The following is a 144,179-nucleotide window of genomic DNA, read 5'->3' as shown; positions in this document are numbered from 1 at the left end:
GCTCTGACTGTAACACACCACACCCCCAAATATAGCTCTGACTGTAACACACCACACCCCCAAATATAGCTCTGACTGTAACACACCACACCCCCAAATATAGCTCTGACTGTAACACACCACACCACCAAATATAACTCTGACTTTAACACACCACAGTCCCAAATATAGCTCTGACTGTAACACACCACAGCCCCAAATATAGCTCTGACTGTAACACACACCCAATCATAGCTCTGACTGTAACACACCACAGCCCCAAATATAGCTCTGACTGTAACACACCACACACCTAAATATAGCTCTGACTTTAACACACCACAGTCCCAAATATAGCTCTGACTGTAACACACCACAGCCCCAAATATAGATCTGACTGTAACATACCACACCCCCAAATATAGTTCTGACTGTAACACACCACACACCTAAATATTGCTCTGACTGTAACACACCACAAACCTGTAACACACCACACACACATATCAACACAGCTCTGACTGTAACACACCTGTAACACACCACACACCTAACATGGATCTGAGTGTAACACACACATTGGCCAAAAGCTACTGTAACACATTATGTATAACATATACACACACACATTGCATACATAGCTCTAACTATAACACACCACACACCCAAATAGAGCTCTGACTGTAACACACCACACATCCAAACATAGTTCTGACTGTAACACACCACACATCCAAACATAGTTCTTACTGTAACACAGCACACAGCCAAACATTGTCCTGAGTGCAGCACACACTGACCAAAAGCTACTGTAACACCCTATGCATAACATATATACGCACATTGCATACATAGCTCTAACTGTAACACACCACACCCCCATAATTCTGACTGTAACACACCCAAATATAGCTCTGATTACAGCAAACACACACATTGATCAAAAAATACTGTAACACTACACATCCAAATATAACTGTGACTGTAACACAAAAACACACAATGTTGATTGGAACATACACAAAAACCTAGCTCTGACCTTAACACACCCAAACATAATTCTAACTGTTAAACAAAACCCCAGCTCTGACTGTAACACACCACACCCCCTCAACACAGCCCTGACTGTAACACACCAAACACACCCCAACACAGCCCTGACTGTAACACACCACAAACACCCCAACATAGCTCTGACTGTAACACACCACACACCCCAACACAGCTCTGACTGTAACACACCCCACACACCCCAACATAGCCCTGACTGTAACACACCACACACACCCCAACATAGCCCTGACTGTAACACACCTCTACACAGGTCTGACTGTAACACACCCCAACATAGCCCTGACTGTAACACACCACACACCCAACACAGCTCTGACTGTAACACACCACAAACACCCCAACATAGCTCTGACTGTAACGCAACACACACACCAACCTAGCTTTGACTGTAACACACCACACACACCCCAACCTAGCCCTGACTGTAACATACCACACACATACAACACACAGATTAAGACCAAAAGATACTGTAATACTGTCTGTAACATATGTAGCTACACACATATATAACTGTAACAGGCTTACAATGTAACACATCCCACATATAACGTTACATCCCAAACATACCGGTATGTAATACACAAACAGACACACACTACTGTACGTAGGCTAGCTATATATATATTCTTCCATATACCTTTTTGTGTGCAAGTGCATGTGTATAGCTTTGTCTGTAACACACATACAGTCCATACCTCTATAGATAGAGAGAACGCATGCACACACACCCACACACTCACACCGGTTGTGCATTATTGCGCGTGCAGACAAGCTGAACCCCGCGCGTGCATAGGGTCTCCACAACCTTTTCCCCCCGCATGAAGAAGAAGAGGAAGAAGAACGGAGGAGGACAAGGAGGAGGAGGAGAAGAAGAAAACGAGTCGCAGCGGCGGAATGGCGCACAGCACGTTAGCTTGACGCTAGCACACGAGCACAAAACACACACACATATATATACCACACACACACAAAGAGCAGCAGCAGCAGGAGGAGGAGGGACTGGAGCATCCATTTTCTCTCTCTGCTCTTACCTCCGCACAGCCTTTCCCTTCTTTTCTTCCCTCTCTTCATGCACGAGGACCCCCTTTCCCACTCTCTTACACACACACTCACACAGACACACACGCGTGTGCGCGTGCATGCATTGGGCGCCGTGGATCAGCTTCCCATCCTGCAGCTCCGCCACTGCAAACCGCGCAGCTCCTGCAGGAGAAACACACACACACACTCTCACATACACACACAGTGCAGCTGGACACACTAACACACACATACACACACACACACACACACTCACACACACACACTGATGATGCACTCGCACACACCCCACCCCCTTTTACACTGTAACACACTACACCCCCTATAACACTACACCTCTCTCTCCCTCTCTCTCACTCTCCCCTCCCTCTCTTTCTCTGTGTCAAGACGACTTGACTTGTGTACTCCTTTACCTCTCTCTCTCTCTTTCTCTCTCTCTCTCCACACACCACACACACACTCTCACTCTCGCTCCCTCTTCACCTTTCTTTTCCCTCTCTCCCTTTCCCTTTCTTTGCTCTCTCTCTATCTCTCTCCCTCTATCTCTTTCTCTTTTCTTTCTTCATGAATTCCTGGGAGGGGAGTGTGTGGAAAGGGGGGCGTGATTTACATACTGTGGAGGAAAGAGGAGGAGAGGAAATGGAGAGAAGGAGAGAGGAAGAGAAGAGGAGAGAGTGTGTGTATTGAAAGGGGGGCTTTTAGGGGGCTGTAGTGAGTTTGTGGAGAAAAACTGAAGCTGCAGCTGCTGTTGGAAAAGAAACTAACTGAACTTCTTCCACATAAACACATAGATCTATCTATCTATCTATCTATCTATCTATCTATCTATCTATCTATCTATCTATCTATCTATCTATCTGTTTATGTGTGTGTTTCTCTTGCCATCATTTCACTTTTATTGTTTTTGTTTGATTTTAATTCTTGGTGTGGGTCATGTGTTGGTACTTGTGTGTTGGTACCTGTGTGTCTGTGTGTGTCTGTGTGTGTAGATGTGTATGTATTGATATGCTGCAGTCAGTGAAGACCCAAAAAGCTGTTTACACAGATCTGTGTACACAAATATAAACACAAACAAATAAACACTCACATAAACAAACAATCAGACTATAATTACCCTGACATAAAATCCACAGATAATCTGGAACCACCAATAGCCCTGAGTCTCTCTCTCTGTCCCGTCTTCCATTGTGTTGTAACCATAGCAACCGGCCAAAGAAGTGCGCGTGCGTTATCACCACGTCTGTCCTCTGACTGACTGCTCGTGCTCCCTCTACCGACTGTGTGCGGTGTGTATGTGTGTGTGTGTGTTGGTGTGTGTGTGTGTGTGTTTAGATTTACAGTATGTGTAGTGGCTTTTACTACAATATGCTGGTATTTTATGTCAAATTTATCCAGACAAACAGCAAACTAATCAAACAAGGACATATTTAATCCACCAATTAATCAACCATCCAATCAATTAATCTGTAATTGACATCTTCTTGAGGTACGGCAAAAATACACTGAAGCGGGAAACAAACAGGAAAAAACATACATATGACAATGCAAATACTACAATACAAATAATACACTGCCTGGCTAAAAAAAACACAATAATACTTTATTCTTACTCATTTATATGGCGACACATCAATGTCCAAAGTCAGGGCGCAAAAAAAAAAATATATAAAAAAATTAATGTTTCAATGTTTTAACATTTTTCTCGCGAGTGCAAATGTGAAACTAGCAAGCAAAAAAAGGAAATCTTGTGCACGCTGATGAAAATATTGCAATCGAGCTTCATTTATCTCCTCTCGGGTGTTTTTTCCCTCTCGAATTCACAGTTCTCCTCGTGTGCTATGCAAATTACCTGGGGCTGCTGTTTTTGCTCGAGCGAGGCTCTTGCGCTTGAGATTTGAAAGGGGTGGTTTTGACAGTTTCGGGGCAGAGTCAGAGTCACCTCCCTTAGCAAATACTATTGGCTGATATCTCCAGAGTTTGTGACGGACCGACTACCTCCAAGAGCCTGAGGACAGCAGAGAAAGAAGGACAGCAGGAGAGTTAGCTAACTATCTATACTAAAATCCAAACAACCCACTCTCCAGTGCTGTTAGCCCGGGTTTAGTGCCCGGAGCTACCGGCTTTCCGGGGCCGTTTGCCCAGGTTCAACAGCCTGGAGCGAACGGCACTGTCTGCCCCGGGTTCAGCACCCTGAGTGAGTGGGTTGTTTGGATTTTGATTTACACACAGAAAATGTTAAAACACGCTGGTTATTTTTTTTTTTTTACCTATAATAATAGCTCAATAGAGATCAGTGTGTTTTGGGAAGATTTACCAATCAAGGGTGGGGCTCGATGCTAAAGTACCATTTCTGGTAATAACTGAGAACTTCTAGAGAGGAGAATACTTGAGAAAAATGTACTCAATAGCTGTGTTCAGAATGGTTGACTCATTAACTCAGTATATAGCATTTGCTATATATAGTGACCTGACTAGGAAATTAAATGCGTATCTGTATGCTACATTCTGTGATGCATTATGGGGGTTTAATAGTGAACTACATAGGAAATATAGGGAATGTACTTTTTGTATCTTTTTGAACAGCGCTACAACATGACTGATACACTATATGGTGCACAATTTCTGTAGCAGGGAGTGATTCCAAACAGAGATATTTTCTCCAAACAGAAAAATATTAAATGCTTCATGGCCCCAGACATCATTTAACCTGTTAACCTGTTAGCACACAGTAGCAAAAATATTAGCATCTCAACTACCCAAAACCCATGTGCTGTAATAAAATAAATGAAGTAGGTCTTCTTAGATTTTTTTGACAAAATACTTCACAAGACTGTGGAGCTTAGAATGTAAACACGAGCTAAATGCTAAAAGCTAAAAGCCCATTATTTTGGACATGATTACTGAGTGTGCAAGGAGCAGTCCAAGCATTGACTTTGTAACATTGGGGCAAAAGTTTTGGCACCTCACGTTAGCCAGCTGTATAGGGCTGTCTGTACATGGAGGAGCATCACAAATCAACACTGCAATCACACTCACAGCACTTTTTAGTTATCTCTGCTGTGTTTCTGTGCTCATAGCTACTCACTCTGTGGAATGGAAGTGCAAGTGGAATTAGGTGCAGTCCTGCTCAGCTCGGATGAAAACCTGCAGCCACACCTTAATTGGACAACCCTGAAATAATTAAGTTTTCACACAGACAACAGAGACGGAGAGAAGAGATAAACACTCTAATCAAAAGCACAAACAGACCTAGGTCATACAGTATTTGAGACAAGATTAATTGTGTCTTGTGAGAAGCGAATAAAATAGAGAAACTAGAGGTGGAGAAATAGAATGAATAGATGAAAAACAAAATACACCATGTGTTGTGTATTGCAGATGTTTGGCTGTTGGTGGCAGGCATGCAATACAAGCCGAAAACTATTCAGACGCTGCACCTTATTAGTGATCTGAGCTCTTTTAAGGAGCACCCACTGATGATAAAGTTGTTCAGTTGCACACAGAATGGGACATGATGTTCCGGGGCCCTGGAGCAGCCTCTTTTAAGCCTAAGGTCACCATATCTAATGCAAATGATCAGCTGTAGGGGTTTAAAGTCCCGCAAAAGCTGGATGGGTACCAGTGAAGCTATTTTCCCCCTTCTATTTTTCCTGTTATTTTAGACATACAAAAATATGTTCTTAAAGCAACATTATGTATATTTTTACCTTAAAGGAACAATATGTGCTAAATGACAACAAGCATGTAAAATGGTTTCTGTAGTCTATTTTCAACACTAGAGGCAGTGTTACCATGCAAGTTTCCAGGTTGGGTCAATATGGAGTCAAATTTTGTTTTCTGTTTCATAATTCTGCCAAGGTAGTAAAAATCTGTGGCCCGTCTGCTTCTCCATTGTGACTGATAGCAATAAACATTAGTGTATTGTAGCATGATGTCATTAGCCTGCACTAGTCGAAGAATCTATCATTATACAGTCATTTAATATAAGAACAAAGCAGTGAACAATTCTGCAGTTTGAAAACACATCAGGAATCTGATGTAGACTTTATTATTTAGAACAAACTTTTATCAAATTAATTGGTGAAGAAAACCTAATCTGTTTCTTCTGCTCTGGACAGGACTGCAAATTCTAAAAACTCAAGATATTATTAGGGGCTAGAATTTAGATCCAAACCTGCTTAATACTGTTACAAGTGCTTACCGGTTCTCATTGTTATATGGTCCACTTTCTAAGAGTCCAGCTGTAGTGAAAAGCGTCTGGTTTTCTTCACTGTCCCCCACAACTGTACCTGCTTTTCTCTGATGATTAATTCATCCAGTGGGAACAGGCAACGGTGCTCCTTTTCAGTCAGTGAACTTTGTGCTAGTTTAATACAAGCTCAACTTCATCATGCACATTATGGTATATTGTTATATCTCCTGCTGTTAAAATTACACCTGTAGTCTGCTTTCATTTTATTAGCCAAGGAGTAGTGCCATTCAAAAACACTAAAATGATTGCACTTTATTTTGCTTCACTTGCTTTATTTAATAACAGAAGTGAGCCGACACTGATGGAAGGCTAATGTAAAACACTTTGTTAAAGAGCATTATGTCCTGTAGGAAACATTAGACCTGAAGTCCAATCCAATGGTAGACAGTAGGCAGTAGGCAAAAAATCAGATTTTCCATTTTCTTCAGATGCTGTCAGTCAGCCAACACACTTAATGTTCATAGTTTGCTTCTTTGGTCGTGCACAAAGTGCATGACTAAATCATCACACTCTTTCTTCAAACTGCAATGGTACACTCCAGTTAAATATGCTTGCTAATAACTTACATGTCAAAAGTATATTAGCAGTTGTCATCTTGTACCCTGGGGCTGCATCCCAATTGCATACTACACACTAATAATAAGACATATCACAGCAAATTTCTGGAGTTCAAAAATCTGGAGATAAACAAAAAAGTGTGAAAGTGTTAAATTGTGTGAGTTCAGAGTTTACTCTAAGGTCCTGAGGAGCGGGACTAAACTCTCTAATGGGCGTGTCCCCCAATCCTAGTTTACCATAGGTGTGGACTCTTTCCCAGTACTTCCATGGGCTATTCTATTGTATTTTATATAATGTTTGTTTGCCAAGCCAAAATATTGTAGGCTGTAAGAGCAAGTTATCATCTTCTGTACTGTACATTGTGACAAAGTGCTGGTAATGCACTGAGAACTGCAATGCAGGTTTAAAGTTACCATGCAATGGAAAAATACACTGGCAACTTGTTGAGTATGAAATTGTTATTGTAATCAGTAATTATTTTTTGTTGTAACTTTTACTCCTATATTATTCAGGGTTTTTAAATATTACAATGTTTTTTAACAATATTATTTTAATAGCACAAATCTTTGCATTATTTTTTAACACTGTGAGGGAGTTTATGGTAAAATAACTCCAGCTGAGAGCTGTATTTTACTCTAGATGGGGTAAGTATTTTAACTCTCACAAAAATTCAGATTTAACTCCTGAACAGAACTCCCAGAGTTACTTTAATTATGTCAGAGTGTATTCGATGGTCAAGCATATACACTTAAAATTAGTTGATAATCTTAAAATTAAAATATACAAATATATACTGCACAATTCTCCAGTGACTGTTGCTGTTGCACTTCCGTTTTGCACTGCATTTTGGAATAAAAGTGTTCATTTTAACCACACTTAAATATGACCTGTTGGTGTATAATGACTATTTAAGAATATTTAATCATCATTGGCATATTTTTTTGTTAATGTATTTGTTTTACATTAACACAGAAACATAACTATACTATAAAAGATGGTAAAACTAAACCTCTTTCGGCTTCTTTATTATTTTACTTGTGAGACATCAGAATGGAGTGGTAAGGCAATTAAAAGCCCCCAACTCACAACATCCTAACCATGACAGATGCATCATGTCTCCACAGTATATTGTTTTTAAATGTAATATAATACTACATTTTGCAAGTGGTTCTTCAGTTCTACAGTTCTTTAATGGTTCTTCAGTTGTGGAGCTCATATGCTATTGCAATCCACAAGTTAGCACGATAGGATGCCTTGGTTGTTACGTCAACATCCAACGTAGAAGTCCAGACTAAAATTGATCTTCCAAGACTGATTACAACCATAAGAACCAGGAGAACAATACTATGTTAAATATGGTAACCCATTGCAAAGACTAATAAAGATAAAAATGGTACCATTGCATTTTGATTTTATTTTTGACATTTATTATGCAGTTTATCAAGAAAAGGCAGAGCCAAAGTGCAGCTCTTATTTTTCTTTTTACAATTAGTTTTTTATTTTAGATTGGATTATAGACTGTGAAATACCTGTATGGTCATGAAAATGAAATGGCCTTGTTCAAGTGAACAATTAAATTGCAAATGAAGTGATTTAATTTTGTTCTAAATTTAGTCATAATACACTAATACAATACATAATACACATACATTCACACGATTGGAAAAAGAAAGTGCAAAACTGTATGTGCATTTTCATTTTAGTGTTTTCAGTTCAGCTTTATTTTCGCCAGGATTTACCTCCTATACATAACAACATAAAGGACAGCATAAAAAGGAAAGCAGGAGAGAAAGAGACAGAGAAAAATCACAATGCGATGAAAAAATGTCAAAGAGGAGAGAAGAGAGTTCAGGATGGGCAAGAACAGAAAAGTGTAAGCAAAAGTCATTTTTTTGCTAATTATGTTGTTATTTAATGTTGTTGACTGGGATATAAAACTGTTATAAAAACTAATAAAACACTAATGTTACAATATTTTTAATGACTTAAAGATAAATATCAATACTGATAATAAATTCCTTATAAACAATATACTAAGTAGTACACTCATAGTTGTTTTGCCATTTACTTCAATCCTGTGACAGACAATTTTGGATGGTTTAAGCTTCTGAAGGGCGGGTTTTAGACAGATTTTGGGCTGGATATTTTTGTTGGACCTGGTAACCCTGGGTATGCCGATGAAGATGTCTTGGAAAGCTTGAGTCAATGGGAGCGAGGTGGCTTATTGAACTACTTAATGAGTCCACATAACCTTCACAGTATTTTTGTTAAAACACTAAAAACAATTAAATGTTGGGTTATCATTTTTTATAACATAAAATATGTTGATATATATTGTAGTGGGTAAAAGCAGCTTAGGCATGGGTTGAAACCCTCAAATAGTGTAGCATACCATACTACACCAGTAAAGCCTTGTCAAGTCTCTAAACACTATGGATGTGTCTGAAACTGGAGCTAGCTGTATACAGGTGCTGGTCAACGAATTAGAATAATTTGAAATAGTGCAATCATGAAATCCTTTGAATGCATTTTTTGTGCAGAAAGCAAATCAGGTGTTCACCGCACCTGTCCTACTCGTTAGACTAATCACAGAACTCGTTACCTGGAAAAAAATTTGCTCAGCTGAGCTTTCCAAAAGGCCCATTTAGGCCATTTAACTGTGACACTGTTGTTTCATTGAATTAGAATAAATGCTCGAATTTTTGTTTTCTGTGAAGAGTGTTCACTGTGCAGTATAAAGTCAGGGTTGAGTAGAATTTCTAAGTTGTAAAATCAATCATGGGTAAGCAGCACAACCTCTCAACCGGAATAGTGGCTCAAATTCAAGGCCTTCGCCAACAAGGCTTGACCCAAACTAAAATTGCTGAGCAGCTCGGCATCAGCCAGTCTTCCGTCGGCAAAGCTCTCAAGAAAAACTGCAGCAAGCGCACCAACTGTTCCGGCGTCCGAAAAACTTCTGCTCGCGACAACAAGCAGCTGAGAAAGATCGCAGTCAGCAACCGGTTCAAGTCCACTTCCGAGCTCACCAACTTGTGGAACAAGCAGACCGGCGCTGACGTCTCCAGATCAACCACTTATCGTCGTCTGCGCGAACTCGGCTTCAAATCTTGCGTTCCAGCAGTAAAACCGATGCTGAACAAGAAACAAATGGAGAAACGGCTGAAGTGGGCCAAAGAACACGGCGAGTGGACTGCTGAAGACTGGCAGAAAGTGGTCTTCAGTGACGAATCACGCTTCTGCATCTCCTTCGGTGACCAAGGTCCTCGTGTCTGGCGTCGTGGTGGCGAAACCTACAACCACGAGTGCGTGAAAAGATTAGGACAGGTGCGGTGAACACCTGATTTGCTTTCTGCACAAAAAATGCATTCAAAGAATTTCATGATTGCACTATTTCAAATTATTCTAATTCGTTGACCAGCACCTGTAGATGCCTTGCTGCTTAAACGGTCTCACTTGGAAGGGGTTAAACCTCCTCGAGTTGTGATTATTAGCTATTAGCATTTTAGCCCCCCAAAAAACAGAAGGCTAGATTACTGAACTTTGATGAAGACATAAATGAGCACAGAATCCTGTCTGAGTAGGCAGCATTTCTAACATTTCAGACATAGCCTACATTCTTCTACCTCTGTAACATGATCCAAATGTAACTGGTTTTGAAAAAATGTACATCTCGAAATAAACGTACATTACAATCAAACACTTTATATATGGTAATGATTAATTTTTCAGTGCATGCAGAACATTTTGTGGTCATCTGGCACACCACCTTGGGATACTTCGTACCACATGTACTACAGTTTGAGAACCAGTGTTAAAGTGATTACCTAACAACTTGCACATATTGCACAACAGATGTGAAAACTAAACTTTAGGGCTCTGTCACTATGATCACAGATTATGCAGCTTGCCATCAGCAGCCGGAGTCAGAGAGCGCACAAATGGCCTTCCTCTCTGAGGTGGTAGAGGGTGATATCCCTATCACTCCTAGATTGATGTTGGTCAGATCAGGTGTCTATTAGCTGTTCTATTAGAACTGGGGGGTCCTGCACTTTCATCTAAGTGCATTGGCTGTGTTGGGGGCATTACAAGTGATGGGGAAGTTCATATGTACAGGGATTGGGTAATTGGCATCCCAAATTTAGGAGAATATGGTGGTAAAAAGTAACAAAAATAAAGTATAATTTTTTGCTAAACTGCAGCTCTACATAACAGGGTGGGATAGAAGAAGAAGAAGAAGAAGAAGAAGAAGAACCTATCCAGCATTAGAACTGTAATCCTGCAGCAGAGTCTGGTGCTCCAGGGATCCAAACCCCAAACCTGCTTCCTTAGATGCTAACATGAACGCCCCAGCGATTTAAATACCACGGGCTGATTCACACCTGACCTATAAGTCATACGACACAGTCATTAACACCAGTTAAAACAGTGTACTGCACAAGGGTACCGATAAAGCTCAGGAGACATATAACTAGTAAGCATATTGCTGTTACTGCCTGTAAGTGTATTATATTTGGCATAATACACCGGCCCATATGCTCAAAAGCTTGTAGACACAAGCTCAGCATACGGCTCTGGTTAAAATTAAGGGACCACTTCAGTTTCTCAATAGGTTTCTCTGATTTTGCTATTTATAGGTAAATGTTTGAGCAAAATAACCATTGTTGTTTTATTCTAAAAACTAGGGACAACTCTCTGAAATTTCTCCCAAATTTCAAATAAAAATATTTAATAATAATAATAATAATAATAATTTAGAGCATTTATTTTCAGAAAATGAGATAAAAAAAAGATGCAGAGCTTTCAGACCTCAAATAATGCAAAGAAAACAAGTTCATATTTATAAAGTTTCCATGCATCTTGACATGTTCTCCTCCACCAGTCTTACACACTGCTTTTGGATACCTTTGTGCCACTCCTGGTGCAAAAATTCAAGCAGTTTAGCTTGGTTTGTGATCATCCATCTTCCTCTTGATTATTTTTCGGAGGTTTTCAATTTGGAAACTCATTATTTTTAAGTGGTCTCTCCTAGAATATAAGAGAATAGAAAACAGAGAACACCAATCTGAAAAATCCAGCTAACATGTGTGAGTCCTGTGGGCAGCATCCTGTGATCACTGATAAAGGACTAAAGGATGACCAACAGAACCTGTACAATATCAGATGATCACAACCATCAAACCAAGCTGAACCAGGAGTGGCATAAAGTTATTCAAAAGCAGTGTGCAAGACTGGTGGAGAAGAACATGCCAAGATGCATAAAAACTCTGATTAAAAACCAGGGTTACTCCACCAAATATGAATTGCCGAACTTTATGAATATGTACTTGTTTTCTTTGCATTATTTGAGGTCTGAAAGCTCTGCATTTTTTTTAGATAATTCAGTCATTTCTCTTTTTCTGCAAATAAATGCTCTTAATGATATGTTTTTTTTGGAATTTGGGAGAAATGTCTGTAGTTTATAAAATAAAACAACAATGTTCATTTTACTAAACATATATAAAGAGCAAAATCAGAGAAACTGATTCAGAAACTGATTTTTTTCCAGATGTATATATACAAATACTGTGTATTGTAAGGAGTTTTACTCCAAAGCAGCCCTCTAATCACAGGTTAAAAATACTGTATTAAATGAATTGGGCAAAAAAAACCAAAAACATTGAGCCTAATTTTAGGTTCTAAATGCTGTGCAAACGTACATTGTTTATATAACATGGACTATAATCTAAAGCAATCATCTAATTTTAGAAATTCCTTTTGGAATCACACAAGGTTTTGGCAGCACAATGCTGGATGAGCTTTTAGTATTAATATGATTACTTCCCCAGTGCTGCACCTGCTCAATTTACCTTTTGGGAGAACTGCTATTTTCTTTATAATAAACTGCTTTAGATAAGTATGCAAACTTGTGTGTTTTACAGTCACTCTCAATTAAATACTACTCCTAAATCAAAAAAATTGCTGCATTTAAAACAGAGCCACATAACATTATTTATTTATTTAACACTCAAACATAACAAGCTTCCTGAACTTCTCCTGCATCATCGTCTCATCACTCAGACAGGCTCCGAACAGTAATTTGCATATGTTCCCATAATTGGAAAACAAGCAGGTTGTACATAAATTAATATGCATGATTTGGCAGCGCAATTGGCAGGCGTGCGTTTTTACACTATCGGCTTCTATGGAGTGTAAACAACCAATTAACCAGAGCGAACAATCAAACACACACCTGGGAGAGAGAGGGCGAGAGCGAGGGAGAGATAAAGAGCGTGAATGGGTGGCTTAATATCTGAGTCACAGGCTAAATGTAGCATGTATATTGTAGGATAATGAGCATTCTTACTTCTCTATAGGAAGAAATCAAGGACAGCTCTGGACTGTGCTTAGTGTTAAATAGGGATACAGAGTGTTTTATTTTCTTCATATTTGTGCTTGTTCTTTGTAAGATTATGGACACAGATAGAATAGAGAAGTACCATTAGAAAAAGTGTAGGTTTGGTGCAAATCGAGAGAGTATTGTAAAACTCAGCACTCTGTACTCAGAAAACTATACAGCGAAAAGTATTTGGGTATTTGCTGGTATAGGGAAAATAAATTAAGACTTTAAGACCACTAAGAGCCTCATTTACAATAACAAAAATGGCAAAAAGCATACAGAAATATCAATATTAAGTTTTCATATTTTTCAGGTAGTCTGTAATTTTCTATAATTTGTGACAAACCCATATTAAATACAAAAATGGAACTGTGCCAAATAGGAGGTTATCGAACCCCCATGTGTACTTTAAGTCTCTTGGAGGGAAAAAAAAAATATACTAAATACAATAATGAACATAACAGATAAAATAGTAAAACAGCACCCCAAATATCCATACATGCATTGGGTCTGCTGTTAAATAATAAGCTAAACTTTTATATCAAACTTGGAAACTAAAATGCAATGCGCAAAAAAAAAAAAAAAAGATAAAAATTGTGGTATTTGTATGACCTTTAGAAGACATATTCAATACTTTAAGGCAAATTAACACCTTTTCTTAAGACAAAAAAATTGAAGACTTTAAATATCTGCAGATACCCTGGACTTAACATGTGAAAGTTAGCTGGCCATTGCTACCTCCTCCTTTGCCATGTTAGTTTTTAGGAAAAAAAAAAAAAAAAAAGTCCATGACTTTTCCAAGCCGCGGCAAATTTTCATGACCATACAATCTTTAAAATATCAGTGCAGACATGAACAAAACAAAAAAATCCATGTCAAAACTGATTATAGTAGGCCTATATCTTACTTAAAATGTATTTAAATAATAATAAAAAAACATTTCTTTAAGCAATGCTGACAATCTTTAATAAAATATGTGTCAAATCATGAGAGCTCTATTGTGTATAACTCTGAGCTGATTCCACATGCTGCTAAGCATTTCTAATGTTTAACCTGTATACAGCGGTTCATACTTTCATCAAAGAACATGATATAGAATCTTTGGTTTGAAACGTGGAATTTGTGAATTTGAACTTGAATCAGTTTTGAATAATCTTGCTGTTGGCTGGGACCTGCTACCTGCCACCTGCTACCCAAAAAAAGAGAGAAAGAGATGGCATTACAGCCTAAAAAAATGCCTTAACACTAATATAAAAACACAAATTAGTAACATGAAGGTGTTTCAAATAACCTGTCAGACACACCAGGAGAACTGAAGAGTATACAGTACAATACTCAATATTAGAAACAACCAACTAATGTTGGTGCTCGGGTCTCCTCAGTGTTTTAGAGAAGTTAAATCTGGACAGTCTGTTTCACAGTTTATAGAAAGAGAGAGATTTGTTAACCCGCTGTTAACCCGAAGGGAAACACCGGGGCCAGAGTTCCTGTGGCGGCAGGGTTCCTGTGGGAGCGCTAGCAAGCTCCGTGCTGCTTCTGCTGTATACAAATATCACATTTCTGTATATTCTGCAGTTCGGGTCGTCGCGTCTCTGCCTTTTATTAGTCTGAACGATGCCGGACAGCATTAAATCAGTTACAGTTACAGTGCAGATGAAGCTCCGGTAGGAGGAGGACCAGCTAGCTAACAGCGAAGTGACGCGATGAATTTACCCGATCATTAACATTACGTTATTTTTAAACACCAAAATAGCTTTTTTCTGTCGATAAACAGAAACATTGAGATTTGTAGAGCAAATTTCCAAGATTTTTTTAAAAACTTTCTGCATATTTTTATTTTTCCAAAACTTATCCAGGCCTGGAATTTGCTGTTTTCAAATTCCATGACTTTTCCAGGTTTTTCATGAGCGTACAAACCCTGGTGAGAACATGTAATTGCACTCTGCATGTTGAAAAGTACTTTTTAAACATGCATTGTGGTGCTTCCTTTTTTTCAAGAGCAATTAAATCTGTTGATTTTAGCAAGGACTGTGCCCTCTCATCTTGCCAGCTGTCTTTAGATCTAATTTTTTTTTTGTTAGTTTAACAATGTGTAAATAAGCAGATAAAGCCCAAGTTTGCTGTTCTAGATCCCAGGAAATACTACGACTTTGAATTTAAAAGAAAAAATCTTAAGGACTGCTGCTTTAACTAACAAGATTTTATTATTTGTTAATAAGGTTAATTAGTCAACAGTGTACAATTCAACCCACATATTACCATGGCGTCAACAACACAAACATTTAGGAACTTTACTGTGTGTGTGTGTGTGTGTGTGTTTGTGTTGTGCTGTAGTGTATTACATATTTTAATATCTAAGTGTTGGAAGCATGGGAATGAACTTATATTCAGTTTAAGAATGTGTGTGTATGTGTGTGTGTGTGTAGAATGTCACAGGGGGACTGAGGAGTTGAACCACTGATGCATACTACGCTTACAGGTAATGTATTGAAGGCTGGTGTGTATGCTTTGGGAATCGAGCCCTGGCATGAAGCTAACACATGAAAGTTTTAATTCTGTACATCACTGCAGCAGTCAAACATTTGAACTTGCACATACACACTTCATGCCAGGATGCAGGTCAACATGTGGCTCATACAGGATATCAGTCCAGTCCAGTTCTCCCAAACACTCTCCTTCACAGCGTCAGGTAGATCATGGTCCCACAGCTCAGCTCCTTCACCTGTAGAGATGCAGTCATTCAGAGAGAACCACGTCACATAAACCCAACATGCTAGAGAATGAGCGCACAACACGTCAAAGGTTGTTCTGGAAATAATAATGCAACTTTAAGCTTTGGGAATGGCCTTCTCATAGCCCTGACCTCAACCCAATGGGCATAATAAGTTAATTACAAAAATGCTGACTCAAATTTAAGTGTGGACTAGTTATAAATTTGTAATTAATAGTGCACTGCATTAAACAGTGCTGGGGCAGAAATGCAATTGAAGATGGGTCGTGGGCTCACACACAGTTTACATTCAACTTGATGTGTTTCCAAAAGTAACCAAACACAACAGATCACATATTTTCTCACGAAATATCAGAACTTTTCATTTGTAAACATCTTCTGAACATTTAAATTAAACATTCAGCTGTTTTTCATTTTGGTGCAACTTAAAGTAGCTGAATGTATTAATTAGAAAATGCCCATTCAAAATGCTGTGTAGTCATAGACTAAGCTTGATCCCCGTTCCCCCGCCTGTAAAGCTGCTATTTTCGAGATACATATCATGTTCACTGGACAGCAACAATCTGTACTTAAAATTGTGGTTTGTAGATGGAAACCAACAAATAAGAAAAGTGAACAAATACCCAGCCAGAATTCTGCCATCTGATGTCAGTCATGAACTGTGTTTGTTTTTTTCTGGCAAACTAATTCATAAAGGTATCCTCTCACCAGTCGTAACGAGGGCGAGGAGGATGTCGGGGTGACTCGTGATGGGGTGCTGGAGAGGAGGAGTTTGGAGGTGCAGTCAAGGCCAGTTGCCCTGCTCCCAATCTGCGGTCCCGCCCATAATCCAGACCACGGACATTGGGAGGTGCATATCGGCCCAACCCTCTCCTCCACTCTTCATCAAATGAAGCGGCCTCACCTGAGAGAGACAGACAGAAACATAGAGAAAGAGAAAGAGAGATGAAACGGTGCAGTTTCAATGCTTTATGCAGTTGATCAGGCTGTTGTAGGAAAGTTTAAAGGTTAAAATCTGCACTCACTCTCCTCCAGGTTGATGAAGTCCTGCCTGTCCTCTCGGTCTCCTGTGCGGCGGTTTCTGGAACGTTCCATCACGTGAGCTCTGTCTCCAATGTGGTGGCCGATAGACATCCGCTCCATACCGCTCGCGCTATCACGAAGAGACTGGCGCGTCTCTCTGATCTACATATATACAGAGAGAAAGTTTCTTAAAGCGATAATAAAGTCAAATCCTGTACAGATGCACACTTTTTTCTGGGTTTAGTGCCCGGAGTGACCGGTTATCTCGTGGTTCGAGCAAAAACACTGAAAACACTAAAAACAATTTACATGGCATGCGAGGAGAACTGTGAATTCGAGAGGAAAGTAAACACTCGAGAGGAGAAAAATGAAGCTTGAGAGCGATATTCTGTTCAGCGCTCACACGCGATTCCCTTTTTTTTTTGCTCACAAGCTTCACATTTGCACTCACAAGAAGATAATTTACACACACAAAATGTTAAAACACAATGGTTAATTTTTTTCTACCTGGTTTTCCACTTTTGCACCCCCGACTTTTGACATTGATGTGACGCCATACTGTATGATTATTTGTATTTTTTTAACCCAAAACTGCAAAATCTACTAAAATAAACTCTACAATAATTAACTGTAATGACAATTTATCATTAAAAACAATTATATTGAGGTAGATATGGATGCATAGAAATGAACATTTTCGGCAGAAATTGAAAAACAAAAACATGTCAGAGGCCCAAAAACTGAACACTGGTTTGCAGGCTTTTACTACTGCATCAACTAAATATTGCCTAAATTTGTTATTGTCTTGCTTTACAATGAAAAGCAATTAAAAAACAATTTAAAAATACCTTTGAACACTGAACATTTAACATTTCAGCAGACAAACCAACAATGCCCAGTACTGTTTGGTATACACTATTCAGTCTTTTTTTTTACTTACTTGAACGAACACCAAATTTTTATTAATTTTTTGCCATTTTAAGATTTGATTATTTCAGTTGTTGAATATTCATTGCATTCCTATTAAAATACCAGGCAAACAGTGAAGAAAATCTGGACAAACTTGATTTATCGATTAAAGACAAATTAAAATGTGTCTCAAAATATTTCACATAATGAGTGCACAGTGTGTTTAAACTGTGTCAAATAGCTGAGCTAATACAAAGTGCATTAAAAACCTTTGTGCACATTTGAACAATTAGATTTAATGACATTTCATGCCCAACTGGACCACCCCATCTCCCCACTACAATCACAGACCTCTGGCTTTTGGGTGCTGAACTGCAGGCAACTCTTGAGAAATCAAAGCTATTAACAAGAATTTAATAGTGGCGTCTTATCTTCTGGGATAGTTTTACACTAGATGTTGAAACATTGCTTTAAAAAAATTTCAATTAAATTTAGTCACAAGAGTATTAATGATGTCTGATACAGCAGAGTTACTGATGTTGGATGATTAGTTCTAGTATTACCAAATCACAGGATATTTAATTAAGCTTTTGGTGGTGGAGTACCTTTATAGGTAACACAGTGTAGGAACATTTCAGTATCATTTGTAGCGTTTCCAGATTAATAGGTACCTTAAAGTGGCAAAATGTAAGAAAGTGGCCTTGCCACTGTGTCACCACAATTATTAGCATCACTGTGGTGCTCGTTCATAAGAGGCGTGGTTTTCTTTGTAAAGATGCTTTGTGACAATTTTTGTTGTAAAAAAAAGTGCTATGTAAATGAATTGAATTAAATAACTAATTACACAACGCATCAGAATATGGTTGTTTCTTACCCCTCCAGGAGCGGTGCGGACTTCACTGGTCTGCTGGTAGACTTTGGGTGCTCCTAGGTCAGTAGAGGAGTAGGAGATGACTGTGGAGGACGAATAGGTCTGACAGCTCGGAGAACCAGACATCCTCTCCTGCAGAAACAAAGAGCACAAGCATTAACCTTAAACAGAAGCATATGCATTTTAATACACACATAAACACAAACAGATCATACAGGGTAAATAGTATCTTGAGAATGATCCTCAACACCTGCAGCCAGAAACTGAACAATCATTAAATATGACTGAGGATGACAACAGATGGGACACAATCTATGTGTAACTGTGTAGATAGAAGTTTCTAAAGTCACCAAAAAGTATTATTATTATAAAGCACGGGATTCAAATGATGCAATTAAGAAGTGTACACTAACAGTTGCTCTAGATGTATTTGATAAGACTGGACTGCTATTAATCAGAGTACAGCATAAACCAGTTTAGCCTCACTCCTGACTGGGGTAGAAACTAATATATAATTTGTAGTTCTAACTTATGTTTTTATGCTTGACGTGTTTTTTACTTAAATCTCAAAACAACAGTACTAATGGCTTAACAAAAATAGGTTTTGCAAACTTTTGACAAGAAGAATAGATGCAGAGCTTATTTTTTCCCCATGGGCCCTCTGTAAAATAAAGAAATGTTTGTTTTCCAGGCAAAATAATATCGTAAATAGGCTTCTTAAACCACCTGAGCTTTTACCCAACTCTATTTATTACTCTTTATATACCCAAAACCTCAATAAAAACATTATTTGGCATGTTTACGGAATTAATCAATATTTACACTGATAGCAGTGAACAGTGCAATCATATAATGCTTTTAATTCCGGAATTCTCTCTAAAATTTGAAATGTCCAATATCTCAAAAGAAAACATTTATATGGTTTCAGCCCCACTTTTACTCTGCACACAGCAAGTTTTGTTTGGCATTGGAATTTTTATGGTGCATCTGCTATGGTGCAACTGACAATTTATGAACTGTAGCCAGACTCACCATGTTCTCCATCATCTCTCCCATCATCCCAAACATGTCCATGAAGCCTCCACCCTGCAACACAGGAGCAGAGCTTACCAAATTTTTTCACCTCCAAACGTCTACTGAGGACACTGTTTTCAGGTACATTACTGCTAGTGTTAAAATAAAATGAGAATATATAAAATGATCATACCATTCCCATCATGCCAAATGGAGTCAAAGCTCCAGCCTGTGGCTGCAGAAACAGAAAGAAAAAAAATGGGTAAGTCACTCCTCTAAACGACCAACAATTTGAACAAATCAAGTAGAGCATCTAATACATTCAATGAAAAAAAAATAAAGATTCCACACTAGAGAGAAGCAATATGATGGTGTATTCTCATTACTGGATTAGTTTACATCATTGTGTTCTTTTTTGACCACATCACAAGAACTGTGGGTATTTATAGAACACTGGCCAAATGCACACTAAATTAGGAAATGTAAAGAAGCTGTAGGCCTGTCACGATAATTACAATATTGATTTATCGAATAATATATAAACATGACCTTAATAATTTTTGCCAAACTCTATACTGTCCACTCTTTTTCAGAGCAAGGACATCCCATTAAAATTAATGTGCTGGTGTGTCATTTTTGTTAAAAAACAAATATAATTTGGAAATTATTTAATACGTTTTTGTATTTTAATTACAATGTGTGAATATTCTTACAAATTAAGGGTGTTTTTATATCTGAAAGTCTGGATAAGAGTCCGTACCTACGCTTGTATCGTTGTTACATTGTGTACATTTGAACCGGTTAGTTTTGGTTTCACATTGCAGTTTAGTGAGTGGACAATTTTTTTTTACTACATCCTGTTGTCATCTGCTACATGGGCTGCGTCTCTCCACACTTCATATTAAATGATTTGTAGAATATTATGTTTTCGGCGAGTCGCTTTGCCAGTTGTTGTATTGAATTCTTGCTCTCTGTAAAAATCTGACTGCCCTTCTTGTGTGCACTTTTGCCCCACAGCAGAATTAATTATTTATTTTCATAAATAAGGGTTGATTTACTGTTACTGCAAATTATGAATACCCAGTCTAAGCACCAGCACACCAATGCAAGTCAGATTTAGGCACAACACCACTTCTTTTTTTTACTCTAATTTGTTTAAAGAATGCCTCAACTTCCTGCAATTGGTCTGAAAATTCAAACCATCTAAAAAAAAAGGTTTCACACTGCAGACGAACTAGACCATGTCCAATAATCCAATAGTCTGAGTTAAAAATGGTAGATGTGAAAGTGTCCTAAATGTTCATAGAACAAAGCAAGTTCACTACACAAGGGTGTAATTTTATGATCTTTTTTTCTTTTTTCTTTTTTTTATTAGTCGCAAAAAAAAAAAAGTCGTTAAATAACAATATAATTTATTGTAATCATTTCTAGGACAATAAATTGATAAAAAAAAGTAGTTCTCATGACAGGCCAACAATAGTCAAATTAAATTGTAGTGGATCTGTTTCATAGCCCACTATATGCTTCTCCATTTTTTTATACTTTCTACTGTGATTTAAATCAATGTGACTGGAAGTGGACAATAAGATTATACTTGTTATTTTTGTGGTGTATTGTGAAAATGGATAATTATCACAACAACAAAAAAGTGACAGACTGAGTTTTATTAAAGCAAGAGCTGAGTTACTTCTGTGTAAATTGACATAATGTAGCAGATTTTCAACAAAATTACTGTGGTTATAGACAGAATATTAAAACATGCAAACAGTGCAGTTTGTAAAAATGTGTCACCAAATGTAAGTTTAAAATGTTTAACTATGACAATTTATTTAGCAACATTTGGCAAAAGTATGCTGCTTTTTTCTGCACTTTGTTAAACAAAATACCCAGCCAAGAAAACTTTTTCAGCAATCCCAATTCTGCCACATCATCCACCTACTTGAGCATTTACAGCATAAAAGGTTTTCGACTCATTTAGAATTGTCTATAGGAGTGGACATACAGACAATTCTTATTGTCTATATTATAATCTTATTGTCCACTTCCAATGTGACCTATTACTTCTTAAGTACTAAACGTAGATAAGTTGAACCAAATCAAACAAATAAGTTTTGCTGCATGACCAACGTTCTCTTTAGATTCAGGTCCAGCAGAGGCAACAAAATAAAGAAATTTTCTTCAGACTTTGCAGGTATAATTAAAAATACATTAACAGCAAAACAGCCAAAAATCATGATACTGGGGATAAAGATGTTATGCTGGAATACAGTATTTTCTTTTTCCAAACAAAATACATCTCATTTTAATTTATTTCTTATTTGAACAAAAATATCTACTCTGAGCTAATCAGTCCACAAGTTGTTAATCAACTATTCCAGGGTTGTTAATTAACTGTACCCAGGGTTGTAATCCTCTTGAATTTCATCTATTTGTATAAACAAGTAGTTTAAGACGACTATCCTGAGCTTGTCAGAAATCTTAATTGCTTGTTTCAAGACACACACCCACAAGCATGAGTTGCAAACAACAGACTTTGATAAATCCCTGCTCTTAAAATACAACAGAGCACCACTGAACTGTTACGCCGTTGACTAGAACTAAATTTAGATATGGTTTTATCGTATTATGATGAATTTAGGATTTGAAATATTTACTCTCATGTACCTAGAGAAAAAAACATGAATGAGCTGATCAACAGAGTTATTGGGTTTCATTTCATATAACCACCTAAACAGAGGCTAAGCTTAGGGCTGGGTTTATTTAGTAAATGCTCTGACAGGTACACCTACCTGCAGGTGTGTTCTTGGAGACTGAATCTGAGGAGTCAGGGGAAAAGGCTCAAAGCCAAATGGGCCAAACAGGCTCCTCATTTGGTGCCGGTGTGCTGCAAATGGATCCCTGCAAAAAGAAGAAAAAACAACCAAACCATTATATACACCATTAGTCAGAAAAAGAAGTAAAGTAACTTATTTAAAGAAACTTATTTAAAATTTTAGGGCTTTGAAGTCTCCTACAGGACACTTGGACTGACTGTCCACTCTCTAGTCCACTTACAGGAATCAACCCAAATTCTGCATGTTTGAAAATAGATGTAAAACTAGACAACCGTAACAAAACGAAAGGTTAGGAACATATAAACTGTATTTATTATATTTTGACATTATCAGACATATTTTTTTAATATTTTCTATTACAATTAAGATTTTCAGTGATATTTCTTATCGAACATGAAAGCTTTTTTTGTAATGCTCCAACATAAATCCTCAGTATTTAGTGGTGTAATGTCAGGAAGACAATTGACAAAAATCCTGGCCTGTTATGGGGTTAAAGATAAGTTAGTAAGTAAATAAGGTCTGGTAAGAGACTGTTTGGTACTGAAAGGTATAATAACCAAAAATCTGGTTTGTTGCCTGAGGGGAAACACCATGCCACAGAGGGTTAAAGTCAAAGCTACTCACATCATGTACGCACTGTCATCAACGTCATCCAGATAGCGAAACATTGTGTTTGGGCTTTGCTGATTTTGAAAACGTGTAACTCTTCAATCCAAATAAATAAATACTTCAGGTAACTGAGGAAGCACTTCACGAACTAATGCCACTCCGTCTATATTCAGTGCAGGTATTTAACAGCTAGTGCAAATGAGCAGCAACTGAAAGTAATTAAATATGCAGCTAGCAGTCACTTCATGTAACAAAGAGATAGAGCACTTAATTTAACTAATAACTAATAAAGCGCGTTAAAAAAGAAAGTTAAGGGTTAGTAGCTAGCTATGTTAGGTTCATTAACTCGTGATTTAATGCAGAAGTCTCAGAGTTGCAGAACAACAACTGGGTCACTGCAGTTTGGCCAAACAAACACGAAACTCTGGTCTGTGCGAAGAAAGAGAGTCAGTCGATGCTTTTACAGGTTCTGCTAAGTCTTTTTAAGCCTTCGTTAAATCGTATACAGCAGCAGAAAGTGCAGGACTGAACCGGGTCAATGTGTCTGAACATTTATAGCGATACGGACACTGAACACCTGCTAATGCCAGCGCTAGGCTAACTAACAAACAGCTACACACAGCGAAGCAGCATCAACGGCGTTAGCATTATAGCTAGTTACAGCTCAGCCCAGCGCAGTTTAGCTTAGCTCAGCTTTGTTTAGCTTAGCACAGCAGACCGACCCACCGACCGAGCACCGCAGCTACGCCAGCTAGCCTAGCTACCCAGAGAACACCAGCTAGCTTTGTTCCTCTGTGTGGTTTAAAAACCACGGAGACACGAGAACACGCGAAAACACGACGCTTCCTACCCCGCAATCAAGTGATACTGTATTTATCCATGCACTGCGAGCCCTAACACACGACTATAGAACAGACATTGTACTGAATATCGCCGACCGAGCTGCGATAACAGCGCCGAGGACCCGAGGATATACAACTCCAAAACACAAAAACACAAGGCCGCAGTGGAGCAGGCTGGGAACCTCACACTCACATACACACACATACCTAGACACACACACTGCTCAGATTTGACACACACTGCTCAGATTTATCAGAGAAAAGTCCGCACTGCGAGAGAAACCACATTTATATTTCGCCACATAATCAGTAAATTAATTCTGTAAAAAGGTTTTGCTGATCTGAATACATCAATACATCAATTAATCAACAGCTATAATTGTTATTATATTTATTTTAACTTTATAGACCATAGATAAAATAATACATCACTTAATTAACCTAGTTCACTCTTCTACAACTCAAATAATATTTAAAACAAAAGATATTCGTACATTTAAATTCATTATATAATGCAATATGCTATAATGGGGCTGGGCGCTACTGTAAAAAAAATTCTCGATATTCTTTAAATATATTAGAGTTAGATTTAGATTTTAAGTTCTTACATAACAATTCCTTTTTTATATAAACAGAAAGCACTGTTCAAAGTGATGTGCAAGTTATCGTTTTCTTTACAGTTAAATACATTTTGAATTATTATTTTGTAATTAATAGTAAGCAGCATATTACATATATATATATATATATATTATATTACACACAGTGCAAACATAAACTTACTATATTTCAGTTAAACATATTTCAGTTAAATATAAGTAAAACTGTAAAATATAAAATAGTTTTACATGTTTCTCACAGAAGCAAATGTATGTCTATAGAGATTCGCTCTAGTAACTTCTATATGTAAAGATGTGCGACTTTGATTATGCCATTTAGAAAATCTCATTAAAACAGATACATTCATTTAATCAAACATATTTGATTTACATCTCAGTTCTATTTTCTATAAATATACAGTATAAAACTAAAATAATAAAATTTCTTTGGTTAGAATAGTCAGTATGTTGTTTGTTGATAAAAAAAATGATCAGTCGTGGTAATTTTTCAATTTCAATTTAATTTGAGAATGTTTCACTAATCATTTTTAAATAGATTTAATAAAAGGAAGCAGTATAAAAATGTACAATGAAATATGAAATATCCCCAAATAAATGATTTAATGCTATGAAGACTTTTATTTTGAAATATCATCTTTTTCTAGTTCGCTTCACATCGCTTTATTCTCTTCGATATTAATTAAAATGCTAATTTTGTTGTTTTATATCCAGTTAGAATAAATTAAATTAGAGATATTGTATGAATTTGCTCCGTTTATTTTATTAAAATGACCTTGTTTCGCTTTGTATCCGCAGTGATGGGCTTTTGCTCACAGCGCCCTCTGCTGGCCGGGTGCGAAACTGCTGAATCCGGACGTAACCAACGCCTAGTAGCACGGAGGAGCGGTGAGTATTTTCCTCTGAAATCTGTATCTGTGTATGTTGTTGTTGTAGCTACACTACCGTAAATAACCGTCGATTCGTGTGTGTTATGTTTGTATTGTCAACGACTGCGGGTGTTTCATTATTTAGTTCATAGTTTTGTTTTAGGGGCTGTTTCAGTGCTGGCTAACATTAGCCAGCATCCCTAGCTTAAGTATGTTGTTTTATAGTTGGTCTGAGCAGTTTAAAATAACTTTTCTCTCTTTAACTGCTTGTTTATATCATTTCTGAATGTCAGTTGTGATTCTCTTACTTTAAAATCTTTTTGTAAAGTGTTGTTGACACTTTTCAGCTTTCAGGCAGAAATTGGGCAGTTTCAGTGTGACTGTGGTGTAAACAGTTCAGCTGGGAAACAAGAACATGAAGAAGATAAGATGATTATTATGATACTACCGAAACACTAGGCTCAGTGGGCACAGATACTTGTGGCTAACCTAACTAAGCTAACTAACTTATTTAGACCTGGCCTGACCTGTCTGAACTGTCTTATTTGGAAGCTCTAGCTAGGTGGGGAGGAAGTGACTGAAGAAGGAATGCAACTGATTCACTGAAGCACACCTCAACCACAGCTCCTACTTTTATATCTGTTCTTTCTGTTAAAAGTGCAGTGTTGTACTCTCTGGTGAGCAGGTTTTCAAAAGCAAGGCTCTGAGAACTAAGCCCTTTCACTGTGTTGTACAATGTATTGCCCAAAGCAGAAGTGTGAAAAGTATTCACACATATGTCTCATGTGCAAGTATAGATAATAGGGTGTAAAATACTTCTGTAGAAGCTGTAGTGACAACTCAAACATTTTACTCAAGTAACAGTGTAAAAGCACTGGTTCAAAACTACTTAAGGTAAAAAATGCATAAGGGACAAAAACTTAGGCTGCCCCACAGGGCCCTATAGGTTCCCTTCCCCAAAACTCATTTTTCTAAAAAGCCATAATGACTATGCTGTTATATTAAACTGTTAATGTTAAACATTTTGAGATGGACTAAGCTTTTATTTCAGCTGCATATAAGTCCATTGTAAATTAATGTATTTTATTACAATGTTGAGACATTTATTCAAGTTCTCTTGAGTCACGACACAGATCATCTTCGTACTAGACTAAAAACGTCTGATAAGACTTAACTGGAGTGTGATGTGAAGTGTACAGGTGTGATGGATCCTTATAAACCAATATGGTGTCGGAATGGTATGTGTTTATACTTCGAGCTGAAATGAGAACAAGCTGAAATGAAATAAGAACATTTAAGGAGTAGAAGATACAGATAATTATGTGTAAATGTGAGGAGAAGTAAAAAGTAATCTGAAATAATTACAGCAAAGTATAGATAAAGAAATATTTACTTCAGTAAGATGAAATATTTGAAATATTTACTTCAGTAAGATGAAATATTTGTACTTCATTACTCGAAATCTATAGCCCACAGAAAGTTTGATGGTCTGTAGTAATGAGTCTGTTGACCCCACACTGTTATTTTTTACGTTGTCAGAGTGAATTGCTTTAATTTCCAGTTGCGTCCACTGTGTTTTAATACCACTGACAGTTGACTGGGGAATATTTAACAGTAAGGATATTTCCAGACTGGACTATCACGGCACCACTCCAGATTTTATTCACTGAGTTTCTAAAAGGATGAGCCTATGGTGAGACAGATGGCTGATGATTTTGTTTGTCTTTTTTTCTTTTGTAATACAAGTAATACCTCCATCATTTTCTTCTGTATTTGCAGATGCAGACAATAAAATGTGTGGTGGTCGGGGACGGAGCTGTTGGGAAAACCTGCCTCCTCATCTCCTACACAACCAACAAATTCCCCTCAGAATATGTTCCCACGGTAAGAGACCGCTTGAAAGGTCATATGACTATCCATGTTTCAGAACAGTGGGTTTTTAATGATAATAGTCATAAGAGACTGGCAAACACTAATTTCTGCTGTATCATATTTGATAATAGAAATAGTGGTTATTATTGATTGGTTTAAACATGCATTGATGTGTTATGATGCATCAATCTGTGCAATTTTTCAATCACCCTTTACCTCATTCATCAGTAGACCAGCTCAGAACTACTAATATCAGCTGATATTAGAGAAGTGGTCCATTTTCAGCACAGCAGAGACTCTGATTCTGATGCTGTTTTGTATTTCATTGTTACTGCAGGGTAGATAGACTATAGTCCAAGGGCTCCAGTTTCACAAATATAACGCAGAATCTGTCAAAAGTAAACAGGGGCCAGTTAGCTAATTAATTAATATTAAGAGCTTCTCATTCTCATCTTGGTGTTTTATTGATGTATTTTTGAAAGACAGTAAATATGAGGATATCTTTCAATATGAGGGCATTTCCATTATCTGTACATTCCTTGTAGATGTTAAGCCATGAGCCACTTTTACAAAGAGGAATTAAGCCTGTTGGATGTTTCAAGTCTTAAGGAAACGTATTAGTTGGGATATTAATATCATAAAATGGCAAAATGTACACAATTTTGACTAGATTCGATTTGTTTCAAACAAACATATAGTTTATAAAGAAGGTCATGCAAGATGTAAGATATAAATATGTTATATTGTAAGATATATAATTATTTGAATATAATTAATTTGGTAATCATTTAAAATTGTGTAAATTGTTTGTTTTCATAAAATGCTGCTTTATTATTCGTATCTTCTACTTTTTATTTAAAAATGTAAAAATGGCTTATGGTCTTACACATGGTTAAATAAATAAAAACGTTTTCCTCTTTAATGCAATATATACAATTTCTGTCCTTTTGTTTGACATAATGTCCTATAGTGTGACCCACATAATAAAAAACCTTTTGGATTTTTCTGTAAAGATGAGAAGAAAATTTGATTTTCTTTTTTTAATGCCCAAAAAGGGAAATTGCGTTATTTCTTTTTCGTAAATATGGTTTAGGCTTTTAGGCTATTAGTCTATTGCTTTTAGGCCAATCCCTAAAATGAGAAATGATCTGTAAAATACTGTTATTCAGTGTAATCATGTATGTGTTTCATGTGTTTATCAGGTGTTTGACAATTATGCCGTCACTGTTATGATTGGAGGGGAACCCTATACACTGGGCCTTTTCGACACAGCAGGTATTTTATCTCATTGAGATCAACCAACCAATAAAAGAAGAACCAGGAGTGCAGCAAAATATAGACTCCTGTAATGATATCTGTCTCTTGCTAGCTTCAAAAGTAATTAAAGTCATTTAAGCTTAGTTGAGTCATCTATATACTTCTGTTTGTTTCTGAAAGAGCAAATACAGTATTGACGTAGTTCAAATCTGAACGATATATTGGTTGTTTGGTATTTTCTTGGTAAATGGATCAATAGAAATGTTTTTTTAATTGACATTCAATGAAAGTAAAAAAGGTTTTCTCTTTCTTCTATTCCCTTTATGATTTGTGATTATTGTGGACACCCTTTCAGCTACTTTAAGTTGCATTTATTGCTGTGTAAATGTGCTGACACAGCCAAATAAACCCTTTTTTATACCTTTGATTTCAGAAGAAACACTGAGTGAGGAGGTATACCAGTACTTTTGTCCATGACGTCTGTTATCACTCTTTTACAGTTGGCACAATAAAGAATTATCACTTTAACAGCAAACCATCATCAGGAACATTATGCCCCTGAAAAAGTACATGAATACATAAACAATGGCAACAATGGTTATACTGAATAATAAAAACATTATGAGAATAATAATAAATCACATTTTAGTTTGATAAAACCTGCAGGTGTTAACAGGGAGAACCTACCCATATGACCATAACAGAGTAGTGACAAAAAAAATTGTAGTTATTATAAACATGATCAAAACATTATCAAAACTGTTTAGATAGGTGTTTAGAAATAATTCTGTAGTTTAAAAAATGATAATAAAGGGAAAATAAGATTTGCATATGCATCAGTAAAACAATGTCATAGAAGTGTTGGAGAAGTTTTTGAGCAAATCTTTCACAGTGAAAGTGAGCAGTTTTCTATGTGTCTCTCTAAGGTCAGGAGGATTATGACAGACTGCGGCCACTCAGCTACCCTCAGACAGACGTCTTTCTGGTCTGCTTCTCTGTCGTCTCGCCCTCCTCCTTCGAGAATGTCAAGGAGAAGGTCAGTTCTTTCCCCATGTTGTCCATTGCTCCATCTACACAAGGATGGAAATCCCCCGTAGCTGTAAGGTCCACATTTAGAGTGGAACTTTGGGTTTGTCTCTTTCTGCTGTGGGAAATTGTGAGGATGGTTGCTGCTTCAAGCTAAAATTTGGTTTATCTGGTTAACTTGAGCATTCATTTACAACTCTTGTCTTTCCTGAGCAAGTTCACATGACATTATAACACTGGTGCTGCCCAAAGTGCCAATGCTTTTTGATAGGGGAGTAATCTATGGACAAAAAATGTGATTTACGATAATGCTGTGAGCACAGCCTGCAGTGTGAAAACTCCATCTGTTGCAGCACATAGGTAATGCAATTTAAGTTTGCTGTTATTTTTTATGTGTTTCACATAAAAACTCATTTTGCGACAACAGTAAAAATCTAATTTATCATAGAGCCCAATTTTTTGTGTTTGTAACTGAAAATTTGTCACATTTTTACATGCACAATCTAAAGGAAATTTGTATTGGCCTAGTTTGAAACAAAATAATAATGTAACATAGACACATTTTCTAAAGCCATCGAGAAAGTGAGGAAATGGTTTAATGTTTAATTAATTATCTTTATTTATTTATTCATTTATTGATGGAGCGATGGATGGAACGTAATGATGCGCTTGGATTATGAATTATGAATATTGTGATTGGTTTCATTCTTATTGGCTTGTTAAGCCACTATGATGACTCACACCAAATCAGTATAACATAGCATGGTTACGTTTTTTTTTTTTTTTGTATTTATTCCTGACTGTGTAGTATGGCTGTTGTTGTTGTGCTTTCTTTGGCGTGCAGGCACGTCAGTCAGCAGTATGGACACAAACACTTAGACTGGGAACTGATTTATTTACTGTAACAGTTCGGATTCCGACAGAGTGCAAAAATTTGTCACACCTGCCAAAGAATCTCACCGAACTCGTAACTAACATTCTACAAACCAATTAATATGAAGTATAGAGAGACGTGGCTTACATAGCTGATGACTACAGGATGTAGAATGTAGTTCTTTAGTGCACTCATTAACTGCAGTGTGAAACCAAAAGTAACCGGAACAAATGTATCTTATACAATGTAACAAAGACACAAACCCTGGTGCGGACTCAGATGTGATAATCCTCTAAGCCATTGCATTGGAGCCAGCTGGCCTGTTGCTATTGGATTTAGGATTTTGGAATTGGTCAGTTTTACAGCCCTTTTGATTCTACCAAAATATTCAACAGTGTTTCAGGTTCACATTATGTCTTTCATGTTCTAAACTCTTATTATTTAACTGTGCCAACAGAATATTATACTACATCAGTAAAAATCTAAAACCCATATTTTACTGACTCTGTTCATGTACTGGTGTTTTCTTCAGTAAGATGGCTTATTTTGGCCATCTTTTACCACTGATCATTGGCAAAGCCAGAAATTAGGTCACATAAATGGGAGGACATAATTAAAAAATAACAGAAATAAAACTCGAAAGAGAATATCATTATTCTACCCACTGTATTAGACAATTTAATATCTGGCTATTCTAATAGTTGCACTCGATGTATTGCGTTTTAATATACAGCGCATTAAAGTCACTTTAAAATGGATTTCAGAATGCAGTGAAATGGGATGTTTCAAAACAAACATTCCAGCCTGACTGTAGCTTCCAGTCAATAAAAAATAAATAAATAAAAAATTAGTTGTTCTCTCTTGCAGTGCCACATTAGTACCCACACTAGGCAAGAGGGAAAATACTGATGAATGATGATTAGTGTCAGTGTTAGGTGGGAGTTGGAGGTGGAGGAAAAAGATGGTATAATCTTAATGTTTAATATAGATCCGCCCCCTCATGATCTTTTAAGACAGTCAGGTGGCAGAGGTTTCATATTGTGTTTCCTACTGTAACAAGTATTCTGCATTTTGAATGCTATAATCCAGAGATTTGTGCTTAATTTGACCTAGTATATGAACTAACAGGGTAAAGAAAAGGCCCATATTGATTTCAGGTTGCCTGTGAAAGTGAGTTTTATATAGTGAATGCTTTATTTTGTACATAAAATAACTGCTACACTGTTTAAACAGTGTTTGCCTTTGTTGACAATATTGCAAGTCTCAGTGTTTGTCTGCGTCTGGGTTTCACTGTGAAGCATGTAGCTGAGTTTCCAGACAGCAGACTTCCTGTGCGCACAGGAAACATTTGAATCTGTACCACAAATACAGCTCTGTGGTATTTCCCATTTCTCACCAGCACTGCTGTACAAACACAGTTAGACTTTCAGCTTTGAAGTTTTCTAAAACCGGTTGCACTGGAAAAGAGTACAAAACAGGTTGAGGTGGATATGGAGGTAGCAGAAGGAAGGAAACAACTAATTATTATAGTGTGACGAAATATGAATGAAAGGTGCAAAATTCTATTCATACTCATGTAAGCCACCTGTGCTAGTTAGATCTGGAACGGTTTGTAGGTTAGACGATTAATCAAATAATAGAGGATCCTGACTGAGAGAGTCATGTTCTCTGCTCATCGTTTCCATGCTCTTGTTCCCAGTGGGTGCCGGAGATCTCCCATCACTGTCCTCGTACTCCGTTCCTGCTGGTGGGCACCCAGGTGGATTTGAGGGATGACAGTAATACTGTGGAGAAGCTAGCCAAGAACAAGCAGCGCCCCCTATCATCTGAGAGTGGAGACAAGCTAGCCAAAGACCTCAGAGCTGTGAAATATGTGGAGTGCTCTGCCCTCACGCAGGTAAGGAACGCTGCATTTTTATCACCTTACAGGGATTAAAAACACAATCGGTGGCCAGTAATGAAACCTTTCTTCTTAAACCCTGTTCCTCATGTGAAAGTACATGAATTGGTTTAGCCCAGCAATCCATTAACTTATGATTTGATGGATTTAGCTTATTTACGATCTTAATCAATCCATCCTCATTCTACACTTTACAATTAATGGTGCTACAAATTGTTTTTTAATTAAAGCTATACAATAATCATCTTTGGCTTCATAAAGAAATATGTGTGCAGCATTATGCAAGCGTGTTTATTGCATATGGGCTCCTCTACAGTAGAAGGTAAGATTTGTGCTAATGAACATGCTTTTAACAAGCATTTCTGGACAAACTAAAAGATAAGGAAGTATCACTGAAAGTCAAACAAGCATTTTACAGGATTTTTTTCTCAAATATGAGTTATGCAGTTATTGCAAGTATTTTTAGCCTGCTCCACAAGAGTTACATAGTACAGTTAGTAATTATTTAAAGCAGCCACTTAATGCAAAAATTATACATTGTTATACAAATTATACAAATGTACATTACTTTTTTCACAGAACCAAAAGTGGTTTGTTCTTTTATGGTATTGCTCAAAAATCCCTTTTGTGTCAGGGGCTCCGAGTGGTCCAGCAGACTAACCCACTATGCCACTATGATTACGAGATTGCTGGATCGAATCCTGTTCATGTAGCTCACCCTCGGCTACCGGAGCCCTGAGAGAGTACAATTGGTCTTGCTCTCTCTGGGTGGGTAGATGGCGCTCTCTCCCTACATCACTCCAAATGTCGATCAGCACGAGGGGTCTGTGAGCTGATGTATCTGAACCGAGTCGCTGCTCTTTCTTTCGAGAGTGCTTTGATGCTACTCAGCAATGCTGCATCAGCAGTAGTTCGAAAAGAGGTGGTGGCCGACTTCACATGTATCCGAGGAGGCATGTGCAAGTCTTCACCCTCCTGGTGCTGGGGCATCACTAGTGATCGGGGGAGTCCTAATGAGTGGGTTGGGTAATTGGTCTTGTAAATTGGGGAGAAAAGGGGATAAAAAATTTAAATAAAATTCTAAAAAAAACCTTCTGTATCACCTTTATTTTTAGGACTGTATGCTATAAAAAAAACAGAACAACTTGGCAGAAAGAAAAAAAATCTTTCTGTTTGTGTCATTGTCTAGTTTCTGTTTTTTTTTGTTTTTGTTTGTTTGTTTATTTAATGCAAGTGTTATAATTTGGGTTCAGCCACTTATTCTTTCTTTCTGTCTCTCTCTCGCCCCCTCTCCTAGCGAGGACTGAAGAATGTGTTTGACGAGGCCATCCTTGCAGCACTGGAGCCTCCAGAGACTAAACCGAAGAAGCGCTGTGCTCTGCTGTAGAGGAGGGCAGGGCTTGAGGGACACACTCCAGAGAGAGAGAGAAAGAGAGAGAGGTGGAGAGTACTGTAAGGGATTTTGGGCTGGGAGAAAATATATTGGCGAAATTTTAGAAATAATGGAAACTGCAAGGAGACAGAAAACAAAACAAAAAAAAAAGACTGAGGGTGGGATTAACAGTGTATTTGAAATGTTAAATAAAAACAATTGCACATGGTGCCTTCAAAATCTTACACAATGGCAAAGACAAAACCTGACACTTGAATCAGCAGCTCTTCTGCTTTCTTAAGCTAGAAAATAATACAGTAGTTGTGAACAGCGGGAGCACTTTAAATGGGATTGCATATCGTAGACCTGAATCTCCTTCAGCTGCACGTTGGCAGCTCTTTGTTGAGAAACAATTTAAAGCCTTTTGATCTCATTTTGCAATGTTTCACAATGCCAACCATGGACTAGAGCAGTGTTTCTCCATCCTGGATTTGGCACGCTCATGCCCTGCACATTTTAAGGTGTTTTTGTGCCTAAAAGTCTGGATCAGAGTTTGAACCATGGTTGAGGCTTTTCAGACTATTTTCTTATATACTGGACTGATTAGTTTTGGTCAAACTGCAGTTTAATGAACACACACAAAAATTGCCAAATTGCCACATCCTGTCATCATGTACGGGGGCTATGTCTTCCAGTATTTGACATTCGTTGGTTTGTAGACAGTTGTCAGCTTGGTGAGTTGCCTTATGAGATGTTGTACCGAATTCTGTCTCCCTGACAGATTTCGACTTGGATTCATTTTATTCCTGTTTATAAATAAGTCTACAGTTCTATAGTTACAGTAGATACAGCAGCATCAGCAGCATACTCTTTGTTGCCTGTACTGGTCTGCTGCATGATGGGTATGCATGTGAAGTGTAGCTAGATTCCAGCACAAGATCAATTCTTTTTCATTTTCTATTATTTAATGGGTGAGGATAGCCTGCTGCCTCAGCTTCCTGTAATTAGTCTGGAAGTCAGAATCATCTAGAAACAAAGTGGTGCATGTTTCAGTTGATTCAGACAAAGAAATCTCTTTTGGTAAGACCAAATATTGGGATTTAAGGGGTCTTAATTAGCGGATTAAAATAATCATGTATGTTAGGAGTAGGTAAAGTAATATATGTGCAGGGCAGAGGTGGTACCAGGACCAGAACTGAGAAACACTGGGCTAGAGAAATGCAAATGCCTTGTAATAGTAATTTACGATTACCCTGGAGTGTATTGAGCTCTACAGTGTTTAGCCTGTGAACAGAATGTTTGAAAATTTGAAAAATGCCTCCTACCCTTCTATACACAGCCATTGAAGAGATTTATTGGGGAAATGCTCTTGTCATATTACTATAAATACAGCCAGAGTGTACTTACGACAGGTTTACACACACTTACTCACTCCAACAAATATTTACACTATTGTTTAATTAAATTTACAGACCCTTTATGCAGAGCCGCAGAACTGAATCTTTCAGTAGAGCCTTTAAACAAGACTCTTTCATTTACTGTGGAGCTCAGGGTTTTTTTTCCCCTCAAGGTTGTATAAAGAATTATCTTTATATATCTCTATAGAGATAATCTTATTTTAAGCCACGATTGGTAGCTGTAGGTGTTTAAAGCTGTGTGATATTAACAGAGAGCTCAATACTTCCATGTGTACTGCTGTTTAAAAAAGGCACTCTTCATGTAGTACCAAAAAACACAGTCTGAGTGGTGCTGCAGCTTTGGCTTGAAAGCCGTACTGTAGTAAAGGCATGCTTTAGCGTATTTCAGTCTAATCACGATTTGACACATCTCGTAATAAAGATTATCACAGACCAAAAAAGGAGAGAAAATCTGCTGACAGCATTTGGTAAAATACTATTAACTCTGGTAAGCTAATTTGATCCCTTAGAGTACAGAGTATTTTTCTTTTTGTACAAAGAGTTTTTTGAATATTGCTGCTTTCTTTGTTCATTTTGTCATTGTTTTTTCTTTTTACATCAATAGGTCACTGGATTAGTAGATCGTAGTAGACTTCCATTTAAAGTTTTTTTTTTTTTAGAGATACAAAGTTTTTGCAATTAACTAGCCAAATTAAGCAATTGGCCAGTGATTTTCTACTAATAAAAGTCATTTCCGTGAGCAAGGTTTTTTTAAGCTATAGTGGAGAGAAAAACATATGTGTTACAGTTTAACAGATCGTGATTAGGTTAAAATACATTGTGGTGTCCTTTTAAAAGTCTTACCTTTTTCTTTTGGGGTGGATACATTTAACGGTGATACGTTTTGAAACTTGAGGTTTTTTTTATGATTTTGTTTTTGATAGACCTATATTTTGTGATTTACTGATAATATAACAGTTTGAAATGTGCTATTTTGAATAACCATTTTAACAACAGTCAAAAGTGTAGGGGTGTGATGTTTTAATTTCACTATATTTGTAATAAAAGAGGTGCAACTGACATAATCACAGAGACTCTTTATTTTAGCTAGAATTGCAATGAATGGATATTTGTTAAGCGGTACTGTAGTAAAAGTTTATTAATAATCTGTTAGTGTTGTGATCGTTAAAAGACGTCATAAACCACGCTACCCACAATGGAATAGTTTGGCATTTGGTGTGTAAACCAGTTTATTTTGACCAGGCAGTCTGAGAATATAGCAGCAAGAACAGAACAATGCAAAGAGAATCCCGACTTGCACACGGGCAGAAATGAAATTCAAATAAATAAGAGACAAGAGACACAATCAGTAGCACTGATGAGGAATTATAAATACTGCTGATATGCGAAGCTCACTACTCTACATTTGTAACACTATTACATCCTAAATGCCTGTAAGGAAGTGTTATTCCTGGGTTAATTTCAGCCTTAAAGCTTTGTCTGATCAAGTTAGTTGTGTGTGTGTGTGCGCGTGTGTGTGCATGCATGTGTGTGTGTTTGTGTGCATACATGCATCAGTTGGAGGGTTTATTGTAAGCAAAACTGCTCTAAAAATAGGATGATTTGACATTTTTTGTGTAGTTGTGTAGTGCCTGTGCAAAGGTAGGAGAACTGAAAACATAAAAACAGGATCAACACAAAGAGAGGGAAGTGGTGTGTACATGTGTGTACGAATTTCAGTTTCTTTTTAGAACCTTTATAGCAAAGAAACCTTTGTTCTTTTTTTGGACTTAAGTCTGGGAATCTGATAGCAATGGATCTTCAAATCTGTGAGTTTTAATTTCAGTGAAAGTACAGGGGATTTTTTAATTGCGTTTTTTGTATATTTGCAAGAAAAAGTAAGTACATTATTTGACTATCATTTGGAATCACAATTGTCTGGATGATTTCTGCACTGATTACTGATTTGATTCAGTGCAGGCTAGAAAAAAGTAAGTGAACTTAAATTTTAATGTAATGACCTTTAGATTCTCTTTTAGAAGCAAAGCACAAGTACACAAGTAAATTAACTCAAGAATGGTTAAAAATAGACAATGGTTTGTCCCGAACTTAATCCCAGCAAGATGCTGTCCAATAACCTTACTAACATGATAACAACATGGATGAACTGAAACATGTTTATGTAGGAATTGTACAAAACGTCTTGTCAAGGTAACACAATCTTATCTGCAGTAAAGTAAAGTATTTGGTTATTGGCTGCTAAAGGTGGATCTACATTAACATTCAGAGTTCACTTACTTTTTTTAGCCTGCACTATGAATGTTAAATCAATGATAATGTGCTTAGTTAAAAACATTAACTGTTTTATTAGTTTAATTAGATTGTATTTGATGACCAGAACACAATTTTATCAGTAATCAGTGCAGAAGTCAAAGTATTCACTGACATATTTTTGGTAGTGTACAACCCCTAAAAATGTGAAACAGTATGCAGTTATAACCTTTAAAACATGACTAACATAGCTAAGTCAAATTGTATTTTATAGCACTTCTTGGGCTACAGCATTGCACAAATGTTTTACCAAACTGCTGTTTAGGATGGGAGTTTATTTTGTGTGGCACTATGAGTGTGTAAGAGTGTTTTGTGTCAGGTGTGCATGTGTGAATGTATATTTAAGTGTGTCACTCTCTGCAGGTGTGAATAAGCACAGTATTTTTGCACTGCTGGCACCGGACTGAGCAGCACCATGAGAACTTGCAGGAGCAGCGCTGGATCACCTCGGCCCTTCCAGCCCGGAAACCTGGTCCACAGCACACCAGCTCACAGCCGTCCGGTGCCAGCCGCGATGTTCCTGTAGGTTTCAAGGAGATTATATTGTCAGTTACCTCACATGTGGCACAATAGGTGGAACGAAATTGCATTCTCACGGTCCAGATTACATCCAAAGAGCAATTTAAAAAAGATAAATTTAAAGACAAAATAAAATAGATAAGATAAATACACAAAATATAAAGGAGTAGGGAAGTGGCAGAAACATAAAGTCCAAAGTATATTGTTGTAATTTTAATCCTAAATCCTTAATCCTAAAAAGTTCAGTTCTGCTGTTGGGATCAGAACCGCCGTAAAAACAGGGTGTTCGCTAGAAGCCTGTTAAGGAGGAAGAGCCTCTTAGTTTTGGGCAAGACTTGGGCAGCTATCAAATAATAATAAAAATCATAATAAAAAATAAACAAATACTTTTAAGAAACTTCAACCTCCAGTAAGAACAGAATATAAAGGCTCTATAGATTCATTCAGATGTATTAATATTTAGGAAGTATTCCACCTTTTTATGTCTGCCTAACTTAATTAAATACCTAATTTAAAAAAGGTTTAATTTGATGTGAAATGGGTAGAGAAGCTTGCCCAATCAGATCTGCTTACAATAATGGGGATACGAACCATTGATTGCAGTGTCTATTGTACAAATACTGTATAATCATTTACTATCCAAAACCAACAGCTAATTTGCCTGCATTTTAGGTTTGTCTAAGTAATACTGATTATGGTACAAGATTATGGTTGCACATTAGAGTTTTCTTTGGTATTACAATGCCTTGCATGTATCTCTTTGCCATCAATATACAATACAAGTTAAGAGTTTTAGAACAATCCCCTAAGACCTGGACTAGTTATTATAAATTTAATAAAATATTATTGTCCAACTATTGTCTCACACACATAAACCTGAAATTTTACTGTTAGCTAATTAGCCAATTGCATGTAGATGTGTCAATCAGATCAATCAGATAAGATCTAATTTTCTGCAGTAATGGCAGTTAGGAAATTCAGATGCAAAGAAATCTGAGGAAGAGTGTTCAAATATTACTGAAGTGTATTGGTGTAGATGATTGTGCTATATGTATAGTGTTACAGTGTGGGTCTAATTTATTGTGGTATAGGCTTAGTGGTTTAATGATACTTAAAACTGTATATTTTCTTATTATTTATGATTTATAATATTTATGATGTTGATGAGGGTCCAGTGTAAATGTTTGCCTTGTGCCTGAACAAACTCAGTACTCAGTGTCCCAGGCATCAGGTAGTGTATTCATAACCATTTTATGACTTAAAATGATGTATGATGACATCTGGATTCTCTCACCATTGGTGTGGACAGTTCTAACACATCGAGTTTCTCTACAACAGAGCATTTTACTGTGTTTGTGTGAGGTGACTGTAAAATCTGTTTTAGATAAGTCAGACTAGTTATCACTCTCACCGTTGCAGCGTCGGCCGGCTGTCCCTGGGATGCCATTTTCAGGGTCTAGGCGACAAAAATCCGGTGAGGCGGACAAATACACAAGGTCACGTGCGGCTGGCGGCTTGACCAGGGGGTCCTTTGGCAGCAGAGCTGTGCGAGAGCCTACTCGTGTCAGACGCACCTGAAAAGGGTCAGATAGATGTGTGAGCTTTTGACCTCACTGCATAATTTTAGTTAGGAACTGCTCAGCACTGATTGCCATCCTTTCATTTAATATTTCTACTATTGATGCGATACGATTGATACAATTTCTGTTAGCCTTACCATTAATAACACTTTTTTGAACAATATATATTTTCCCAGAAAAAATGATTAACAGTATTATTGTCACATTAAGATAATTCCACCATGTCACTGATTTTCATATCACAATACACCATAATAATGTAATTAAACTTGTTTTAAGAGCAAAGATTGTTTTATTATTAATAGTTTGGGAGGAGTATGTTTTTGTCAATTTTATTGCTTGTCAAAAGTCAGCTGCAGGCATTCTGTTGCACTGGTTATTGTGCTACTGACTTAACTATTGGCAACAGTTCTGAATGAAACACTGTGACTAAAGCAGAGCACTTACTGTTTAAAAGGAGAAATTGTTCAGAGAACATGGGAGCCAAATTTGGGCATCCCCATATATATGACTATGTTCCTTCCCTGTACAATTTGCCTTGACTATGTAGAAAAACAGGACAAGCCCTGTGAATGTATTTTGTCCCATTACTTATTTTCTTTATGTACATATGCATTTACAATTTTACTTGTTTATTTTACTTGATTTTATCCTATTTTGGGGTTTTCCTTTAAATTTGCACCTTTGGTCCCTTGAAAATTACATTAAAAATTGATTTGAAAATATATATTTTGGTGAAAATTATTCCTATTTTAACAAACACACAAGTAAACAAAATGGGCATTACTAAGGTGAACAAAAGGTACTACAGTCATGTCTGTTTATTGTAAGTCTATAAAGTAATTATTGTGACAGGCCTAATGTTCACTACCCTTAGTTTAGACCCCAGAGCCACATTTAGCTGGATATTTTTATGCGACATACCACTTTTATCACTTCTACCTGACCACATACCACCACGCCAAGGTCATTCCGGTGTTAGTAAGAAGCCAATGATGAGTGGACAGTGACTAAACAACAATGCAAATGGGTTATAGTTTGACTTATAATGTTAGTGGACCTCATCATGAGGGCAAGGTTTCTAAAGCTGCGTTCACATTACCAGGCTGAAGTGACTGAAGCCTGATTTTTTGCTCAATGTGGCTCAGATCTGATTTTTTTACAATCAGATTTGAGTCATTTTTAAGGACAATCCACAGACCAGCTCCAAAGAGCTGCAGCATCATCTTGCTGCAGATGTTGTCACTGTGCATCGGTCAACAATACAGCGCACTTTGCACAAGGAGAAGCTGTATGGGAGAGTGATGCGAAAGAAGCCATTTCTGCAAGCACGCCACAAACAGAGTCGCCTGAGGTGTGCTTTTGCACACCTCAGGCGACTCTGTTTGCCACTTCTGGGCTTAACAAGAACTGTCCCTGTGGTCTTCCATTTCCTTACTATGTTCCACACAGTGGAAACTGACAGGTTAAATCTCTGAGACAACTTTTTGTATCCTTCCCCTGAACAACTATGTTGAACAATCTTTGTTTTTAGATCATTTGAGAGTTGTTTTTTTGAGTTTTTTGAGCCCATGATGCCACTCTTCAGATGAGATTCACATAGGAGAACAACTTGCAATTGGCCACCTTAAATACCTTTTCTCATGACTGGATACACCTGGCTATGAAGTTCAAAGCTCAATGAGTTTACCAAACCAATTTTGTGCTTCAGTAAGTTAGTAAAAAGTAGTTAGAAGTATTCAAATCAATAAAATGATAAGGGTGCCCATACTTTTGCACGGGTCAAGTTTTGGTTTAATGCATATTGCACATTTTCTGTCAGTACAATAAACCTCATTTCAATCCTGAAATATTACTGTGTCCATCAGTTATTAGATATATCATACTGAAATGGCTGTTGCAAACACCCAAATATTTAGAACTAAAAATGATTAAGATTAATAGGGGTGCCCAAACTTTTTCATATGACTGTATCCAATCCATGGATATACGACGTGAATGTGAACGGTCAACTCATAATTTGTGTGTCTTTTTTTTTTTTTAGACATGCGCTACGTGCTTCTCTCTCATACCCACACATCTTCTGGTGCAGCTGTGGAGCTATAGCTGTAAAAACAGCAAAAGCAAACCACCTGTCCTTTTTTCACCTCCTCGACCTGAACATGTACTTCAGACGAGCTGTTTGTTCTCCACTCGAGCAAAAGGTGCTTCACATATGAGCTGACTCATCTCTCAAATATGGCATTGTTTGTTGTTGGTGAAGAAGGAGACGTTTATATACGTATCAATGTGTGCATGTGAGACGTTTCAGGGACAGATTTGTTCACATTACACACAGACACAGACCACTTACATTTGTGAATGGGAAGCGTCAAGATCCAAAAGAAAAAAAACGAATTTGAGCAATGTGGCTTGTATTGTAAACATAGCTTTACAATGTAAAGTGCGGTGAGTGAGAGTATATGTAAAAAATTAGTGACTTTGCTTTAGCTTACACTCTCAATGTTTAACTCTGGTTAAGTTTTGGTACAATGCACTTAGTTTGGAACAGAAAACTACATCCATGAGTCTGTTTGAGCTGTACGGATCACAAAAGGTCAGGGGTTAGTCGTGACGCGTGTACCTCTGTGGCTCCATCGAATCTCTCTTTCAGCACAGCACCAACCCGGCGAAAGGGGGGCATGACCTTCCAGCAGGTTCTGAGCTCACAGGAGCCTGACACACCATGGCACTTGCACTCTACCTGCATATTGTGGAGAATAGCCTGAAGGGTATAGTGAGAAAGAAGAAGGGATGGATGGAACTGAAGTGAAACGTAGCAAGATATTTCCATGTCTAAATGTCCATTTCTTCTCTGCACCCACCTTTCGTCCTGCTTCATTATTGTGGATGTTCATTAGTGGACGCCCTGATGATGTGCCTTTTGCACGTTCTGGCTCATCCACGAATGTCTGAGAGAATGCCACACCATAGGACAAATTATCTGAACAGCCAGACCACTGGAACCCTGAAGAGACACAGCATAACATGGTGATACTGCTGCTTTCTCTCTGCACTGAACATTACAGTGAATGCATTGTTTTTGTGGCATTAGCAGAGGGCCACTGCCTCCTCGGCCAGCAACATATATACTGTGTTGTTAGCATTACTACTGCAGCACTGGCATTGCTACCACAACATTAGTATTTCTTCAGTACTGGCTGCTTGCCTCACTCAGCATTGCTATTGCAGCTTTAGCATTATCAGGGCTCTTCACAACTAAAAAACTAGTAAATATATGGTTTACATCTTAAGTCACTGAGAGCAAGGCATGGTCACATAAAATGGTACATGAAACATAACAGATTATATATTGCATATGTTTTGCTACAGCATCCTTTTAAAATAAATACTGTATATGTTGACTATTCTATTCAGTCAACGTTGGAGGTACAGCAGATATTGTCTGTTTTTTCTTGTTTAACCAGGGGCACCCAAATGTGTTGCACACTACTGCATTTGTGATATAATTTGCGCCACTTATTGTCCAATTCAAGAATTCTGGAATTCTCTGCTATAATTATGAATTCATGTTTCCGTCAGTGGCCCAGATGCAGCAAAACAGTCCCAAATGATGATACTAGCACCACCATGTTTCACAGATGGGATAAGGTTCTTATGCTAGAATGCACTCTTTTCTTTTCTCCAAAGACAAGGCTTTTCATTTAAACCTCATCCGTTCACAAAACATTCCTCCAATAGCATTGTGGCTTGTCCACATGACCTTAAGCAAACAATGCATGCCATTGCTGTTCAGTGTTCTCCTGATGGTGGCCTAATGAACATTGGCATTAGCCAATGTAAGAGTCTATTGAGACCTCAACTAATATTGCACGTCTTGTTATTGGAGTAATCCTTGTTGGACGACTCCCCCTTTGGAGATGTTTTTTTTAACCTTTTTCAGCCTGATGAGGTCCTTGAAAATATCCTTTGTTTATTCGTGTTGTGAAGAGCAGACTGTTCTTTAATAATTCTTTAAACACCTGTCATCCCACTAATTAATCCCACCTTTAAACTACACTTTTTTGCCACTTATGTAATATTGGATTATTTTCCTTAATAAATTATTGACCAAGTGTAATTTTTTTCATTTGTTTAAATGGGTTCGCTTTGTATACTGTTAAGACTTGTGTGAAAATCTGATGTTTTAGATATTTATATTTCATTTTTATGCAGAAATATAGGCACCACTGTAAACAGTGTTTTCCAAGTCAGGTTCCAGCATCTCCAGCCAAACACACATTCACCCGCTTTCTCACATGAAGCACGTATTTATTTTTATTTTTTTATATTTAGGTGTGTTTTTCTCTGTGACTCACCCTCTGGACTGACCCCTCTGACCTTTCTATCACAGCCGCACCTCTCCAGCTCCCCCCGGCTGCAGCCTCGCGTCACTGCCACAGCCACCGCCGCCGAGGACAGCGCATGCACGAAAGCTGCCTCCCGCGTGCCTGCGCACAACACACACACAGAAACACACACATACGACCCTCAGAAATATAGATTCAGTTCACTGAAAAAGTAAGTTTTCTGAGTGCGTTCAGAATCGCTCCCTAATACAGAGACAGTGTTTATCTGAATGGTGCATCAGCCTTGTTGCAGAGCTGTTCAAAATCTCAACACTCAACTCAACACCCATAATACAGCCCAAAATACCATAGAATTTCCACTGTATACCATAATGCTGTGCGGTTGTGTAGTGTCAGACGTCCTCGGAGCAGCAAAAACAAAGAGTTCGTCTCATAGTCAGATGCTACAAATAATTAATTAATTAATTAATTAGTTAGTTAGTTAGTTAGTTAGTTAGTTATTGGGTGAACCCTTCTAAACACAGCTCGGGTTTTATATTACTGACACTTTAGGCTAAAAAATATAACAGGTAAGAAATATGGCGCTCGGCTGCATTTAAGTTAGCTGAAACCAAAAACCCGAAGTTCTAACCTTGGTTCATCACTCGGCCAAACACATTAATGCCTCGAGGAGTAGTGGAGCAGTTCCAGCGGCGGTTCCTGAACTGGTGCTGACACTGCCAACACCAAAAGAGAGAATTAATGAATTCGTACTTAAACGTTAAACCTGGAGGAATATGTCTTTTCATTGTTTTTGCCATTTCAAAAATGACAGACATGCGACTTCCCTTTATAATGATTTTTTTTAAATATTGTTTTTATTAAATTAATCTGTCTTAACTCATTTTATAAATTGAATCAGCACCAGCCTACCTATTTAGTCAAACTACTAATATTTACTAGTATTTACTAATATTTAAAAACATATTTTTAACTATCACATTTATACAGGTGTAAAACTATTAGAGCAACACAGAAAGCTTCTGCATAAACAATGTGTTTATCTCTCATAAGAATGAGATTTCTCCTCATAACACTACAGCATGTATTGGGATTTTTAAATAATTTCACAAATATAATTTCACCTTTATATTTAATCTTTGATCAAAATTGCTCAGTGGCAGCTTAAATATTTAAATATTTTATTTTATGTTTTATTTAATGATCACTATCTCACCTCCTCGATGACCATTTCTGCAGCTTTTCTTACGGACTCCATCACCTCCCCCCGCGCCCGGCACACTCCCACCTGTCCTGCAGAAAGCCCCCTCAGACGCCCACATGGCCCGTCGCCCGAAATCGGACGAGATCGTGGCAACCGGGCCAGAGAACTGCAGTGAGAGAGAGAGAGTGAGAGAGAGCAGTAAGTATTTTACCATGAAGAAAGAAAACAGACAGGGGACAGGGGTTGAATAGGAGGAGGAGACAATGAAGGAAGGACAAGAGAAAATGAGACACAGGAGAGAGATGGAGTGTTTTAAGAGTTGAGAAAGACAAAGAGAGGGATGCAGGGGGTGCGTGAGAAGGAAAAAAGATGTCACCATCTTTTACAAGTTAAAGCATTATAAACACAGATGTCAGGCGTGCCAACTTACAGCCAGTTGGTCGCCATGGAGAGGTGGGCTGCCCATAGCAACAGCAGGAGGAGTCGTCCAGTGTGATTCACAGAGGAGACAGTTGGCATCAGACTATCTGTCCTTCCTCCTGATGGTCTGCAGTGTGGTCTGGGTGGGTGGACAGAGGTGTGGAGGTCTCTTGTCCCTTCTCACTCTCTCAGCTTTGGCATTGGGGATTGTCCCCTCATATCTGCTGAATTGAGTCAACATGCATGAGCTGTAAAATGTCCTTGAACTTCTAGGCCTCAGTTTTAATTATTATTTTACTACACTGTGAATTACTTCGTGTGCATTCTATACATAATGTGCTTATTTTAAACAGTAGAGAGAGGAAAATAGCTACAAAAAGCAGTGGTGTTCAAGAAACAAAATGGTGAGCTGGTTAGCCCGTATTCACCCTCTATCCCAACATCTAGAGGGTGAACAATGTTCCTGCAGTGAAATTGCCACAATTACAAATTAAGAAAAATAAATCCATATAAATGCTTTATAAGCACTTTTACAGAGTGTCAAATTGAGGGCATGAGGTATTCAGTGTGCCCTTACGGGACTAAGGGGTTAAAATTTCCTTTTCCTTGCTTTGGCCTAGAATCATTCATTTCCAGCACAACATTTTCAGAACAACAATACAACAACAACAAATCTACCTCAATATCTATCTTGTATGGTAAGTTATGATAAAGGATAATACAATCTTAATAATAAAGGTGCCTCTAATGCTTCATTTGTATCGAGATAAATATATATTTAGTATAAATATATAGATTTAATATAGTTTTTTTTAATACTGTAATACAATATTTCTATCATATGGCCCAGACCTACATGGTTCTTTAGCAAATAAAAAGTGACCCTTCTCTGGCATCACTTACAGAATCTTTTGAAGCTCCTACAAATTTGGCTAATTTAAGCAATCTACGATTTTATAAAATATAAAGATGCGATAGAGACTTACCTGTCCAAAGCAAGTACACTGATCATCCACTCAGAAATATATCCAGCAAGGTTGCTTTTTTTCCCAAAATCAGTCCACACAGATGTGCATCCAGAAGAATCACTGTGCCTTAATTCCACTCCACTTGACCACTAGTCATGTTACTGGATTTTGATTCATGACTCTATGTGAGATTAATGACTGAATTAGAGTCTGGTACTCGTGTTGATCAGTATTTTACTCCTCAACACCAATGAACTGACTGTTTCTATGTATGTGTACTGGAGACTATAAGTGGACTCTAACATTCACTTAATCACTAGTGTTATTTCCTTCAGGAAGAAGAATATGCGTCCTGTCCAGAAAATAAAAGATATTTCAGCCCATTCTCCATATAGAGGAAAGTCCAGTGGAGTCAGATAGCCTGAATGTAGATGGGGTGCAGAGAGAGGGGTTATAAAGGACACAAGGATGGAGGGACAGAGGGAGGGATGTAGGGATGGGGATAGAGGAGGGGTAATGGGTCAGATTGTAGTACATTAAGTGTGACATGGGGAGATGAGTTTGGCCTCATTATTACTGTTAGCAGAGAGCACAGTGTGTGACCTCACCTTGGAAGCAAGTTATTGTGCAGCTCATGGAATAACTGTGTGTGTGTGCGTGTGTGTGCGCGTGTGTGTGTGCGTGCGTGTGTGTGTTAGGAGGTGAAAAAGCAATTGATTAAATTCATAACTTGAATAACCAGCGTGTATGTGGGTATGAGAGAATCTGTGGGAATTCAAATGAACTCCTGGACATTATTTTTAATTACACTTATTCTCATGACATTTATAGTCTATTTGCTCATTGATAAACAGACGGCTCATATTACACAATACACAAAGCAACCCCTGATACATTTTTTTGAGATTTCCCTATATAAATCATTGGTTGTTTGTATCAGCAATTTAAGTTACATATATAATATAGCAGATGCACACAGTGATATTTGAGAGGTGAAATGAAGTTTATAGGATTTACAGAAAGTGTGCAATAATCCTTTAAACAAAATTAGGCAGGTGCATAAATTTTGGCAGAGAAATTGCATCATTATTTAGGAGATCCTTGTTTTGCAGAAATTGCAGCCTCTAAACGCTTCTTATAATTTCCAATGAGAGTCTGGCTTCTGGCTGAAGCTATTTTTGACCATTCTTCTTTACAAACCATCTCCAGTTCAGTCAGGTTTGGTGTTTTCTGAGCATCTACAGCCCGCTTTAAATCACACCACAGATTTTCAATAGTATTCAGGTCTGGAGACTGAGATGGTAATTCCTGTTGGAACTTCCACCAAATGTGGTGTTTGTCTCGGAATGCTTCTTCATACAGCCCTTCAACTTCTTTTTACTTCTTAAATATCACTGTGTTTAATGATATTAATGGAAACTCTTTCATACCACTGTCTTTCAATGTATTTAGATATTTTTTTGTCTATCTATCTATCTATCTATCTATCTATCTATCTATCTATCTATCTATCTATCTATCTATCTATCTATCTATCTATCTATCTATCTATCTATCTATCTATCTATCTATCTATCTATCTATCTATCTATCTATCTATCTATCTAATAAAATCATTTTTGACCAAAATACGAATAGAATTAAGACCTGCTGTTCTTTTGTTGTGAAGATTGTACTCTTTTGTTCTGCTGGTGTAATGAGAGTGATTTGTGAACAGACTCTTTTTATTACAGATTTTGGGATACTGTATGTCACATTTCTCACCATATTTTAATCTTTTAAACCACAATTGATGTAGTGATGTTGACATCATTGTTATAGAAATTCAGTTTATTTGCAGAATGATGAGCATATTAATGTTTGATTATCCCAGAGTTAAATTAAATACCATATTCTAAGATTCAGATAGTACATCATTTGTTGTAGAGTAGTGCATTATTTGTTGTACAATTTGGAGTGAAAAAAGAAAGGAGCACAATGCAGATCCTAATTAAGTCATTTCTGCTGTGATTTTGTATTTGTTAAGAAAGACCAGGCACACACACAACAATTGCAAACTTCAAAGCTGTATATAGAATCTGATTCCTCAAACACTGTCCCACCAATCAGCAGCCCTGGCATCTTCTTTGCATTTAGCAAAGAACGAATGTGCAGAGTTTCATAAAAGTAACACATGTAAAGCTTAGGGCTGGATCAGTCATGCTTTAGGCTTGTGTTACAGCCAGTGACACATCAAACAATTAGTAGAGGAAGAATTTAATAAAATTGCAAATAGTGGAAGCAAACGTCACAAGTAAGGTCTGTAAAAATGCTGATGATGAAATGGGAAGGGCTTTTCAGCAGGACAAGGATCCAAAACACATTTGAAAATGAAAACTGGACTGCCTTAAGAGGCTCAAATTGTAGGTTATGTTATGACCCTCACAGTTCCCTGAGCGTAACCCTATTTAAAAAAAAAACTTGTGAATAGAACATTTTTCTTCGGGCCCTTTTCTTTTTTTTTTGTTATTCCGAACTTGTAAAAGATGGAAATAAAATAAAATATAAAATAAAATATAACATATAACATATAAAACCAATCATTGTAAAAGATTGGTCACTTTGAAAACCATGCCAAATATATCAGAAGGGACAAATTGTCTAGATGTGATTGGACTTTGTTTCTAAAAGTGGCTGAGAGTACATTGGAAGTACATGTAGATTTAAACAGCAAACTAAATAAACACAATGGATGCAGAAACCTCACCTCACACATATAAAACACTTCTGTAGTGCTTATGTGCTGTGTGTGTGAGTTTACAGTAACTATGTGTCTGTGTTTAGTGGTGAAAGAGAGGCCAGTCCAAATACACCTCAGTACTTAGTTACAGTACATGTAATTACAACTTTCCCCCGTGTGTGTGTGTGTGGGGATGCATGTTTGTCACCTAGTGTCAGCAAAGGCTGCGTCAGAAAATGTTGCCCTTAAATCCTGCAGGTCTCACAAAACGGCTGTGCGTAAAAAAGCCAGCAGAGAGCGAGTGTGAGAAAGAAATACGGGCCTCCACAATAAATCACCTGCTGGATACAATGCAGAAGAGGAAGGGCAGCGCAGCCACGGCCCAGAACCCACCCCAGTGAACACGCCTTACCTAATGTTTAATTTTCCCAAACTTTGTTGCTCGTTTTACGAGTGTCCCCCTCCTACTTTACCCCTCTCCTCCATGCTCCCTCATCCTTTACCCCTCCGCATTGTCTTAAAAGAAGGGATGACATTTAGACAAGAGGGGAACTGCAGTGGCAACAAATATTGGAACTGGGGAAAATAAATCACCTCTGAGATGAGGGGGAGGTTGGTGGGACCCTGACACTAAACGTTTCAGTAGAACTATTAAAACAAGGGATTTGTGCAGTTTTTATCTTTGTTTTTTTACGCCATTTAGGAACAGAGAAGAATGTGCTTTGTTTATGTTTGTTGTTTGTGAAAAACTGTAGCTTGAAATGAGAAGGATTTACAGTGTGTGTGTGTGTGTGTATGTGTTATTATTATGAAAATGGCACTTTGACTTAAAAAATCAAATTTGGCACTTGTCCTAAGTGGCTGCATTCACAGACCATGTTTTATAGCACACGCCTTTGACTTTTCATGGTGCGCTTGGGGCATCTATGCATGGGCAGGGTTCAGTGTAACTTATATGAAAATTTTGCATGTGTAAAATAACTTCAGTCATCCTTGAACATAAAGAAGAATTCAAGAAACTACAAAACAATTGGAAAAGGTTGAAAGAAAGTGTCCTCAATTTATAATATAAAATTTTAAAAATGAGAGACAACTTCTCATAGGCAAGTTAAATCCTACAGAAATATTTCATTCATTTGAAATTGTGTTCAATTAAATTTTCTATTATATTTTATTTATATAGCGCATTTTGCAACAAAAGTAGTCACAAAGTAGCTTTACAGAGGAAACTCTTATGAGCAGCTGTAACTCCCTTACATTAAGAGGAAGAAACCTTAGGAGGAACCAAGACAAGGCAGTTTGAGTGATCAGATTTGACTCTGCTTACGTGTTTACACTTGCATTTTTATGTGGCTAGGTCTTATCCAGGTATAATCAAGAGATGGTTGATTATGGGTGCACAAATGTGACCTTTAATGCATCTAACCAGTATATGTACAGCTCTTTGTTTTTATGACCCCATTTACACCTGATCACTCACAATTTCTCCTGTTTATATCTAGATAAGACCTTGCCACATAAAAATGCCAGTGTAAACACATAAGCAGATTCAAATCTGATCACTTAAACTGCCTCAGGAGGTGCTTTAAGACTTAAATTATAGCAGTGTAAATGCAGTCATCTCTCCATGACACAGTTGACCGAAACTCAAATGTGAATGAATATCATATTTCAGCATCAGAATTTTTTAAAGGAACGTCTAAACAAGCCTGATGCATTTTGAGATCAGTTTCTGTGGAATGATAAATATAAAATATATATTTTTTGCTTTTGTTAGACAATGTTTATTATAATTTGTTCAATTTTGTTGACTTTAAATATTATAGTTATTCCATTAAATGGCATGTCATTATATAAGTATGTTTATATAGTGTCCTACACCTAACACAGACCATGTTTTAGCCCCCAAATTGGGGGTATGATTAAGGCATCTGGAAAGGTATACAGATGTTAAAATTTAAATAAATTGTTGACTTATTCTTTCTATTGCAATCTATTGCAGAGTACCACACATCCACAAACAATGGCATAGATGCAATGGTTTGTAATTTGTCCATATTAGTAAATCTGACATTTTGAAAGAGTGTGCATAAAAGGGTTAATAACATTGTTATAGAATAGAATAAAGAAGCTTTATGTTCATGCTCAAGGTTATTTAGACACTTATTCTTTAAAATATCAAAAATATTCTTTTATAGTCTTTCCTACTGTTTCACTTTTACTATTAGTTAAAACATGATTTATCTAAACTTTTAACAAGCAGTGTATGTATCTGTCGGTATAGTCTCTCCAGCTCCTCCTCCAGCTGTGAAAATGATAAACATCTGCACTTTCCTCTGCAGCTGCCCCCTCTGTCCGAGCCTCTTCACCTTTCCCACTCTTTTCCTTTCTCTTTGACACTCCCTATCTATCTCTTCTCTTCTCTCCAACCCTTCTTTGTGTCCCAACATCCTTCCCAGTGACGTCTTCCTCTGTCTCTCCCGGCAACACCATGACGATGTGTGGCCCAGTGTCATGTCCGGCGCCTCTGCTCTCCTCCTCTCTCTGTCATCAGCCCTTCTCTCGTAAATAACACTCCTTACACCCTGTCGTTTTACACCCAATGCCCCTGAACCCGTTTTACTCGACAACAGAACACTAATTGATGCTAATTGCTGTAGGATTTGTTTGACCGGGCTTCTAATGAGTGTGTGTGTTGTTTTTTAGTGTACATAGTATTTATGCAGGCTTAATATTCAGTAATCTCAATGAATTAATGAACTAAAATGTAACATACTGTATACAGTATCTGCAGGAGAGTAAATGGAACTGATGAATAGTTGAACAGTGGAGTAAAACAGGTCTGATTTTATATTCAGTGGTTGAGCTAAATAAATGAATGAAGTTCAACCTATATAGGGCCTTTCTAGAAACCCAAGGACGCTTTACAATTTACACTTATTACACACAACCCTTTATACTCAGCACTCATCCACACACTTACACATACACACCAAAACAATTTAGAGTATTCATTTTTTATGGGCAATTTAGAGTATACAATTTACCTGATCTCCATGTTTTTGGACTGTGGGAGGAAACCGGAGTCCCCGGGGGAAACCAACGCAGACACAGGGAGAACAAGGACATTTCACCCAAATAGGGACTTGTAAATAAAGTCATTTAGTGTAGTTTGATGTGAAAATGTGGAGAAACTTAAAGAACTGGATTTGATTACAGTGGTGGTAAACTGAAGTTGTAGTTTAGAGCTGTTTACTCAGCAAATATAAACTTATTGTCTGGGAGGGGGTGCTTTTCCTGGTGGGGTGCTGAATTCAGCACCATAGTGTCTAAATTTGCATCGCCGCCATGAAAAGCATCCCCTCTCTAAGAGGCTGCAGGTGACGTTCCTTTTTCCTTATTTCTTGCAAGTCAGCGTAGCTTAGAAAATTATCTTCCGTTTAAGTAAAGTTAAAGCCAAGAAGATGTGGGTGCACGCTCCCAAGACGAGAAAATATAAATATACAAATATACAACAGAATTAACATGCCAGCACATAATAATAATAATAATAATAATAATAATAATAATAATAATAACCAAATCTATTATATTATTTTTAATATTAGGTGATAACTGATCAGTTTTTTTTGTTATATGTGTATTTGTCATATGTATATAATTCACACATTGCATGCATATTTTTTTCTTTGCTTTGATTCATTTTAGCAATGCCAATGTCAACCCCACTCCTATGCCTTTGCTCATGCTGGTCAGGTAACATGTTTCAATATTGGTTGATTGTAAAAAAATGTCAAAATCTAAACAAATTAACTGCAAAAAGTTGATCTTTAAAGACTGGATAAAAACAGCAGCAAACGAATACAGTACAAATACGTCCCTTAACTAAATGTGCAAAATACATACCTCTTAAAGATAACACCCTAGTGACTGTTTTGTACCTTTTTTTATTCTGAGAGTGTTCAGCATCTCAGCCAGGGGTCCTTAACATAATAAACAGTATAATCATTAGCATATTAACATAACTAACAGCAAACCTGTCTACCAGTATCTCTACATTTGCTAAAAATAGACTTTAATTTACCTCTGCTTCCGTATGAGGCTTCACTAATTTGAAATTAATCAACCAGGTCGCACACTGCTGGCAGGAATTCTGTGAGCAGTATAGTGCAGTGAATGAATACAATGAGAAAAGGAATAAATATCCATTATAACATCCTGATGGTCCATGAGAATGCTGCTCACTGATAATTTCTGGAAATCGAGCTGACCTCGTTCTGAAATCCTAGGATTGTAGTGGACATTTGAGAGGAATATTATGTGATGGAATGAAATCCCTGCCCTCTTGCTCCTCCTACATCTGATAGTAAGACAAAGCCTATTTTTTTAGTGGGAAGGGCAAAAGGAGCATCACACTGTTTGTAAGTGTTGATGTGGGAAAATCTGGAATTCTTTAGTCAGCTAAAGATCCAGTGATGTAGCTCCTTGCGCTAACAGTGGGTTTAGGTCAAATCTTGCCACTGGGTGTCCTCATTCTGCCTGTGGTAGGTAATATGGCTTTTTGAGTGTGTGTTGTCTTTGTGGGGACCAAAAAACATGTCCATTTTGGATATTTAGCAGCTTTTATTTTCAGAGAAGATACTGATACTTTGTCATTTGTATGGTTAAAGTGTAGCATAGCATCAATTAGCTACAGCCATAAACAGAAACAGGGAAAACCCCAACAAAGATAGAAATACATGTTGTAAGCATGTGTGTGTGTGTGTGAAGGGAAAGGAAGTAGGTTATGAGTTACTGAGTTCAGCACCTTGTCTTGCTCTTGACTCTGCTACCTCTGGAGGTAGTGAAGCAGATTGGGAGAGTCTGGCATGCAGAGAGTATTATGGGATGTTGGCTTGTGTGTGGAGGGGGGGGGGGGGGTGGTGGTGGTGGCGGCATGACACCACCTCCCTAACTCCAGCCCTGATTGGTGTCCAACACCCAACTGCCCCACCCCCAAGTCTCCATGGTGACTGATCTCTTCTGAGAGGAAGAGGAGTGTGTGTCTGTGTGTCTGTGTGTGTGTGTGTGTGTGTGTGTGTGTGTGTGTGTGTGTGCGCGTGAGTGAGTGTAGGTCGGTTTGGATGTAGGCATGCACCTTTAATTGCAGTTGCATGTCAACAGTGGAGAGAAGGAGCAGGGAAGCATGGTGCAGGAGAATCACACTCTACTGTAGGTGCACTGGATTCACTGTAGCAATAACCAATAACCTACAACCCATAATCCAGCATTTACAACCCATACTCTATTACTCACAATGTATAGTGCTTAACCTAAATCCTCTGAAGTGTGATCTGTAACCCATAATCCAAACCTCATAACCCATAAACTATAGCCCATAACCAATAATCTGTAATCAATTGCCCACAATATGTAGTTCATAACCTAAATATTATGAATTGTAATATATAACCCACAATCCATATTATATAACTCATAAACCATAACCTATATCCCATACATTATAACCATTAATCTTATTACCAACCATGTATAATTCATAATGTAAATACTGTGAACTGTAATTTTTAACCAGTAACCCATAATCCAGACGACACATAAACCACAGGCTTTAATCTATAACCAGTAATCTTATACCCACCATGTATCGTTCATAACCTAAAAACTGTAATCTACAACATACAGCTCTAATATTTAGAGGTTTATATATAATCAAGAGGAAAATGGATGATCACAGCCATCAAACCAAATTAAACTGATTGAATGTTTGCACCAGGAGTGACGTAAAGTTATCCAAAAGCAGTGTGTAAGACTGATGGAGAAAAACGTGCCAAGATGAATGAAAACTGTGTTTAAAAAAACTGTTTTATTCCACCAAATATTGATTTTTGAACTCTTAAAACTTTATATATATATATGACCTTGTTTTCTGCTCCGCATCTTTTTGTTATTTTAGCCATTTCTCATTTTTTGCAAATAAATGCTCTAAATGTAATGCAATATTTTTATTTGGAATTTGGGAGAAATGATGTCCGTAGTAAATAGGATAAAACAACAATGTTCATTTTACTCAAACGTATACCTATAAATAGCAAAATTAGATAAACTGATTCAGAAACTAAAGTGGATTTTTTTTCCAGAGCTGTATAATCCATAATGCGTATGATAAAACACATAAGCCATAAAATAAATCATATATAATATATTATGGTATGGTATATTATGTATCATAACCTATGATACATAATGTATTACATCATATTTCACAACCTGTATTTCATAATGCACAATTGATTATGTAAGATCTACACTCATTTCTGAAAAAGAGTTCAACCTCCAGAATGAATAATCAAAAAAAAAAAAACTTGATGGATAGTTCCAGACTGTCATAAGGTAATATTAATGTCAGCCGAGTCCCAATTTTTCTTTGGTGGAGATGACCAATGAATCTGTGTGTGGAGGCACCATGGTCAGCACCAAAATCAACAGCTTGTTGTCAATTGTCTGAAACGCCTGGTGTCATGGTGAAGGGTTTAATTTTGTACAATGCCAGATCAGTGTTACATTATTAAGATCCTGCTACCATTAGTCCTACCTTTTCTGAAAACACACTCCAGTGCACTATTTTACCAGGGCAGCGCTAGTCTGTGTACTGCTGCCATCTCAAGAACGTGCATTGATAACACAGATACCATGCTACAGTTAGTTGCACTGCTGATCTATCCCTGATTGAAAATGTGTAGGATAATTTTGATGTGCTATCAGCACTCCACTCCTGCCACAAAATCTGAAGAAGCTGCTTGAATATTTGGGTTACATGTGATAGATCATTGCAGGGTGACTTTTAGGGACCTCTACAATTTCAAGCCGAGATGTCTGACACTACTTGCCCATAGCAGTCAAAACTTTAATCATGCATTGTACCTGGTAACCTTTATATTCTGTCCTAATAGAATTGCCTTCGTGCATGTGGAATTTGGTTGTGATTTGAAGAACCAGACACCGCTGGTCTTGATCATTACCACCCACTGTGCTGTCCACTGAAGGTGGTAACTCCTTCTGTGATGTGTTCCCATGCTGTATGCACACCATCCAGAAATGGACTGTCCATCAATCTGGCAACCACAATCGGGCCTTGCATACTGCTATTCCATGACTTTTGGCAATCTATATAGTAGCAAATGAATAGTAATCCATAACCAATCATTTATATTTAACAACCTCAAATCCATAAAGCACAATTGAAAACTCAGCATCCAATAACACACAATGTATAAACTAGAAGGCATAATTCATGACCAATAATACATACTACTACATAACTCATAATGCATAATCCATAACACATCAGAAATAGGCAAATAAATAAATGTGTCGAATGAGTTAATGAATTATGTAATGAATAATAATGAATAATGAATACTGATCATCAAATTGGTGTTTAAATCACTTTAAATCATTAACACATTTAACTTTAATTCAAGGGCTGTGCATTTTTGGTTTAAGAGGGCTGCACAAACACATTTTACAGAGATTATCTTAATACTCTTAAGACCTTCTTCACCCAGGACAAAAATAGGAGACCCCTGTTTTAGCTAAATACATGGAGCATGTATTATGCACGTGGTGAGAAACCTTATAAATACATGAGCACTCTTCCTCTCACTGTGATCTATCCTAAGAAACACAGTAAGTGGCAAAAATCAGTGCACCCCATTTTGCTGCAAAACTCAGCATACTTGAACAGTTTTTGTTTGGGAACTGACAATGGTTAGATTTGAGTGTAGAGGCCTCTAGTAGTTATTTCAATCCTGCCTTTGCTGTCGAGTGACACACTGCTTCAACTGCTGGTGTGATGATCTGGGGAGCCATTGCATACGCCATTCAATCATCCCTATTAGTCCTACAAGACACTGACAGCTCGGTGATATATACAAGACACCAGCATTTTTCAGTAGGATAATGCTCACGCACACATTGCAAAGGTTTCCCACGAATGTCTCCGCCAGAGTCCAATCCTTCTTTGGCCTGCCTGGTCATCATATTTATTGCCAATCCAGCATTTATGGTACCACCTTGAATGCCAGCTTTGACAACCTGTGGAGGTACAGGATCTACAGGCCCATCTGTAAAAACTAAGGGCAAATGCTCACACCACTCCATGCAGTTTCTCATACTGTATTCAGGCTATAGGTAGTTCAATGGGGGTAATATAGCCTCTTTTTAATTGTACAGATAAAGTACTGGCCCATATTTCAATGAAATTTCACAGAGTATGACCATGTGCACCCCTTTTATGCCTCCAATTTGCTCATCTTCTGGTGGCTACTTAAAGCATGATGATGCACCATGTCACAAAGCAAAAGTAATCTCATGCTAGTTTAAAAAACATGAGAGCAGGTGCAGTGTTCTTTAAGCATTTGCACTACTAGATCTGAATCCAACAAAGCACCATTGGGATGTGGCAGAAAGGAGTCACCACATGAAAGTGTATCATGTCAGCATGAACCAGAATTAATGGCAATGTTTTCAACATCTTGTGGGATCCATACATCAAATATGTTCAGCTGTTTTAAGTGCACAGAGAGGCTCCTAACTAGGATTAATATAATGGTAATACAGTGCTTGATGGGAGTATTTGTTATGATTTATTCATTAATTAATGACAAGTTGCTGCTAAAGGTCATGCATATTCACCGATTTGTGTTGTATTGTTGGGCTAAGCTGTTGACTGGCATGTAAGTTGTATTGCGTGCCGTAGTCAGTACAGAACTGGCTCACACTGTAGCTGTGTTCCAAAGCCTAGGCCTGCACGTTTAAATTCTATCCTCTTATACAACCAGTATAACTCAGTAATGTGCTGTTAATGAGCTCAACCAATGGCCCATGTGGTCTTATGGTTATGCATAAGGTATGCTACTAATCATGGCCAATACTTGTGGCTGGTGCACATGCAAAAGTAGGTACCACATCTCAAGACTACTTTTGTAACTGACCCCTTCTCCAGCAGAAATGACGTGAGACACAGGTGATCACTGGAGACACATTTAAAATGCATGTGTGAACAATGATGCATTTTAGCAGTAATTTGTGCTCGAATCAACCAGAACGCATGGTGTAAACATGGCCTATGCCTTTCTCATCAGGGTATTTACATGATCTTAAACCACAGGCTGTATCTGTAGGCTGTCCTGAAGCCCTGGAAAGAAATTCTGCTTTAATCACTTGTACCCTTGTACACGATTGGGGGACTAGGGGACCCACTTTTCTGTATTTGCTGTCGTGTAATCTCTTGCACCAAAGATAACCTGGGAATGTCCCTCTAAATGTTGTGTTCAGTAGTTTTGTCCACAGGCAGCACTCATTGTGGGACACCTAATAATAATAATTTAGTCTCCTATTGTCTTCCAGTCCAATCCGGGCATGAGTTTGTCACTGGCTGTTTCACGCTTTAATTGTGCTACCCTGCTTACCTGCCCTAAAGACAAGCCACGTATGACCCTCCTGGGGTCACTAGGCTCAAACCCCCTCCCTGAGAGCAGCACCGTAGTGCTGAAAGCCCTTTGCACTGCAGACCTGCTGGCTGAGCCGAGCATTTCTTGACCCAGTCTGCGGGGCAGTGGGGCATTTCACTGCTGTTAGGGTCCAACAGAAGCAGCCAGGTGGACTAACCACCACCACAGACTATTATGGTCTGTCGCTAGCGGCCCGGAGTTTCCCTGGAGACCATGTGACTGGTGTTTTTCTGCCCCCCCCCCCCTCCTCCCACCTCTCTTTTAGGAGTTGTGTTTATTATGGGATGGCAGCTCACTCGGCCTGCGTGACTATTATGGGATGTCAGGGGAGAGGGTGGGTGGGGAGGGGGGGCTGTCTCCATAGTAACGTGGTTGCTATGGGGGCAGGGACAGAGGAAGGGAGGAGTGTGTGTGAGTGGGGAGAGTGACTATTATGGGATGGATGTTGCTGAGTGTTGTGCTGAGTGTGTGAGTGTGTATGTGAGAGTGTGTGTTTGGAGGTGGGGGGGGTGAGTGCTCAGGATTATTATGGGATGTCTACCCCCTGATCTCTTTGTGTATGAGGATGTTAGCTTGTGGTCACTGACGACGCTGGAGGAAGGGAACCGGGGGCAGAGTGGACGACGGCTGGACACCTTTTATAGCTGGGTTATATTACCTGTTTGTTATTTTCGAAAGTTTACTAGATAACTGACCAGCGCGTCTGTCAACTAACTACATTCTCACCTCAAACAGAAGCGGGTGCGTGTGTGTGTGACAGTGTGTGACAGTGTGTGTGTTCTCTGGACCTCCGACTGACCTGTGAGTAAGTTCGCTATCAGCTGCCTGCACACCAAAAAACACTGCTTCCCAGTTAGCTTAGCTAATAAATAGAATAAAAATATGAAATAGCTAGCTAGGACGCTAACTTAACTTATAGCTGTTTGCTTCACGTCAAATACACACACACGCGCGGGCGCGCGCGCACACTCGCACTCACTGACACACGTACGCACGCACACACACACACACACAGCCTCCGGTGTGTCACAGCACATAGTTCGCACACTGTCAACATTTAACCCTTAACTAGCTGTAATTTAGACTCAGTTTTACAGTTGGGTCCTTTAATTCCTGGATGAAGTGTGTTTTAATTTGGACGGGATTAGCTGGGTTAGCTAACGCTAGCTAACACTAGTAATCCCTGGGTCTGTTAGCTCACCGTAGCCCTGGCTACTTGATTGACAGCTCAGTTAGCTAGCTTTAGCTTAAGCCACAGCTTGGACGTTAGCTAGTTAGCTAGCGTTACGTTAGCTAACGTTATGTTAGCTATACTGTCTCCGAGTGTTGAACAATGAAACTTAGCTTGCTAGTTATTTTAGCTGACCTAGCTTACTAACTAGGTTATTTAAACTACAACTAGTGATAATCCCGATGTCCCCTGTCAGCTAGTATCTAGTGTTTCCGTTTACCTAGCTAGCGTTAGCTAACGCTAACCTAAGACTGCCCGGGTGTACTGTCAGTGTGACAGCGGCCGTCGAGCCAGCATGTTGGGTTTGTTTTTGTTATTGAATGAGAATCACAAGTTCTCCTCCCCGCCTGAGGAGGTACACTAGCTTCATTAAGTAAAACACAAACAGCGCAGCAAGCCTACATTAGCTGAAAATGATTTACTGACTGCTGTTATTAATCGTCTGTTTTCAGATGTGTTTGTGAAGCGCGATGTCTGGGAGTGAGGAGGAGGACAGCAGGGGGGGTTTGGGACGACAAACTGCGGGACTCGGTGAGTTTCACAGGACCTAACGTTACAGCTGCGCAGCAGGACTGTCATCAACCACTAACAGCGTGTACCTACAGCAGAGTAAAGCATTCAATAACCTGTCAATAATATATCATCAGTCTGTTTCATAAAAAAGGCACGTAAAACTAAACCCCTTTAAGCAAGTTAGCTCATTTAACCAAGTGAAAGTAAACCAGCTTGTTTTTGAATAAAGGAGAAATCCGGTGTTCTGTCGAGTTTTTTCACCCATCGATAAACATTTTTAAATATGTTTTTATGATAATTCCTTAAGTTTTTATTGCGAGCAATAAACAACCTGCTTGCATGTTAAAAACACTGTAATTAGAAGTTAAAAATAGTAATAAACTTTAAAAAATGGGTTCTAATTACGTATATGACCTTTTAAAACAACCTTTTAAACATTATCTGGTACAGTGATTTACCCTATCCACATATCTTACCTAGGCTTCTGCTGAAAGTAATTTTTTTTTTTAAATAATTTTATTTCATTTTTTTCCCATTTTCTCCCCAATTTAATCAGCCAATTATCCAACCCACTCATTAGGACTCCCCCTATCACTAGTAATGACCCCACAAACCAGAAGGGCAAAGACTACACACGCTTCCTCAGATACATGTGAAGCCAGCCACCATACTTCTAGGGTAGCATAGTTTGACAAAACACTGGTGTGAAATGGAGTTGGGGTGTAGTGAAACTAATATAAAGACTTTTGTAGAATAGTCCACCTTCATTCACCCCCAGAATTCCCGTAATACAACACTTTTAACCAACGCTCCCAACAGGCTTACAATGATAGCAATAGGGGCATAGCATTGCGAATGCAAACAAATCACAATTTTTACACCAATAATAGGTAGGATAGGGAAACATATTGCTAAATTAATTCAGTGAAAATGCATTGTTATAGAGATATTTTCATCAACAGTTGAAAATTATGCATTTACATAGAAATAATGTATTACTTTTGCAATCTGTTTCCCTATCTTACCTATTCGTTTGTGCTCAGTCGAATTATCGTGACTTAATTTCAAGATGTCACTGTGTGTATAAACAGTGTTTTAATAAATTATCAGTGCCCTTTTAAAGTTCTCAGTGCCTCGTTTTAAATGGGAAATGTGGAAATCCTTAAAGCTTGTTAGTGATGTAAATATTACGATTTCTTTGCACGGGCAACCCTATGCATTGTAATTATTCTGCTTGTATCAGAAGCTAAAAGTGCTATATTTTGGAAAACTGGGGGCAAACGGAGGTAGGCTATTCAACAAAAGCTTGTGTAATATCTAAGTAACCTTGTAAGTAGCACTAGATAAGAGCATCAGCTAATTAATGTAAATGTATCCCTGGGAATGTAACCTTCCAAATTTATATGGAACTTGCTGAATTAACTTTATATATGTATTCCAGTATATTTAATCTGTGGTAATTTAAATTAAAACACCTGACGTATCATAATCCAGGCAGTTTAGGTCTGTTGTTTTAATCAAGCCATTTCTTCTTTACTCCTAACACTACAATAGTTTACCTGTGTAATACCTGTGTGAGCATGAGTAACCTCACTCTGGATAAGAGAATCAGCTGTAAATGTAAATGTATCTATGAGAATGTAATCCAGCTAGTTTTTCTCTGTTAACTTGAATTGAATCAGCCAAATTAACCATATGAATATAATTAATGTAATTAACCCTATTCAATTATGCTTAAATTATAATTAATTAGTATGTACTAGTTGACTTAACAATTTAAATGCAACCCCTCTAGTTTAACCCTGTTAATTTAAATTAAATCAGCTAACCCAACCTTATGATAACAGTCAAGCTAGTTTAGGATAAATGGCTCATCAGATATTTTTTTCTTTCTCATACATGCGTTGTTGTTTGTATTTTTAAAGGTCCCTAAGCACTTATATATGGAAAAAAATGAAAAGAACATTTTAACCAGGACATATAGAGGTCATATACTGATCACCATTGTTTTTAAAATATATAATATATACTGGTTGGAGTCACATTTTCAGGAACAACATTGCTCTTAATTTACTATTATTTTATATTATATTATTATTTTATTAATATTATTATTATTTATTATTTCTTTTTAATAATTTCTTTTATCGTTTGGATTGGCATTCGGTAGATGAAGCAGCAGAGGAGCCCATGCCAGAGGTGGAAACCACAAAGTCCAAGAAGAAGAAGAAACCTAAGAAGAGTAGAGAGAGCAGGAGCAGCAAACGACAGAAAGCACTTGTAGAGGTAGCACATACCCACTGTCTCCACACCCACCATCTCCTGGTCCACACCTTTGCCCTGCTTATTCATGCCAAGCCACAGGGCCTGGAATTAGAGACATGCACACAGAATATGAGATCTTTGGAAGCAGTGTTCCAGAAAACCAGACTGAACTGAATGTGTCTGAATTGTAAGTGGTACAAAAACCTAACTGATGATTATTGTTGGGAATTGAGTAATCACACATCCAGTCAGAATTTTATAACTTTTCTGAAGGACTTTGCTTTTCAAATATTCTCAAACGTTCTCAAATACTCCAAACTGCTTTAGTGGAGTTTTCTTTTAACAGTTGGTTTGTTTAATTTGTTTATTTATTTGGTATATTGAAACATTTTATATTCAAGAAATAAATTTAGTCTTTCTATATTACTTTTGCAGTAATGTGTAATTACATTACTATGTAATTAAATTATTATATCAGTGGCATAAAATGGCCTTACAATAACAATAATATTGTTTATTGCAGTTGTTCCTGGGGAAATATATCATCCGAAAAAAAACTGGTTATCGTGACCTACATTCCCATATATAGTGTTCCTGACCTGATAACAATATAGTATAGGTCCATTTAGAGTTCAATAGGTCAGTTTATCAGCATCTACTCCAAACACACTTAAAACTGTCCTAAACACCTCCTGCCCATTCAGACTGCAAAATAACTATTTTTTTTTGTGTTTTTTATGTGTGTAGGTTTAGCAATGCGTTTGGTACAGTATCTAACTGTGTTTTTAAGGACACAGTATTAAGTTGTTTATGTTATAAAGGCAGAACCTGTAGCCAAACTAGCTGTTGGTTTTTACTCTGCTTTCCACTCTTATTGGCCATTTTGCAGGAAGTGCCTGTGAGCTCCCCTGAAGCGCTAGAGGCTCTGCGGCTGGTGGAGGAAGAGGAGGAGGAAGAGGAAGGACGAGCTGTGCGCTCTGAGAGTGAGGGCAGTGACTATGCCCCCAGCAAGAAGAAGAAGAAGAGGGCAGGCACATCCAAGGAGCGCAAAAAAGGAGGAGCGGGTGGAGAAAAGACTGGAGGCGGATCATCTGGAGGGAAAAACAAACGGAAGGATCCAGAACCAGCAGAAGACGATGAGGATGACGATGATGATCTTGGGCAGGTACTGAGGGTTGTAGATTATGGGTGGTTATTTAAACCATTGTTGATATTTAAATATGCAATTTTTTAAACACAATAGTTTTTGAATAATACAGCCTGACATCACTTTATATTGTTTAAAATACAAAATGAGGATGATAGAAGCTTTTTGTTCAAACTTAATGAGCAGGCAGGTTAAATGTTGTGCCAGTATAGTGATGTTGCACAGTTCTGAGAAAATTTACCTTACTGTTCATTCTTGGACGCCGGTTGATGCACAGCTCCAAAGTGTCGCAACCGTCTAACTGCTTGCTTTTTCAAGACTCTGAGGGGAAGGGAAATAAACTAAACTCTTACAAAATATTTAACCAGTGCAGCATATTACTTATGTTTTTTGATGCCAAACTTAAAGTATATTGTTGGCCAAATGTAATAGAACAAGGGTGACTGGCTTCACATGTATCAGAGGAGGCATTTGCTGGTCCTCTCTCTCACAATGTTGGTGGCATTATTATTGATAAAGGAAGTATATATGAGTGGCTTCCAAATTGGCTAGAGTATGGGGTAAACAAATAATAAAAAGCTCAAGTTGGTTAGACTTATTTTTACATGTATATTTGGAATTGCAAGCGAGTTATTCATTAAAGAATCTGCTGTCACTGCAATCTTTGGTCCTTTTCTTTTTCCCAGGAGCCCAAGTCTTCCTCTCAGCTCCTTGCAGATTGGGGCATGAAGGACATTGACTACACTTTCACACAGGAAGACTACAGCTCCCTCACCAACTACAAAGCATTTAGCCAGATGGTCAGGTACATCAGAACCTCTGCCCTACTTACATATACTCTTTGTCCCACAAAAACTGGTGAAAAAGAGCATTTTATTAGCAGTAAGAAAATTATTTTTCTGATTCAGTGTAAAAAACTTTTTTGCATTTCTACTGGTTTGTTCAGTATGGAATTTTGGTACATAAAGCATGTTAAAATAACCTTATTTTAAAAAAGTGAAAAACTAATTAAGGTATGTGTAGCACATTAATAGTGAATTTCATTGAACCCAAAGGTTTTTAATTATTGTCATTAGTTACTACAGTTAAATCACAATTACGGTTAGGGTTATATATGTTTGAAAGTCTTTAGTTGTTTTTGATATCAGGAAATATTTTTCAGATTTCACAAAATTGTCCTTATTTATATTAAAAACAACACTCCTAATTGCTTTTTTGTTGTTGTTGCTATTTATCATTTAATTATAGTTCATTAATGAACTGTTGAAACTGTTTTGTTTGTCCCCCCTGTTCTCCCTGCCAGGCCTCTGATTGCTGGTAAAAATCCCAAAATTGCTGTGTCTAAGATGATGATGGTTCTGGGGGCCAAGTGGCGTGAGTTCAGCACCAACAACCCTTTGCGTGGCTCAGCGAGTGCCAGCGCCGCCCTGGTGGCAGCTAACGCTGCAGTGGCTGTGGATAGCATGGTAAAAGCTGCTGGGGCAGAACCGGCAGGACCTGGAACAGCAGCCGCTGCAACGGCCCCAGCTGCTGCTGTGCCAGCCAACCCAGCGACCACCCCAGTCACTGCGCCGGCAACTGCAGCCACCACCCAGACTCCACAACAGCCCCCTGCTGTACCTCCACTGCGCAAAGCCAAGACCAAAGAGGGCAAGGGTGAGGAGGAACGGACGAGATAGAGAGATGGTTTATGATTCTTTGTATGGTTTATTAAATGCAATAATCTGATTGGTTCCATATTGTGTGTGTTTTAGGTCCAAACGCTCGCAGGAAGACCAAGCCCAAGGTCCAGGACAAGAAGTCTAAAGCCAAGAAAGTTGCACCACTCAAAATTAAACTGGGAAGTTTTAAGAGGAAGAGATCGTCTGTAAGATATCAGTATTTACAAACTCCTATAACCACTTACGCTACTTTAAAACAGGCCTAAATGTAATACACTCTCTGTCTTTGTCATTCACTATGCCTCTCTCTCTCTTTTCATTCTCTATCACCCATTCATTTGACAGAGTGGCGAGGATGATGATGGTGACAGCGATTTTGACAGTTTTTCAGTGAGTGATGGATCTGTTCGCAGTAGCAGATCAAAGAACAAGAAGTCCAAGAGCTCCAAGAAGAAGAAAAAGGGTGAGATGGAATGGTTAATCACACCTGAAGAAAATTTTAATTCTAAACCATTTACAAAAAACCCAGTAAACCCACCAAACGTTCAGTATTTATTTTCTTTTATTACTTTAACCTTGATCTACTTCTGTCTCTTTAGTGACTGAGGATGGTGATGGCTATGAGACAGATCATCAGGACTACTGTGAGGTGTGTCAGCAGGGTGGGGAGATTATCCTTTGTGATACATGTCCCAGAGCCTATCACATGGTCTGCCTGGACCCAGACATGGAGAAAGCCCCTGAGGGGACCTGGAGCTGCCCACACTGCGTGAGTAACTTATACTCATATAGGCCGACACCTAAGAATGTGAGAGTGTTTTATTATAATCAAAAAGCTTATTTTTCAAATGTGAGGCGAATTTGCATTTATTTCCTAATGTATTTATTTATTAAATATATATATTAAAACGTATTGTTGCTGTTGTTCTGTACATTTTACTACAACATATAATATTTCCAAAACATAATATATCCAAAAAATATTAACTTTTTTGGATACAGTGGAAACAGCTTAACTTTAATAAAAGTCAGTGTAAAAAATATTTTATTCCAAGTTATTTTGGAGCATTCCTGGTAGTTATAATGAAAGATTTATAATGAAATTTGACACAATTAATAAAAAAATGACACAAGGTTCTTGCATGACCTCAAAAATGTGAGGGTGACTGCATCTTAGTTGACTCCTCAGCTAAAAGATGAAAAGATGTTTACTATGGCAGCATCTCTGTTCTTAAGACAGCCGCGTACCATATTTTTCGCACTATAAGGCGAACTTTAAATTCTTTAATTTTGTGGCTTATAATCCAGTGCTACTTATGTGTGAATTCTACCAGTCTGGTTGTAAGAAGCAGTAAAGCCACTATGCTGAAGTACAGCTTTATAAATGAGTTTCAGTTTAGTTCTCCATCACCAAGGCTGGAGCATTATAAGCATTAGTCGCTAAATGGCTGGAGGCTAGTGCTGTTGCTAACCATTCTGTTGAAAATATTGGAAATCTAAGCTTACTGTAAATAAACTAAAGTGATTTACTCACCCAAATAATCCATTTTCAGAAGAGAATTCTGTGTAGATTTTCATCCAGGGCTCATTTGACTTTAAAAGTTTTTTTAGGCGACATTAGAAGGGAAACATGGCGACACCCTTGTTACTTACCATTGTCACTTAAAATATGCCTTATAATCCGGTGTGCCTTATGTTTAAAAACAGACCAGAAAATAGATGTTCATTGACAGTGCGTCTCACTTGAAAAAATGCCAAATGCAATGTGTTTATTAGGATGTAAAAAATAATTATATTTTGCAATACTGTATCGATTTTCAGAAACACAGTATTAAGTTTTTAGTTTCTAGTTGACATGCAAATAGTTTTTGTGTTGCCTTTGAACCCTGATCACTAAATAGCAGGGGTCTTTAGAAAGCACTGAGTTTTTATTAATGTATCAGTTTTCCTTAAATTTGTTTAAAAAAACAACAACTGTAAAATGGTCACAGTAGCAGTATAACAAATCTCTTCAACATTATTATTATTATTAAAGTCACTAGATTATTTACCAATTCAAGGCGTCCAAGCGTATATAATTCTGTATTTCCTGCTGGCACACATTACTATAAACTTTGCCTTAGTCTTGTTCCTTCTATTTTGCTCTTCTTTTCAGTCTGATGCCTCTCATATTTCTCTCTCTCCCCCTCTCTCTCAGGAGAAGGAAGGCATTCAGTGGGAGGCGCGCGAGGAGAGCTCAGAGGGAGAAGAGGAGAATGATGACGCAAGAAGGGATGATGAAGGGATGGAGGAGGAGGATGACCACCACATGGAGTTCTGTCGTGTGTGTAAGGATGGTGGAGAGCTGCTGTGCTGTGACACCTGCCCCTCCTCCTACCACCTGCACTGCCTTAATCCACCCCTGCCTGACATTCCCAACGGCGAGTGGATCTGCCCTCGCTGCCGGGTACGTGTGAACAGCTCTCAGTGAGACAGAGAATAGAGTGGGTTGAATTTTTGTGTGTTATAAACTACATTGATTTGTCTAACAAGATCTGGAGCTATTCTGAGGGGGTTTAGATTCATCCTTAGGCTAGTGTTTACTGAGATGAGGTGCTAGTTCATTATCTACTGTATCTCTTGAATTTCAGACGATTAACTTAGTCTTGGTCATATCTAGCATAAGAAGTAATTTATTTGATATTTGGTCAGACTATTACTTAGATACAATGCCAAACATCTTATCATCTTACATACATTTGCTAGTGTGGTTTCTACCAGCTTGTGATGGTGTTATTTAAAAAAAATATGTACAGATACTAGGAAGAAGGTGAAAATTGTGTAAACTGGATAGCAGTACTATGCCTTGAATGCTGCAGTGGAATATCCTGCCTTCCATCCGATGACTGCAGGGATTGGCTCCAGCTCCGCTATGACCCGCCTGAAATGGATAAAATGATTGAGGATAAATTAATGAATGGATGTTGTTTTAAAAATAATTTTTGATGCTGCAAGTTATATTTCTGCCTCGCAGAATTATATTAATTTGGTTGAATATTGGTACCACCAGAAGTCTGTGACCGATGTCAATATCATCACAGTTACTTTCAATACTTTCACTGATAAACGTATCCTATCTGTATCATAACTGTCTAGTTCAGTCCAGAACCCTTTTTTCACATTCCTTTAGTGTTTGTTTTTCCTATCTATATCAATATTTTTTTAGGAATAAGGTTTTTGAAACACTGCTTTATGAAAGTGTCTTCTGTGGAAAAAAGTGTCTTCTCAAACCGAACTGAAAATTAATTAAATGTAATTTTTTTTCTTAGTCTCTTCCTCTGAAGGGTAAAGTCCAGAAGGTTCTCACCTGGCGCTGGGGAGAGGCTCCACCCCCAATGCCAGTACCACGCCCCCCTGATCTCCCAGCAGATGCACCAGATCCTCCTCCGATGATTGGCCGGAAAGAGAGGGAATTCTTTGTCAAGTGGTGCAACATGTCCTACTGGCACTGCTCCTGGGTACAGGAACTGCAGGTAACTCAATATACATATATACACATATACACGCACACACACATACACACACACACACGCACACACAGCTCCTGGATGCAACACAGCATGCTATGCATGTTTTATTACAGCTGTGTTCAAAGGTATTTAAACTAAACACATTTTAATTACACAACATTTTAACACATACTACATTCTTTATTTGATTTGTTTACATTACTAATAACTGACTGCATTATTTCTTTATCTCTTTCTGTATCCCTAGCTGGAGCTGAATTGTCAGGTGATGTTCCGCAACTTTCAGCGTAAGACTGATATGGAGGAGCCGCCCATTCTGGATTTTGGTGCTGAGGGTGACGAGGACAAAAGCATCAAGAGGAAGAGCAAAGATCCTTTCTATGCTCGCATGGATGATGAATTTGGTCGCTATGGTGTGAAGTTGGAGTGGCTCCTCATACATCGCATCCTCAACCATAGGTAGAATCTTCTGCATCCTCAAACCAAACCGACAATTCACCTTCAAGTTTAACATTATAACCAGTGTCAGTGTTATGTGCTAAATATTAGTTCTCTCTCTATTCCCTTTCTCTTACTCTTTCTCTCTCATACTCTCTTTTTTCAGTGTTGATAAGAAGAATAACGTTCATTACCTCATTAAATGGAGAGATCTGCCCTATGACCAGTCCTGTTGGGAAAGTGAAGATATGGAAATCCCTGATTATGAAACCTACAAACAGCAGTACTGGAACCACAGGTACATACATAATCAACAAACACAAATTCACTACATTGTAATTATCATATAGTGCTTTAACGTAAAAAAAAGTGACCACACAGTCAGAATTTAGTTACAAATGTTGTGTCAAGTGGTTTCATGCAGTAATGGTGCATTCATTTGTTAAGAAGAAACAGTGGGAACCAGGTGATTAAATGAAGGCTTTTTTGTGAATTATTCAGATAACTTAAACATTTTAAGGCAGCCTGGTTGTTTACTATCTAATCTATATATGAAATCTTGTTAACAGTGTACACACAAAATGTATGAACATATTTTTAAACAGGCTTTTACGCTCCCTGTAATGAAATGTACAGTTGGGTTTGTGTTCCTTAAGCACTGATGATATCCTTGAAATTATTATTAAAGCATATTGTCAATGTGATAGACATATTTATCACAATACAGTGAAATATTGCTATATCGCCCAGCTCTACTCTTATGTGGACTTTATCAAGCACTTAGACTCATTTATATATTCACAAAGTAAATGCACATTGGCATATGATGCACCACACCAGTTTTATACAAGAACTAAAACAGTGTGTTTTTCACCTTTGCATTCTTTAAATGTCTTTTTTTTTCTCTTTCTCTAAGAGAGTTGATGATTGGAGATGAGGGCAGACCAGGAAAGAAGCTAAAGAAAGTGAAAGTGCGAAAGATAGAGAAGCCTCCTACTAACCCTGTGGTGGATGTAAGTAAGGAACTTAAAACCAGCCGTATCCGGATGAGATTCATTTCTCAGTGGGTTTTGGGGTAGTTTTCTCTTTTATGGGGGTCCCCTGTGATTTTTTTCCCGTCTGGAACGACCATTTTCGCTGAACTCTGTGATTCTCCTGTAATTTCAGTCCAGTCTGGATAGCTATTTGTCCACTGCTACACATGTGCTGTCATGTGACCAAGAAATCCAAAAAACTCACTGGTCCTCCTATTTTTTCAATTGCATTTTGGATGCAAAAGTTTTATTACTGAGTAGTGATGAAAGTGTGAAATATTTTTCACAGACATCCCCCTGAGAAAGTAATTCTGTCCGATAGGGCTGTATTCATACATCTCTCCCAATCTCACAGGATAATCATATCAGAATGATAGCAGAGGTTTTGTTATATATGACAGTACATACGATAATACGTAGTTTGTGGGACATAATAACTCCTCTAGAGTCAGCTAAGTGTTCTCCCAGTGTTCTGTTTTTTTTCACTCTCTGCTCTGTGTGTCTCTCTTTTTTATTCCCCTTTTTTCCCATGTGGGTGCATGTTTATTTCTATTCTATAGCCCACTATAAAGTTTGACAGGCAGCCCGACTATCTGGACTCGACAGGTGGCACTCTGCACCCATACCAGCTGGAGGGCCTGAACTGGCTGCGCTTCTCCTGGGCACAGGGCACTGACACCATCTTGGCTGATGAAATGGGTCTCGGCAAGACCGTACAGACCGCTGTCTTTCTCTATTCTCTCTACAAAGAGGTATGTGAGGGTGTGTGTGTGAGAGAGAGAGAGAGAGAGAGAGAAAAAAGGAGATCCTAATTCTTCAGCATACAGTGACAGTTCCACAGCCTGTGCAGAAAAGGCCTATTTTTTTTACTAAAATCAGTAAAGTTGAGTTTTATAAGGCTGTCATGCAAAAACATTGTATGTCTGTCCTTCTTAATAGTGAACTCTGACAGTTTTCCAGAATTAAATATAAGTTAAGATTTTTTTTTCTTTCCACTGTAACGTTCCCATTTTTGATATACATTTATTTTCTATTGAGAGCAAAAGTATGCACGAAAAAAGTTCATACGCAATATACAATTTATAATTATATAGTGATAATAGGCTGACAGCAAGTACTATTGCATATTTTTTCAAATAAGTATTTTTGCTAATAAATAAACAAAGCAAGGTGAAATGCATTTATGAAGAAAAGTTGCAGAGAGAAAACATGGTAACAAACTTTACCACAGTTGATTGTGGGGACAAGAGAATGTCAGAAAGATTTGCTATTTAATGTTGTTGTTTATCATCTTGTTTCAGGGTTACTGAGGGGTTTGCTTTGTGTGTATTTTTAAATGTCATTCCTTTCCGCTGCTCCAGGGTCATTCCAAGGGACCATTTCTGGTCAGTGCTCCGCTGTCCACCATCATTAACTGGGAGAGAGAGTTTGAGATGTGGGCCCCCGACATGTATGTGGTCACCTACGTAGGCGACAAGGACAGCAGAGCCGTCATCCGAGAGAACGAGTTCACGTTCGAGGGCAATGCCATCCGCGGCGGCAAGAAAGCCTCCAAAATGAAGGTGAGGAAGAAGATTTTACAGTTTATTCAGACAAAATGTTTAAACACTTTTTATAAAAGTCATGTAGTTTCTATTCTAAGTTACTATTGTGATTTTGCTGCATTTGAATGAGTTGTGCCACTTTGTCACCATTGTAAAAATCAATAGCCTAAATTTAGTTTTTTTTGCAAAGAAATGGCAATTTCAAAACTACAGTTTACAATTTTTATATGGTGAAAGCAGGGCATGACTGTTTAGCGGTGATGCCAGCCTGGTCATGCTTTAAGTGGAATAGCCACAGTGATAAGCTTTTTTTGAGCTGGATTACTTACTCAGAGTTGATGACAGTTAGATGGTACTATGCTATTTATATGTGTATAGTATTTGTAGGTTGTTCTGATTTTGAGTAATTAAAATCAATTGCTTCACATATTCGGTTTCGGTTGACGAAATTTTAATGCATTATGTATTTATTTAATTACGTAATTTTATGCTGGAAATTGTATTTTTACCTCTTGTATAAAATGTCAGACCATCTCTTCTAACTTTCTTCTTATTGTATTAATTATTTCTTAACTTTAAAATATCTCTAAAGCTGTAGATGCAATTGTGGTTGGTTTGCTGTTAATTGTGGTGTTTATGTCCTGCAGAAAGAGGCAGCTGTAAAGTTTCATGTATTGCTGACGTCGTATGAGCTGATCACTATCGACCAGGCTATCCTGGGCTCCATAGATTGGGCCTGCCTTGTAGTGGACGAGGCTCACAGACTCAAAAACAACCAGTCAAAGGTGAGTCTGCCAAAAACTTAACTGAAGCCAACTCTGATCTTATTCTCTGTTCAAGTTATAAAATGGATGAATGTCAATTAATGGATATTAAGGGAATATCTGTCATGGGTGTTAAAAAGCTATTAAACTATTTTTACCAGTGTTTCACCAGAATTTCTCTCTCTTTTTGTTCCTCACTGTTTCAGTTTTTCAGAGTGTTGAATAATTACCCTCTGCAGCACAAGCTGCTGCTGACTGGTACTCCTCTTCAGAACAACCTTGAGGAGCTCTTTCACCTGCTTAACTTTCTCACCCCAGAGAGATTCAAGTAAGAACCTGTGTGTGTGTGTGTGTGTGTAGTATTTTTCTGTTTTATTCATCAGTTAGATTTAAGTCTGTGATGATTTGTTTACAGCATAAAAGATATTCCAAGTTGAACATGTTGACATGGTGGTAAACATTGTGCTACAAGAGTCAGAGGACAAAACAGCAAGCATCTCCTCACATTGTTTATCACACACAAGCAACATCTCTCTGGAGAGTTCTATCAGTGTGAGGTGTGGGGGTCTTTTTATCACCACAAAGAGGAAATCTTTCATCTTTAATCTTTAGTAACAGGCTTAACACAGTCCAAGAATCAGGCAAGGGTATAATAACTGACAAACATTGCAATCAGAGGCTAAGACAAAAGACAGGTTAAACTAGGCAAAGCTTAAGCTCTATCTGGACAGGATTAGTTTCTCAGGGGGTCCTGGGGTAATTTTTGTGATTTTATTCCTGTCCGGAACGACCATGTCTGTGTTTTTCTCAGACGTCCTCTGAGAAAATTACAGGCTGAATTATCTACAGTTTTTTGCTGAAATCCGTGATCGTAAGGTAATTTTACTCCTGTCCGGATCCACATCTCTGAGTTTCATCACCTCGCATTTAATAAAATAGCTATTTTTCCACTGCCACGCACCGTAATTACACTTTGGGCACGCTCTTCCACAGAGATCCACTGTTTTTATAATTGCAGTCCAGATGCAAGAGTTTTATCACTGTGAAATACTAACCTGGTGCTGGCCAAAGGAGTGTGACACTTATATGGACATGTGTTTTGGAGTCATTACACCACTGCAGTACACACAATGAAACAATTAATTGCATTTTTCATTATTTGTTGCTAGATTAAATGTTATTTTTATTATTGATATTGTATTTACCCTGATTTTATTGTGTGTGTGTGTATCAGTAATTTGGAAGGTTTCCTGGAGGAGTTTGCTGACATTGCTAAAGAGGACCAGATCAAGAAGCTGCATGACATGCTGGGACCGCACATGCTCAGAAGGCTGAAAGCAGACGTGTTTAAACACATGCCCTCCAAAACAGAACTCATCGTCCGAGTGGAGCTCAGCCCCATGCAGAAGTGAGAGCTGGGGACAGGGGAAGGTGGGAGGGGATAAAGATAGTACAGAGAGGAGAGAAACAGGGAGGTAGTTGCAGAAACGCTGAAGTACTAAAAAGGAGTATTGTGATGTTTTCAAAGTATCCAGTATATCCAGTATATATTGTCACGTTTAACAGTATATCGGACGTTTACAGAAGAAAGGGAAATTAGTCAATGAGAAAAGGTTTTAAAAAAAATCATTTTGGACACTGAAGGCCCATTAATACCTCTGCATCGAACCTACGCCGTGTAGCCTACAGCATAGCTTGAGGCACACCTCTGTGGAAATATAGAGCAGAGCCGCTGATATGAGCACGCAGAAGTATAAATGCACTCCGCTGTGTAGCCCACTCTCGCTGGATATGCATAGTCTATGGCGTAGGTTCGACATAGAAGTATGAATTGGGCTCAACCCTAACACAAAGGGGACCTCTCTACCTTGTCCAATCCACCCTGATTTCATTATTCAAAATGAAAAAGAAAAAGTCATAATTTCTTATTTGCGAACAGAACAATTATTACAAATAGGGAACTGATAATTTGTAAGCTAATCAATTAGAGTAAGACAAAAAGGAAGGTGTTGAAGAACCAACCAAACAACTATTGCTATAGTTTATTTATTATTTATTTGGTAGAAATTTGACCTCTGCATTGCATTTCTTAATCCTCATCTTCGTTAAACGTCACACATACAAAATATTCTTCATATGACTTCATGTACCAAACAGTGACATCCATACCCTGACAGTTCAGAATAAATATATGTACTATTACATCCCTTATTGAAATGCAATTACATAAGGTAGACATATAAAGTATGTTTTTTTCTTTCTGTAACAATAACTCAATAAACCAAATTAAAGCATAATAAAATGCAAATACTGTCCTTTACAATGTTTTTTTTAAGTATAACATATTTAGTCTTAAATTAGACCAAACCTATGCATTTTGCTAAATTGTTAAGATATTTGTTTTCTTGACTGTAACAGAACATGGCAGAACATTAACAATGTTAATGATAAATGTTTTTTTTTATTTTTTGTAAATGGCAACCTCACTGACCTGGCTTTGACTGTTTTGTCTATGTGTATTTGTCTGCTACAGGAAGTACTATAAATATATCCTGACGCGAAACTTTGAGGCTCTAAACACGCGTGGTGGTGGAAATCAGGTGTCTTTGCTGAATGTGGTGATGGACCTGAAGAAGTGCTGCAACCACCCCTACCTCTTCCCCACCGCTGCCACCGTGAGTTTCCACCCACTGCTCTAGAAAATGGAGGGGTGGTGAAAAGAAATAATACTGCTGAGACAAGGCTGTGTGGTTTAGAATTTACTTATAGATTTCTGCTGGTTTTTAATTACAGGAAGCTCCTAAAATGCCCAATGGTATGTACGAAGGTGGTGCGCTCACAAAGTCCTCTGGGAAACTGATGCTGCTGTGTAAGATGCTGAGAAAGCTGAAGGAGGGTGGACACAGAGTACTTATTTTCTCACAGGTACATAATCAGTACAAAATGTACACACACACAAACACACACACTGAGCCCATTTTTTCACAGGTATGCATAGGTGCATAACCAAACGCATATACACAAACCACAGCAGGCTGTAAGGAAATCTGGTGTACAATTAATTTTGTGCCATTTTCACAACCCATAACTTTTATTGACCTAAAATCGCTGTGTCATATGAATAACTAAGTAGACTTGGTCATTAGAGTTACAAATGTAGGGCATCTACTTATAGGGTTACTTTGACTTAGCACCAGGATGCTTTAACTTATTTATTTTATGTATATTATTTTCTTGTTCTCGAAAACCTTTTAAATGAATCAGTAAAGAGAACATACAGAAAATGTAACAAAAAGTAAATAAAAGTAAATAAATGACAAAACAAACATTTTGCACTCAGCAACACCTTGACTTAAGGTATTAAATATTAAGTGAGAAGTAATGACAGACATTCTTGTCTAACAAAGTTTGTAACAAGATTAGCTAAGCACAGTGCTTATAAAAATATTCAACACTTTGCATAATTTGGATATTTATTTGAAGGTTCTTTGGTCTCAAAAGATCAAAAGGCTTCATTATTTTTCTAGCAGACAGCAAACATTAAACCTTATCATAAACACACAATCCCCACTGTACAGCGTGGTGACGGCAGCATCATGCTGTGGGGATGTTTCTTTACAGCAGGTCCTGGATGGCTTTGTAAAGTATAAGCAAATATAAGGACATGCTGGAGGATATGATTCAGTCTGCAAGAGAACTAAAACATAAGAGAAGATGTATCTTCCAGCAAGACGAGTTGCCCCAATCATACAGTTAAATATTCACAGGAATATGCACAGAAATATACACAGAAATGCTTTAAAGACAACAAGGAGAATGTTCTGGAGTGGCCAATAACCCTGAGAGAGAGAACTTGTGTCCTCATCAATGCAAGTGGCAGCCTTTTCGTTAGCTTCTTAACTTACTTCATATCTTGAGCAATGTTGCTAAAAACTGCATATGTTCAAGCCAAAGCAAGACCTATCCACACAGACTTAAAGTGACCTAACCCACAAACTCTTTCTGTCTCTCACTCTTTTCCTCTCTCTCTCATTTTCTCTTTCCCCTGTAGATGACAAAGATGCTGGACCTGCTGGAAGACTTTCTAGAGAATGAGGGTTACAAGTATGAGAGGATTGATGGTGGGGTGACCGGCGTTATGAGACAAGAAGCCATTGACAGGTTTAACGGTGAGAATCTCCTTTAATGAAGACAAATAGCTTACTCTAGAAACTATGTGCAGAAGACTGTATGATGTCCAAGACTAACAATGACAACGCTCACACTGCAGCAGTTATTGTGATGCTAAATGTCCTTGGCAAGATTTATGCATTCAATTTTGATCACTTGACGTAAATAAAAATCATTGTCAAATTATACAATTCTATGAATTGATGTTTGGTTACATAATCACTGCATTTATACAACTGTAAAATGTATGATGAAAAGTACAGATTTTGGGCATATGGTTCATATAGGTTAAACTAGGTTTGTTTTCTTTTTTATAAAATGCAATAAATAGACCAAACAGAAAAAGAATAACTGTGATGGGAATGTTTGAGTTAAACTCAGCAAGAGAACAGATAGTTATATATATATGAGTATTGTGTAATATAATATTTTTAAGTATTGTTTTTGATCTTGAGTGTTTTCCCTCCATGCTGTGCAGCTCCTGGAGCCCCTCAGTTTGTCTTCCTCCTCTCCACCAGAGCTGGAGGTTTGGGCATCAATCTAGCAACAGCAGACACTGTCATTATCTATGACTCAGACTGGAACCCACACAATGACATCCAGGTATTCCCACTAACTACACAAGAATCAATTTATTGGAACACTTGCATAATGTTTTTATTTATTTTTAATTTTATGAACAGCTGTGAACATTTAATAGAAATGGATAAATGGACAAATTCTCAACAGTGTATAGTTTTTTTGTGTGGCGTAATCTAATTGTGTAGATTATTATAAAAAATACACAAGCTCTTTCAGAATGCAGTTGGAATTGACAATCAAGTATTATTATTTTATTCAAAGTGAGTAACAGTAAAATATTAGCAATACTTGACAACACGATAGTATCCTGTTCAAATGTGTTTTTGGCACTAACAAATTCAAAATCTTAATGTTTGGAATAAAATAGTCAAAATGTTTTATCAAAATGTATAGTGCATTAAGTGCTTTCAATCTCACAGAACCATCACATGTTTAATATTATTGTATTATTGTGTAAAGTTATTTAATGTCTCTTCTTTTGTCTCAGGCATTCAGCAGGGCCCATCGTATCGGTCAGAACCGGAAGGTGATGATCTACCGTTTTGTCACTAAAGCATCAGTGGAGGAGAGAATCACTCAGGTCTTTGCTGCTGTGCCACTTAACAAAACATGCCAAACACAACTGATTACAGATTACAGTTTATCATTATATTACAACTCTATCTTCCATGTATTGATTATGTAGGTGGCAAAGAAGAAGATGATGCTGACCCACCTGGTAGTGCGTCCAGGTCTGGGCTCTAAGGCTGGATCCATGTCCAAACAGGAGCTGGATGACATCCTGAAGTTTGGTACTGAAGAACTGTTTAAGGATGAGATCAGTGAGGGAAAGGAAAAAGGTTAGTGCAGTGTCATGGCTTCATAGTTCATAGGCATGACTGATTGCCCCACTGCAAAATAGATCCTTTGTACGTAGGCCTGTCATGATAATTTTTTTTTGTGGACAATATTTTCTTCCACAAATAATTGTGATAAACACTAATATTGTCTCATTTTTGTGGAAATTAAAGGATTTTAAGTAAGCCTTATAGTGCGAAAATTATGGTAACTAATTTAGTAACACACCTTGACCTGTAACAACCAGCTTTGAGTCTATAGAGGTGCCATTGCTAAACATTGGTCAATATGTGACATTCATTCTTATACAATTATGCTAGTAAAAACTATTTTCGATTTTGAGGTAGGCAAAAACAGTTGAGGTCATGTGTATTTATTGTATAAGTCGATAATGTACATTTTGTGGCAGGCCTGTTTGTAAAACTTTTCAAAAGACATAAGCCTGTCTTTCCTCCGCATATTCTTCCATGCTGCCTCTATCTGTCTACCTCCTCTACTCATCATCTTTAATTGAGCTTGTTGATTTGTGTTGATTGAGGTGCCCCTCTGTTTTAGGAGGTGAGAATAAGGAGGAGGACAGCAGTGTGATTCACTATGATGACCAGGCAATATCCAGACTACTGGACCGGAACCAGGATGCCACAGAGGACACTGAGCTTCAGAGCATGAATGAGTATCTCAGCTCCTTTAAAGTGGCCCAGTATGTTGTGAAAGACGAGGATGAGGAGGTACGTCACGGTTTATACTAGATCATAAGACATGTTTGGGGTCTGAGGCTTGCTTTTGTCCCAGAATGCCAAACTGATAAATAACAGTCATAATAGACACTCGGCCCAGTAGGTTAAACTTTAGTCAAATATGGCAAAGTATTTAAACATGATGGTCACAGGTAAAGCTGTTGCAATAATTAGTCAATCAAATAATATAAGCACATGACAATATAAGACCTCAATAATGCACGTTTTGTTTTTACTTAGCAAGGAGAGCCTAATAACTTAACATAAGAAATACTATCCTATTTTTATTACAGCAATTTATATTTTAAATGTGCTGCACTTCATTCATTTTCAATTTCATTCACTTTTTCTTCTATAAAACCTTAGGACAGCAAAATCCAGGAAAGTAAATAGTAACAGGACAATATGCTTACCAGCTACAAGTTCTTTAGCTTGCTAACAGCACATACTGGAGACAGGAGGAAAATGACAGTGTTGCAAATAGGCTTGTAACATTCGATTCAATTGATTAAAAATGTTGTCACATACAACTCTGGAAAAAATTAAGAGACCACTTCTGATTTTGCTATTTATAGGTATATGTTTGAGTAAAATTAACATTTGTTCTATAAACTACAGACAACATTTCTCCCAAATTCCAAATAAAAATACTGTCATTTAGAGCATTAATTTGCAGAATATGAGAAATGGCTGAAATAACTAAAAAGATGCAGAGCTTTCAAACCTCTATACCTCGAAAACAAGTTCATAATTATAAAGTTCAGAAATCAATATTTGGTGGAATAACCCTGGTTTTTATTTACAGTTTTCATGCATCTTGGCATGTTCTTCTCCATCAGTCCTACACATTGCTTTTGGATAACTTAATGCCACTCCTGGTGCAAAAGTTCATGCGTCCATCTTCCTCTATAACCTCTATATTCCAGAGTTTTTTAATTTGGTAAAATCAAAGAAACTCATCATTTTTAAGTGGGCTCTTATTTTTTTCAGAGCTGTATCTGGCCAGTGTTGCTAAGAGTTAATACAAGCTTCCAAATCACCATTTTGCTCCATGCAGATTGCATGAGTATTGATTAAACACCTCACCAAAAACAAGACCAAAGTCCACCACCAAACATGTCTTGTCTTATTGAATGCATTGTAGATGTAAATTATATAAACTAGATTTTTTATGTATTACTTCAGATTTGTATGTCAAATGTCTGTTTATCTCACATTCCCTCTTTTGCTGTCTGTCAGGAGGAGGATGTGGATAGGGAAATCATAAAGCAGGAGGAAAGTGTAGATCCTGATTACTGGGAGAAACTGTTGCGTCATCATTATGAGCAGCAGCAGGAGGATTTAGCGCGTCACTTGGGCAAAGGCAAACGCCCACGCAAACCAGTCAACTACAACGACTGTTCGCAGGAGGAACGAGGTAGTAGACGGGGTACGGGATGAGCTTTTAACACTCTTTTATTACTATTCCCTCCTTACTATGTGCGTCTGTGTGTATGCTTGAAAAAACAAGATAATTATTCTAATCTACAGTTTTGTGAAGTCACTTGTGTGTGTGTTTGTTTGTGGAGATGTGACTACTGTCTCCTGCTTCACAAAAAAAACTAACATGCACTCTTACAAATCAAGGTACCACAAAGGTTTTTTTGAGCGAAGCCATAGAGGAATCAGTTTTGGTTCCATAAAGAACTGTGTTTGTAATTGATATGTAGGATTGTGAAGAATCTTTTAGGGGTGCTTTTACAAACTGCGTTTAGTGTGGATTTTCAGACTTTTCAATTAGGGCTGAACCATAATAGCAGATTTTGGTTCAGGTGCCACAAACTACAGTCTGGACCCAAAGGCCAATATTTGATCTGACCATAAGAGGTGATCTTGGTCTGGGTTAACTAAACTACATTCTTGGTCTTTTGCAGTGTAATATCACTTTTCTAGATGGTTTGAACTTTTTAGACCCATTACAGAAGCTTGAGGCAGGTTATCTTTATCTATTAAACAAAAGAGAAAAAACAGAACTAGTCTTGTGCTGAAATATGATGTCTATTTAAATGCACAAGCGTCCATTCACTGAAATTTCTGAAATTCACAATGATTTCTTATCTGGGATTTGTTCAACTTACGAGGACAATAGGATCCATCATTATACGAGTATAAATGTGAACAAATCTAAATTTTATGAATCTAACAAACACAACAGTCATATGAAAAAGTTTGGGCACCCCTATTAATCTTAATCTTTTTAGTTGTAAATATGTGGGTGTTTGCAACAGCCATTTCAGTTTGATATATCTAATAACTGATGGACACAGTAATATTTCAGGATTGAAATTAGGTTTATTGTTCTAACAGAAAATGTGCAATATGCATTAAACCAAAATTGCACTTTTTAGTACCATTTTAAACAAGGATCATTTATAAAGGGTTTATAAAGGAGTGTAATAATGGTTATTAACTAGGTTGTAAAATTATAAAGTAGCAGTTACAACACATCAATAGAAAGGGCAACAGGCAACAGTGGCTGGGATGCTTATCTAACTCAACTTTTCCATTAGTCAGCATTAACATATCTAATAAAATAATATAGAAAATCAGTTTAACATAATTAAACTTATGTAATAAGTTAGTATACACCACATTATGATTGCTGGACAAATCTGGGCAGTTAAATTAATAAAGTTGTTAACTGATGGAAAATACAGAGATTTAAAGAATAACTGAATGTGGAATCACTATTTGGCAAAAGACAGGCCACTGTTTCCCTTTCCATTTTTTTTTTGCTTATTATATATGCAACTTTTATAGACTCATTTATACACCAATTATAAACCCTTAATAAAGGAGCCTTATTTAAAAGTGGTACCAACTTTTCTTTATGTGAGACAATTCAGTAACACTTTACAACTTTCATAACCACTGTACAATGCATATTGTAAAATTAAAAAAAAGTGTTTTTAAAATAAAAAACACTTTACAATAAGGGTACATAAGGTAGTTAACATTACTTATATCAACTAATTATTAATTAACACTAGTTAGGACATTAATAATCATAAAAAATGTAAATGTCTTCATTTATAATTATTTAGAACATTCTTACATTTTGTAATCTTCGATAATGTCTGAACTAGTGTCAATTAAAAATTAGTATTTAATTTCCTAACCAAATAACAATGTTTATTACTGTTGTAAGTACTGTTATCTGTGACCCTTATTGTAAAGTGTGACGGAATAGCTAAATATAATACATGTATTTTTAATACACTTTAAATATAAAAGCAGGATAATAATAATAATAATAATAATTTTATTTATATAGGATACATGCATTTTTCTCCTTTTAAATCACTTATGTCATGTTGTGACTGAAGTACTGGCATAAGCTGTTTAGAAATATTGAAGTATTGCTTCGATATTTATTAATCACTGCTTGCGTGTTATAAAGCCCTCATGTAGCTACCATCAATATAAAGAGTTAAAAAAAAAATCTTGAGAAGGTATTAGAGAATGAGACCCGTTGCTTTTTTAAAGAAGCAAAAGTAGTTCTTCTGTGGCGTCCATTTGAAGCACCATTATTTGTAAGAGTGTAATTTTTAGAGAATTGTATGGATGCTGTGTATAAATGTGATTATTCTTCTCCCTATCAACAATTTAAATTTTGCTATATGGGGTCTGAACTGCTTAACATTGTATTTGCTCTCTATTTTTCTCCTCAGATTGGCAGGATGACCAGTCTGATAACCAGTCAGATTACTCTGTTGCCTCAGAGGAAGGAGATGAGGACTTTGATGAACGCTCAGAAGGTAAATGCATATGTAGAGATGTGTTGTGGTGTGTGCATGCTTGTGTGTGTGTGCCTGGGTGTATGTATGAGTATTCTGACTGCTGTTGTCCTTTTATGTCTCTCACACAGCTAATAATCGCAGGCCGAGCCGGAAGGGCTTGAGGAATGATAAAGATAAGCCCCTGCCTCCTCTACTGGCCAGAGTGGGAGGCAACATTGAGGTCAGCTTTGAATCGAAATCTGTTTATTAGTCACTCTATGGCATGCATTCTAGAGCAATCATCTCTCTCTCTTTTACACTCACACTGGCTCTCTCTCTCTCTCTAGGTATTGGGTTTCAATGCTCGTCAGAGGAAGGCCTTCCTGAATGCAGTGATGCGTTATGGGATGCCTCCTCAGGATGCCTTCACCACACAGTGGCTGGTCAGAGACCTGAGAGGCAAATCTGAGAAAGAGTTTAAGTAAGTCTGGGTTCATTTTTAGAGGTGTAAAAGAACAGAGTGAAAATATATTAAAATAAGTAGTTTGTATACTCCCTTGTTTTTAAATGTTTTAAGTGATGCAGTATTATACACTTTATTCTTACAACCTCTCTGTTTTGTCTCATATTTTTTTGACACGGTCTCGACACTTTCTTTCTTTCAGAGCTTATGTTTCTCTGTTCATGCGTCACTTGTGTGAGCCTGGAGCTGATGGTGCGGAGACCTTTGCAGATGGAGTTCCTCGTGAGGGGTTGTCTAGGCAACATGTCCTCACACGCATTGGTGTGATGTCACTTATTCGAAAGAAGGTGTGTGTGGTACTAAAATTAGGGCTGCTATAAATTTCCATTTTAGTAGTCGTCAATTTTTTTAATTAGTCCTAGACCGTAGGCCAATTTTTCTTCACCTAAAAATTCTATATTATATATAGGAAATATATAGGACAGTCACATATGCCAGATGGTATTTTATGAAAGAGCCTAGACCACGCATATATGTCTTTATTTAGCTGTAAATATGATCAGAATTTAAATAAAAATTTGCTTAACCGCCAAGGACCTGGCATCCACATGTGTGGACATCACATTTTATACTGTCACCTAGTGGTGGCAGAAGAGTTGATCACATTACACTTTCCATTTTGTTCAGATATGTATATGAACAGTAAATACAGTAAATGTGTATGTTTTTTTCTTTATGTCTTCATGTTGAAGCAGCACTTCAAATGAGCCATATTGCTCAAAAGGGCAAAATTGTTTGCACATCATTATTAATTGCGACTTCTTTGTGTTCTATCAAAATATCTAAACTAACTAAAGTCCTAATATGTGAACATAATTTTTCCCAAAACTACGTAATGTAAAAAGATAATTTTTAGTTTTTACACTAATCAGATGCCAATTAGCCCAAATATCAAAGAGAGATAAAAAATGCATGCCATGCAAGAGTTTGGGTCATAGGAGGTAATGTAATTAGTTGTGTTGGAGTTTTTTTTATAATAATTAGATTGAAAGTTTATGTTTTTAATAAATACTTTTGTAATATGTTTATAATATGTTAATATGCTTATAAGTAAAGTATTTTAAGTATGTTTATAGTAAACACATTTTAATTCACTGCAATTCAAATGTACAAAAAATATGAATATCTATGATTTGATGTTCATGTATGTTTTAATATCAGTACTGGAATTCATGGAATTCAGTGATGTTTATTAGCATCATGTCCGGCCTGACCGCAGAGGCTAAGGTTAAATCCTGTGATTGCTCAGCAGTAGTGTGTTTTTAATTGGTTACTGGGCATAAGTGCTGATCTGCTATTGGCTGTCCTGTGTGCAGGTGCAGGAGTTTGAGCATGTGAATGGCCAGTGGTCGATGCCATGGATGAAAGAACTGGAGGAGAGCAAGAGAGCTGCAGCTGCTGCTGCCGGAGAAGACCCCAAAACGCCTTCTAGTGGAACGCCTGCAGACACACAGCCCAACACGCCTGCACCAGGTAAACATAGGCACCTCGAAACACCTGCACTAGGTTTTAAAACAGCTGGTACACGTACATAACCCAAAACAATTTTACCAGGAACACACGTAGAGCCCAAAACCTGTGCACCATATTAATTTGCTCCAAAACACCTGCACAGTAGGGGTGCTGAAAAAATAGATTCTTTAAAGAATCGTGATTCCTAGTCTTGGCGATTCTGAATCGATTAAAAATGCCCTGAAATCAACTTAAAAATGCATTTAGGTTTTATTTTTTGCCACTCCTACTCCTGACAGTACTACATCAGCCTGGGGCAGTGACAGCCTGCACCAGCCATCTATACACTCAGAGCCCTAGCACATCTTCACCAGTTAACAGAGCAACAACGGTACCAGGTACACACAGACAAAAAATAACTCTCACAGTTTATCTAATGCACCAAAAGTGTGCTCAAAAGGGCCACCTGCTGGCTTCTTTGTGGTACAACAACTGGTATAAGATTTTTTTTTTTCTGCCCTTGATTAAAGTATGTCTACCCCACACAGATGATCTTTCCAAAGGAGAAGAGTCAGAGAAGGAAATGGAGGACAGGATGGAGGGAGATGGTGAGAAGGAGAAGAAAAGCTCCACCACACAAGATGATGAGGTACTTTAGAATAAAATGTATTTGATCTATTCTTCAGTAATATTCAGTAAGCTACACATACAGGAGTAAGTGGTAATGCATGTGTAATAAGATAGCCTAGACTAGCCTTCCAGAGTACAGAATAAGCAATAAGGCTACTCCAACTATTTCTTTCCACCTATTCTTACTTTATTTTCTGCCTGTTTACATCTCTCTGTTATTTTCCCGCTCTTTTTCTTTTGCTCAGATCATTGAAATTCCTGATGATGGTGAGAATTCCCCCACTCCAGAGCAGAAGGCAACAAGAAAGGAGATCGAAGGAGATGTTAGTGCATCTTTATTAGAGAAGGATGAAGGGAGCTGGGATTCAGGAGGAAAAGGGGAGAAAGAAAAGGAGGGGGAGAAAGAGGAAAAAACTTCAAACTCTCCAAAAGAAAATGCCTCTTCTGAGGCCAAAGACGAACGTTCCGAGGACCTTTCCAAACCCAGAGGTATGCAGGATTGTTGAGATACTGTTCAAGTCACACAGAAACACACAGAAAAGCCCTTTAAAAATGGAATCTCACACAGCAGGCTATCAAATATATACTGTTTACTAATCTCTGTCTGACCAACAGAGGAGCCCAAAGAGGAGAAGACTGAGCAGCAGAAAACAGGCAGTAGTCCAGCTACAGACGAGAAGAAAGGTACACACCACGAAACACACACCTTACTCACAAAGGCATCCTCTCAAACACACACTCTTTTATCAGAATTACAGCAGTCTTGCACATTAGTGGTACATACCACACTCCCTTAGTAACTGGCAAGTTTCTTGCCCCTCTCTCTTTCTGCCCCTTCCTGCAGAGCTGAAGGAGGGTAAGGATGATGTGAAAGCAGAGGAGTCCACCAAGCTGCAGAACGGTGAAGATGGAGGAGCAGACAATGAGGAGAAGAAGAAAGCAGTCAAGCAAAGGTTCATGTTTAACATCGCTGATGGAGGCTTCACTGGTACGCAGTATTTCTCTGTGTGTGTATGTGTGTGTTTGCTTGAGTGGTGTACTACCATAGATCAGTAATAAAGTCATCAGTTCAGCTTGAGGAAAGCTAGTGACACTGAAAACTAACCAGAAATCTCCCGGAATTAAAGAAATAGGTAAGACCTGTGTCCAAGTGCTTGTAGACACCTGATCCTCCAATATTTCCTCTAGGGTAAAGGGTATAATAGAGAGTTAATCCTCATGTATCTGTTCCAGATATGGAAACATTGCTTTGAGGATTTGATTGCATTCAGCCTCAAAAGTATTGGTAAGGTCAGGTATTAAAGTTGGACAGTCTGATAGTTCTGGATCATGAACGCCATTTAAAGCTATTAAATAAGGCTCTAGAGGCTAATTTATGTTTCTGCACCAAGTCTATGCCATAGCTTATGCTTAGCCTAAGCTTACATTTTTGGGAAGGTGCATATACAGCTTTGGAAAAAATTAAGAGACCACTTCAGTTTCTGAATCAGTTTCTCTGATTTTGCTACTTATAGGTATATGTTTGAGTAAAATGAACATTGTTGTTTTTTTGCTATAAACTAGGACAACATTTCTCCCAAATTCCAAATAAAAATAGTCATTTAGAGCATTTATTTGCAGAAATTGAGAAATGGCTGAAATAACAAAAATGATAGTAGAGCTTTCAGACCTCAAATAATGCAAATAAAACAAGTTCATATTCATAAAGTTTTGAGAGTTCATAAATACAAATATAAAAGCTCACAACTTCTACACTGAGTCAACTCAGAATCTACTAAACAGTCTGCCTACAACATAGACTTTGCTTTGAGTCGACATAGAAGTTGAAATCGTCCAAAACACTTTAGTCTTCCACTGCTCTCATTTTAGTGCTGGGGGTCCCCCTACCACCCTTTCATAACTGACATTAGTCATGGTTTTAGGCTGTTCTAGAGCAACCAACTCTTTTGGTTGTGCCCTTTTAATAGACACAGATTGTTTATGTGAAATTTGAAGCAAGTCATTGTTTGCTTTTTTTGTAATGAATTGAAATGATTCCACCCCCTCAGTTAATAATGCTTCTTGTGTGCAGAACTACACTCCCTCTGGCAGAACGAGGAGAGAGCCGCCACAGTCACCAAGAAGACCTATGAGATCTGGCACCGTCGCCATGACTACTGGCTTCTGGCTGGCATCATACAGTATCCTTTCTCCAACACGTCAGTTTGAGAGTTTCACACCAAGGTTTAGATTTAGGTCGTGGTTAGAGGTTACCTAATTCCTTTTTCCCACAGTGAGAGAACAAAAGTTTTTAATCATTCTATTTTTGGCAGTATGGAGCAACACAGGACATCACGTTTAATGGTGGCATTACATATTGTCTTGATTGTGGAAACAAAAATAGGAAGGTTATTTCAAGATTTATTTTGAGAAGACAAGATTAATTTCATTTCATTGTTTGAATTCTGGTTGTGCTGGTTCTGTGTGATTTTGAACTAATGGTGAGTTTGAGCTCCAAGCACACTGCAGTGCAGTGCACAAAGCATGGATGTGGCAGTTTGCAAAAGAAGCCACAAAGTTCACAGGAGCCACAGTGTGCAAAGACCAAAGATAGCTTCAGTAGTTTTAGTAGTGCAGTGATTACATTGCTCTTATACCATTAGTAATTTAAGTGACTGGAGTAGGTTATAAATCCTTCAGGAGTATCTTTTGCACTTTGATAGGAAAATATATGAATTAATATGCCAAAAAAGTACCAAAAGCACACAAGAACTTATATATTGCATATTTAGGAAGCAAAAACATTTAATTAAATACAAACTATATTTATTGACAAAATAAATGTGAGGAATATTTGTGAAGTCTGCTAGTGGGAACTAATGATTTACTGGAACTGGCCTAATTTTAGTTTATTATAATTACGTAGATAGAAGCACACAGGAAGTGAAGAAGTGAACAGTAGTTTTTTTGTAAACCTGAGGCAGGCCCTGCTAATACTAATGTTTTGACCAGCACAATTTATGGCTTATTTAATAATACTGTTAATCACGTAACTAACCTGTATGTCACCCAAGAATGACAAACTGTCCAGTCTACTAATGGTATTAAATAAAAAATTTAAGTGATACAGACAATGCTATTTATTTCGTGCACAGTGGTAAATAGAAACTAACGGAGCAGTCAGCCAGTTACATTCTCATTTCAAGTTGGTGGGACCAGTTTCATTTGAATCAGAATATATATTTATCTTCTTAACGACAGAGAGAGGCCTTAGATAAAGATCAGTGTGGCTGGGGTGGGGACTGTGTTATTCACAGCTCTGACACTCTTGCCTGTGCTCTTCTGCTCTGTCTCAGTACTCTCACTGCAGTATATGCCACTGCTGTTATGATCTTTGACTCTGCGTGCTCTTAGACATGGCTATGCTCGGTGGCAGGATGTTCAGAATGACCCGCGCTATGCCATCCTCAACCAGCCCTTCAAAGGAGAGATGAGCCGTGGAAACTTCCTTGAGATCAAAAACAAGTTTCTCGCTCGCAGGTTTAAGGTACATAACACTCACTGTCTCACTCACTCACTTGAACACATTCATGTACGCTGCTGGTACTACAGAGATTTTGTTTTCCCCCAGCTGTTGGAGCAGGCGCTGGTGATAGAAGAGCAGCTGCGTAGAGCGGCATATCTTAACATGACGGAAGACCCATCCCACCCTTCTATGGCCCTCAACACTCGCTTCAGTGAGGTGGAGTGTCTGGCTGAGTCCCACCAGCACCTCAGCAAGGAGTCCATGTCTGGAAATAAACCTGCTAACGCTGTACTGCACAAAGGTACATCAATATTGTGCCTGTGTGCTAGACTAGAAACACATGGCACACCAATTGCAGCTTTTCACACAGCGATGCAGGTACTTAAACAAATTCCATTAAATAACTTAAATAACTAGATTTTTTACGCTTAAGACTCTTGTAACTAACGTAACTGTACATTAAGCCTTATTATGCCAAAGTTAGTTCAGACTCTGCAATGTGATTGGCTGAGATTTTTAGTCTTACTAAGCATTGTAAATAGAAAAAAAAGATTGTTTTACATGTTTTAGAAATAATTATCTTATACAGTCTTACTTAGAATTTTCACCTTATTTTAAGTATTTTTAACTCAAAATTAACACTAAAATTCACCAGTCAAGTTATTCTGATACAAGTGTAGACATTTAAGCTAGAAAATATTTATTTTGCTTGATTTAAGTCTTACTTCACTCATTTTGAGGCTTTGTCATTGCTTATTTTAAGAAAACATTATAAAAAAAATTGCTTACATCATTGGCAGATTTAATTTAAGCATTTATGTCTCCATTTAAATAGATTTTATCTAGTTTTTGCCAATGGATTTTTTTGCAGTGTATCCTTCAGGCACAGTGCATAAACGCCATCTCTCCAATAGGCGGTGCAGGCAAAGACACGGTTCACACAAATAAACAAACTTAGCAATTCAAAAAAATATATGTATTTTAACAAACATTATCAGCCATCAATATCAGGATAGGAGTTGATATCATATTAGTTAATATAGGGTATTTTAAGTGAAATTTAAGGTAGCGAAAAATAGGGGTCCCCATGTAATTCCGCAGGTCTCGCCGCTGGGGGGCGTCGAAGTAAACAAAACTTTAATTCTTAAGTCAAACGAGCACTGGACTTAAATCTACACAGATTTCTCTTCTAAAAAAACATTTATTTAGGCGAGTAAAGCTTTTATATTTATTTACAATAAGCTTAGATTTCCACAATTTTGACTGAAATGGCCGAAAATAGAGGCCACCACGCTAACCTAGCAACAGTGCAGCGCGTGTTTATAACCAAACAGATTGTATTTTCTCTCATCCTCTTTAACTCAAAATATTTTAATAAACAGCAATGATGGAACTTTGGGATGGTGCGATTAACATGTAATATTGGCACTGCTGGCACATCTACAGGTCTGCGACGGCTGCACAGCAGTGCCAGCAGTCCCTCCCTTGTATTATTGCTTAATTATAAACAGAAACATGCATTAAAAGAGAGGTCGAATTTTGGCAGGCAGAATTCAGCATAACATCTGGAAAGGCAACTCGTCAAACTGGCAACATTCTACGAATCAATCAGTGCTTGTTTATAGAGAGGTGCAGCCCACATTGGTTGATGAGGACAGGACATAAGTTATTTCCTGTGCTCTTTAAACTGCAGTGTATACATGTATACAGTGTAACAAAACGGACTTTGGTCTGGTCTTTTAATGTGTGAAAACGCCCTTAACGTTTTAAATAGACACAGAGATACACAGTCTCTGAAGATGCTCATTAGAGATCTATCAGGGATGCTTAGATACTTTTATTTTGTCATAAATTGAACTCTCTCTTCATTTTTCTTAGTTCTTAAGCAACTGGAGGAGCTGCTCAGTGACATGAAGGCTGACGTCACCCGCCTCCCAGCCACCATCGCCCGGATACCACCGGTCGCTGTGCGCCTGCAGATGTCAGAGCGGAGCATCCTTAGCCGTCTGGCCAGCCGTGGGCCAGAGGTTACACAGACGCAGGCACCCCGCTGAGCCCCAGATGACCTTTTGACCCTTACATCCCTTAGGCTCTGCCCTGATCCGGAATAGCTTCACCCAGTCGTTCCCTCTTGTGCTGGATCAGGTTACCCAGAGTACTGTACAGAGAGTCCTCCCTGCTGTTAGAATGAAAAGAGAGAAAGAATTTTCCACTGTAACATAACTGTGTCCCTCCATAACACTTCTCCTTACAAGCTCCCCAACCTGAATAGCACTAAAACAGCTCAGAGTGACCTTCCTCTCACTACCCTCCCAAGCATCTCTGCGGCCAGTGATCAGACTTAGAGCTTTGCGAGGATTCCTTGTCTCACATTGTGTCGTTATCATAATAACCTCAGGCAACTCTGACTTCTCATTCCTGTCTTTACACTAATACAACTGACCTGTAAAATACAGTGCGTATTGGCATCTTGAGGCCTGTGCATTGAGATTTTCAGGTCACATAGCTTGTGGGATTGTTTGCTGAAAAAAAATGCCACTCAAATGTATACAGAAGTTCCACAAAAATAAAATATATCACATCGCCACTGTTCTGTCTTGATGTAAGATATTTTATTAATGTGAAATGTATGTACACATTTGAATCAAATAACTACATAGTTTTTTTCAGTGCATTAGAATACACTCAAACACCCTCACACTATAACGGTTTATATGAGCTCAGACATCTCTAAACAGAGATTTCCTTAGCAAACCATGTTTAAAAAAAACTCTTTCCTGTTCGCAATCCTCCGTCCAACCCACCTCACATCATTCCTGAGTGGTCCCCAGATGGTGTCACAGACTGTCAACATCATAAGCCACAGTCCCTTCTCCAGCCCACAATCAGAAAACACAACTGGGATGATGACAGGATGACGTTTAAAACAAGGCTGATTTTCCACATTCAAAACGTTTGATTAGCTCACTTTGTAAGTATTGTTGTTGCCCTGGTATTGTTTATACATATATTCTTTCTGGATTTTGACCTACATACAATTAAAATAATTAACAAAAAGGTTTGTCTGGATATTATGAGTGCTTTTTAATGAATATTTGTCTATTGTGTTCTTAAGGGGAAGGAGCTGCAAAGCACAAGATAGTTGTGTGTTGTATTCTACAATTTGTTATTCAGCACATTAGACATAAATTAAGATTAAGAGTAAGTTGAAGTGAGGAGAGAATGAGCACAAAAGTATATTTAATAATATTTGGAAAAAGTGGGTTCTGTTCTTCAGAAATATATTAGAACTTTTTTTGTGTGTGTGATCCGGTATGCTGCTTTAGTCTGGTGGAGGGTCCAGTTGGAAATGTTTTTAATAACACATTTGTACAATATTAACTGCCTTTACAATGTCATATGTTACTTTACAACACGGGTAATGCCCTGCTAAGTGCAGTTCAGTCACTGACCTAGTCTTATAGTCTCTATAAAACACGAAATCCACCGGAGATCCTATGTAAACTTAGTTACTTACACAAAGAGTTGGGTAGTCCAGGTCCAGAAAGTAAAAATCCACCCTGGGGTTTTGTTGGCTGAGCCACAGCAGAGCCCAGGCAGTTGGAACAAAACCTTGAGGCGGATTGTTGTGTAAACAGAACTGTTTAAAACATATACCTACCTATCTTAATTGTACTTCGCTGATGGTGTTTCATAGACCATTCGTTCCTTAGCTCTGAATTACTGGGCAAATCATATAACACTGATGTGTTATTTTTACAAATAACACAGGAACTACCATGTTGTTCCTGATGCTGTTAGCTTCTGTCTGACAAAATGGCATCCCTGCTTGGCTTCAGCTCTTCCTGTGGGCGGTCGCGAGTCAAGGCGGGTGAGGCCATGAATAATAACCTAAGTCACAGGTTGACGTAGACACAGTGCTTTTTCTAATAGACTGAATATTATTTTCTGAACATTTTCTTTTACTAGCAGACAATGGAGTTTAAAGAAGAGTTTTATGTGCAGCATGCATATACAACTCGGAGAGACCTATTGTATTTCACAAAGAAAAAGTGGATTTTAGTTTAATAAATCATTATGTTAATATAATATGTTGTCTCTTTAATTTAATAAAGCTAAACTCAGTTTAATAAATCATTCTGTTAATATAATATGTTGTTTCCTTAATTTAATAAATCTTCCCTCTGTTTAATAAAGCGATTAATTATCTTATTAAATTATTTTGTAGAGTGTAGAGGGGGTGATTAACTGGTGTATGTCTGTGAATATGTTTTGGTATTTGAAGGGTTTGGTTTTTCAGCATATCTGTAGAATTAGGTTTTCACCTGGGCGAGTCTGGACAGGTCCTGTGTGTGGAGCACAGTGTGGGTTGGAGTGACCCGGATGACTCAGGCTGGAGACTGGAGGGAGAGAAGCGGTCAGTGAGGAGAAATATTAGCTCACCGTGTTACAGAATGATCTACCTCCACAGAGTTCCACTGACAGCTGCTCCAAACACACACACCAGGTACACTCCTCACTCCTCCAGGTGAGACAGAGGTGTGTGGTTGAGAGCGAGCGCGCGTGCGTGTGTGTTTGCTGACTAGGAAGAAGATTTGGAGGCTTTTTTTGGCTCTCAGGCAAAACACGGCAATTTGGGAAAATTACAGGGTGGAGAAGTGTAATCATGCTGCTCTGATCTCTTATCACAACCACCGTTTACATACAGAGAGGGAGAGAGGAGCTCTTCTGAGCGCTATAGGTTATAGTGATCGTAGTGCACTATGTAAATGTAGTATATGAAGCTCCTCGCTGTGCAGGTGTGTGTGTGTGTGTGTGTGTGTTGACCCGCTGATGAAGAAAGCTCGGTGGTGGTGAGTCTGCTGCTGCTGTTGTTGTTGTTTCTTTCTGTTTAGTGAGTATATGTAGTAAGACTGCTGTTGTGTGTCGCAGTGACTCTGCAGTGTGTGTTCTGTGTCTCTCTGATTCTGAGGGAATTAACGTTAGTTAATTCTGTTTCAGTGTGTAGCTGTGTGTGCTCTGAACAGGTCTAGTCTAGCTCTGGCTCTGGCTAACTAACTTTCTAGCGGTGTCTGCAGCGGGAAGTTCTCTGTTGGAGGGGTAACTTTCTTTTTAATTTAAGTTTTAAACTATCCTTTTACTAAATCCGGTTACACCACAGACCCCTATGTCGTGTCTTAACTAGTAGCAAACTAACTCACGCGCAGAGTTACTGTCGCTTTTACATGACGAAAACAAGCGTGTAGCATGTCAATCAATGCCATGGAAACGTGGTTGTCAGCCAGCGCAGATGTTTTTGTTTTTATTATTTACGGGGAAATTATATATTATTAATGTTATTATTCCACATTATATATATATATATATATATATATATATATATATATATATATATATATATATATATATATATATACTTATATACGTATATATATATATATATATATATATATATATATATATATATATATATACATCTGAATCTAATAACACATACACATGTACTGTATGTATAACTGTTACACGTACTGTTAATCTCAGTTTCGAAACCAAAGACGGTTACAACAAGTTCACTAATTTCTTTTGATTTTCTCTCAAAGAAGTCTTTATTTTAAAGAAATTGTTGACAGTATGTTCAAATAATTGATAATTTTGTTTTTAAATCACTTTATATTAATGTACATTGTATTTCTCCTAAAAGATGCAATGCTATTTTTATTTTTTCAAGAAGACCCAAATCTGAAATTGATTAAAAAAAAAGTGTTTTACATTCACTAATATTGTTCCCTGGTTAAACAATAAAGCAATAAAGCAGAGGACAATACTTATTCCTATTACTGGAACTCACTCCTGTTACTGACAGTCACGCCTGTTACTCTTTATGTTATAAGTAACAGGAATGAGTTTTTATCTTAGAATTAGAAATTCTAAAATTAGAAATTACATTATTTTAAAAATAAACAAATAATATCTAAGAATTAACTTAGGTAACAGGACAGAGTGTTGAGATTGACCTCCTCAATCATAATTACACTATCAAATATACAGAAAAACAAATAAGGGAACTTTAATTTTGGTCTTCCCATGATCTCCAGAAGAACCAACTGATGGAACTTCCTGATGTAGATGTGACTTGTAGTATGTCTCAAATGTTTCAGATGGGGTAATGTGTTACGATAACAGGACTGAGTAAAACCCAGGGACACTACTAAAATTTCTATTTTAACTTAAATAGTATGGGGAAATTTGAAAGTCTATGTAGGTCACAATTTTTGAGATACAAAGACGAAATACGGCTGGTTTATACAACTTATCGCGTTCTTTCCGACAATATGCTTCACGAAATTATACGTCGTACGGTTTTCGTACAATTATCGTACAAAGTTTCCCCATAGGAATGAATGGGGGGCCCAGAGTTCCATCTCGCACACGAGCAGCTCTGCGCACGGAACCCCTTCTCTCCCCTGCTCCTCCAGTACTGTGAGTGTATGGAGGAGCTGCTGTATGGAGCAGCTATCAGTCAAAAGTTTGGACACCCCGGCACCCCAGCCAGGGCTTTGCAACCACCTATTAACTGCTTAGCAACAACTTAGCAACCACCTGGAAAACGTTAGCAACTGCCTAGCAACCAGTTAGCAATACCTTAGCAACCACTAGGAAAAGTTAGAAACTGCCTAGCAACAGCTTAGCAACCACTTTAGAAATGAAAGCAACTGCCTAGCAACCACTTAGCAACCACTTAGCAACCACGTTAAAAACGATAGCAACTGCCTAGCAACCACTTAGCAACACCTTAACAACCACTAGGAAAACATTAGCAACTGCTTAGCAACCACTTTAGAAATTATAGCAACTGCCTAGCAACCACTTAGCAACCACCTGGAATATGTTAGCAACTGCCTAGCTACCAGTTTGCTACACCTTAGCAACCACCTGGAAAACGTTATCAACTGCATAGCAACCACTTAGCAACCACTCTAGAAATGATAGCAACTGCCTAGCAACCAAATAGCAACAGCTTAGCAACCACCTGAAAAACGTTAGCAACTGCCTAGCAACCACTTAGCAATCATGTGGAATATGTTAGCAACTGCCTAGCAACCACTTAGCAACCAATTTAGAAATGATAGTAAGTGCGTAGCAACCACTTAGCAACACCTTAGCAACCAACTGGAAAACGTTAGCAACTGCCTAGCAACAGCTTAGCAACCACTTTAGAAATGACAGCAACTGCCTAGCAACCACTTAGTAACCACGTGGAATATGTTAGCAACTGCCTAGCAACCACTTTAGAAATTATAGAAACTGCCTAGCAACCACTAAGCAACCACTTAGCAACCACATGGAAAACGTTAGCAACTGCCTAGCAACCACTTAGCAACCACTTTAGAAACACCTTAGCAACCGCATAGCAACACCTTAGCAACCACATAGCAACCACCTAGCAACACCTTAGCAACCACCCCAGATACCATAGCAACACCTTAGCAACCACCTAGCAACACCTTAGCAACCACCTAGCAACACCTTAGCAACCACCCTGGATACCATAGCAACACCCTAGCAACCACCTAGCAACACCTTAGCAACCACCCTGGATACCATAGCAACACCTTAGCAACCGCATAGCAACACCTTAGCAACCACCTAGCAACACCTTAGCAACCACCCCGGATACCATAGCAACACCTTAGCAACCGCATAGCAACACCTTAGCAACCACCTAGCAACCAACTAGCAACACCCTAGCAACCACCTAGCAACACCTTAGCAACCACCCCAGATACCATAGCAACACCTTAGCAACCACCTAGCAAGACCCTAGCAACCACCTAGCAACACATTAGTAACCACCCTGGATACCATAGCAACACCTTAGCAACCACCTAGCAACACATTAGCAACCACCTAGCAACATCTTAGCAACCACCCCGGATACCATAGCAACACCTTAGCAACAACCTAGCAACACCCTAGCAACCACCTAGCAACCACCTGGTATATGTTAGCAATTGCCCAGCAACCAGTTAGCAACAGCTTAGCAACCACCTGGAAAACATTAGCAACTGCCTAGCAACAGCTTAGCAACCACTTCAGAAATGATAGCAACCGCCAAGCAAAACATTAGCAATCAAACGTTTAACCAAAAGTTTTACGATTTCAGCATTTAAACAAGCGTTTTTAGATTTCAGCGTTTAACCAAACATTTTTAGATTTCAGCGTTTAACCAAACGTTTTTAGATTTCAGCGTTTAATCAAACGTTTTTAGATTTCAGCGTTTAATCAAACGTTTTTAGATTTCAGCGTTTAATCAAACGTTTTTAGATTTCAGCGTTTAATCAAATGTTTTTAGATTTCAGCGTTTAACCAAACGTTTTTAGATTTCAGCGTTTTTGGCATTTAGCGTTTAGCCAAAAGTTAACAGCATATCAATGACTCTTCACACTCTTCAGACGGAAAAAGCTTAGCAACCATTTTAACTTTTTAACGTTATTAGCGTTCTTTTCCAAGCCAACTTAAAGTTCGTTCAAGAACTTTACCTTTTCTAGTTAAAATTGTTATGTTAATTGGATTTTCAGATTATAGAAGCTATGGTGAACTATTAGATAACAAAATCAAAACATTAAAATGACAGTAAAGACCAGTGTGATTGAACAATTTAGCAATTAAAGGACTAGTTAACAGTACAGTATTTTTCTGTATGTCATAATTATTATTCACTACTAAAACAATAAGTTTTGATGCTCTAGTAAACTTAGAAAACACCTAAAACAACATAATCTGTGAAATCATAAAACTAAAACTACCCAGACAAGGGGGAAAGCTCCAAGTGTATCCCCTGCTTACTTTCTATCTCTCCAGCATTCATTTGCCGCATGTTGGTTTTTGCATTCTCTCTCTCTCTCTCCCCCCCTCTCTCTCTGTGTGCTCAGATGAAGTCACCCTGTATTCTGAAGGTCTTATTTATCTGTTGACTTCTGTTAACCATTTACTAAGCTGACACACATGTATGTAAACAAGTCCTGTGGTCATCTATTTTGAAAATATTTTAATATTAGAGTTGGGATTCAGCGACATGCCATTTGCAATTCAAATCATAGACAACAATCTGCTCAGCAATAACTACTGGAACGAAACTTTTTATCAGTTTGAAAGTTTCTGATAAATAATCCAGACAAATATAATTGGAAGCTGACTGTATATAATATTAAATATAGTATATAATTTACATTTAGTGAGCACTTTATTAGGAATCTGTAAATCTATTAATCTATTCTCTTTATGAAACCATGTAATTCAGGGAATTTTGTGGCAGCAGGTATGCATGATGGGGTAATGCTTATATCAGCTCTCTTGTGCAAAAGTTATTTGTGACATTTATGAATGTGAGTCTCTATAGCAGTGCTTTGACAAGGGTGTGCCAAAGTAACTCCTTGGCCATGAGGTTCTATCAGTAATTGGGTAGTTGAATGATATATTTATATCAAGTGCCGTCTGATACCACAGGTGTTCAGCTTGTGCCCTTTCCTTTGCACACTGAAATTCCTTCCTATTCATTGACCATTTAATTATATTCTCTACAGGAGATCAATGCAGAATAGGACCAATCAGCTTGCTGGTAACACTGCAAGAGAAGGAAAGTCAATGTGGAATTAGTATGGAAAGCCCCTGAAAGAAATACCTGTGGTCTGTGGATTGCCATGTCAGTCAGTTGTGGAGCTTCAAAAGTTGCAATGATGAGCAGGAAAAATGGCTTCACCTCCTGGCTAATGACAGAACTGTGCTTATAAGATGAGCAGATTTGGATGGACCTAAAGGTTCCAGCAGGCAAAATAAAAACTTGACTACAGCAAGTAAGCACCTATTGTCCCACTTTGTAGCAGTTGTGAGTGTATGTTTATTTACACTAGGACATTTAAAACCAGGAGAGAGAAGCAGCTTTTTATTTATTTGTTTGGTATTTAAAAAAAACCTGGTGACATTATGGCTGTAAAAAATACAAAAATAAATACAACATGATAATTTTACAAAAAAACTTAAAATCATGGGATGAACATTTTTTCAGTTTGGGATAACTGATCGAAAGCTTTGGGATGGTTCTGGGATGGTTTTGATAAAAGATAGTCTAGAAATAAATAATTGTAATACATGATATTATTGTTATTTTATGACTATTTAATGGCACTTGTGTAACTATAAAATAACAGCATAATAATGCCATTACACTCTTTTAAAGTAATGTGGTATTGAGACCACATCTAATTTTTAAAATATCCCCCAAAAAAGTCTTTAAAGTGTGTGATGAGTGAGGGATGTGTGTGTGTGTGACTGGGTGGAGGCCAATTTGTAGTCCTAGGTGACTTCCTGGTTGAGAGCATGGACAGCTTGTAGGCAGAAACTCCTCTTCAGCCTCTCTGTGAAAGCATTCAGGAAGCAAAGCACTTTCCTGACCGTAGCAAAGACAGGAGTCTATTGTCGTGATGTCACAATCTTCCTGGCCTTGGTCCATCACTGTTTGTTGTAGATGTTCTGCAGGTCACGAAGCTCAGTCCAAAAGATAAGCTCAGCTGAACACACCACCCTCTGAAGAGAGCTTGCCTGTTCTGCTTGGTGCAGGCTGTGATATTCTAAGGTGGAAGACACGCTGATTGGCCTTCTTCAAAAGAGAGTTGATGTGGCAGCTCCACGAGAGGCCCTGCGACATGTAAATTCCATTAGACTTAAAACTGTTTTTTATAAATCACTTCCATCAAAATGAAAAATTGTTATTTGTTACTTTATTATAGTTTGCTTGCATCTGTTCTGATCATTTATAATGTTTTACAAACAAAAACAAACATTTCTGTATCACGTAGTTTCAAAAGCAATCCCAATGGCCCCATGACGATAATTATGTCACAGTTCATTCATTTATTTAATTATGTCACAGGACAACTCATTGTCCAATATTTGGTCATGACCTTAATCATTTTTGCTAAACATGCTAAACTTGAATAAGGCAGTATGTTCATTATGTTTCAAGCATAAATATGTTTATTTATGTTTTATTAATTTAGGATATTTTGAAGAATCAGATTCTCAAGTTCTCATTGCTTTAAATAGCATAATTATGCTGTTATATTATAGTTACATAAGTGGCATTAAATAGTCATAAACTAACAATAATATCATGTATTGCAATAATTTCTGGGACAATATACAGGGCTCCAGACTATATTTTACCAAAACCATCTCAGAACCATCCCAAAGCTTTCTATCAGTTATCCCAAACTGAAAATCGTTCATCCCATGATTTTACTTTTTTTGCAAAATTATGATGTTATATTTATCTGTGTATTTTTTCCCGCCATAATGTCCCCAGGTTTTATTAAATAACCATTAAAAAACTAACAAATAGCTGCTTCTCTCTCCTGGTTTTGAATGTCCTAGTGTAAATAGAAATACACTCACAGCTGCTACATAGTGGGACAATAGGAAGTAACATTTCCTAAACTTTCTGTAGTCAAGTTTGATTTTTTTGCCTGCTGGCACCTTTAGGTCCATCCAAATCTGCTCATCTTATAAGCACAGTTCTGTCATTAGCCAGCAGGTGGAGCAGTTTTCTCTGCTCACCATTGCCACTTTTGAAGGTCCACAATTGACTGACATGGCAATCCACAGACCACAGATATTTCTTTCAGGGGCTTTCCATACTAATTCCACATTGACTTTCCTTCTGTTACAGTGTTACCAGCAAGCTGAGTGGTCCTATTCTAGTTTGTTATGCTTCTTCCTGCTCAGTTACACAGAATCTTTTTGCACATTGACTCTTGCACTCTTTACCTCTATTTTTTTTTTGTTGTAAATATTATTTTGCATATTTTAGTGACTATCTCTGTATATACCTAGCCCTTTATGTTATTGGACATCTTTATATTAATCTATATTTTATATATTCTATTTGCTTTTTCCTTGAACTAGAACTTGATATATTTTGAGCCAGTTTGATAAATAAAGCTTATTTCACAGGTACCTAAAACCTTTGCACAGCACTTGTTTATAATATATATTTATATTGTAATTGTGTTTCTTTTACAGGTGTTTCACATTTGTCTCAGTTGGATCAATCTACTCTGCTTCTGCATTATGGGAAATGAAGTCCAGGGGCCTTGTGTAATGTAATAAAGGTAAGAGTGGAAAACACACTGCAACACAGCATGTACTCACAATGCATGTAGTAATTGCTTTGCTTAAGACTGATTGTGTGTGGGGGGGGGGTGTTGGAGGTTGTGTGTGTGTGTGTGTGTGTGTGTGTGCGTGCACGTGTGTACTTTGTATAGAAAGTGGTGGCTGAAGTCACTCTTGCTGCCTGCTATAAAGCAACAGGAATAAGGAAGTGTAACTATGTGTGCTGCAGGGGACGAGTTACGGTACAGCCGGCAGAGCACGAGTGACAAACAGACTGACGAACGAGCAGAGAGCAAGAGTGGGATGGAGAGAGACTGAAAAAGAAGGATAGAGAGATTTAATAGCAGTGCAAGAGAAGTAGACAGTGGGACCTGAGTTCTCTGATTAAGGGTAAAGTGTTTTACACATGTTTGTTTGATTCTCATCCTGTGTTTTTTTATTTTGATGTCAGTTTTGATCTTGGTTCCTCTCTCTTTCTCTCTCTCTCTCTCTCTCTCTCTATTTTCTCTCTCTTTTTCTTAGCACAAATTGTACAAGTTTAACTTTTTGCTGTTGTTTGTTAATGAATGATAGTAGGATCAGTATGACTTAAGAAAAGCGAACAGGGAAAAGGAAACCTACAATACGTAAAAGATCATTAGGCATCAACAAACTAAAAAAAGAAAAAGTTGGAGAGTGTATGCTCTCTTTTTTATCTTCCTTTCTCTCGCTTTCTGTCTAATTAAAACACAAAGGTTGTTTCAGCTCTCTATATTCGACTAACAGCCAGTCAGTGTCTTGTCATATTTGTCTGTCATTTAACTGACCTGTAGTGGACAGAAGTTCTGCACAGAGGATGAGGTTTCTGTTGCCCTCCCCATTCTTGTACCCACTATCGCTTTCACTGCTTTGCAAAATAAAAAGCCACAAAAGGAAGGAAGGAGCTTGAGTGAGAGAGCACAAGAGAGAGAGAAATCGAGATAGATAGATAGGAAAAAGAGAGGTAGCAAAAGAGGGCGGGCCATCATATGTGAGGGCTTATATAGTGAGGGCGATGGACAGTTCTGTGTTTTCTGAATAGAGACCTGTATAGAGTAAGTGTGTTTATTTTTGACCTGAGTGAGAAAGAGTGGGTGGAGGAGAGAGAGAGAGAGAGAGAGAGAGGAAGAGGAAGAGGAAGAGAAAGAGAAAGAGAGAAAGAGCGAGAAAAAGAGTCTAGTATAGAGATTGATAGTCGCTACAGACATCGCAGGAAGACTGTGTTTATTTATGTTTTTATTTATTTATTTATTTGTCTTACTCTGTCTCTACCTATCTCTCTCTTGCTCTCGTTTCTCTCTTTCTCATTCTATCTCATTTTTAATGTGATATTCAGCCAGAAAAATTGACTGGGTGTTGGGTTTGGAGGTGTTTATTTGTTTGTTTCGGTGCCTGAAGTAACCAATATTTTTTTTTCTGTTGGTTTCGCAGAGTGTAAAGGTGAAACATGGTTCGGTAAGTCTTATTTCTAAATACTTCTCTTTTGCGCTCCCTCTCTTTCTGCCTTTTTCCTCTCTCTCCCTTTCAGGTTCCTTTTTTTACTTTTGCTTCTGTCACACGCTGTTCACCACAGCAGATGATTACTATTGTGCAATAAAAAATTTTTAAAGGGTAGTCAAAGTTGCAGTGAATGTGTGTGTGTGCGTGTATGTGTGACAGAGAGACCGACAGACATAGAGAGTGAAAGTCTGGGTGTCCCCAGAGAGACGGACAGGTGTGGTCACACAGACACACACACACACACACACACACACATATATGTGTGTATTTATAGCTGTGTGTATGTAATTAGGGGACAGTAAAGCTAAAAATCACATCGCATCCACTTCATTAAGGATTTTTGATATGCAACTTCAAATAAATATTTTAAATAAAGCAATTCAAATAATAGTAGATAAAATCTGAATGCAATGATTTGCAAATCTCATAGATATTTCATTCACAATTAAACACGGAACACATATAAGATATGTTGGAGTCTCAGAAAAGTTGGGACAGGGCAACAAAAAGCTGGAAGTTAGTGGTACTTTAAAAAAAAACCACCTGCAATAGAAGTGATTTACAACTAATAACTAGTATGTCTGGGTATGAAAAAAACATTTTAGCAAAGCATAGTCTCTCAGAAGCAAATATTGCTGAATATATTTTACAGATTTGTGTTACCAATCTGTTTAAAGTTGTGTCTAAAATTTGTGAAACAATTTAAGTCAAATGTTCCTCAACATAACATGTACATAATATCCTCAAATGATTCAGAGAATTTTGAGAAATCCCTGTGTGCGGGGGAAAAGGCCAACAGTTGATATTAGATGTTGGTGATCTTTGGGCCCTCAGGTAGCACTGCATTAAAAACAGGGATGATTATGTTGTGAAAATCACAGCATGGGCAGTTTCTGTGAACACAATTTGCCATACAATTCCCAAATGCAAGTTAAAGCTGTGTAATGCATAGGAGAAGCCATGTCAACATGATCCAGAGATGCTGGCGTCTTCTCTGGTCCTAAGCTAATTTAAAATGGACTAATACAAAATGGAAAAAGAAGCAGCTTGTTATCAGGGCACATTTCAAAAACTTGCATCTATTTGCCTATGATCTGAGTGTGTGTATGTCTGTATTTCAGGTGGTTCCATAGAGATATATCTGGTATAGACGCGGAGACACTTCTTAAGAACCGTGGGATTCATGGCAGCTTTTTGGCCAGACCTAGCAAGAAGAATGCTGGGGATTTCTCCTTATCTGTCAGGTAACACACCTTTCCTGAGATGTTAATCTGTTTAGCTGGACCAGGCCTGAGCATGGCCTTGTGTTTCGGCTGCTACTGTGTTTTTGGTGTTGCCAGGACTGCTGTTTTTAAATCTGCATGAGAGTTCTTCTGCTTTCTTCTAATACCTAAAGACTGGGTTTGTAACATAAATTAACTCTGGACAAAATGCAGAAAACCACAGCTCAGGTGGGAGAATCTGTCCACATGAGAACTAGCAGTCATTTACTGCACAAATGTGGTCTTTAGGGAAGAGTGGCAGGAAGAAAGCCATTGTTAAAAGAAAACCCTAAAAAAGTTTGCAGTTTGCTAGAAGCCATGTTGGGGACACCGGTAACAAGGTGGCCAAAATGCAAAACTCTATGTGTGGCGGAGAATTAGCGCTGCACATCACTCTGAATACACCATTACCACTGTGAAATATGGTGGCGGCAGCATCATGCTATGGAGCTGGGGATGAATGAAGTCTAATACAGGGCAATCTTGAAAGAAAACCTGTTGAGACTGGGGCAAAGGTTGACCCTTCAGCAGGACACTGACCCTGAACATAAAGCCAGGGTTACAATGGAATGGTTTTTAACAAAACATATTCATGTGTTAGAATGGCCCAGTCAAAGTCCAGACCTAAACCCCACGGAGAACTTGTGGCAAGATCTGAAAACAGCTGTTCACAGACACTCTCCATCTAATCTGACTAAGCTTGAGCTGTTTTGCAAAGAAGAATGGACGAAAATTTCAGTCACTAGATGTGCAAAGCTGAATGGAGACATACCCTAAAAGACGTGCAGCTGGAATTGCAGCAAAGGTGGTTCCACAAAGTATTGACTCAGTATTGGGTCTGAATACTTTTGCACACTGCTCTTTTCAGTTTTTTTGTTTGTAAAAAATGTTTTGAATCATGCATAATTTCCTTTCCAATTCACAATTGTATACCACTTTGTGATGGTTTTCACAATGAATTCCAATTAAATGTATTTATGTTTGTAGTTGTAATGTGACAAAATATGGAAACGTTCAAGGGGTATGAATACTTTTGCATGACACTGTATGCTTCCGGTACTTACATGTGTCCACCACGACATACTCATAGGCATACTCTTTATACCCATAGGTTTTGTATTAGTCGTGGGCAATAAGGTAAAAATATTATATCACCATATTTAAAAAGGTTTTCACAATACACAATATTTATCTTGATACATAGGATCAGTATCAAAATGCATCAGTATTGATAGATCACAAAATTACAATACAAACATTTTTATTTATGAATAATTTTTATTCAAAAGTATATTGTTGATATGATTAGAAAATGTATCACAATAAGTATATATCATTACATTGCTCAGCTCTAGAATTATTTAATTCTAGTGCAAAGATACCCTCCTGCACTGACAAACAAAAGATGAAAAGACGTCAGTTTGAAGTGGTTGAAAATAAGTCTGTAAGACGTCACATAAACGTCTTTTCAAACACTTCAAAAAGACATATATAACTATAGTTTTTAACCTTATATACATAGAAAATACATCCTTATATAAACGTCATTTTAGAGGGCAGTACACTGTAGCTAGTGAGCTGTAACGGTACAGAAAATTCATGGAAAAATGAAGAGGCTGGGCATTCTGTATAGCCTCACCTTTATTAACTTCATAATAACAGTGGAACTTTATTATAATCATGTTTTTGTTTTTTGGGATGGAATGTTGTAACGGGGCTCGAGTACTTTCATTGTATGCTTAAAACCAGGGTTCTCTCCTATTGTATACCATAGCTAGGTGTTTTTAAGTGCGTGTTAAAGGTTATAAACTGTGGCTGGGTGTTTATAAGTGTGTGTTAAAGGTTATAAACTGTGACTAGGTGTTTAAAAGTGTGTTATAAAGGTTATAAATTGTGGCTTCAACAGATTGTGTTGAAGGCTGTAAACTGTGGCTAGATGTTTGAAAGTGTGGGTTGAAAGTTGTAAGTAAACTAAACTGTAATTCTAAAAAAAAAAAAACATTTTCTTTTAAGTCAAACGAGGGCCGGATGTAAATCTACATGGATTTCTCTCCTGAAAACTCTTTTAAGTATTTTAGCACGGTTAGCATCAGCGCTAGCCGCAATTATCAGTGCTTAGTGCTAGTAAACGCCGCCCAACAGTTTTAACTTGCTGGAAAAAACTTCTGTATGAAGCTGTGCTTCACCTGAGAGGCTTTACTGCTCCTTACATACTGACCAATAAAATTCATACATAAGGTGCACCAGATTATAAGGCATGATTTTTGGGAAAATTTTTAAGTGATTTAGGTGGGTGTTATAGTGCAAGAAATACAGCACATTAATTAACAAGTGTATTTAAAACTCGCCCAGTCCACAAACAGCAGTGTTTAGCTCTGTAAACTGTAGCTAGGTGTTTGAGAGTGTGTGTTGGAAGCTGTAAACCATAGTTAGGTGTTAAAGAGTGTGTGTTGGAAGCTGTGATTTGTTGTTAGGTGTTTGAGAGTGTGTTAAAGGCTGTAAACTATAGCTAGGTGACTGCTATAGTTAATGTGTTAAAAAGGTTGTTTTGGTGTAAGGGCCATTAAAATGCTTCAGAAATATTATGTTTGAAATAGATCATCTAGCCATCTTTACAACCTTTCTGTATGTGTTGTGGAGGTTGTAAAATGTATTTAGACAAGCTATTTCAAATACCAATGATTACATTTTGTGTGCTAAATTGTGTTTTTACTAAGTTAATTCTTAAATTTGTTATTAAATGTACACTATGCGTACAATAGCAGTCATTCCAGGTGGCCCAGTTATAAAAATTGGTGTTTCTTTGGGCCTAATTATATTGCTTGGGTCTAATTATAAGATTGGCAGTCATATTCAGTGCTGTTTTGGCTGTACCACAAATTGCCCTTTTGGTAGCTGGATTCCTAACCGACAGCTTTCCAGCAGCTGGCCGTCTGCAGGTGCTGAATTGTGGGAAGCAGTTTGTTTCACTAAGGTTAGAGGAGCAGAGGTTTAGTTTTTTTGCTTACATTTTGTATCTATTGCTATGTTCAGACCTCCTAATCTCTGTTTAAGCCTGTTTTTTAATACTACAAACACATTCCGACCAGAAAGAAGCAGATATGAATACAGATTTACCAACAAGTTCACATTCATTTTGTCATCTTTTTTAACCACTTAGTAAAAAAAATTAATAGCATAAGTGTATTTTTTCTTGCTTAAAAATATAAAATATATTTCTTAAACCATTTCAATATCCCAGCTAACAAAAAAAACATATCACAATACATTTACCTCTGCCGTGCAATTTACATCATGAATTTACTTTTAAATGTGCTATTTCAATCACATGGGAGTAGATTTTACACAGAAATGCAGACAGTTTTTGGTAAACAAACAAATGCTAAAGCTAAGTTAGCTAGCTAACATTACTATCTAAGCTCCTTACAGATTGTATCTTTCGGCTGGGAAATTTTATATTAATACTACTGAGTAAATTTATATTAATACTAAGCTAGATAATTGATTCTGAAACAGGAGTTTCATTAATTTAATTACTTCGTAAGTGTGATTTCAATAGTGGGGATTGGAGACAAAACCTCTCAGTGAGATTCTCAGTAGACAAACTTGTGCATTTGTCAAGAAACCTGTAAAGTACTCTTTTATGTGCCAATGATTTTCATACATTACAGGTTCTTATCCTTACAATATGAGTAGGTTATTTTTTCACTTTGTTTATTATAAAAAGCTGTTTGTATGGTTAAACAGAGCTGTTTTCTATACTTAAATTCAATAAATCAATAATCCAGAGGGCACAACACATTTACACATGGCTTACAATGGAAACTCTGTATTTAGGTATTATAATCTCACACATAAACGTGTCAGTGGCTTCTTAACTTAGAAACAGGCAGACAGAAGTCTCAGCTTTGTGAGATCTGGGTGGCACATTATCACCATTTCTTTAGCGTAGACTAAAATTTTTTAATAAACATTTGGCAGTCACATTATGCATATTATCTCTTTTATATGTACAGTAAACCAGTTTGTTGTGCAGTATGTTGCAGTATACACACTAGAAAAAAAAAAACGTGTATGTTCAAAATGGCAGCTTTACAGGAGAAGGCAAAAATCTTCTTAACTTTTAGTGGAAAAAAGTACACTCATTTTGAAGCATTTAAATCAGTCCTTCAAAACTATGACTTTGACACAATGTAGAGAAGAACTAAAAGATATAAATTATGAAAAGTGTAAAAAACAGCAATAATCTAATAGAGATTTAAGATAATGTAGCTATCATAATCTGATTTTTGTGTATACACACTATTGCTTTCAAATGTATAGCTAATAGTTGCTGTTCTTACAGTATGCACAATTTATTTTGTTTTAATATATTTACTTTGTACTTTTTTATTCTTTTTTACTTATTTTATTTGTTAATTCACATATAATAATTTGACAGATATTAGTTTTGTACGTTTATAATTTTTTTATTTGACTTGCCATTTGCCTTGACTGATTTTTCTGTTAGTTAGTTAGTTTATGTATTTTGTTTTCTTTGAGTTTAAGCTGATTAACCCTGATTTTAATGTATTTTATCCATTCCTTATTTCTATATTTTCATGCTTTTGTGAGTGGACATTAATGTGTTAATGAATGAAAGATTAGTTTAGATGCATGCAGTGTTTTTTATTTAATAATACTTGCCTTTGTGAGAGACTAAGGTTTGAGGCTAACAGTAGATGCTGTGGTGTCTCACCGCAGTCACTGAATGGTTTTTATTCGCGTGATACTTTAGTTCCTTTAAAATATTGTCTCTTTCTCTCTTTTTTTCTCTCTCTCTGTCTCTCTCTCTTTCAGAGTTGGAGAAATAGTTACCCACATCAGGATCCAGAACACAGGTGATTACTATGATCTGTACGGTGGGGAGAAGTTTGCTACGTTGTCAGAGCTGGTGGAGTACTACACAGGAAACCATGGTGTGCTGCAGGACAAAGATGGCACTCTCATTGAGCTCAAATACCCTTTTAATTCCTCTGACCCCACCACAGAGAGGTGAGTACACACCCAAAGCCCCAGTGTATGCATTAACTTCCTTCAACTTGTTCAACTACAGCAGCATGAGTATCACAGAGGAATCAGACCTTTATGTTTTTTTTTTTTTTTTGCAATTTACAACCCTAATATCTAGGCAAAGAGTGCAAAGACTAGCTTTTCTTGCATTTTTTCTTTCTTGCTTACTATTTTGCGTTTGCAAGAAATACAATTTGAAATTGGAGATTTTATCCTTGTTTTCAGCTATTTAAACCACGTTAGTTGCTTTTAATGACAAAGTTTAAAAAAAAAAGCTTTTCATGCTGAGAGACATTTTGATGAACGGTTGAACGCTATAAATTAGTTAAAGTTTTTTATGATTTCAGAATAAGAGACATGCCCTAGATATATTTATATAATTTTTATATATTTTATTTTAGCTTATCGGTTTTATGTAAACCATGGTATTAAAAATCCAACCAATCAAAGAATCTATATAATTTCTTACTATTTTTTTTTTTTTTTTACAATTTTTTAAATACCAGACATTCATAGAACATCATAATAAAAATTGGGGCTGCAGCTATTGATTATTTTAGTAATCGAGTACTCTACCGAAAAATCGATTCGATTAATCGAGTTTTCGGATAAAACATATTTGTTTGCTTAAAGAGTAATTAAAAATGCACAAGAGAAAACAAGACATTACATTAAGTTATATTTTTAAATTCACAGCATACATTTCCAAACTACAAACACAAATAGAAATAAATAAAGGAATAATAATACTTTAATAATTAGTACTTTAATAAATTAAGTTAAATTATTTTCAACAAGGATTTCTTGTAAGTATCAGAACTATACGGAATTAATCAATGAAAAGGGCATAGACATTTGCATTATGTTGTGCATCTTAGCTTCTGAACAGCAGAGATGTTGCCAGTTCGTCTCACCAAACCGGTGACGTGTTTTTATTTATAAACTCCTCAGCGCTTTGTTCACTTACATTAAGTCTATATTAAGTCCAGAATTGTCTGTTTTTATAAACTAACCACACATTAGACAGTATAATAATAACAATCAGTGCTCCACAGCGATGTCGTTATATATATATATATATTAACTTTCTCTCGGCTCCACCACTAACATGTCCTCGGCTGAGATGGTGCAGCATTAAAACCTGCTGTTGTGGGAGGCAAGAGCCACGCTGCACCGAATACACGCTGTCCAGCCTAAAATGCTCCGTTATTATTGCCCTTTTTCCTCATAAGTTGTCGCTCTTTTCCCGCACCGCTTTAAAATTCCCTCTTCTCAACTAAAACCTCCGCTGCCTGCTCCTTCTTTCTGTGCTCGGGTGACGTACACTGAGCGTGTTGTCACATTAAAAGCGAATTGCAAGTTTTTTAATTAAATAAACGATTACTCAAGACACAGAAAATTACTCGATCAGTTTTTTTAATCGAGTAACTCGAATTACTCGAGTAATCGTTTCACCCCTAATAAAAATTGACATTACACTATTATCATGTTTTAGAAACGGTTAAACAGAGCTCCATTTAATATATAGCTTTCTTCTTCTTTATTTATTTATTTATTGCTATCTAATGTGTGTTCCAGAGTCTTTTTTTACAAAAATTTAATGTGTAGTTAAGTGTGTATTCAACCAAAAGGTTAAGTTTTCTTTCCTTTAAGGATCTTTGTAACTGACAATAATAATTACAATTGTAAAATACCACATAGTGTGATACTGTAAAACTGTGTTTTTACTTTTCTATGACAGTTATACCAGAAAAGTCTCATAGTTATGCATCCCAAGTTCTGATGTTTGCTGTTCAGGGCCTATTTCATGGACATGGAAAAAGAGTTCTATTTATGATGCTTACCTGACCATCTATGAATCATCTTTGTGCTATGAAGCTTTTGGGAAAAACACTGCCCTGCCGTTTTTGTGCCGGGATGCCGCTCGTCCCAGTGGGCTAAGCGCTGCCACTGGGATTTAAACCAGTGATCTTCGGATCATAGTCAGTCACTATGCATGCTATGTGCTATATGCATGCTACACATGAAACCTATGTTTGCCCCGCAGGCGAGCTACGCCGCTCTCCCCGCGGCATTGATAACATTTCTTGGCTGTGGGTCTGACGTTAAGCGAAGTTTAGGGGTTAATTTACTTAGCACTCAGTGCTGTATCTTTATAACTAAGGCTTTATCTCTGAAAACATTTTGTCCTTTGAGCTTTAGAGCTGTAAAATTGACTGTGTGGGGCGAAGGCAAGAAGGCATTCTCTGCTGCAGTGCTGTTAGCCAATCAGATGCGATATGTTTCCATGTATAAATATTCATGAGCAAGATCCAAAATCCTGTCTTTTTTCAGAAAGCAGTATTTCAGTGAAATAAGTCAGGACTAAACAGAAACACCAGAGCACTTTTTTCGCAAAAAAATGGTTCACATGGAATTAATTCATACTAGAGACCTTTAAACTAAAAGAATTGCACTTCATTAACTTCTCAGTCACAGTTAGAGCATCTAATACAGTCTGTTACAGTCAACCGTAGTTTCATAAAAAGTAGGTTCTGGAAATTGAACGTTTACATTTTAATTTGTAGGTGGTGTAGCGGAGTGGAAACTGACACCAATTTTCCTTGGGTAAACTAAAGTTTGGTTTAATGACCTGAAAATATATTAGCGTATCTGTATAACACGATGTCGATGTAAGTCACTGTCATAAATTTCATTAAACTTTAAACATAATGGGGCACTAATAGTGTTCATTTTATACTGGCACATTTACTGTGTAGGCTTAATTCCTGTGTGATAGTCTACCTGTAAAACACACATTATGTCTGACATGAATGTCTTTGAATACTGATCAGATTCCCTACTCTTAATCTTTGGCCACATGGCCAGCCTTTTCTGGACACTGCCACTGTATGAAATTACTGTTTACTGCTGGTTAATAGCGATGAAGTTCTGCTCTGTGCCATGGTTGTATATTTAGCATGTGAACATAATCAGAGGGTTGTGGTGAGCTGACGTGAGGCCAGCACGTAATGGAATATTATCTTGAACACAGGTTTTGGGTCAGGGTTGTTAAAACATGCACAGCACAGCAAAAACAGGATATAGCACATCACAACCCAACAGCTAACACTGGAAAAACGATTCAGATCAACTGCGTCTTTGCGGAATGCTAAATACGCACATGTTTAGTTACAGAGCAGGTGTATAGCAACATCAGCTGACCGAAAATAAAAATCCCGCTAAATATTTACGGCCTGCAGCTGGAGAGCTTCCGATATGACAAAACCAGATAACTGCTTATTCACTATCACTACCGAAATCAAGAGTATTAAAAGTGGGGTGTATTCTGCTTTTGTTGAAGTAACTGTTCATATGCTTGCACTAAATATTCTGCACTAGATTTTAAGACAACATTTTTTATGTTACATTATTTATTTAATCAAATTATCATTATTTTAAGAAAAAGTCAAGATGAGTCACTATTGTTTACAGAATAGACAATTTAAGACACATTTTTAGTTTCTACATAAAGTAATTATCTAACCTCATATTGTAAATTGTGATATTGATACAGTTTAATAGTGTATTAAGGAAGAAATAAGACATGTAGGGTTGGTGTTTTTTTTTTTTTTTTGAATTTTCTTTTAAGTCAATAAAGCAGTCTTAATCAGTCTTTTTGACTGATCCCTCTTTTCCCTCTTTTTTGACAATGTTAGATACCTTGTCTTAGTAGCACAGCCTTGGTTCTTTTGGCTGCAGCATGAAATAATAACCCTGCAAAAGAGTGCCTGACTGTGAAGAAGATGCTCATAAAGACGCATATCAAACTCAACCATCACACAAAGCATGTGATCACGATGATACGAGTGTCATGAAAGCTTGTGAAACCAGAGCTGCTTTGTCTATCTGAGAAATATCTGGTGAAACCGTGTTGTTAGACTGAAATGGGCAAGTAACTCACACATCAGCAGCCATGGTTAGCCATGTGTATGCAACCAAATGAAGCTACATTAAGAAAGATAAATGCAGTACCCCAGAGGTCTGTGAGATAACACGAAGAGAAGACTCATGTTTTATATTTATTGTTGCTTTTGCTGTCCGTTTTTGCTTAAAAATCTTTGAAGCTTTGAAAATTACTTTAAAATTATTTTTTATATATTGAAAAGTAAAGAATGCTTTCCTTCTCGTGTAAAGTTTCAATTTCAGAAGTTTTCACTTGACAGCAACAATATATACACTGATCAGCCATTATATTAACATCACCTCTTTGTTTCAGCCTTGATTTAATTTTATTCAGCTCCAGCAACCTGTACTCCATCTGTTTCTCTGCAAACATTATTAACCTCCTTTTACTATAAAAGGATTATGTGGTGGATCATTCTCAGCACTGCACTGACACTGACTATCTGTTTAATTTATTCTAATAATTAGATTTTTTAACGATGTTATGTTCATTATAATACGCATTTTAAATGAGTACACACAAGAACATTCCAGTTAAAGGATATTAAGAATGATTTTCATTTAAATTTCAACCAGCACTCAAATTATTCTATAAACTACGAACATTTCTCCCCAAAAAGTCCAAATAAAAAAATAGTAATTTAGAGCATTTATTTGCAGAAAATGAGAAATGGCTGAAATAACAAAAAAGATGCAGAGCTGTCAGACCTCAAAGAAAGCAAGTTCAAAGTATAAGGTTTTAAGAGTTCAGAAATCAGAATTATATAGAATAACACTGTTTTTTATTCACAGTTTTCATACATCTTGGCATGTTCTCCTCCACCAGTCTTACACACTGCTTTTGGATAACTTTATGTCACTCCTGGTGCAAAAAATCACCAAAAGCAGTTCAGCTTGGTTTGATGGCTTGTGATCATCCATCTCCCTCTTAATTATATTTTCCAGAGGTTTTCAATTTGGTAAAATCAAAGGAACTTGTCAAAGTGGTCTCTTATTTTTTTCCAGAGCTGTATGTTTAATTAATGTCTTGTGTTGTAACATATGTGTTGTGTTGTAAACAACAAATTTTTTTATTTAGAGCTTGCATGAGTAAAATCATACCCTCTTTTCAACTCAAGTTACGTACTTTGATAATTTTTGCCACTATAAATATTTGGAGTGTGGTTCATTTGACTGGATCTCTGGGAACAAAGTATACGCACAGTCCTGTTACAGCTAGCAAGGTGTTTATTTATGAGGGGAATGGGAGGGCAGTCACAACTTCACTTAATGTCCAAATGTTTGTGGACACTCCTTATAAAAAATGCATTCAGGCACATTAAATTGCACCTATTGCTGACTCAGATCTGTAAATCCACACACACAGCTTGTCTAGTCCTGTGGAGAAGTACTGCCAATAGATCAGGATTTTCATTAAACAATAAATTAATATGTTGGCACCAAACCGAATGCATTACATAGAGGGATATAAACCCCACTGGCATTAGGCTGTGGGAAATTCTAGAAGAAACAATAAATAAACAGGTGTACCAAAGCTGTTGTTCATATAGTTTCTCTAAAGAGAGGCCAGTTACATGCTCTGAGACAAATAATTAATCCATCTTTTAGTCAAATGTTGATTTAAGCCTGTTTAAGGTGCTAGACAATAGCTAATGTCAGTATTTTTAATGGTAGCATTTCTATTTTAAATACTTTTAAATATATGTACATTTATAGCATTTGGCTGTTTTTTTAGTTTTGTTTTCTGTGTGTTTGTGTGGTTATGTATATTCTTAGTGCTGTAATGGACAGTGAAAAGCTGTCCATGAAAGACATTAGTGCACATTGTGAGCTGTTCTCTGTGCAGAACTGGCCAGTGTTTTGTTCCTCGTTTATGCTTTGTTAGCTCTCTCGTTTTTAATATTATTTTTATTTTTTTAGCTTACATACACCATAAATCTATAAAAGTTTTTATTAACATTTTAATTTAAACACACATTTTTTGTTTTTTTGTTTAAAAAAATATTTTTAAACAACTGTCTTTTGATAAATCTAAACATAAACACTCAAAATGAGCAATTTAATTATTATTATTAAAATGTATAAACAAATAAAAAAATATTATTTTTATATCTAGCACTGTCACAAAGCAGCTTTATAAACATTCAGTAATACATTCAGTAATACATGGCCAAAAATATTTATTAAAATATATCTAAACAGCAAATGTTAGGATTGAAGTTATGATTTACTGAAACCTGATGGATGGATGGATGGATGGATGGATAGATGGATACATAGGTAGATAGAGAGTGAGAGAGAGAGGAACGCAATTGATATTCTGTAGTGAATTTGATCTGTGTGCTTGGAACAGGAAAGTGTCTGGTTCAAACCCTAAAATCAGAATCCGTGGCTAACTCTAACCACCTGGCTTCCCACTGCTCTGAGTGTGTGTTCTTTCTGCACTAATTACTAGTGTGAGTGTATACAGCTCTTGCAAAAAATAAGAGACCACGTAAAAATGATGAGTTTCTTTGATTTTACCCAATTGGAAACCTCTGGAATATAATCAAGAGGAAAATGGATGATCACAAGCCATCAAACCAAGCGGAACTGCTTGAATTTTTGCACCAGGAGTGGCATAAAGTTATCCAAAAGCAGCGTGTAAGACTGGTGGAGAAGAACATGCCAAGATGCATGAAAACTGTGTTGAAAACAGGCTTATTCCACCAAATATTGATTTCTGAAATTTTTTTGCATTATTGGAGGTCTGAAAGCTATGCATCTTTGCTATTTCAGCCATTTCTCATATCACATTATCAGTAATGTCATTGTAGAGATGTCCTGAAATATTGTGATATTATTTAAGGGCCATATCGCCCATCCCTGAGAAACATGAATATTCTGCATTTGAATATTCTGAACTTTTTCGGAAATTTCTTTCTCAGCAAGTGAAAAAACACTATATCACACTTTTATTGCAGGTAATAACTGCTTTTATCACTTTACAACCCTGACAACCTGCAACTTCTCACCCTTATCACTACATAGCTTTTTATACATAACATTAGAGTGTTATAGAAGTTACTGAGTTATGCAGTGTATTTAATTGAGGTTAATAACTGAATAATAAACGTAGTGTTTAAGGGCACTTTACAGTGTTTTATTATTGTACTGTTAAAATCTGTTTACTGAAAAGCAAAAGTGCACTAATACGTGTGTCTGCGTGTGTTTTTCGTTAACACACAAAATGCACTAACACACTTCCGTCCCTCAGTTGACTGTTTAACTTCCTCTTCTCTTCTGCGGTTGGAAACTTCAGTTTTGACATGTTTGCAAAGAGTGACCAGAGCATCTAGTTGGTCTTCTCCAACTACCCTCTCTCGCTCTCTCTTTTTTAGTCACGGTGGGTGGAGGCTCGGGTTTGAATAAGGCTATGGTTTAAGTTTTGGATGAGAAAAGTTCAGCATGTTCTCTTCCTGCTTAGGAGTTTGTTTTATCTCGCTAGTTAATAATCGAATACGCTGACCTATTGAACATTACCAGACACCTTAAATCACTGGTGTGCTGGATACAGTTGTGGTCAAAAGTTTACATACACTTGAAAAAAAACATAATGTTATGGCTGTCTTGAGTTTTCAATAAGTTCTACAACTCTTATTTTTCTGTGATAGAGTGATCGGAACACATACATGTTTGTCACAAAAAACAGTCATAAAATTTGGTTCTTTCATAAATTTATTATGGGTCTGCTGAAAATGTCACCAAATCTGCTGGGTCAAAAATATACATACAGCAACAAAATTTGTCAATTTTGGTGATGTAGCGAGTTGTGTCAATCAAATTAGCTTCATTTCATGGCCTCTTCACTTCTTGTAAGTGATTCTGATTGACTACAGCTGTTGACTTCTCATGAGCCCATTTAAATAGGGCTCATTTGACCCAGTGATTAGACTCAGCTACAAAAGCTACAATGGGAAAGTCAAAGGAACTCAGTGTGGATCTGAAAAAGCGAATTATTGACTTGAACAAGTCAGGGAAGTCACTTGGAGCCATTTCAAAGCAGCTACAGGTCCCAAGAGCAACTGTGCAGACAATTATACGCAAGTATAAAGTGCATGGAACAGTTGTGTCACTGCCACGATCAGGAAGAAAACGCAAGCTATCACATGCTGCCGAGAGGAGATTGGTCAGGATGGTCAAGAGTCAACCAAGAATCACCAAGAAGCAGGTCTGCAAGGATTTGGAAGCTGATGGAACACAGGTGTCAGTCTCCACAGTCAAGCGTGTTTTACATCGCCATGGACTGAGAGGCTGCCGTGCAAGAAAGAAGCCCTTGCTCCAGAAAAGGCACCTTAAGACTCGGCTGAAGTTTGCTGCTGATCACATGGACAAAGATAAAACCTTCTGGAGGAAAGTTCTCTGGTCAGACGAAACAAAAATTGAGCTGTTTGGCCACAACACCCAGCAATATGTTTGGAGGAGAAAAGGTGAGGCCTTTAATCCCAGGAACACCATGCCTACTGTCAAGCATGGTGGTGGTAGTATTATGCTCTGGGGATGTTTTGCTGCCAGTGGAACTGGTTCTTTGCAGAAAGTAAATGGGATAATGAAGAAGGAGGATTACCTCCAAATTCTGCAGGAAAACTTAAAACCATCAGCCCGAAGGTTGGGTCTTGGGCGCAGTTGGGTGTTCCAACAAGACAATGACCCAAAACACGCATCAAAAGTGGTAAAGGAATGGCTAAACCAGGCTAGAATTAAGGTTTTAGAATGGCCTTCCCAAAGTCCTGACTTAAACCCCATTGAGAACATGTGGACAGTGCTAAAGAAATGGGTTCATGCAAGAAAACCATCACATTTAGCTGAACTGCACCAATTCTGTCAAGAAGAGTGGTCAAACATTCGACCTGAAGCTTGCCAGGAGCTTGTGGATGGCTACCAAAAGCGCCTAGTTGCCGTGAAAATGGCCAAGGGACATGTAACCAAATACTAATGTTGCTGTATGTATATTTTTGACCCAGCAGATTTGGTGACATTTTCAGCAGACCCATAATAAATTTATGAAAGAACCAAATTTTATGACTGTTTTTTGTGACAAACATGTATGTGTTCAGATCACTCTATCACAGAAAAATAAGAGTTGTAGAACTTATTGAAAACTCAAGACAGCCATAACATTATGTTTTTTTACAAGTGTATGTAAACTTTTGACCACAACTGTATGTGTGTGTGGAATTGCTAGTGTGATCCAAGTGCGTGTCTCCAGCAATCCATCACTAACCACCCACAGTGCAAACAAACAAATCCTCTAGTATATATCAATAATTAAATTACGATGTGTCCAATTTCATAGCATTAAACAATTAATTTAAATGTATCAGAAGATTTTTAAAGATTTAAAAGCCTTTTTTTGCATAGAGGCAAATCTCAGTCCTCTGCTTCAATCCCCTGGTATGGTTGCCAATTCAAGTTAGAATGTAAGAATGTTATTAGGCTAATTGGTTATTAGGAAACTTTTTACTTTTGTTGTATATTTAAAATATTTCTTACTCTGACATTTAGGGATGCAGCGATGTGGGAATTCTGGACTGATGTCAATATTACACATGTACTATATATACAGCTCTGAAAAAAATCTATTTCTATTTGCTATTAATAGGTATATGTTTGAGTAAAATAAACATTTCTCCCAAATTACAAAAAAAAAATATTGACATTTAAAGCATTTATTTGCAGAAAATGAGAAATGGAAAAATGGAACAACCCTGGTTTTCATGCATCTTGGCATGTTCTCCTCGACAAGTCTTACACACTGCTTTTGGATAACGTAATGCCACTCCTGGTGCAAAAATTCAAGCAGTTCAGCTTGGTTTGATGGCTGTGATAATTTATCTTCCTCTTGATTATATTCCAGAGGTTTTCAGTTTGGTAAAATCAAAGAAACTCATCATTTTTAAGTGGTCTCTTTTTTTTTTAAATAAATAAAGCAATTTTCAGCCAATACATATATAATTTTGATATCATTGCGCATCCCTACTGATAATGTCTGCATGCCTTTTTTGCTGTATTTGCTAATATCATGTGTGATATTACATGATATCACACGTGCAACCAAGATGCCATTCGTGTCTCATTTAATTACAAAAAAGAATGTGCATGGGTCCTCTGTGTGGAAATTGTCTTGCCTTAGAAACATTGTAATGAAAGGGCAGCTATTTTATTTATTATTCTAGTGCCAAACTATAATAAAACATGCAATTGTATAATGTTTATTATTTAAACAAAACCTAGGAAACATTTTATATAACCAATGCCTTTTGGCCCACAGGCCTTCACAAGGGTTAATTCAATAAAGTGGTAACTACTTTTTTTTTTGTACAAATTCTTAAAATTAGAAACACAAGACTACCACGGCATTAAAATAATATAAAACAATAATATTAAAATGTACAGTTCACTACAAAAATAAATAAACCTTTATTATAAACTCCATATTAATCTCTCCAGGAATTAAAAAAGTAAAAGAAAAAAAATCTAAATGCTCCACTCTTTTTTCTAATGTGGTAAATGTTGCCTTTATTTATTATGCCTTTATAATTAGTTGTTAGAATGAAGTAAGCACTCAAAACTGTCACTTTTAGATGTGTAAATAAATTGTGGAATTCCCCAGTCATTCAGTGTTTCTGATTTTGCTCTTTTCTATAAATATTTCTATATATATATATTGTTTTTAGCATCTAGTAAATTTAAAATCTAGTAAATTTGCACCAGATCACCCTTTAGTTAGCAGTTGTGGTACAGAGAACACATTCTGCACAGTTTATTTGTTTGGGCTGTATTAGGTTAATGGAAAATGTTTAATTGAGTTTTTGCTAAAATATTAAACTAATTTAAAAAAGAGGACTCTGGTTCTTTAATGCATCGACCAATATTTGTGTAATTTTTGGTACAGTCCCTTTTGAGCCTACTGTAACTCATTTTAAATCTGACATTTGTATCTGTCTGTCTGAAAGTCTGTTAAAAGAGTGATACGAAGCAAAAGGGTGCAATAAAAGGCGGAAATGTATAACTTCACTTTTGTAAAGGGTGGCAAAGTAGTTCTGCAATAAACAATGAACTAATAAATTTAACTATAATGAATAATTAAATTAATACAGCTTCTGTGTCTGAAACATGGTGAACTTTGGCTGCTTAGTTAATGTTCTAGAAATGTCTGAAACTGCATGCTGAGGTTCCTCAGTCTGAGGGTATTTAAAGGTTAGCTAACAGCCAGCAGTAAGTGGTCAGTAGTGCTGGGAAGTTATTGAAATTACCGTTTTAATGCAGTTAAAATGGGATAATCAAGATTGTATATCCTTACATATCACAGTAGATTGGCTTGTGCTTCTGTGAAGAAGCATGTACATAATTATTACGTGGCTGCAATTTTCAAAGTTAGCATTTTTTAAAAGACTTTATTTTTGCACCTTGTTTAATATGAAAGCTGCTTGCTATTCTTTAAAAAATGGATGAATTAAAAGTTGTTTTATAGATTTCATATGCACTATAAATGTAAATGAAACAACAGTTTGCGTATTTGATAGCTCTAGATGATGCAGGTTTTACTTTTCCGTATGCAGTTTTTACTTTTTTTTTATCTACAAATAAAAAAAACGCGTAAAGCTGCCTTTTTTCATTTCTTATTTAAGAAGATTATGTTATAATTAACATTGTTGTCTTATTCTGTAAACTATGAACAACATTTCAAATAAAAATATTGTAGTTTAGAGCATTTCTTTGCTGAGAAATGAGAAATGGCTGAAATAACAGAAACTATGTAGAGCTTTCAGCTCTCAAATAATGCAAAAACAACAAGTTTATATTTATAAAGTTTAGAAATCAATATTTGGTGGAATAATCCTAGTTTTTAAACACAGTTTTCATGCATGTTGGCATGTTCTCCTCCACCAGTCTTACACACTGCTTTTGAATAACTTTATGCCACTCCTGGTGCAAAAATTCAAGTAGTTCAGCATGGTTTGATGGCTTTTGATAATTCACCTTCCTCTTGAATATATTCCAGAGGTTTTTAATTTGGTAAAATCAAATATTTATTTATTTTTTTATTTTTTTAAAGTATCTTGGAATATGTTTCAGACATGTAAGGGTTATGGCACCTTTATCATGAATCTGCCTTTTAAGAGACTTATGGTAGGCAAGGCGCCGAGGCATAGAGGCAACGGCCTTGATTTTCAGACACAGTGATATTGTGACAGAATTAAACGTTGCAGCAGCTACAGATACACAGTTACTACCCTGTCCATATTTGTGTACAGCGTGTTTGGGTGTATATAGACACTAACAAATTAAATTATATTGTATTATTATTATATTTGGTTATTAGAATTATGCCCTACTTCTGTGATAGTCATTTGATACTGAATGAGTGAGCTGGATTTAGTTTGAATGAATGAATGTCTTTGTTTGTTGTTTGTGTGTGTTGTAACACTGTACTGTACTAACTTCACCTTTAGTGCAGGGAATTAGGAAGCTCCGGGCCTGGAGGCTGCGTGGTGTGTAGTTAGCCGTTAGCATTTAGCATTAGGACACATACTCAGGAGGGGGCTACACGAGGGCTAGTTTATTTACTACATGGGTGAAACAGAGTCAGGTCACATGGCTGCTACTGAATCCATTCATACATAAAAAGAAAGGAAAAAGTACAGCATGTAACTTCTTAGCAGTGCCCCTGGAGTAATAGAGAGTCTATTCAAATGGTGAGGGCAGCCTAAAGCTGCTGTACGAGCTTACACTCATCTGCCTGGGGTCACTCTTTGCTACCTCACTCTCATGGTAGAGAACCCTGTATACATACACACATATATAAAATAAAGAGTTACCAGTTCTTAAAGGTCAAGCGTAGCTGTGACAGTTACAGTGTGTTTGTTTGTTTGTTTAACCCTTAAATTGTTATATACAAGGTCACACTAAACAGCACTAATAAGAATGAAATCCCCCGTAAGGCAATTCATCATTACTAGTAGCCAAAATGCTCAGTCCACCCCAAATACACAAGTTAACACTTTTAAGTGACATTTTTAGGCTTTTATAGATCTCAAATCTTCCTTCAACTAATCTTAGTTATATTTAGTTATAACGGCTAGAAGCTGAAATGGCACCATTAATGTCTTGTTTGATTGAAGCCATAAAATAACTGCTTTTGCTTTTGTAAAGAACCCTGTTGTAATAGAAATGTGTGTGTCAAATCTTTAAATTAATTAATTATCTTAATAAAAAGGTTCTTTAGACCTTCAAAATCTTGTTTTCTGTTCATATATGTAACAAATTTTCTGTAACAAATCTGTTACAAACTTTTTTTTTTTTTAATGAAACCAAAAGCTTTTCTTCTATGGCAATCCACCAAATCGTTCATAAAGGAGTTAATGCCAGTGTAATTTTTATCATTTAGATCATAAATAAAACAACCTCACCTTAAAAAAAAAATAGTGTCACTCTCCCAAAAAAAAAAAAAAGAGAGCTTTTCACTTTGTCAGTGTATAAAGATTCTATTTTAAATCATTTTTGCATCATTTCAATTGCTCCATTCTATTAAATTTTTATTCTAAATGTGATAAACAACAATGGAAAAAAATGGAGGTACAAGGTTTTTGAGCGACATTCACAAATGCTTTAAAACATTGTTAATTACAGGAAGATGTGGGAGTTGTGAATGTGTACAAATGATCATATACAAACAAAAAGAAGAATTTTTAATAGTTTTGCTATTAGTATAGTATATTGGAAAAGGTTAAAAGCTGAAAATAAGGAGACACTGAGCTGTCTGATGTTCATTATCTGAGAGCTTTGTGCAAAGTGGCTATTTGGCAAGTGTACGTTTTTTTTTGAGTTGCAGCATTTCTTAAAGGGGAAGGGAAGGAGGAAGGGCATGCTAAAAATACTCTGCTGTCTCGAGCTGAGAAATCTTGTCATCAGAAAATTTTCCGACCGCAATACAGGAAACCAAGATGTAGAAACTGAGAACTGAACCTAAATTTAAGCAGCACCCTGTAGTACACATGCACACACAGAGAGCGCTGCTATTGTACACACTGTACACCATATATTTAGCTATTTCAGCATTATCTCTCAATAATTAAGTAAATAATTATTAATACTAGATAGTGGTTCGATTGAAAGAATGCTTATTATGAATACTGTGTGCAGTCATTTAAAGCAAGCAAATAAACTGTCATTGTTGAATAGATAAAATGACAGCTTATTTTTTTGACAGCTGGTAATGTCAAAATGTCTAGATTTTTTAATATTTAAAATTAATGTACCATTGTTATTTTGTCATTTTTTACTTTTTGGCATAAACTGAATCTAAAAGTTTTTTTATTTTTTGCTTTTTATTTTGACAAAATTACACGATGGCCAACAGACTAATAGAAGTGCTCTAGAATGACTAAAATTAAATGAACTTTCACTGGCTTATGCTTATGCTGTGTAAAGTTGCTAATTGATGAAATATTAAATAAAGAAAATACTTAAAACAAAAATGCAGTAATGAAATAAACTTCACTTCACATCAACTTCTCTGTGTGTTTATGTGTGTTTGTCTCTGTAGGTGGTATCATGGTCACCTGTCCGGCCCCAGTGCTGAGAAGCTGTTACGTGAGCGTGATGAGCCAGGAACGTTTCTAGTGCGGGAGTCTCTCTCCAACCCAGGGGATTTCGTCCTGTCTGCACTCACAGACGAGATGGCCAACTCTGGCAAGAGGGTCTCGCATATCAAGATCATGTGTGGTGTAAGTGTGTGTTTGTGTTTTTTGAATCAAACTTTTGACCCTTTACCAAAAAATAAATTAAAAAAAGGATTTTATTTTTGTATTTTTAATAGAAACAATTTGAATTTTATTTTATTTTTAAATAGCTCACAGTTTTGCATCGCAATAAAAAACAGAACGCAGAAAGCAGAACATAAACCACAAATACTATTTTATAAAATTACAACATTAAAGTAATTACAGTCATCAAAACTTCAGAAACTACAGTAGGCTGAAATTTATGTTTACCATTGAAAATTCCACCAAAACTATTAAATATAAGCTATAAATGTGCAGGGATTTGAAGATGAATACTGAAAATGCATACTACAAAAATACAGCAACTAGTGGTGGAATTTAATAACCTAACATACCTTTGCTGACTGTTAGAGGTCTTACCATTAGATTTGATAGAGAGTTGTGTCCATCATCTAGCGTGCTTTAATAAGATATAGTAACTCAAATGTGCCTAACCAAAAAGTCGTAGGAGAAGTTATAAGATTAATCACATTAAAAATCTCTCAAAAATAAGTGTTTATTTGCTCAGTAAAACACAAATATCTGATCAAATATAAGTAATATTGATTAAAAAAAAAAGGGTTTAAGTTTGTCTCTTTGTTCATTGAAACTATTTCTCCTCCTTGGGAGTGTAGTATTATTATTTATAGTTATCATCCAGTACCTGGTTTGGTAATTTAGTGCTTAATTATATAAAATGAAGTGAGCTGGTGATGGAATTGAGCATCCAGGAGAAATCTAGAACCAGGCACTGTTAATCACACTAGCTCAACAGAAGTTAACCACTTTATTCATAATGACGGATTATTGTTACAAGTTTTTTTTTATGTCTATCTGTTTTAAGGTTATCTAGATAATTTGTTGGAAAAACACTGTTATTGTGTTGATAAATGGTTTACATAAATCCTCTGTACAGTTCTGTATGTTTGAAAGACCTTTTGATTTAAAGGTTTGTGCTTTAAGGTTAAAAAATCTGCAACAAACATAAAATGCGAAGCTAAAACTAAACAGAGGTGTAGTAGAGGTTGTCTCCTCAGCCATTTTTATTCATTGCCTTTCTCCCTCAGTCCCTATAGAGGGTGCACTTTTCTGGCTTGTGCGATACACATGAGAACTAAAGAGTGAAGCAGAATATAAGGTCCAGATTAGATGACCTGGGTTTTATAATAATCCTGAAGACAGTAAAACTTCAGGGAAGCCCTCCAATTTGCATATATATTTGTATATTAGTGGTGGAAATCAGTGTAAAAAATTATGTGATAAATTGCTATTGTTATTAATAGTGGATATTTTTTTTATTAAATATATGTTAAAAATTAATGTAACTTTGGCAAAATGAAATTATATTCATATTTGAGGTGTCAATCACTTAAAAATACTTATATTAGTTACAACAATATTCTGTGATTATTCCTGATAATATCATGATTTTTATTAAATGGTGGAACTATGCTATATATATATATATATATATATATATATATATATATATATATATATTCTAGTAATTGGAACTAATTTGAATGTCTTTGAAATGATTATGCTTCCAGACTTTGTATTTTTATTTACATGCATTGGCCTGATGGGGTGAATATGTGTATTATTTCTGGTCAATGTTTGTTTTATTAATAAGTAATCTGGAAATACACAATAGGTTGTGGTGAACTCTCCACCTTTTCTCTTAAACAGGTTTCTATAAGTGTGTTCACACCTTTTCTGCCACCAGTTATTTTTGGGTCAGCTATTTTGCATTAGAGTTTAGATACACAGGGCATACGTCATGTGTAAGCCTCTGTGTTTGAACCTGTGCTCTGAATGGCGGCCATTGTGTGGCAGCAGATCTCAGACGTGATGACTGTGACGTGGGGCAAAGACGAGATCGGATTATTATCCTGAAGCTCTGAAGCTTATTGTTTCTTCTGTGTGTGTGTGTGTGTGTGAGAGAGAGAGAGAGAGAGAGAGAGAGAGAGAGAGAGAGAGAGAGAGAGAGAGAGAGAAATGTCAAGACTGATTAAGTATTATTTAAAAGTGGAGGGTTTTGGGTGTTTTGTGTGTGGTCACGCTTTCTGGTGGCTCCCTCTTGAGGTTTGAGTTGTTAACTTCGTTCTACCTGTTTTAGTTTTTTGGTTTTGTAACCTTTTTGAGTTTTGGGCTGTTTAAACATGCCCATGATGTAACAGGCCTCATGTGAGTTTACCCATGTTTGTAAGATTTTTGAGTTTGGGTTGAACCAAGTAAAGTCATTTTGCCCTCTCAGCTTTTTACAATAGATAGGACCTGAAGGACACATGTATGATCTTATTTCCTTACTTTATCCAGTATTGAAATTACTCAGAGCCTGTATGTTTTTTATCAGTTGCTTGTGAGTTATAAAATAGTTTTTAAAAAATGTTAGTGTAGACTTATCAGGCCGTACATAACGAGGCTCCAGAATACATTACTGACCTACGCAAGATTTTAAAGTTTACAAAGTTGTTCAACAAACTAAATTAACTAATGAACTAAATTAAAACTTGGGATTTTATAGTTTATGCTTGTACACTGTAATAATCTCTTCCTCAGTTCATGTTTTTAAGAAACTTTTAACATCTTTTTTTTATTATTTTGTAGTGGTGTCATTCAATTAAAAAATAAATCAGATTAATCAGGACAATATTTTGTCATTAACTGCAATTAATCTCACTTGTTCTCTCAAGTTTTATAGGTTTATAGGATATTTAAATATAAATGAAAGAATGAATGTGAGAAATGTAAAGTGCAATTATACTGTATGTATATTAGTGGTGGCGTTTGAAATGCTAATGTATACTTATATGTTTGAGGGGAGATAAAACCAATGTTGCGTGCTGTAATGACGAATCCTTGACAAATTGGATAGAGGAAACTTTTTTTTTACTTTACTGTAAACATCTCAGCTTGGTTGTAAGGATTTCTGAACTTTAACCACACGCACCCCGTGGACAGCAGGGCGAGTCCCGTGTGTGAACCTTGTTGATAATTTGACATTTAATACCTTATTTTATTGTTTATATTTATTAATGTTTCATTTTGTCTTCACTGTCAGTCTCCTTGTAACATGGTTTAGAACTACTAATGTGTGTATGGGGGATGTGTGCACACTTCTGATTTGACAACTGAGAGCAAATCAGCTTCTGACATCACTGCTGATGAGAATGAATTTGACTGGGAAATGATCTTGTAATCATCTGCTCTGTTTTCTGGGAAATAGCTTGTTGTTTTGATATGTTTTGTCTCTCAGGCTAAAGGCTACACAGTGGGTGGGAAAGAAGCCTTTGAATCTCTGGCAGATCTGGTGGAAAATTTCAAACGTAAAGGTATTGAGGAAGTCTCCGGCACGAAGGTCTACCTCAAACAGGTGAGACAGGTGTCTGCTCATTCTGGGGGTAGAATTTATAACTCTGCCTCACTTCCTCTGTCAGCTTATTGCTCTCACGTTGCTCTTTATTTAGTTCTCTGTTTATGCAGACTGGCAAACGGTTTTATGTCAGAATCATCAACTTCTCGCCAAACTTGGGCAAACCTGTTGTCTGAAAAAAATTTATAATAATTTGCCAAGATTTTTAATAATAATAATGTAACAGACTAAATAATTAAACTCCACAATAATATAATATAATGTAACAAATCTACCACAATACTGAAGTGCAGAGTATTTAGTTCAAGAATATAATCATAGTAAATTTGTATATGAAATACACAAACATATTCAATTAAATATAAATAATCTTAAAGCTTCACAGTAAACAGCAAAACAAAAACTAAATAAATCGTTTTTAAGACAGAACACCCATATTTTTAAAATTTTCTGAAGCGTTTAAAAAAGAAAATCTGCTCTGTTGGTCCTTGCCGATCCTTTGATCGTTATGGCAGTTTGTGGATTTGTAAAAACATCATGTAAAAAATGAAACTCAGGCTACTATAACAACTCTTACCACTTCCTGTGGCTTTTATTGACCAAGGTGAAATCCACATTGAGGTATAAAGGTTATTGAGTTCTAGTGTATTACTGTTACCATTCATATGCAGTCCAATTATCTTTCACACTATAAACAATATACTTATATAAAACAAATCTTACATAAGACCAACATGTTAATTACTTATAAAGTATTCTGTGTAAAAGTGTGTAGCTTAAAATTTTAAGCTACAAAAGATTACTTATAAATCTCAGGCAATCTCAAACTGGCAGTGTTGTCATATTGAGTCAATTTGATATGATAACATTTACATTTACTGTGTGTAATGTTTTTTTTTGTACATTAATACATCAACCTTTCCTTCTCTCTTTCTTTCTTACCTCCTTTTCTTAGCCCTATTTCTCTACCAGGGTGAATGCAGCTAACATTGAGAGCAGGGTGAAACTGCTGGACCAGACAGCGGAGCATCAGAATGAGGAAGGAGGAGACAAGAAGATAAAGGCTGGTTTTTGGGAGGAGTTTGATGTGAGTGTGTCCGGTAACGGCAGTGTCAGTCCTGTACTTCCTGCGGCCCTAGGCAAAACTAGACATGAGGGGCCCCCCTTCATCTAAACCACACACATCCTTTAATAACTTATTTCCTTTTTAGCCTGTATACTCATACGTTTAGTTGAAAAAAACACAAATTATACATGCAAATATGGTGAACCAATGAGATTGTGTAAGTTTCAAACTGAAAATATGCCAACATCAAATAAAAGAAAAACAATATATCTATAAATGAAAGTACATATTGAAATATTTCAGTATCAGTTGAGGAGAAAGGTCTAAGTTTTTTTTTTTGCTATATTGAATGAAGTTCATATAAATAATTTTTTTATTTAAATATTTATTTATTTTTCGACAGCCATTCCAGTGACTAATATTAGCAACCCTTTAAATAGGCCAGTTCATATTCACTCTTTAGCTCTACCTTTTAGCCACTACGTCCATCCATTAATAAAAAGTAAAAATATATATTTCCACATGTTGGTTTCTATATCACTGAATCTCTGTGTAACTTAACTGAAAAATAAATATCCATACATTTTATCTTTAAAGACAAGAGACTAGATTGAAGACATACTGTATATGAGAGATACAGCACAGAGTACCTGTATCTTATTGTCCTTTTTTACTTTTAGTTTTTTTCCAATTTTCATCCACATAGGAGTATTCATTTCTATTGGTCCATTTATTATTTATCAAAATTTGGACACATTATATAGAACAACTGGTAGATTTACATTTGTTAATGATATGCTCATTTAATCAATAAGTATCAATAATTATTTTCATGGGATGGCGCTTCCTAGCCATAAGAGGACCCTATCTCATCTTACATGGTTTGCATATAGGAAGAAAGCACACTGTGTAAAGGTTATTTCTATATCGAGTGCAGCACTCAGGACTAGGCGTGCAATTTGGCTAAAGCACTGATTGACAATCTTTGATTCACATTTGTTTCAAAACTGTGAAAGATTTGAACTGCTGAAATTATAGTATTAAAATATTTTGACACTCCCTCTCAAAACATTTTATCTAATTTTTTATTTTTACCTTATTATGTACCGGTGATACATTGAGTCAGTGTTTTATGATGAAAAATTTAAAATAAAGTTTTTTGTTAGAAATTTGTAATGCAAGCAACAATATAAAAAAAAGTAGTTGTTAAAAACCTCGTCAACATTGAATTTTCATGCCTTGCATCTGCAACATTAAAATAGCATTCCGAGTTTAGGAATAAATCTACCCTTATGCCCAAAACACACCCATGATTAAATAAGAGAAGTTGATCATGTCTTTGGTGCGTTTAGAGCTGTGCAAGGCGTATTTTTTGCACCCTCATGATATCAAAGACACACCGACAAAACACTAAATCCAGCTGCGCAGTGCACAGTTGATGTCTAGTCTACAGATTCCTCAAATAGGGCCCTAGATGCTCTAAATATTTAATGTGCTGTGGTGAAGCATACAAACTAAAAAGCAAGAAAAGAAATATTTGTTTGAAAGATTTGTACTTTTAAATCTGCATTTTCAATCTGCTTTTTTCTCTGTCTGTGTAAGTCGCTTGTTGTACATTTCTGTTCCTCTCTGTTCTTTTGTGCAGGCTCTGCAGAAATCTGAGTCCAAAGTAAAGAAGAGCAGAGATGAAGGCATGAGACCAGAGAACAAAAGCAAAAACAGATACAAGAACATCCTTCCCTGTGAGACTCAATAACTTTAGACACACTTAATACACACTCATCACAAGACTAATAATATATGCTCATCAGTATCCTCTCTTCTCCTATAATTCAGTTGATGACACCAGAGTAATTCTACAGACTGGAGACCCCAATGTAGTTGGATCTGATTACATCAATGCCAACTATGTGAAGGTATGTCTTTAAATGACCTCTCTAATTAGAATAAAATATTTACATTCAAAGTTAAGAAGGTTTTTTCCTTCTCATGTAAAGTTGCCATTTTGGAGGAATTTGCATGAGAGTGGCAATGTATAAAAACATTATATGCTCAAATGTATGCTTTAAAGGGTTGAATTAGTCTATTTTTTATACTTGAAATTTAAAACATATAGTCATTTAAATTGGCTAGTAATTTCACTAATGTAGTAGTAGTAATTTACTTTCACATAGAAGTTTATTTTAATTGGTGGGTTTAAATGTTTTTTAACAATATGTTTATTGAAAATAAATACAATATAATACATAATACATCAAAAAAAAAAAAAAAATACATTTGTGAACACATGTATGTGAACACGTACCGCATACACACAAACAAAAGTGGGGAAGAAAAAGCTTCTCTTCTTTAAAAATAAGAGAAAATAAATGACAAAGTACAAAGTATTGTAAAGTAAACAATAAGCAGCACACCCCACCAAACCCCGAACCCCCCCACCTCCCCCCTCTCAGCTCAACTTGACCAACCCACATAATACTGGTTATTCTTGTAATATATATATATTAAAAAAACAAGCACACGATTATTTTGGTAGTACCAACAAACTGGTATAAATAGAAATAAAGGGTTGCCATTTGTGAAAAAAAAATGTTTGTGCATCATATTAATGGTTTTGAATGTTTCTAAATACATACATTTTAGACAGTTCCAAAATAAATACGTGAATGGCTAAATGCAAAATCTTATCAAAAAGTATACAGTGCCCTCCATAATCCTGGTTAAGATGTGTTCTTTAGCTTCTCATAAATTGAGTTTTGTTCAAAATAATATAGGACCACGATGGGAAAAAAAAGTAAAGTCCAACCTTTAACTCAAGTAAATTTTAAGGGGGAAATAAAATCCCTGAATAAGAAATAATTATTCTTCATAAAATCACCTGTTCCACAATTATTGGCACCCCTAACAATTCTTAGGAAATAAATTTAATAAAAGTATTTCTGTCACTTCTACAGTAGTTTACGAAGTTGATCAGAGTATGTAGGAACATTTAATTAGTAATTCACAACTTCCTGTTTCCCTGGGGTATAAATATGACGTGACACAGAGGCCATTTATCTTCAACATGGGAAAGACAAAGGAACATACCATTCAAGTGAGGCAGATGTGTGTTGACCTTCACAAGTCAGGCAATGGCTACAAGAAAATCGCTACTCGCCTACACCTGTCCATATCTACTGTCAGAGGAATTATTAAGAAGTTTAAAACAACTGGAACAGTGGTAAACAAGCCTGGACGAGGACGCAAGTTTATTTTGCCACCACGCACAGTGAGGAGGATGATAAGAGAAATAAAAAGTTCTCCAAAGCTCACTGTTACAGAATTGCAACAAATGGTAGCTTCTTGGGGTCACAAATTCTCCAAAACAACCATCAGGCGCTATCTACATGCCAACAAGCTGTTTGAGAGGCATGCACAGAAGAAACCATTTCTCACTCACAATCATAAACGCAAACGTTTGGAGTTTGCTAAGCGGTACTGGGACTTCAACTGGGACCGTGTGCTTTGGTCAGATGAAACAAAGATAGAGCTTTTTGGCAACAAATGCTCTAAGTGGGTAACACAAGAGCTGAGTATGCAGAAAAGCACCTCATGCCCACTGTGAAATACGGCGGGGGATCAGTGATGCTGTGGGCCTGTTTCTCTTCTAAAGGCCCTGGGAACCTTGTTAGGGTGCATGGCATCATGAATGCTCTAAAATACCAGGACATTTTAAAACTAAATCTGGTGGCTTCTGCCCGAAAGCTGAAGATGGGTCGTCACTGGGTCTTTCAGCAAGATAATGACCCTAAACATGTGGCCAAATCTACACAGAAATGGTTCACCGCACACAGAATCAAGCTCCTCCCATGGCCATCTCAGTCCCCAGACCTCAACCCCATTGAAAACCTGTGGGGTGAGCTGAAGAGGAGAGTGCAGAGGAGAGGACCCAGGTCATTGGATGATTTAGAGAGAATGTGCAAAGAGGAATGGTCAAAGATCCCTCTTTCTGTATTCTCCCATCTTGTGAAACATTACAGGAGAAGATTAGGTGCTGTTTTGTTGGCAAAAGGGGGTTGTACAAAGTATTAACATCAGGGGTGCTAATAATTGTGGCACACATGATTTGATGTTAAATAATTATTTCTTAATGTGGGATTTTTTTCCTACTGAATAAATTCACTTAGTTAAAGGTTGTATTTTACTCTTTTTTTCCATCGTGGTCCTATATTATTTTGAACAAAACTCAATTTATGAGAAGCTAAAGAACACATCTTAACCAGGGGTGCCAATAATTATGGAGGGCACTGTATAATAAAACAGGCAATCCATTTCATCTCTCCACTCAGACACAATAACATGCTATCTGTAGCTTTATACCCTAACAGTCCTGTTCCATTGTCATTTCTCTCTGTAGAATAAAATGTGTGAGATTGGTCCCCAGAAAGTCTACATTGCTTGTCAAGGATGTCTTGCAACAACGGTCAACGATTTCTGGCAAATGGTGTGGCAGGAGGAGACGCACGTCATAGTCATGACCACGAGGGAGGTGGAGAAAGGACGGGTCAGTGTCTTCACACTCACATCTCATTTACAATATTGGATCTTTGAAGTGCACTCTGCTGTCATTTAGACCTTCCAGTTGAAGTTATAGTATTGTCCAAAATATTCTATAGACAAAATATGTAGAGGGACCAAAAAAGCTTTAATGTATGAATATTAAATATGTGAAAAATATTCAGGCAGTATTTAACAATGTTGTCCTCATTTTGATTCTCTGCAGTCATTTGGTAGCCAATTTTCACTCACTTTCCCAGGTCTTTCTTTCTTTTACCAAGTAGTATATGTGTAAAACAGCTGATGGTTTCCTACCAATGTGCGATAAGCTCCAGTTTGGTAGTTAGCTGAGGTGGTCCAGTTTGTTTTTAAGGCAATGGCAAAGAAATGATAAAAGCATAAGCATTAGCTTTTAGCCTAAAGTTAATACCTATTTGCTTACCTAACTTTACTACAAGTAATTTGAACAGATACTTACTTTTATATTTACTTTTGTTTTGATTGGGTGTTTAGGAACCAAAAGTGGTTCTTCTATGGATTTACGGAACTATGTTCGTTAAGACTTTATGGTATTTAAAAATGTGCCTGGTGTTGAGGAATAGCTCTCTTATAAGTAGATCTAATAGATAATAGCTAGTGATACACTGAGGTAATGTGAGTTGAGATGTTCAGATGTTTGTTTAGATGATGCTCTGTGACCTTTTTCTCATGTAGAATAAGTGTGTGCCATACTGGCCGGACCCTGGAGCCTCCAAAGAATTTGGCAGATACGTGGTGATGTCGTTGTCTGAGAGAGATGCCACTGACTACAAGGTCAGAGTGATGGAGCTGGCACCTCTTGATCAGGTAGAAACACTTCTCCACTCATTATTAAACCTGGAACAGGCTACACAGATTACACATGCTGCTTCCATTTGACATCGTTTAAATCGTTTACTCATTCTGTATTCCTAATACTTTTCAGTTAATATCACACAGATTATTGTGTGTATCATGTGGACTATTTTTTGATGTTCTCTTTTTTATTAATATGAAAACTACATAGACCACAGAGTCAAGTAAAATCAGTGCATATTTTTTTCAGTCTGTTCTGTAAGATCAAAAGCTGTTGATGTACCAAAGGACTTCTCTCTAATTTAGGTTTATGTGGTTTATAGCATGAAGACATTCTCACATCTGCAATACTTACTATAACAGTGATGCACTCAATCAAACCAGATAATGGAGAGAATTAATGGAAAACTCCAATAACCACTAAATGACTAGAATAGATTTTCTCACTCTCTCTCCATTACACTGCACTCCATCATATTAACCTCTTTGGAGGACACATTATCGATTTCAATCATTCAATTTCTACTTCTCAATGAGACTGTGTCTTCTAAGCAACACATTACATTATATTACAGCCCACTGGTGTAAGTGGGGATGGGGGAGGTTGTGGGATAATGACTTTCCTTGGCAGTGTCCTGTGATCACTTATAATGGACCAACACAAAACTATACTGCAACAGATGAGCTTCTGTCTCTGACTGTACATCTACAAGGTGACCAGCTAGGTAGGAGTGTCTGATAGATCCAGTGTTTAAAAACACTGCTCTTTTCAGCACAACACCCACTAACACATGAACACGATGTCAGTGTCACTGCCGTGCTGAGAATGACCCACCATCCAAATATTACCTACCCTGTGGTGGTCCTGTAGGGTTCTGACCATTGAAAAACAGTTTTAATGGAAGATAACAAAGTATGCAAAGCAACAGATGGACTACTGTCTGTAATTATAGATCTATAATTACTCCTGTATGGTCAGTAGGTCTGATAAAATGGAGAGTAAGTGTAGACAGAGAGTTGTAGAACGTAGGACTTCATAACATTCACATTGAATTGTGTACAATTAAATTAATTGCACAAACTCTCTGCAGCTATTGTAGATGCTCTTTCTATCTGGTGTTCTACTAGATCCTGGTTGTACTGGTCCAGTGACTAGTAAGGCCACTGTTAGTCTTTTTCCACCACAATAACTCTGGTTCTGGAACTGGTTCCGTTCAGACTTATAAGAACCTTGGTGCTTTTTAGCAAACCAGCTCGCGTTTGCACCAGTTTTAGTATAACTGAAAATACGCCATCAACAGACAGAGTTGCACAATGGCTCTTGGTTTCCACTGAAGAACCTACAATATTTAAGTTCCAGCTGGGAACAAACGTTTCTGGTTCCAGAAACTATTTTTGTTGGTGGAAATGTGCCAAATTGTTTAAAATTAGGTGAGCGAACCAGAATAGAGCATGTTCCCTGTTGGTGAAAAAGGGCTATCTGTAACACTTAACCCATTGTCAGACTCATAAAATTAGTTTGGGATGACTTTTGTTTTGTGATATGCTTCATTATCATAGACTATCATAGTAGTCTTTAAAAGATGTGTCTTCTGTTGTTGTAGCAAAAAATCAGTAGGTGTATAAGTATTACTTTTAATTGGTAAATGGTAAGCTGCCGTATGTAGGTTACGGTCTCAGTCTGCCTGTTTGCTGTGGTGTGCTGTTTGCAGAGTGAGGCACCGCGAGAGATTTGGCACTATCAGTATCTGAGCTGGCCTGATCATGGTGTCCCACAAGAGCCGGGTGGTGTGCTGAGCTTTCTCACGCAGGTCAACAACAAACAGATGGAGTTCGCTTCAGCAGGACCCATGATCATCCACTGCAGGTGAGAACCATCACTTTAGAAACAAATTTCAACTACATTCAACTGTTCCAAACATTGTTTTTAACAGCCTTGTGATTTGACCTGATCACATTATTAACCAGTCAGTTTGTTAAAGTCAGTTTAAAAAAAAATATTGCAAGCATCTATATTTTTTATTGCAAACTGTTGATGAAAGCATGAGAGATAAGAGATTAAACTTCTAGGCTTTTTTTCTTGAATTCTAAAATATTTATCTAAAATGTATTTTGTAGCAAAGTCCATTAGAAAATCAAGCAATATTTAAATTAACACATTTTTTGTTAAATGACTATTGTGCTACTGACAGATAGGTAAAATACATTGCATTTATTAACCTTACATATTAATCATGTTCATATAATGATCAAAATGAAGATAAAATGCTTATTTAGAAACTAGATGTCCCCAAAGTTTTGATGGCCCAAGATGTATTATTTTAAAAGCACAAAAACTGTGTTTTTACAATATTTAAGACTGGGAGTGAAAAGAACAGAATTAGTGATAATACCAGTGGAAGGAGATCAAGAAAAGTCATTTGTTCTTATATATTCATCCGTTCATTCATTTATTCATTTGTTTATTTATTAATCAGTTCATTCATTCATCTTCCTTTCGTTCCATCTTTATTACCTTACAAGAAAAAAAATGCCACATTAAATACACACACAATTATTCCATATAGACAAATAGCGTGTTGACTGGAAAAGTGTAAATTACTGATTGCAGCCATTGCATCCACAGTAATCCAGTGGCATCTTTACATTCAGGGAAAACATTGTGAAATTTGATTGGCAGGAATTGCTGTAAAGCAGTGGCAGTAATGGTAGCAGAAGCTGTAATAATGTAAATATGATGTTTATCTTCAGTGCTGGCATTGGTCGAACAGGAACCATTGTGGTCATCGACATGCTAATAGAAACAATCGACACTAAAGGTGGGCCTCTCTCTTTCTTCTCTCTTTCTTTCTTTGTCTCAGTAACTCTCAGTATCTCATGCTTTACAATTCCTCTTCAATTTCTGGTTGTCATCTACTGTTCTTTGTCTGATTTGTCATACTTTTGGTCACATAAACACTAAATATCGGGTAATAATCAGTATGCATTCTGGTAAGTGAGAAGGGTTAGAGGAAGATTCCAGTGTGGTGAATAGGTTTGGCTAGCTCTGTGTTCTTTTAGACCCTGTGGAATGTGCTGGACCTGAAAGAGCTCTGAGGAAGCTTCAACAGATCTAAGTAGGCTCCAACACATAAATGAGATACTGTATCTCTTATTTGTCTCTTATTAGAGCTAGACTGAAAACATGTCTGTTTAGAACAGCTCAGCAGGGTGACAGGATGCTTCTAGGCGTATTCTTGGCAAGAGTTCAATAAAAAAATCAAGATCAGTAACACAGAAATTCCCCCAGCAAGGGTTCATACAGAGGTCAACCTTCAGAGGTTTACCTTTATTTCAGATCAGCCTACAAGTTAATAATCTAGTTTATAAGCTTAAGATGTTAAATATAGAGATTGTATCTCTACAATAGGCTATCTGAAACTTTATTCAGTGTGCTGATATTTTTATATGTTGCAAACAATGAAATTATCAGTACAATGTAGCATAAGAAAAATAGAAATAAAAAAATGGAAAATAGAAAAATACATGTAAAGGGCTTAAAAATGTTTTAAAAGCAAACAGTTGTGACAGTAACCCACAAACAACCTGGTTAAAAAAGGATGTGTTTAGGCTGCAGGCAAATCGGATGTGTTTCTCAAATTGGATCTCTTGCGAGAACTGTCTGGACTGTTATTTCCAAGTGAACAGATTAGTGTGTTTGGTCATCAAAAAAAAAGATCCACATTTAATAATTTACCTTTGATGCTCTCCTTATACCCTCACACTTCCATCATTCTGGGTTTGATGAGGTTTTTATTGGTCATGTTGGGAGTGACACAAATAAAACACTGAAATCCAATTGCAGCTGCAAGACTGAGATGAGGGTTTCTTGCTGTCCGGACTGTATGCCAAAAATCTGATTTGGACTGGCAGTCTGAACATAACCAAATAAACTCATCTCACTAAACTTTTGGCTCTATTTTGATATGATAAAATGTTTTAAGTGTAAATTGCTGTACAAAAAAAGCAATGTAAATGTAAACTTACATAATATTGTACACTATTATTGTATATTGTATTATACTTGTACTGTACATTTAAATTCTTCTCTTCAACGCAAAAAGGGTCAGAGGGTTAAGGGTTTTGCTCAATTGCCCAGAGGCACCACAGCTCCACATTCAGCATCATCTACGGAGTACCCTACGGGGCAGTTTCCCATACAGGAAGCCTAATCTTGAACTACACAGCATTTCGGATGGAGATTTTCCACTAAAAAAACAATATGGTCTACGACTAGGTTTAATACCTTTTCTGAAAACTGACCATATATCCCTATCTGGACAAGATTAGTTTTTCAGAGGGTCCTGGGGTAATTTTCTCTTTTATAGGGGGTCTTTTGTGATCTTATTCCCACCTGGAACGTCCATGTACATGTTTTTCCCAGACGTCCTCTGAGGAAATTACAGGCTGAATTATCTACTGTTTTTTGCTGAACTCCGTGGTCGTTCAGTAATTTTATTCCCGTCTGAACGGACAACTCTTGAGTTTCGTCAACTTGTGTTTAATAAAATAGCTATTTGTCCACTGCCACAAACCATAATTACACTTTGGGCGTGCGTTTCCACGGAGATCCACATAAACACAACAGCGAGTGGAATTGGAGGAGCTACTAAACGTGATGTCACGTAACCGAGAAAGCCAAAAAAAGTTAATCCCGCCCAGATAGGGCTTATGTGTCTATAAAAATCATTGTCTTATTTACTGAGAGCAGAATTAGGCAGCAATGCCTAAGCAAACATAACATAGACATCACTGGAACAACAGAGTAACACATGGTCAGTTGTGTTATGGGAAATGTCAGTGCTGCAGGTCATTTACCCCCAGCTGTGAACATCTGCTTTCTCTGACCGATTAAGGTGGTAATACAGACACGCTGATGGGTTCGTTGGTTGTAAAGCATTAAGTTTAACAGTTCATAGCAGGTCAAGAGTTTCAGTGTGGCCGGTTTCACTCCCCCACACCACCACACATTCCTCCAGTGCTCTCTGTTCCCTGTGTCTTTAGTTCATTACAGGACTAAAAACACCATTTAGCATTTAAGTTTTTAGCACATTTTACCAATGCTCCAACATTCACTGCATTGTGTTGACTGTTCTTTTACTGCTCTATTTAATTGGTAAAATAAACCAAGAGCTCTGCGTTAATGCAGTGCATGCTCCCAGAGAGCATAATTTGTCTTACTGTCCCTTTATCACCCAGCATGATGCTAGCTAGCACTGTCATCTGTTAGCTGACATAACATTAGCAGCAGTTTGAAAAGATTTAGTGGCTTGCTTTATGAGACTAGAAGGAAGCACATGCTAAGCTTCATCCTCCCAGGACTAGCACCACTGTGTGTATCCACTGAGTGGGAATTAAATTAGGAAGAATTAGTAAGAGAATCTGTGGAAAAACAGTTTATGCCACACAAGTCATTCTTGCAGTTTGAGTGGCAGTTATTATTTTAAATGTTTTGTCTTGATTTGTAGTTAAATATACTCCATCTTTTCACTGTCACTAATCTTTCACTTTCTGACATAAGGTGAATATGGCAGTTCGTTTTATTGTTTTTTTTTATCTATAATTTTATTTCTAATTGTTTTTCACATTTTCTCCCCAATTTACATGGCCAATTACCCAACATGCTCATTAGGACTCCCCCCATCACTAGTGATGCCCCAACACCAGTAGTGTGAAGACTAGCACATGCCTCCTCCGATACATGTGAAGTCAAGTCAGCCACTGCATCTTTTCTAACTGCTGCTGATGCAGCTTTACCGAGTAGTATCACAGCACGCTCAGAGGAAATCGCAGCGACTCAGTTCTGATACATCAGCTCACAGATGACTTGTGCTGCGGACATCACCCTTTAAAGTGATGTGGGGAGAGAGTGCCATCTACCCCCCCAGAAAGAGCAAGTCCAATTGTGTTCTCTCAGGGCTCTGGTAGCCTATGGCAAGCTACATAAACAGGATTCGAACCAGCGATCTCCTGATTATAATGTCAGTGTCAAGCCTGCTGGACCACTCGGACCACTCATCTTAAGGTTTAGTTTGAAAAGTTTTTTTGCGCGATGATGTTTTACTAGCATTGTTCAATATATGATCAAGGTGATGTGAGACTCAGTAAAAGAGTATAATATAATATAAAATAGTCTAACAAAATATGAATGGCACACACACAGTACATATTAATACACACCTACCGTACAAGCATACTAAAACAAATTCAGTTGTATAATGCAATTAAAAAGTATACATAAATAACATATGCTGTTGGTATTTTAATATTTGATGTGTGTACAGGTGTGGAGTGTGACATTGACATCCAGAAATGTATTCTGATGGTACGTGAGCAGCGGTCCGGCATGGTGCAGACTGAGGCGCAGTACAGGTTCATCTACCTGGCTGTACAGCAGCACATCGAGTCCGAGAAAGTCAAACAAGTGGCCTGCAAGGTGAGAGGAATGGAGGAACTGTGGAAGAGATGACTTGAATATACAGTATGATAGAAATGTCTGAGAAGTCAAATGCATAGTTTGTAAAATAATATATAAAGATATATTCATGTATTAAGATGAAGCAGAGCAAATTCAACAGATACAGCTCTGGAAAAAAGAGACCACTTAAAAATGATGAGTTTCTTTGATTTTACCAAATTGATAACCTCTGGAATATAATGAAGAGGAAGATGGATGATCACAAGCCATCAAACCGAACTGAACTGCTTGAATTTTTGCACCAGGAGTGGCATAAAGTTATTCAAAAGCAGTGTGTAAGACTGGTGTAGGAGAATATGCACATATGCATGAAAACTGTAATTAAAAACCAGGGTTATTCCACCAAATATTCATTTCTGAACTCTTAAAACTTTATGAATATGAACTTGTTTTCTTTGCATTAGATGGGTTCTCAGTAGACTGCTGGTCACATATTTGGAACAGTCTAATGAGGCTTTGTGATGATGTCATGCACAGGCGTCATGTGATGACACTGATGGGTGAAATTTGAATTTTAAAACATTTTAGAACACTTTAAAAGTGCAAACTCTAAAATAAAGTATTTTGTCTTGCATTATCACTGTTTTAATGCATTTTTAATGCATTCTTTAAATGGGCTTTGGACAGTTGTGCCGTTATTGCCATGGAGGATCGCCAAGGATACATTCGTTGTGTTCTTTAAATCGCTCCATACTATATACTGTATTTCCTATCCGTACATCAATGGACCTTCATTCAATGATGTAGTGGTCAAGAAATACAGCCACCCAGGCGTGCAGCCTACACTTTGGACTGCAGCTAATGAGAGAGCCAATTGCTTAAAATGAAGAGAACAGAGGAAATGCTTTGGTGTTGTATCGGTTATTTTTAACCGTATTTCTCTTTTGTGTTTTATTCCAGGAAACAGAGACTGAGTATGGAAATTTGTCCTTACAGCCCAAACACCAGAAAGCAAGTCGTAAAGTCTCCAAGTGAGTATGGGACACACACACATGCGCACATACACTTATACACATACTGCTGTTACATTCTGGCCGTTAGCCTTTCAGTTCAAGGTTCAGTGTTCTCTCAGTCACGTAGTTTGTCTGCTTACCCATGCATTACACATGCAGTTCAGAGATTGTGCAACATCCTTTCGAGAGAGAGGGAAAGGGAGGGGGAATGTATTGAGCAGTTTTTAACTCTGGCTCTGGTATTCAGTTCTTTGCTAATCAGCCTAAGTCTTAATAATTGACAGTTGGACATTGGCAGGGTTCTCTGTATCAATTCAGTTGCTTGGCCATAATATGTTATAGTGTTGCCAAAGCATTAAAATTAATAAAATAAAATAAAAATACAACTTATCAGTCAACATGAACATACATTCATTATGAACAATTCATTATGGTTACTCAGAAAAAGTAGGGTCCTGCTCTGAAATAATAGGTATTAACAGGAGGTTTGTCCCTGCCTGTGTTGTTCTTGGAAGGCTTTATACTAGGCTTTACCCTAGTTTTTGGCAGAGATTTGAGGACTTTATTGCATTCATTCACAAGAACATTAGTGAGGTCAGGTCATGCTTCACAAGGCCAAGGAACGTCACACTCCTCAGCATAGTGCCCAGAGTTTCAAATTCTAATATTCTTTCTCTGAAGATTGCATGGCTATGTTGTTGCATTTACCTCATGTTACCTTATGTCACCTTAAACATGCAGCAGGCAGACAGGTTCAAAGGTTGAGGTAAGCATGAAGTTAAACAACATAATGCAAACATGCATGCCCTTCATGTGCAGATTCAGCCGCAATGTGGAGTTCAGCTCCAGATTTTGTTCTGAGCTGCTACTATTTTCTGTCCTTCCTGAAACATGCTGTAAACACTTTAAAGTGGACTGTTCCTCAAGAAGCATAAATCATTTGACAAGCTAAACAATGCACATCTGGTTTGTGGCGTCATTCACTCTTCTCCCATATATATTAACCAGAAAGGATAAAGGCATTTTTACATTGTTCTAAAGCAGACCATTGCACTAATGCACAGTGCATGAGCATATATTATTAGCTAAAGGCAGTTCCATCATTGTCAGTATCATTATCGTCAGGTCACAAGTAAGGAAGTTTAAGTTTAAGGTTCAAGGATGTTGGTCCTTTTCAGCTGTACTATGTATGACTGACCCACATGTGACCCATATCCCTCAAACACAGACCCTCTTTCACAAGCTTTCCTTGCCTTAAAAATACTGCCATAATCATCAGCATAAGCTGATTTTCAGTCTCCGTATGAGCAGAACCATGGGAACATGCATTTATGCTACATTATTCCACATCATTGTCTTCATAATATATGCCACAGTGCACTTTAATTCAAACTTTAATGCAGCTTTCACTAAGTAAATTAATTCCATCATGCATTGTAAGCTTTAAGAAAGTAAATAGCTGTGTCATTATTTACAAATGCTAAGAAATTATATTGATATTTAAAATCATTTTGAGGTGCTAAATCATCTGAAAGGATTGACATTTGACACAAAATAAACAAATACTGTATAAAGTTTAATTGTGTTTTGTACTTCATAGATGAAATGCTAAAGCACAAGCACATGATGAATAAGCCTGCAGTGTGGGGCTATAGGTTGGAGTAATGAGGCCAAGCTAGTGTGTATTTAAAACACACACACACAAAAAACATGTACATACACACAAACATTTAGACATGGTCTCTTTCCACAGGCTCCACTACTGGTGATTTCACTAGCGGAGTGCAAAAATATTTTTCTTATTAGTTTTAATCTGCAATATAAACAAGTTGGGTCAGAGAATTCTGTGAACTACCCCTTTTTTTGTCATTTATAGGGCAGTTCAGATTTATAAGTGATATAATATGCTGTTTTTACTGAAAATTACTGACTTTAGAATACTGGGCTATTATATATGAGCTTGTCTTATCAACACAGATGTAACTTTCAGTTGGTGGTGGAATTAAGTGATATCTAATATATCAATACTAATCATGAACCTCTTTAATATTCCACAGGAATAAGGAAGACGTGTACGAGAATCTGGGAGCAAAGGGAAAGAAAGATGTCAAAAAACAAAAATCAGAAGAAAAGAAGGGTGGCTCTGTGAGAAAACGATAAAACCAGAGAAAATCAATTTGTATAGCACCTTTTTACTTTTCAAAATGAACCCTCTAAAATGTTAATTTAACTGAGCCTGTTACTGTGGAGGAGAAAGGTAAAAAAAAAATCCAGTTCCTGCTAGCACAGCGTTTGATCTTGTTTGCATTTGATATGAAGTTGATTTATTGCTTGCCTCTGATGACACTGTATACTGTAATTTTTATACAAATGGATTCAAACAGATTTGCCCCTTTATGCAGTTCTAATTTTAAATAAAATATTTCCTGAACATATGTGTGGCTATTGCAGTTGATTATTGGACAAGTTATTAAGTGAAATCTATTGTTTATTGTTGTTGGTTACAGTTCTGGGGTGCGTCATAAAAAAGATATCAACTTTTTCAGATGTACTGATCAGTCATAAAATTAGCACCACTTGTGAAGTAAAAAAAAACATTACTATACTTATTGATCTAAATTTAAAGTGGCATTTGTCAATGAGTAGCAAGTCCACATGACAGGACAGCTTTAAAGTTCTTGTGGATTCCTTGCCTGGTCAGATCTGTTGTGGCAGCACAAGCTCAAAAAAATGACATCCAAGTAGTGCTGGGCAGTATGGCCAAAAATGCATATCATAATATTTTTCAAGACTTTCACGGTATATCACAGTATTTTTTTTTTTTTGCACCACTGGGCTATAATATAGGTTTGTGAGTTGCTCTACTGCTAGGAGTATATATAATATAAAACACCAAGGCTTTAAATTAAGGCTTTTATTAGTATTGGGTTTACTTTGTCCCA

General features: G+C 37.1%; 5 protein-coding genes across 14 annotated transcripts; 3 read left to right on the top strand and 2 right to left on the bottom strand.

The window, feature by feature from the left end:
- Positions 1 to 15,468: 15,468 nt before the first annotated feature.
- Positions 15,469 to 24,322, bottom strand: mlf2 (myeloid leukemia factor 2). Of its 2 annotated transcripts, XM_007256876.4 has the most exons (8): positions 23,290 to 24,320; positions 22,621 to 22,729; positions 20,025 to 20,066; positions 19,850 to 19,903; positions 18,821 to 18,949; positions 17,040 to 17,199; positions 16,723 to 16,918; positions 15,469 to 16,005 (listed from the first exon to the last, which is right to left on the bottom strand). In XM_007256876.4, the coding sequence occupies exons 1-8, from the start codon at positions 23,331 to 23,333 to the stop codon at positions 16,002 to 16,004; spliced, it is 738 nt and encodes a 245-aa protein (XP_007256938.2). In that variant the 5' UTR covers positions 23,334 to 24,320; the 3' UTR covers positions 15,469 to 16,001. The 2 variants fall into 2 exon arrangements, with proteins under 2 accessions (XP_007256938.2, XP_022529530.1); XM_022673809.2 differs by lacking the exon at positions 15,469 to 16,005 and having other exon boundaries at positions 16,719 to 16,918; positions 23,290 to 24,322.
- A 1,194-nt stretch (positions 24,323 to 25,516) lies between these two features.
- cdc42l (cell division cycle 42, like) lies at positions 25,517 to 36,385 on the top strand. The gene is made up of 6 exons (XM_007256875.4): positions 25,517 to 25,621; positions 27,382 to 27,486; positions 28,677 to 28,749; positions 29,658 to 29,767; positions 32,331 to 32,528; positions 33,829 to 36,385. Exons 2-6 carry the CDS (start codon positions 27,382 to 27,384, stop codon positions 33,916 to 33,918), a joined length of 576 nt encoding a protein of 191 aa, XP_007256937.2. The 5' UTR covers positions 25,517 to 25,621; the 3' UTR covers positions 33,919 to 36,385.
- Positions 36,386 to 36,522: 137 nt separating this feature from the next.
- wnt4b (wingless-type MMTV integration site family, member 4b) lies at positions 36,523 to 47,089 on the bottom strand. 2 transcript variants are annotated; one of them, XM_015607778.3, is made up of 9 exons: positions 46,690 to 47,089; positions 45,714 to 45,927; positions 45,296 to 45,449; positions 44,711 to 44,795; positions 44,089 to 44,220; positions 42,595 to 42,737; positions 42,354 to 42,494; positions 39,562 to 39,724; positions 36,523 to 38,151 (listed from the first exon to the last, which is right to left on the bottom strand). In XM_015607778.3, exons 2-9 carry the CDS (start codon positions 45,800 to 45,802, stop codon positions 37,982 to 37,984), a joined length of 1,077 nt encoding a protein of 358 aa, XP_015463264.1. In that variant the 5' UTR covers positions 45,803 to 45,927; positions 46,690 to 47,089; the 3' UTR covers positions 36,523 to 37,981. The 2 variants fall into 2 exon arrangements, with proteins under 2 accessions (XP_015463264.1, XP_007256940.1); XM_007256878.4 differs by having other exon boundaries at positions 45,714 to 45,924.
- Positions 47,090 to 59,334: 12,245 nt separating this feature from the next.
- On the top strand, positions 59,335 to 92,266 carry chd4b (chromodomain helicase DNA binding protein 4b). 5 transcript variants are annotated; one of them, XM_022673813.2, is made up of 41 exons: positions 59,335 to 59,646; positions 60,589 to 60,667; positions 62,820 to 62,935; positions 63,804 to 64,079; positions 64,748 to 64,866; positions 65,365 to 65,717; positions 65,816 to 65,928; positions 66,068 to 66,185; positions 66,322 to 66,491; positions 67,920 to 68,168; positions 69,031 to 69,234; positions 69,479 to 69,690; positions 69,836 to 69,967; positions 70,586 to 70,682; positions 71,264 to 71,455; positions 72,065 to 72,265; positions 72,895 to 73,032; positions 73,218 to 73,339; positions 74,246 to 74,419; positions 75,545 to 75,686; positions 75,805 to 75,936; positions 77,063 to 77,180; positions 77,660 to 77,784; positions 78,251 to 78,343; positions 78,449 to 78,602; positions 79,156 to 79,328; positions 80,577 to 80,766; positions 83,048 to 83,134; positions 83,245 to 83,336; positions 83,443 to 83,576; positions 83,761 to 83,905; positions 84,935 to 85,091; positions 85,370 to 85,468; positions 85,619 to 85,719; positions 85,946 to 86,189; positions 86,316 to 86,384; positions 86,545 to 86,688; positions 87,772 to 87,880; positions 89,094 to 89,226; positions 89,311 to 89,506; positions 91,084 to 92,266. In XM_022673813.2, the coding sequence occupies exons 2-41, from the start codon at positions 60,607 to 60,609 to the stop codon at positions 91,257 to 91,259; spliced, it is 6,060 nt and encodes a 2,019-aa protein (XP_022529534.2). In that variant the 5' UTR covers positions 59,335 to 59,646; positions 60,589 to 60,606; the 3' UTR covers positions 91,260 to 92,266. The 5 variants fall into 5 exon arrangements, with proteins under 5 accessions (XP_022529534.2, XP_022529533.2, XP_022529532.2 ...); XM_022673812.2 differs by having other exon boundaries at positions 59,335 to 59,706; XM_022673811.2 differs by having other exon boundaries at positions 59,335 to 59,710.
- A 1,327-nt stretch (positions 92,267 to 93,593) lies between these two features.
- On the top strand, positions 93,594 to 143,672 carry ptpn6 (protein tyrosine phosphatase non-receptor type 6). 4 transcript variants are annotated; one of them, XM_007256884.4, is made up of 18 exons: positions 93,594 to 93,733; positions 101,284 to 101,372; positions 101,603 to 101,763; positions 102,823 to 102,846; positions 104,013 to 104,135; positions 108,993 to 109,187; positions 123,739 to 123,919; positions 127,215 to 127,331; positions 128,287 to 128,418; positions 130,043 to 130,139; positions 130,234 to 130,313; positions 132,794 to 132,940; positions 133,648 to 133,779; positions 135,480 to 135,634; positions 136,519 to 136,586; positions 140,091 to 140,242; positions 141,185 to 141,255; positions 143,295 to 143,672. In XM_007256884.4, the coding sequence occupies exons 4-18, from the start codon at positions 102,839 to 102,841 to the stop codon at positions 143,395 to 143,397; spliced, it is 1,761 nt and encodes a 586-aa protein (XP_007256946.3). In that variant the 5' UTR covers positions 93,594 to 93,733; positions 101,284 to 101,372; positions 101,603 to 101,763; positions 102,823 to 102,838; the 3' UTR covers positions 143,398 to 143,672. The 4 variants fall into 4 exon arrangements, with proteins under 4 accessions (XP_007256946.3, XP_022529536.2, XP_007256945.3 ...); XM_022673815.2 differs by having other exon boundaries at positions 93,614 to 93,712; XM_007256883.4 differs by lacking the exon at positions 93,594 to 93,733 and adding an exon at positions 93,869 to 94,058.
- Positions 143,673 to 144,179: the final 507 nt, after the last annotated feature.

Source organism: Astyanax mexicanus, chromosome 6 (genome assembly GCF_023375975.1).
Source record: "Astyanax mexicanus isolate ESR-SI-001 chromosome 6, AstMex3_surface, whole genome shotgun sequence".
Classification (NCBI taxonomy): Eukaryota; Metazoa; Chordata; class Actinopteri; order Characiformes; family Acestrorhamphidae; genus Astyanax; species Astyanax mexicanus.
The sequence above is the reverse complement of the archived record's forward strand: the minus strand, read 5'-3'. Positions and strand labels throughout refer to the sequence as shown.

What these genes read in the sequence shown, in the direction of transcription:
- mlf2 (XM_022673809.2), bottom strand. Translation starts at nt 23,333, where the DNA reads ATGTTTCGCTATCTGGATGACGTTGATGACAGTGCGTACATGAT. An exon ending in TCCGCACCGCTCCTGGAGGG is followed by an intron (nt 17,200 to 18,820) that starts GTAAGAAACAAC and finishes GTATATATGTAG; the next exon opens with ATCAGAGAGACGCGCCAGTC. An exon ending in CTTCATCAACCTGGAGGAGA is followed by an intron (nt 16,919 to 17,039) that starts GTGAGTGCAGAT and finishes TGTCTCTCTCAG; the next exon opens with GTGAGGCCGCTTCATTTGAT.
- cdc42l (XM_007256875.4), top strand. Translation starts at nt 27,382, where the DNA reads ATGCAGACAATAAAATGTGTGGTGGTCGGGGACGGAGCTGTTGGGAAA. An exon ending in CCTCAGAATATGTTCCCACG is followed by an intron (nt 27,487 to 28,676) that starts GTAAGAGACCGC and finishes TGTGTTTATCAG; the next exon opens with GTGTTTGACAATTATGCCGT. An exon ending in TCGAGAATGTCAAGGAGAAG is followed by an intron (nt 29,768 to 32,330) that starts GTCAGTTCTTTC and finishes TCTTGTTCCCAG; the next exon opens with TGGGTGCCGGAGATCTCCCA.
- wnt4b (XM_015607778.3), bottom strand. Translation starts at nt 45,802, where the DNA reads ATGCCAACTGTCTCCTCTGTGAATCACACTGGACGACTCCTCCTGCTG. An exon ending in TGGCCGAGTGATGAACCAAG is followed by an intron (nt 44,221 to 44,710) that starts GTTAGAACTTCG and finishes TGTTGTGCGCAG; the next exon opens with GCACGCGGGAGGCAGCTTTC. An exon ending in CAGAGGGGTCAGTCCAGAGG is followed by an intron (nt 42,738 to 44,088) that starts GTGAGTCACAGA and finishes GTGTCTCTTCAG; the next exon opens with GGTTCCAGTGGTCTGGCTGT.
- chd4b (XM_022673813.2), top strand. Translation starts at nt 60,607, where the DNA reads ATGTCTGGGAGTGAGGAGGAGGACAGCAGGGGGGGTTTGGGACGACAA. An exon ending in GCATTTAGCCAGATGGTCAG is followed by an intron (nt 64,867 to 65,364) that starts GTACATCAGAAC and finishes TCTCCCTGCCAG; the next exon opens with GCCTCTGATTGCTGGTAAAA. An exon ending in TTAAGAGGAAGAGATCGTCT is followed by an intron (nt 65,929 to 66,067) that starts GTAAGATATCAG and finishes TTCATTTGACAG; the next exon opens with AGTGGCGAGGATGATGATGG.
- ptpn6 (XM_007256884.4), top strand. An exon ending in ATATCAAGATCATGTGTGGT is followed by an intron (nt 123,920 to 127,214) that starts GTAAGTGTGTGT and finishes TTTGTCTCTCAG; the next exon opens with GCTAAAGGCTACACAGTGGG. An exon ending in TCAATGCCAACTATGTGAAG is followed by an intron (nt 130,314 to 132,793) that starts GTATGTCTTTAA and finishes TTCTCTCTGTAG; the next exon opens with AATAAAATGTGTGAGATTGG.